Source organism: Chenopodium album, chromosome 12 (genome assembly GCF_948465745.1).
Source record: "Chenopodium album chromosome 12, dcCheAlbu1.1, whole genome shotgun sequence".
Taxonomy (NCBI): Eukaryota; Viridiplantae; Streptophyta; class Magnoliopsida; order Caryophyllales; family Amaranthaceae; genus Chenopodium; species Chenopodium album.
The window spans coordinates 12,423,335-12,567,513 of NC_137845.1; the positions used below are offsets into that span (position 1 = coordinate 12,423,335).

At 33.0% G+C, this 144,179-nt stretch overlaps 13 protein-coding genes and 1 pseudogene across 16 annotated transcripts; 5 read left to right on the forward strand and 9 right to left on the reverse strand.

The window, feature by feature from the left end:
* Positions 1–739: 739 nt before the first annotated feature.
* LOC145570881 (uncharacterized) lies at positions 740–1,860 on the reverse strand. Its single transcript, XM_081630005.1, has 2 exons — positions 1,852–1,860; positions 740–1,420 (listed from the first exon to the last, which is right to left on the reverse strand). Exons 1-2 carry the CDS (start codon positions 1,858–1,860, stop codon positions 740–742), a joined length of 690 nt encoding a protein of 229 aa, XP_081486131.1.
* Positions 1,861–2,434: 574 nt separating this feature from the next.
* LOC145572019 (tetraspanin-18-like) lies at positions 2,435–10,296 on the forward strand. The gene is made up of 6 exons (XM_081631036.1): positions 2,435–2,917; positions 4,853–4,952; positions 5,233–5,313; positions 5,432–5,536; positions 8,885–9,085; positions 10,061–10,296. Exons 1-6 carry the CDS (start codon positions 2,604–2,606, stop codon positions 10,124–10,126), a joined length of 867 nt encoding a protein of 288 aa, XP_081487162.1. The 5' UTR covers positions 2,435–2,603; the 3' UTR covers positions 10,127–10,296.
* An 8,160-nt stretch (positions 10,297–18,456) lies between these two features.
* On the reverse strand, positions 18,457–24,512 carry LOC145570348 (uncharacterized). 3 transcript variants are annotated; one of them, XM_081629398.1, is made up of 6 exons: positions 24,112–24,512; positions 22,590–22,739; positions 21,896–21,969; positions 19,907–21,775; positions 19,532–19,682; positions 18,457–19,441 (listed from the first exon to the last, which is right to left on the reverse strand). In XM_081629398.1, the coding sequence occupies exons 2-6, from the start codon at positions 22,729–22,731 to the stop codon at positions 18,720–18,722; spliced, it is 2,958 nt and encodes a 985-aa protein (XP_081485524.1). In that variant the 5' UTR covers positions 22,732–22,739; positions 24,112–24,512; the 3' UTR covers positions 18,457–18,719. The 3 variants fall into 3 exon arrangements, with proteins under 3 accessions (XP_081485524.1, XP_081485525.1, XP_081485523.1); XM_081629399.1 differs by lacking the exon at positions 24,112–24,512 and adding an exon at positions 23,681–23,992; XM_081629397.1 differs by lacking the exon at positions 24,112–24,512 and adding an exon at positions 23,005–23,643.
* A 13,853-nt stretch (positions 24,513–38,365) lies between these two features.
* On the reverse strand, positions 38,366–42,147 carry LOC145570882 (uncharacterized). Its single transcript, XM_081630006.1, has 8 exons — positions 42,001–42,147; positions 41,116–41,273; positions 40,860–41,008; positions 40,634–40,747; positions 40,439–40,558; positions 40,171–40,273; positions 40,026–40,083; positions 38,366–39,936 (listed from the first exon to the last, which is right to left on the reverse strand). The coding sequence occupies exons 1-8, from the start codon at positions 42,145–42,147 to the stop codon at positions 38,500–38,502; spliced, it is 2,286 nt and encodes a 761-aa protein (XP_081486132.1). The 3' UTR covers positions 38,366–38,499.
* A 6,297-nt stretch (positions 42,148–48,444) lies between these two features.
* On the forward strand, positions 48,445–49,895 carry LOC145570349 (photosystem I reaction center subunit IV, chloroplastic-like). Its single transcript, XM_081629400.1, has 3 exons — positions 48,445–48,744; positions 49,463–49,528; positions 49,643–49,895. Exons 1-3 carry the CDS (start codon positions 48,529–48,531, stop codon positions 49,751–49,753), a joined length of 393 nt encoding a protein of 130 aa, XP_081485526.1. The 5' UTR covers positions 48,445–48,528; the 3' UTR covers positions 49,754–49,895.
* A 2,165-nt stretch (positions 49,896–52,060) lies between these two features.
* Positions 52,061–56,115, reverse strand: LOC145570350 (protein LOW PSII ACCUMULATION 1, chloroplastic-like). Its single transcript, XM_081629401.1, has 4 exons — positions 55,712–56,115; positions 53,233–53,805; positions 53,091–53,141; positions 52,061–52,438 (listed from the first exon to the last, which is right to left on the reverse strand). Exons 1-4 carry the CDS (start codon positions 55,930–55,932, stop codon positions 52,300–52,302), a joined length of 984 nt encoding a protein of 327 aa, XP_081485527.1. The 5' UTR covers positions 55,933–56,115; the 3' UTR covers positions 52,061–52,299.
* A 6,051-nt stretch (positions 56,116–62,166) lies between these two features.
* On the forward strand, positions 62,167–63,487 carry LOC145572020 (glutathione transferase GST 23-like; annotated as a pseudogene). Its single transcript, XR_014096672.1, has 2 exons — positions 62,167–62,501; positions 63,000–63,487. The product of XR_014096672.1 is annotated as a glutathione transferase GST 23-like (transcript).
* A 395-nt stretch (positions 63,488–63,882) lies between these two features.
* Positions 63,883–65,338, forward strand: LOC145570351 (glutathione transferase GST 23-like). Its single transcript, XM_081629402.1, has 2 exons — positions 63,883–64,347; positions 64,711–65,338. The coding sequence occupies exons 1-2, from the start codon at positions 64,039–64,041 to the stop codon at positions 65,068–65,070; spliced, it is 669 nt and encodes a 222-aa protein (XP_081485528.1). The 5' UTR covers positions 63,883–64,038; the 3' UTR covers positions 65,071–65,338.
* On the reverse strand, positions 65,303–74,055 carry LOC145570352 (monothiol glutaredoxin-S10-like). Its single transcript, XM_081629403.1, has 5 exons — positions 73,606–74,055; positions 73,348–73,421; positions 66,464–66,538; positions 65,905–65,931; positions 65,303–65,597 (listed from the first exon to the last, which is right to left on the reverse strand). The coding sequence occupies exons 1-5, from the start codon at positions 73,929–73,931 to the stop codon at positions 65,527–65,529; spliced, it is 573 nt and encodes a 190-aa protein (XP_081485529.1). The 5' UTR covers positions 73,932–74,055; the 3' UTR covers positions 65,303–65,526.
* Positions 74,056–75,181: 1,126 nt separating this feature from the next.
* Positions 75,182–76,055, reverse strand: LOC145570883 (uncharacterized). Its single transcript, XM_081630007.1, has 2 exons — positions 75,570–76,055; positions 75,182–75,481 (listed from the first exon to the last, which is right to left on the reverse strand). The coding sequence occupies exons 1-2, from the start codon at positions 76,053–76,055 to the stop codon at positions 75,182–75,184; spliced, it is 786 nt and encodes a 261-aa protein (XP_081486133.1).
* A 12,315-nt stretch (positions 76,056–88,370) lies between these two features.
* On the reverse strand, positions 88,371–90,557 carry LOC145572021 (protein LYK2-like). Its single transcript, XM_081631038.1, has one exon. The coding sequence runs from the start codon at positions 90,555–90,557 to the stop codon at positions 88,491–88,493; it is 2,067 nt and encodes a 688-aa protein (XP_081487164.1). The 3' UTR covers positions 88,371–88,490.
* Positions 90,558–92,696: 2,139 nt separating this feature from the next.
* LOC145572022 (uncharacterized) lies at positions 92,697–99,362 on the forward strand. Its single transcript, XM_081631039.1, has 8 exons — positions 92,697–92,904; positions 94,174–94,297; positions 94,650–94,776; positions 96,581–96,694; positions 97,231–97,429; positions 97,515–97,560; positions 98,258–98,333; positions 98,809–99,362. Exons 2-8 carry the CDS (start codon positions 94,241–94,243, stop codon positions 99,210–99,212), a joined length of 1,023 nt encoding a protein of 340 aa, XP_081487165.1. The 5' UTR covers positions 92,697–92,904; positions 94,174–94,240; the 3' UTR covers positions 99,213–99,362.
* A 2,164-nt stretch (positions 99,363–101,526) lies between these two features.
* Positions 101,527–104,909, reverse strand: LOC145572023 (1-aminocyclopropane-1-carboxylate oxidase homolog 1-like). Its single transcript, XM_081631040.1, has 3 exons — positions 104,314–104,909; positions 102,326–102,650; positions 101,527–102,203 (listed from the first exon to the last, which is right to left on the reverse strand). The coding sequence occupies exons 1-3, from the start codon at positions 104,856–104,858 to the stop codon at positions 101,931–101,933; spliced, it is 1,143 nt and encodes a 380-aa protein (XP_081487166.1). The 5' UTR covers positions 104,859–104,909; the 3' UTR covers positions 101,527–101,930.
* A 13,204-nt stretch (positions 104,910–118,113) lies between these two features.
* Positions 118,114–119,777, reverse strand: LOC145572024 (putative indole-3-pyruvate monooxygenase YUCCA5). Its single transcript, XM_081631041.1, has 3 exons — positions 119,019–119,777; positions 118,466–118,837; positions 118,114–118,345 (listed from the first exon to the last, which is right to left on the reverse strand). Exons 1-3 carry the CDS (start codon positions 119,697–119,699, stop codon positions 118,121–118,123), a joined length of 1,278 nt encoding a protein of 425 aa, XP_081487167.1. The 5' UTR covers positions 119,700–119,777; the 3' UTR covers positions 118,114–118,120.
* Positions 119,778–144,179: the final 24,402 nt, after the last annotated feature.

A 144,179-nucleotide genomic window follows, 5' to 3' on the forward strand; every position in this document is an offset into this window, starting at 1 on the left:
ATAATTATAAATAAAGGAAAATCTGAACTACAATAGCAGATAATGGTGGCTCATAATTTAAACTATGAAGGCTAGTCCTTGCTTAAGCCAAATCTCACCCTAACTTGCAAGCTCTCAAAAGAAAGCTCATTATTTGAGAAAGCTCATTAAAACTTAGATTGGATTTTTTTTTTTTTTTTTTTTTTTTTTTTTTTTTTTTTTTTTGACGGGTAGATCAACTTTGTTTGGCTAATTTATTTTATTTTTTGAAATTTTTATAAATCAAACTAAGCTTATATAATTTGAAATATAAATCAGATTCTTAGACCAATGTTAAACTAAACTTAAGTATACTCAATTTATAAACTCAATATGAAATTAATGAATATATGTCCAAGTATCGAAATCCTCTTATCATCTTTTATATAATTTAAGAGTTGTTTTTGTAACTTCTTACAAAATTCCCCCAAAACTCCAATTAGTGGCAAAAGTACTTGATTAAATATTGTAAAAAAAACAAAAGTACTTGAGAGAATTAGAGGAGATAGAATATAAAATTAATAAAATATGATTTATGTTGGGTTTACTAGTTTTTTTTCAAGGAAACTAAGCTAGTATATTAATTTAGGGACAACTTGTCCATGATTACATACGGAGAAATTTCATCCGGACACTAACTATCCCATACTTGCTCAAAATAAAAAGGAACTAGCTTAGCTAAGTGGTGAGCTACATAATTGCCCTCCCGTTTTACATGACATCATGACACAGACACAAATTTAGTACTTAGAGCTAACAACTCACTCAAAATCAAGTCCACATTCGTAAGATACACAACCCCTTTTGAGAGACGATTGATGAGAAGCTTGCAATCTGTTTCAAACAACACATTGGTGAGGCCAAACCTGCTGCCCAGTTTCATAGCCCAAGCCAAAGCCTTAGCCTCAGCGATTTCAGGAGACCAATGTGCACGAATCCTTTTAGACGCATCAAAGAGGATGCTGCCATGCTCATCCCTAGCCCCCACACCTAATCCCACCCAGCCATCAGCAGCTAAAGACGCGTCAGCATTCACCTTGCAAGCTCCAGCAGGTGGAGCATTCCATTTTTTCGGACTAGAGCCGATGCGCTTCTTTGCGGGTTTGTAGATGCTTTTCTCATACTGACCGTATTCCTCAACCTGTCTGGATACTCTGGCAAGAATCACAGCATCAGGACTATCTTTGTTGCTGAAAATTTTCTGGTTTCTCACATGCCAAATGTTCCATGCTAGGATTGCACTCTTCTGGTATAGTCTAGCACTTCGGGACTTCCATGAACCAAGCAGATCACACATGGAGCTTCTATCCATCCCCTGCAACATTCCTTCGCACCCCGCTTTCTCCCACAATCCTCGAACCCGTCTACAGTCGAATAAAGTATGCTCCCCTGTTTCTTCTTCCTGACAACCTCAGGGAAAAAGCACATACTCAGTCATATGCCTAGTATAAAGTAGCTTGCGCACTGGTAACGTGTTAGTACACCACCTCCAAAGGAAGTGTCGTACCTTAGGAATGACATTCAAGCCCCATAAATCCACAAAGGTCTGATGAAAAGCGTCGAGGTTGTAACCCTTCGTCCTTTTATTATATGCCGATTTTTCATTTTGCACGGGAATTAAGAAAGTTAAAAACTTCTTAAAACTAATAATTGAGAGTATAAATATGTACGTGGGGTTAGAGAGAGATAGAGAAAGAAAAAGTGGTTGTGAATTAGGAGATAGAAAGTATTGGAAATTGATATTAAAATACAAAAAAAAAAAGAAAAAAAAAAGATGACAAATCATTAAAAAGAGAATAATTATCTATATATTATATATACTAAAATAATAACCGCTGACATTATTACTTTTTTCAAATTGTACACGTGTCAGCTTCTTCTTCATTTTTTTCCCGCCCAAACTTTTTTTCCCTTTCATATTTTTTTTTAAAAAAAAAAATCTAAATACTGATTCCAAAGTAGTTTAATACAATATATTAAACTTTTTAGTTTTCATTGTTTTTTTTTAAAAAAAAATAAAACCTCTTAAAAACCTTAAGGAAAACAAATATCAACCTTTTACAATTTACATATGTGACTATTCCATCTATTTGCAAAGTTCGCTAAATTTTATTGTAGACTTGAGTTTTCTTTTGTTTATTCTGTGTATTATTTTAATTTTTGTAGTTTGGTTTATGTTAATACTATCGTCTGTAATATAAAGATTTTACATATTTTGAATGATATGTTTTTGGAGTAGTTACACAATTATAAAAACTTTCGTTATATCCGTGGATTGCACGGGATTTAATCTAGTTTTGTAAAAAAACTATAATCGATAAATAGAAACAGAGTACAACCAAATCCTAAATTTGAAAAACAGTTGCGCTTTGTTCTCATCAGTCATCATTACGTAAGCCAGACAACAAATCTCAACCATAATTCATTCCACTGCCAAATTCGTTAAAAACTCTCCTCACTTTTTCTCGCGCTCTTTTTCTGGAATCCCAAACTTTAGGGTTAGGGTTCTTCAAAAAAATCAAAAATCCTTCAATTTTTCCCTAAATTCCTCGTTCAAAATCCTCAAAAATTCCACCTCTCAAACAATGAGAACCAATTGTTGTCACAAATTACTGGCATTCAATTTGAAATTCCTCAATTTCTTGCAATTTTTCATTGGATTTTCGACCGTAATCTACTCTGCTTACTTGCTAAATCAGTGGCAAAATCAAGTTCCGGTTGTTCCTTCGCCTCCGCCTTCAGCTCCACCTCCGAATTATCTTCCTTCTTTTTTCAACAATGGAGGATCGCTCGAAGTTTCTGATCAGATTGAATCTTTTGATTTTGCTGTAAAATTAGCTTCGGGGTCCGAAATCGATTTGGATTCGCAGTTGCATTTCATTCAGCTTCCTGCACCATGGTATAATTTTCTCAAAACCTCAGTAATTTGGGATTTTGAATGTTTTGTTTTTGCTGAATTTTTAAGATTTTGTCTATTGTTAATTTATTATATGATTGTTATTAGAAGATTTTTTTAATTGTTCTTGTAATGTTAGTAAGCTAGATACGATTTATGCGGGTGGATGTTTGAATTGATTCCATTTTCCATCTAATAATGCACTTAGATTATATGAGGAAATGTGGAACTGCTGGAAGTTTTCCCTCTTTTCTTGATTTGAGTTAAGCTCATTAATGTGCTAAGCTTTGTTGTCATAATGTATGCGAATATCCCAAAATATATGAAGCGAGAATTTTCACAATGTACCACAATGAGAAGTAATGCATCAACTCTAGTACCTTGAAATTTTTTGACCCGAAGAATTTCTGGCCAAGTAAACAGTAAAAACTTTGACTAGTAAGAGTTTTCTCTGATGGGAAAGGCTAAAGTATTCTTTCTATATATGTGTTCCTTCTATCGGTGTTCAATAGTCATGTTCTAAGCTGTGGAGTTGGCATATTGCTGTGATCTTTTCATTCATTAATTAGTTTATGATAAGTGGCCGAATGCTTGAAACCATTCAACTATAGGCTCTACGATTGGGTGATCAGATTGTACTAGAAGGGAAGGTGGGAGTAGGATAATGCAAAGCGTTAGTGCTTCTGCCTACGCCTATTGTAAATTGGACAACCATATCTGGTGCATGTATATCAGTCTATCTTGTTAGGAACGACAGAAAGAGCACTTCCATTTGTATTGATAATGAACCAACTTAGTTGCTGCACTAATAAATAGCTTATCAACTTCTGGTAAGTTTAGAAATAATGGGTCGACATTAAATTTCCGCCATTGCCAAACGGATTTGCTGGAATCTGTGAGATGGGATGTAGGAAACAAGAGAAACATTCTTCTTGTCAGCTGATTTATTAAGTTATGAAAATTTTCTCTATGATGGCTGACTTGGCTGTAGAAATTATGTAATTTACATCTTAAAAGATTAATTTACCTCTTCTGAATATTGAGGGTACATAGCACTGCTACCAAGGGTATCTAATATACACAGACTAACCTTCAGACTTTTATAATCAAATGCCATATACCTCACTTCTGCCTGGTTGGTTGTTAGTAACTCTAGGGGTTGGGAGTTTCACTTTAGGGTTTTCTCAGTACCTCAACTTTGTAAACTCTGTAAGGGAACCAAAGTTACCTGAGTATGGATTTCATATTCTTTCAAAAATCATAGTGTCCTTACTTTAATGCTGTTCTTTTCCATTAAAATAGGGTCGGTTCACTTCAGCTTAATTTCAGTTCCGTTCAGCTCTAGTTCAGTTCAGTTTAGCTCCAATCAGTTCAATTCAGCTCGGCTCCTAATTTCCTTCTCTCATAAAATATTCATTTCAGCTCTATTCAGTTCAATTCAATTCAGTTCTAATCAGTTCAGTTCAGCTCATCTCCAATCACATCAGTTCAGCTCAGCTCAGTCAGTAAATGTGAATAGGCCCATAGATTTGTAGTTGTATTCCTCTGTTTTGCTCATATGTGTTACATGCATTGTTCTTGATTTGAATTTTCTGCTTATTGTATGAATAAATATATCTTCATTGTTTAATGACAAAACAATTTTAAGTTGCCAAAGCCACTTTAATGGACAATCTTTTGTAATCAAACAATGACAGAAATTTGTCGGTTGAAGCTAGAGCAATTTTTTCGAGCAGTAGTGTACAATTATTACTTTATTAGTAATCATCTTTCTTTATCATATGTTTTTAACCTTTCATTTGAGATAATTATTCTACTCAAATATGTCATGACAGGTTAATTACATGAAATTGTATTAACTGAATTGATTCTCTCAATTGGTAGAGAAGCCACAGTAATTGAGCAACGTATGGGTTTCATCGGGCTTTTTTTTGGCAGGTTCATATACTTTTTAATGGTGGTTGGTGTTTTACTATGCTGCATGTCTTGTATTGGTCACATTGCAGCTGAAGGATTCAATGGCTGTTGCCTCTGCTTTGTATCCTTGGACAAATGTAAATAATCTGATGCCTACTTTTAGCAAATGGTGCATTGTTTTGTAGCAGGCATCAGTCAAACATTTTATGTTCTATAATATGTTTTAGATTCTTCAATGCTTCTATATGTCGATGCACTCTAATGGCCGATACTCATTATTGCCTTGAACATCTCTCTGCTGTTTGATACGGGGTTCAATTTAGATGATATAGTCAAAAGCAAATAGAATAGTTGTTTGTCCGGTAGTTATGTGGACGTTTCCTTAACATGTAATTCCTCAGTACATTTTCCTTGCAATTTTGCTAATATTACTTGAAGCAGCTGCCGTGGTTTTTATTGCAATTGATCAACATTGGGACAAGGTTAGTTCATGTAACACAATTAATTAATCAGTGGCACCTGTATGATGCATATATTAAAGGTCTTTTTTGTTTGGGTCTATACTCATAGCATTTTTACTTGTCTTTCTTTGTTGTTCAGGATCTTCCATATGATCCAACTGGGGAGCTTGAGAAGCTTAAATCTTTTGTAAAAGAGAATATTGATATATGCAAGTGGCTTGGCCTAACTTTGCTCAGTGTCCAGGTATATCATTCTTTGACAATTGGATCATTGTCCATTCTCAATAATTTCACTACAGAAATATCCTGAAACTAGTTTTTTTTTAGTAGCTTCAACCCCTTGGTGACTGGTGCTGGTATCTGTTCTCCTCTAGTAATCTGTTATTCAGGATGCATAAAACACAAAATGAATGCTTTGAACATATCTTATCCTTTTTTTTTTTTTTTTTTCCCTGTGTTGGGCTTAAGTGTGTTGTGCATAATTATCTTGTCTGAGGTAGAAGTTTTTCAAACTATGTCTTGCTGTGATTAATATGGAGGAGAAAGATATGAACATCTTTTGATTTATTTTTCTCTCTGCTAGACAATATTATGTCCAATGTCAGGCAAAAGTAGATTATTGTACAGTTGTAGCCTTGTAGGGGAGGAAAGTATTGTCGCTATAGTTTACACTGATTTTATTGATTAGGATGTGTTATTTCTTGTACAGAAGATAAGACCAAAAGTTATCAGTGTCTCTAACGAGAACTGGATAATAATATGAGGTTGCATCATGACATGCTCCCCTGATAGCAATATGCTTTCTTTATGAGGCTTAATCATTCAGCATAACACAACCTAAACTTGGATTTGTGGCTTTATATTGGATTGGATAACTTATATATACTCTTTAAACAAAATTTGCTTTTGAAAGGAGGTTGAATAAGCATGGAATAGTGAGAGAACCTTTGAGAAGCAAAGTTGGTTGAAGAGTTGATGTACAAGTTGTGAACAATCAAGAAAGGAACACAAATGTGATTTCTTGTCAAACAAACTTGTTGAAAATGGGGGCATGATAATGGAAAATGGTGAAGTTCATTTGATTAAGAGTTGTTAATAAACCAGAATTTAGGGTGGTGCATATATATTGCATTGAGAAGAGTTTAAATCTTCAGAGTTCATATTTTGAGCTCTATAATTTTGTGGTACAGTTCATCATATGTGCTACCAGCCCATGCTGCCATGCATGCAATTGTGAGTCAGAACTGCCTACTTGTCAAGATGAGGATGAATCATCATAATGGAATTATTTTATTCTTTGCTCTTATGAGTTGTACTACCTACCTGTAGAACAAGCATATATTATAATACGGGATACATCAATGAATTCAATCATCTGGATTATTTTATACTTATTTTTTCTGAGAATACCATTATCTTGCTAGTAGCTGTTCTAGAGACACTGGATAATTTAAGATATTGACAAAGAATATTTAGAATAAAGTTACATGTTATAGTTTAGAGGATAAACAATGCATTTACTATAAGATAGAGTATTAGTAGTGTAGAGCTTAAACTATACACTGTTTTGTTAGTAATACATTTGTCAAAGGTATGCAAGAGTTGTCCAACAATCAAGATGGAACTTATGGCACGCTAAGAATGAGCCAGTGTTGCAGAAAGAGGCTTGAGTTGGAAATATAATATGGCAGTTCTGCAAACATGAAACTCCAAGGGCTTTTGGAATTGGAATATCTTTCCATTATCGGTATACTGAAAAGTGAATGAAAGCTTCTGTTCCATGGTTGTGAGGTGTCCAAGTTATAATGTCTGAATTGAGGTAGAAAACCACCTACCTGAGGAGAAAAAAGCTTGAAGAATTTGTGCATTCAATATGTTGAATACGTTTGGATACTTGAATGCTGAGGACATGCTATGAAGAAAAAATCGCCCAAGCATTCTGTGTTTTCTTAAATACTCTTGCTATGTACTGCACATTGAAGTAGTAAAATAATACAGAAAATGTTTCTTCTCGGCCCCTGGTAGCATTCAATGGTGAAAACTTCTTTGAGATGTGCTTTCTCTGCTACTGGTAGTTGATTTCTTTTTCTTCCATCTTTCCCCCTTTGAAATAATAACCATTGTAGAATTCCTCAATATTAATAGCCTTGTGCTTTGGAATTATGGAATTTATCATAAATATACTTTTTTGTATTGTTCTCCTTAGCTTGCAATTATGTGCAATGATACCGCCTTAAAGCATGTTGGACCTGTCCCATGTTGTATTTATGCTGAATTTTGTTTTCCATCCCTTCTTCATTGGTCCTGCTGCATCATGTAATTGTAGACCTAACGTGGTAGTTTTTATTTATTTGTTCTCATTTGTGTCTTTTAGATTTTGATAATTGTCATGTATACAATGTTTCTTACTTTCCACCTTTCACCCACTAGAAAGTGGTCTCTTTTCACATATACATAGTTGTTAGCTATACATACTGCATATGTACTAGAAACTAGCTTTTGCATAATGTTCTGTCTTCATATGTTTTTATACATTAGTGATAATATAGAATCAAGCAGTATATTGACTGCTTATAGGAAATCATTTGAAATTCACGTTGAAGGAAAGGGTATAACTGTATAAGTGTTTATGAAGGCTATCCAATGAATGGTACTATATTAAATAGATGCACTGAAAAACCTTTTTCTGTTTGAAATTTACAACTTCTAATTTTTGAAAAGTACCAGTGAAAAGTTTTCCTTCAAAAGTTTTCACAAAATTTGTTGACTGTACACAGGACACTGAAGAAATAACAGAGGGAGTGAAGAGTGATCATTTAGGAAGGATAGGATATACAACTGAAATTTTACATGAAGGGAAAGAGAAATGTTACTGTCATTATATATTTCCTAGCCAATAGTCAAGAGGTGAATAATTCAAGAATCATGTAATGATGGCATTACACACCTCATGGTCGTTGACATTTATGATTCTTTCTAGTGTGCATATTTGTACCAAGGCGGCAATCTAAAAATCATTCGAGTTATATGATGGTAATCATGTTTTGGGATCAAAAATCATGATAGATTTCAAACCTTAGCAAGGAGTGTTGAACTGTACATTTCTTTTGTTACTGTCACTATAGATTGTGTCATAACATCATGAACAGACTTGTGCAGCTGAATACAAATGGAATTACTACTCCCTCCGTCCCTAATAAGTTTGTCAGTTCCCTTTTGCACTTTCTTTAAGAACAGTAAAGTATTATTTTATAGAGAGAAAAAACAGGGTTGATTGGTAGAGATAAAAAGGGAAAATATTATTTTAGTTAAACCATTTGCTTATAACTTATGTAGTGCGTGCTAGCTGAATAGGGAGGGGATGCGCCTCGTGTATAGCCGTATAGGCTCACTGCTTTGAAACTTTTATCAAAACAGAGTTTTGTTGGGTACAGTCCAATACAGTAATTTGTAGTTTATTTTGGGACGTCCTGCATAGAATGATAATTGGTTTTTATATGATGTCAATATCTTTTGGGACTTAACTGCATTTGTACCATTTGGTTTTCAAGTTTTCAGTTATCTGACCATGTTAGTCAATTTATTTACTTAGGCATTGTCGGTCCTGTTATCTTTGGTCCTACGAGCTATGATTCATACTCCAAGAGAAGACTCTGATCTTGAGGATGGTAATGCCGCTGGAAGAGATAGAATAAGGGAGCCACTGCTTTACTCTCAATCAAATCAATCGTCCTTGAAGGGTGAAGGAAGGGGAACTTTTTCTGACATGTGGACGACCCGGATAAGACAGAAGGTACTTGCTTTAAAGGAAGCTATGAGTTTTTTGCATTAATGATACTTTTTTGTTTTTCTTCTGGAATTCTTATTAAGTTGTTCTGAGTACAGGATGAGATTCTGAAGTGATAGGCTGTTGGGAGTCTACCTTTTATAATTTTTGCTGAAGTGGTATCACGCATGTTTTGATGCTTCTTGATTAGTGCTATTGAATATGCTATATATGAGAAATGGAGATACCAATTTTTTATCGAAATGATTTCAGACTAAAAATATGCTGGATATGAGGAATGGAGTTTAATTATGCTTTATATAAAAGATTTTGATTAATAACTGCCCTGTTTGATACCATCTTCATCAAAGTGACCAAATATATATCTCATTTAAATGTGATTACGATTCCCACGACAAAATATATCCAGAGATTATTAATCACATACATTACTTGGTAATGCTTGATGAATTGGCACCCCCGGGCATGAAGTTTTCTCCTGTCCCTGGTTTCCTGTTCTTTAAACCCTTTTCCTAACTGGCTAACTCCCTTCACATAACAATTATTATGTGTGCTAATATTCACAACTAGCCATATTGTACTGAACTGGGTCGATGTTTCTAGAATTTTTCATGAATATCTTTCTAAATGGAAATATTGTTTAGATACTAGTTCCTGTTGTGTTTAGATTCCTCAAAAAAAAAAAAAAAAAACTGTTGTGTTTAGAGATGAAATCAGTATACTTGGAATATCTTTTCTTTTCATTCCATTATTCTTGTTTTGCTTCAAGCATATAGATTCTTGAATAAGCATGTTGTAGTAACTGTGGTAGTTGTTACTACTCTTGTGTATCAACAATTCATACTTATATTTTGGCACGATGTCTTTCCAAAATATTTTATTTGGAATTATATTCAATGTGCACTGCCAATGGAGCATGGTGTCCCTGCATCTAAATTTTGGGGTATACTAGCTAAGATCCATTTTTTTACTGTGCTGCAGTATGGACTGAACAATGAATCATCCCAAAACCAGTCTCTGAATGCATCATCTAGTGCAAACTCCTAATTTTCAATGAGGCAAGTATCATCCTGAAGAAAGAAAAATGTCCGGAGCAGAGCTCATTGACCTTCTCAGTGTACAGTTATCCAATAACCTTCATTTTTTCTTGTGATTCCTGGAAATAGCCTTCGGCCTGTTGTGATATAAATCTAATCAAGCGGTGTTCTATTCCCCAATTTTGAAGTTACTGAACGGCGTAAGTAGTTCCGTGTGAAGTTTTGGAATTTTAGAAAAAGAAATTTCATTTTTTTCTGCAAATTGTCAGGGGAAAACTGGGAGAAAAGACTTGCGATTTTGCAGCTGTATTTTGTTGTACGCACCCATGAACCCTTGCAAGATCATAAATTCATGGGGCATTCATTGTTTGCCTTATTTAGGCAATCCTGTTAACTCTTTTTCATGTCCTTAATCAATCAACTACGCAGAAGTTCTTTGATTAGACTACGCAGAAATTTTTGCTGGAGGTTGTACTCTGGTAAGCAGTCTCATTCTGAACATCTGGAATCACTCAAATGTACTTTGTGAACACCATTATAACCGACTGTTTTATTACTTCATTTATATCCATACAACTACCGATCAGCCACCACCCCCCCTTCCCCCCTGATGGCTAAATGGTCTTAAGCCATAAATATATAATCAAGCGATTTCTACTGTATGCAGGGTGTACGAAAGAATAAATACTACTATCTGATTAAGCTTGTAATGTATCTGCTTATTACTATTGAATATTGTTAACATGTCAAATAGATGAAGATGCAGAGTAAAAACTTCAGAACTAATTCGAATAACAGTCTGGTTGCAAATCTTGCAATTACAGTTGGTTAATTTCACGAGTCGGTTTGTTCTTTGCCTTATAAAGAGCAATCTCTATGAAGTTATTCATTATCTGAAAATTCTGGTTAAGGTTTTTATTAAAGTAGTTGATAGAATTGTGCTTGTTTAGCTGAAGAAGCAGGGCTTGCATACATCTCTTTCAGACAGCTGGGTTAGCCCATCGAAACGATATCGTTCCCAGAACAAAATAGGCCCACAGAAGTCACTGTACTGCAAGTCTGTAACCCCTCGTACATTCATTTTGCACCTGCAATTTTGTCCTGCTTTTTTTCCTTCTTTAATTCTAGATCCCTTATAGTTCTTCTGGGACCATAATTTGGAAGAGTGGCTATTACATTGAAGAGGCTCAAAATGTTACTATATTCTTTCCTGTGCCGAATTGTTTTATGGAAACTCGATGAGTTGATTCGTGTGCACGTCTTGCTTATATTGATGTATCAGGATTAGTTCGATGGTTAGGCTGTCGTGTATTCAGAAAATTAGAAGTATCGAAATCATACTCGTAGAGTCGTATCACATGATCATCGCCCTCTTATGACGAATATTCGATGAACTCTTAAGCACAATCAAGATCAAAGCAGAAGTAGTAATTTCATTAACATCGAGATCATCCCTCTTTTACTGTCATGCTTCTTACCAGCCAATACACATCTAAGTTTACTTAGCTTGCCAAATTTAGGTATGCGTAGTTATGGGAACTATCATAAAACATTTACATGTTTACTGTGAGTCTGTGAATAAACTTCTATGCCAAGTAATAATTACGTAAATTATTCCTTATGTCAAGTAATAATTACGTAACTTACTTCTTAGTTTAAGAGCTACTCTTTGTTCTGGCATTTCTTAACTGATCTTCCTATTTATTGTAACAACAAAACCAACCAGAGAAAGTGAGTCTTTTTTTAAAAAATTGTTTATTTATATGAATACTAGAAAACAACATAATAAATGAATGTATGAGGCGGTAATTAGAAATATCAATGAAGAACATACCTAAATGGAAACTGGGAAAATCATTTGAGAACATAGGTAGTAGACCAATTAAACAACAAAGAACGTAGGAAGTAGACCACCAATAATCATCACCATAACACATACAGGCACGAAACACATCGTCTATCATTTACTTATACTTTAGTACCTCTAATCAATAATAATGTGATTTTTATATGCTCATTTTGCATAAGAATATTTTTATTTCGTGCAAGAATACTATTTCTCGAGTGTGGACCTTCCATTAATCATTATTGGAAAACTTAAAATCTAATTTTTCAACAAAAGAACATCAAATTAATCAATAATCATTATTTAAAACCTCATAAAAAGTGAAATTACACGTCCAACATTTGATAATTCTCTTACCATTTAATCATAATTTTTTTATGTAGGCCCTCTAAATTAACTAGCAAAATTCCAAACAAAGTAATTAAAAAAAATAAATAAATAAAATTAAGTAACGTAGGCCTATATATATTAATGGATTTGGTAGTTTCTTGTAAAAAGGCAACACTTTAGGACCAAGTTTTAAAAGGCAAATACTCATTATGTCATTATAAATATTTTTTTAAATGGTGGGGTTTGCTTAGATTACAAGACTTTTTAGCATAATTAAATAAATGGACAACAAAACAAATGTAATGACAACAAAAATCGGTGATTTATAATTTAATTAAATTGTTTTTGTTACTCTTCTAGCCAGGCTTCTGGTAAAAAAAATTACTCCGTAAATTCATATGAAGTTGATTGCACGTTGTTATTAAATAATACTCTATGAATTCTGGACTTGCTAGTTAGTCCATCAATTAAATTTCCTAAATCCGTCGATACATGGGCTAACAAAAACAAAGGATTAAAATTTAAAAAACAAGTGACGTAAAAAAGTGATGTTAACTTATGTCAGGGTGACTGTTGTCTTTTGATCATCTTAAAATAATTTTAGTTTTGCTAATGATTAAATAATGTCAAGATTCAAGAAATTGTTAGATTTTATTTGTAAATATCATATGACTTTTTAACGAATTGATTATTTGAAGAAGAAAAAATTTACGAGCAGAAAATAACTTTATACCTATCTTATAATATTTATAACATACTCATCTTTTTTTTCTTTTTTCTTTTTTTTTTTTTTTTTTTGACAGGATATAACATACTCATGTTACTAATATTTTGTAGAGTGCAACTAGACACATATCAGCTATTTATTTGGGATAAATATAACTGGTAAATTCACACGACATTGGATAATTTTTGTAATTTTTTATGATTACACTAGTATTATATTTTTAATGTACTACTACTGTACATGCATATTATACTATAAGAGTATAGATTGTTTTAGGAATTATATTTATAGGTAACACTAGTACAATATTTGATGTACAATATATATACTTATATGTATCACTAGAAAAAACATTTATAGTACTAAAGCATTTGATAGTACTATTTTACCTATTTAATGATACTTTTTACCTATGTTCATATTTAAAACTCATCCACCACTCTTTTGTCTTATTCACGCTATTTACAAGACAAATAAACAACTATATATGTGTTAAGAGTTCTCCGAGACATCAAAATTTATCAACAAAACATATTAAGCCGTACCTCAGTAAAAATGTTGTCATTGATATAACTTGCAAAATTGAAGGTCCCAAAACATACCCATATCTCATGCACATTGTGTAGTAGAAGTTGCAATAAACAAAGTCACTTACCAAGTTACCATATTTAGGGATGTCAATTCAGATGATCGGATCGGGTCTGATATAGTCGGGTTGGGTTAGGTAAATTTTTAAAGTTAAGTCATAATAAATTGTTATGTCCACGTGAGTCCAAATCTGAATCGGATATTTTTCGGATCGGTTTCGGATCGGGTCGGGTCGAGTGTGTTTTTGACACCTCTAACCATATTGAATATTTGACTCACTGTTACCCAATTCTGCTCCATTTCTTTTTACTTGCAACTCATCATGTACGAATAGTGGAATACTTCCTCCGTTTTTTTTTTTTTTTGTTTAAATGCATCACTTCCCTTTTATGAGTGTTTTTTTTAAAATGCATCATTTTCTTATTTGAAAACTTTATATGGAGCACCATATTTTATCAATTCTCCCTCTTACTTTAAACACCACTTAAATTATTTTATCATTTCTCTCTCCTCCATGGTCCTCACTTACATAATAAAAATATCTACTCTCTCTCACATTCTTTCTCTTCCATGGTCCTCATCTTATTTTTACTATAATAAATTATTCACCCACTCACAATATTATATTACCCTCCTAAAACTCCGCGCATCATCAAGTGATGCAAATAAAAAAAAAATCAGAGGGAGTATTTGCTTCACTTTTCATTTTCGGCCGTTTTTAAATACTTGTTCCATTTCCTTATTCGCAAAGCTATTACAATATTTAATTTATTTCTCTCACCTAGTAGACCCAACATAAATCATATTTTATTAATTTCATATTCTCTTTTTTCCAATTCTCTCAACTACTTTTACTTTTTACAAATTTTTTATTCTTCTACCTACCCCCACTACCTCCATATTTTATTACTTTCTCCAATATCTCCTAAAACTCCGCGCATAGAGAAATGAAGCAAGTATTTAAAAACGGAAGGAGTACAATTTAAGAAAGAGACTAAAAAATCTAACACATGTGGAATTGTGGAGTTAGAATAATTTTAACTATAGTGCCTTGACATTTTCCTTATGATCAATAATAAAACTAATTTAATGACTTGTCCATTTATCTACTTCAATATCTTTTGCATATTTTGTTTGGTCATGTAGTGAAATGCCCAAAAAAAAAAAAAAAAAAAAAAAAAAGGAAAAACTTAATGTAGAATGTAGGTATTTTCCTATTGAAAGATATAAGGTGGTGGTGAAATGCAACCACAGACAATATAGCACCTACCAAATAATTTGGCCATTATTGTCATGTGCATGGCTTCATTTTAATAACATTTTTTTTTCCCTTTATTATAATAATTTTTCTGATTGGAGAAGATAAACTTCCTGTAAAGTACATGATCAATTACTACTCATTAGTTTGGCTTTTGTTAAGGTGTTGACTCTTGCTGCCATCTACAATTAGCAATTTTTTTTAATTAATAAATTTATTTTTAACTTTGACTTTTGCTCTGTTTCATAAGTAATGCAGGCTAAGGTAGACTTTCTTACTTTTTTTTTTTAAAAAAAAAAAGTTAAAGCTTAGTCAGTATTCACACGAATGTAGTACGGTGTAGTAGTTAACTTTACATTGAATTTATTTAATTTGAAATAAGAAAAATGCATCTATCTGTATTTTTACAATCAATATATATAATCTGTAACTAATTAATTTAAATTAAATCAAACATTGCTACTGTACAGTTGTAACTTGTAGTGTTGTACTGTCAATAATAACTAATTTGATCTCCAAGTCATAATGTTCATTAATGAATATAATGACCCTTTGAGACTTTTAGTTAAAGCAAAATGTATTTTACTCATTTAGGGTGGTAATGAAATCAAATGAATTATGAATATTCACTTTAATAAAATCAAATGAATATTCAGTAAAGCACTTTCTCTACTATTATTAATTACAAATTACCTTCAAAAAATTAAAAAAAATTACAATTTCCCTTCAAATTTAGTGTTTCTATTCATTTTTTATGATATCATAATAGTACTGTTAACTTATAAAAAATGGAGAAAAGAACTTCCTACATCTTAATAGCATGTAAGTATAAACAAGACATAACCTTTGTATCTTATCGGTACCATTTTCTACATTTGTTTGTTCCTTTTTGTAAGACATATGTATGGTTTTTTTTTTTTTTTTTTTTTTTTTTTTTTTTTTTTTTTTTTAACTTTTTCTAACACGCACAAAACCCACTTATTAGTTATGAATATTCAAAATCATAAGAAATAAATTAGTAAATAGCTTGGAGCACACACACTTGTATCTTAAATAGACAAACACATATCACAAATGCACAATGACAAGCAAGCCAATTGACACATTGCAAATCCTACTAATTTCCTAACTTTCTCTCTTTTTTTACTTTTTTTTTTTTTTTTTTTTTTTTTGACATATGCTTAATGATCAAAGAGAATGATTACTAACGATGGAATAAGTTCGCTATGCTACTTAGAAGAGCATTACTAGCTCCAAGATTACATAGAGTACAAATAAAACATAAGTACAACTTTCTCACAAGAACACGCCGGCTTGAGCACCCAAGTTGCCTTCGAACATGCTGTAGGAGATACCCAAATTTTCTTGTGTTGGCTTTGGATTCCCATTTCTGTTGATGTTGGGAAAAGTACGGAAAGGCAGAGAACATGCGGTTGTTGGCATACATTAACTCGGGCTTAAAAAGACACAAAGAGTCTTTAACATTAGATAAAACAGGTAGTAATAAAATACGACCATGGCTTAATGACACAATTTGAGTCCCTTTTACAAGAGGCTCGATACCCTTAACTGTGGGTACCTTTGATCCCTTCTCCAAGGAAGAGACCATTACCATACTAAAAATCCCCAAAAGAAACTTTCTCGAGTTGTTAGATAGATTTACCGAGTATTCCAAAAATCTGATGCAAACTTCCCTCTTTAAATTATATTTCCTTTGTTCTAAATTAGATGATACGTTTTGACTCTTAACACTATTTATTAACTTTATTTTGACTAACATTTGTGATTTATAGTTATAAACAAATATAGTCATGTTAGATCTTGTTAAATTTATTTCAATATGTACTTAATTAAAAATCAATTTTTAGTATTTTTTACGATAATATAATTAAAGATATTTTAGATTGAACTTTTGTACTGGTAAAAATAATAAAAGAAATGTGTCATCTAACTTGGAACGGAAAAAGTATTTAAATTGTAATTTGAAATTTATTCGATGCGCTCAATTCTTTAACCCAGTTCACCAAACAAATGATTCCAATCACAGATTCATACAAGAAGTAAATCCGAATACTGAGGAACCAACTCTGCTTCTAAACCCACCAACCCAGTTTGTTGTTTTTTGATTGTTATTGCACATTTGAAATACTATGATGAAAGTTTTAAAATTCAGTTTGTACGACTAGGGGCGGGTTGGTCCAAGTCTGCTCCAAATTAGACCTCAGCTACTCCGCGGCCAAAGCTGGATAGTTTGGACGCGAGACCAAGAGAACCCATGGCTACTGCCTATCCGCCTACCAATCCGACCTGAGGTTATTGTATCGAACCTGAAGTAACCCAACAGTCCAGCACAGACGTGGAGAATACAGAGCTTGATAGTTTTTTGAAAATTATAAATCTAAGAGATGATATAATCTTAATACTCCCTCCGTTTCTTATTTCTTGCAACAAAGGGGGGTGCACGGTTTCCAAGTCAAAAGTTTTTAAGCATGATTATAAAAAAGTAAGGGCATGTAAATAATGTAATTAAGGGGAGAGGGTGAATAATTAATTAAACAACTAAAACTCCAACACCACCACCTAAGAACGTGCAAGCCACCAAGAACCACCAGCAACGAAACGCTGCCACCTGGAACCACCAACGAAACCACCCAGAACCACCGGGAAACCACCCAGAACCACCCGAATCCACCTAGAACCACCTGAAATCACCCAACGAAACCACTTCTACCAAAAACCACCCAGATCTAGAAATCAGGCCACCCACAACCGCCACCAAGACCCACCTGGAACCACCAACGAAACCACCGAAACCCCTCCTCCACCCCTGCGAAACCCCTCCTCCACCCCTGCGAAACCACCAAAACCCCTCCTCCACCCCTGCGAAACCACCGACACCACCGATTCACGAACCACCAAAACCACCGACTCACCAATTCAAACCACCTAAATCACCCACAAACCAAACAAACTAAACCACCGACGACCCAAACCACCTAAACCACCGACAAACCCCTGCGAAACCCATCGATCGACACCACCAAACCTCCCCGATCTAGGCTGATGAACCGCCAAAACCACCCACGACACCACCAAAACCAACCGAATTCCACAACGAATTCTCTCAACAGATGAATTCAAGAGAGATGAGAGATTAGAGAAGATGAAATTTGATTAGGAGAGATGAGAGATGAAGAAGACGAAATGAGTGATAAGGAGGAGAGAGAAAGATAATGGGGAGATGATTTAATTTGGGTGGGAAGGGTTAGAGATAATTGAATCAGATTAGGGTTATAATAGGTTGTGATTATGTGTAGTGTTATGTGTTAAATTTTTTTAAATAAGGGTATATTGGTCTTTTTGGCAGAAAAAAGTTTCTAAATAAGGAAAAAATGAAGTTTGTTGCAAGAAATATGAGGCATCCAAAAATGGTAAATGTTGCAAGAAATAAGAAACGGAGGGAGTAAATAAAAACTGAAAAAAAAAAAAAAAAAAAAAAAAAAAAAGGTGAGCAATTCAAGATCATTTAATGCCCACCAAACATGACATATGCTAGGGATATAAAATGATGGGGACAGATGACAAGAAACAGATCTTAATACCTCTCTCTATTTTATCTTTTCATCTCAAGTACAAAAGATATATAATCAACCCAGAATAAATACACATTTTTGCAACAATTTCCATCTAAACAGATCAGGAAAATGAGGGGGTAAAAAACAGATTAGCAATGTTGAGTTAGTTACCATTGATACACAAAATAATTAACTTGGAATAATAATTTAATTAGGATGTAATAAACAAAGATTATGGGGAAAAAACGAGGGATGAAAAAAGCACCCTTCTTCGCGCTCTCAGCTGGCCCATTCAACAACAGACTCCTCTACAAGTTCTTCAAGAAGCTTCCCTTCAATTTCTTTGCCGATATTGTCAACTTGTAATCTTATTTGATCATTCCACCCTTTCCCTGTAACTTCCTTCCTCACCAGCCTCTCTACCAAACTGTGGTTGTCCCCACAATCAACTGAAAGAAACTTGACCTCGCCGGGCAACAATTCCTTCATCCAGGACCACACCTTGTCTGTCAATGCTGTCCCTGTGTCACTTTCCAAGCACTCATGGCTAGGCCTAACACATGATCCACCCCAATGGCTAGCAGTGGTTCCAAAACCCGTAATGTCCACTAGTGCTGCATTAACGCAGTCAAATACGAGCTTTCTGCATGATCTTAGCTGCCTCCTTTTCGCTTCGTGTAGTGGCTCCTTGGCGGTCAGGTCCATGTACTTATCTCTCAAGAGGGGATCTAATGGGCTGTCCAGGGAATGCCATCTGGCCAAGTTTGAACCCACTTGTCCCTCATCATCGAGACCTGCCATCGTTAGTAGGGATTGAACTAAGTAAAGATATTCGACCTCATCATCCTCTGCTCCTGGGGATACAAACGGAGAACTTAGAGGATAGTTGGTGGACGTTTCTGCAAAGGATTCTTCCCATGATAAGGTCCTTGCAATTGATCCGATTGGTGGTGATTTATCAATCAAATTAGACTTGCCAAGACTCAGAGGAATATGCTCTCCTGTTTTATGAACGAATGAGGAATTTTTGGTCAGTGATAATGGGCAGTAAACACAACAAATCATGTCAAAAATACAGAAAAGCTAAATACCATGCAAATGAGAATCAATGCTACGAGAACAGCCAAGTAAGGCACTGTCATCCTCTTCAAACGGAGCTTCGAGGACTGAGATAGGGCTAGGTTGTTGTTCCTGATTCTCCCCTTGAGTTACAGGTGCCCCTGGCTGGGATACAGCAAATCCCTACAAAACCAAGAATATACTTATATAAACATGCTATTTGTGATTACAAAAACTTCAAAGGCATAACCAGATCACAAACAGAAGTTATTTAATAATTTAAACATGACAACAACAACAACAACAACAACAACAACAAAAAAATCTTCCAGAGAAATCATTGGTAATGCAAAAGCAGCAAGGCATATATTATACAAGACTACAAGTCATATATGAATCATATTTACCTGCTGAGAAGAAATGCCTTGTCCAAGTCTTGTATCACTGAGATTCGTCATAACAGCCCCACTATGCAACCTCAAAGTTGGAGAGAGAACCCCTTCAGAGTGATCATTGCTAGTTCTTCCAGGAGGTGCCAGGACTCCGGGAGTTTCGGCTGCTGCCAGTTGAGATTCATCATTACAAAGTGATTTGTTGGACTTCTCTTTCCTAGACTTTTTATTCCTTGAGAAAAACAAGCTTGTGACCTTCCCAGTAAATGAGGTTTTTGATGCCTTTGCCTTCATTATTTCCTTCGAAAAATCCCCCTTGCAATGTGCTGGATTGGCAACTTCAACATTCAGCCTTTCTCCATAAGCTGTAGATGAAACAGGGACTGATTTTGATCTCAAAAGATTCTTGGGAGAATCAAAACCACATTCTCTTGCATCCATATTGCTATTCAAGCATGAAGTTGATCCCCTAGGATCTTGATCTTTATTGTTGTCCTCAACCTCACATATTTCAGAGTTCTTGATCTCAGAAAGTGCAAGCATTTCACCAAGCGTACTGGAACTTCTTCGAATGTGCCGTTGGTCATGATTATTATTGTTGTTTCCATGTGATGCCATCATGGCCCATCTCTCAGAAAGTCTCTTTTTGGCTTCTCTACAAACTGATGACTCTGGGGAATAAGATGCACGGCTGAAAGATGACGAAGAAAATGGGCTACCAAATCTATTGACATAATCCCAAGAATGCCTTGACGTTGGCGACATAACTTCAGAATCACTAATATTTTCAGCGGCAAATTCATTTTCAGATTTTTCGAAAGAACTTTCATCCCCTGTATAGCCATTAGAAAATACAGAAGAAAGTAATGTTTCATCTCTTCGATGACCTGCCAGATTCTCACGCATCTGTTGCGTGATTTCCTTTGCCACTTCCCTTGCTTCTCGGGCCTCCTCATCCTCTGGTTCTTCAAAGAAATTTTCACTCGGTAGAACCCGCGGAGAGGATGGAGTTGAAGAGATTACTGCCTTAGGTTCATTAGCCTTAGCAGGACTAGGTTTCAGCACCACTATTCGGGTGGGCTGAATAGGAGGACTATCACTAACCTTCCAGGACGATATAGTAGACGGAAATCCCCTATGCTGGTTATCCCATGCATTGACCTGGTTTAACGAAACTTGCTTCTTTACTTGCTTTTCATTCCTCTTAGCAGGTGCATCAAATTTGTCATCGCCCACCATTTTAGAAGGTCGAAGGACAGTAATACGTTTGGTTTCTGGAGATGGAGAGATAGATTCCCCTATAATGAACTGCTGAGAAAACAAAGAATTTGGCTCTTGAAGAACTTTGAGAAATAAGTCACCGTTGGAACTCAACACATCTAAAGCTTCTTGGAACTCCTTGGTCTGTCGTAGCTTCTCGTCCGTAGAAAGACGTTTTGCTTCCATAAATTTTTGACGAATGAGTGCCAACTTTTTTTCATTCACATTTTCAGCAAATCTACCCTTTTGAGGAGATTTATCTCTTCTACAGTTTGTTCTTTGAGATTGCTGCCAGATCTCAAATATGTCTTTATATTCATCCTGATCTCGATAGGGATAAGCCTCACTATCAATTTGCTTGTTGAGAAAGTCAGGTTCTTCCTGCCAATATCCTACTGGTATCTCTGAATGACTTGTTCGATAATAACCTCTTGATTGAATCCTCTGGGGAGCAAAATCAGGCTGTTGCTGAGGAATCACATCAAGTCCCATCAACTTTGCTACCACATTAGGTGGCTTCTGTTTTAATTCCAAGTCCTTTGACATTTCTTGAGCTATTAACATTTTTACGGGAGTTCCATTAGTTTTTCTGTTCGATGAAGACCTCCTTAAGTCAGAGACCATCTGTAATCAAACAAGCCACAAAAATAAGATTAGAATACAAACTTGACTACACATGATAATTATGCAAAAATTCGGGCAACCAAAGGAATCGATTAAACATCACAAAAATATTCTATTTACCACTTTATCTTCCATCTCATCTGCGTTAATGCTCAACATCCTAGAGACATCAGATCGACATCTTGATAAAGAACCTGCAAGTTAATCAGCTTATTGTCATTAGAGCTAGCCCCAAAGTCTTTACCCAATATATAGATTTGCAACCTTTTTTATGAGGAAAATAATAATTTGACAGCACAAACTCCACAAAAGCAGCAATGAATGACAATATATATATCAAGTAGAAGAAAATGTAAATAATCAGGTCAGGATAAACATATAGCATGTTCAAATGAGATTAAATGATTTTTTTTAAAATAAAAAAAATAAAAAATAAAAAAAAATAAAAAAAAAAAAAAAGGAAAAGAAACTTGCTAACATTCAAGAAACAAATGAAATTCTAATTTTTTTTTTTATTTTTTTTAAACTGCTTCATAATTGCATAAACTAAGATTAACACATATTACAAATAATGGACATGGACTCATGATAGCTCAATTGATGCTAGCATGCTACAAAAAAGCAGTATACAGTGACAGTACTCCATTATCTGTAGCAAAAGGAGATTCCCATAGAATATGGTGCACCCCTGCATGTAATTAAGCCAAGATACTTGGACTTCACATCATCCAAGCTAAACTTCTACAAGCCTAAGTTAGCATATAAGTTGGCTGCCATAAAAACAATATTTGACAGTATGAGTAAAAGTAATCACCGTCATTATACGGCTTGTCAGTGAGAAGCCGGTTTCCAGACATGCCGGAAGTTAAGTCGAAGAGGTTGACCATTCTTCCCAAACATCCTGGCACAGGTTTCTCAGAATCACGAGGTTTACCATTCAGTTGAATCCCATTCATTTGAGCACCTTCCACAACATATTTCAAAATTTAATCTCTCTATATCAGATAGTAGTAGCCGAAGCACAATGTGAAATCACTTTACAGGGCAAACAAAGAACCAAATCAGAGTATCTAACACACTGTATTCAAATTTATAATCTTTCAGTCCTTGGCAAAAATGATGCATCAATTCATACATAATTTTGCACACCAAAACAAAACACACACAGCAAAAACAAGAACTGAGATCAAGTATCATATAAAAACTGTCTAATTATTGAAAGTACTAACATGGCAACCTTCTCCACCATAAACGCATGTACTCGACATCCCCGCATAGAATGAAAGAACAAACAGCAGCTCAGACAGCAAAGAATAAGAGGTAAAACATCTCGAATTTAGTTCAAAACACAGACGGGTAAGTTTCGAGAAAGATCAAATACAATGCCCACAACTTGTATCCAGGAAAACAAAACCCCATATAAACCTCCTCCTCAACAAAGACCTCTCAGTGTCAGCTGATAAAACTCCCAGAAAAAAGGCAGGGGAACAAACAGGAACAAAAGCATAGAAGAATAAAATAGGAATTTGCAGATTAATCAGAATTATAGGGACTAATCCACTGATTTCTACTGTATACCCAAATGATATTTCACATCAAAGCTAAATAGAACACCAACTACCCGCCAGCGTAAATCTCAAGGAAATCAATCAATCACCATCCTACAAAATTTATATTAGATTTAAATAAATAAAACCCAACTTCAGCATGATTATTCAACTCACATTCTAATCCAACCACCATGAAAAAAATAATAATTAGCTTGATTCTGGGAACTTTTACAACCCCAATATTGTAATCATTAACAAATCATACACTAAAAGTAATACTATTCATATTGAAAAATTAAAAAACTAAAAAAAAAAAAAAAAGAATTGATCCAGTGAAAAATTGGTTGATTGAGACCTTTTCAGTGATATTTGGAGTGAGTTGAAGCACAAACCCAGTAAATTTAAGAACATACCCAGTAAAAATTACACATCAAATTTCAGAAATCTCAAAAAAAAAAAAAAAAAAAAGAAAAAAAAAATCTCAGAAATCCCCAAATCACTCAACCCACATTCCAATCTAACCACTAAAAACTGAGAAAATTAGCTTGATTTTACCCACAATTGCATAATCGGTAAAGTATACAATAATAACCAGCCCAAAAAAACAAAAAAACAAAAAAACTATTATTATTTATAAATTTAAAAAAAAAGGGGGAAAAAGGCAAATTACAAGAAAAGCTGAATTTTTCCAAAAAGCAGCCAAAAAAGAGAGTAAAATAAAGACAGTACACTAAACAACTAGAAAAAAAAAATGCAAATTAAAAAGGGGATAGATTCTGCAAGTACCTCAGAAAAGCTAGAAGTGAGATCGGATGAGTAAAGACAAATCCAGTAAAATTAGAGTAAATTAAATCGAACCCAGAAAAATTCTCAGAAAACCCAGAAAAATGCAGTTTTTAGAAGGAAAAATAGTGAAGAATAAATGAACATTGTTTTCCGGTGGGTAGGTAGCGGCGAAAGTACGGCGGAATACACGGCGGTGGAAATGGTGGTGGTAGAAAAAGGAATGAAGAGAGTGAAACTAGAAAAAAAAAAAATGGGTATTTGTTTTGGTTTTGGAATAGTTTGGGTTAAGTTTAGTTTTTCTTTCACACTACTCTTTTTCTTGCAAGTCTTATCGCTTTCTCTCTCCTAATTTTTTTGTGTGTGTTTGTGAGAAAAGTGGGTTGTTTTGATTTTATTTTATTTTATTTTATTCTATTCTATATTTCTATGGAGTATTATTTTATTTTTATTACAAGTAATTTTTATTAAATAAATAATAGAAGTAATAACAAATTTTGGGTTTTGTCTTATCTACTTACTTTGAGAACACATTAGTATAAACCGTGTATTTTTTAGGTATTTAATTTTAAATTAATTTGATTGTTTTTTTGTGAGTGAAATATATAACGTGTGAGGATTTGAGGGATGTGAGGTTAGTTAATGAGTTTTGTTGGGATTTATTGTAAAATTTTGATTACGGTATAAGGGGAAGAAGAAAAGGAGTGATACAAGTTTTGTAGACTTTTTATTTTGTTTTATGGAGTGTAAAAATGGAAATGTTTTTCAATAAAAACTTTTGAATTTTGATCATCGATCAAAATAATTACTTGTATTAAAAAGTTATGGAGTTTGTTTATTTATTTTATTTATTTTTTTTTTATTTATTTTTTTTTTTTGAAAGAAACCCAAACAAGGGCTACTACTGTTTTAAATCATTAGAAGCAATGTCAAGAACACAAGGCGAGAAGTTATGGAGTATTTCAATGTGATGTTTTTGAATGCCAATTGTTTGGCCACAACAACTCATAAAGGAGAACAAAATTAAATCGATAGAAAAATCTTTGAACATGCTAAAATGGAATGTTTAGCATCTTTAAGATTTATGTCAAGATGATAAGAAGGAAACTAAAGTAGTAAAGTACGAGTATATATAACTAAATTTAAACTACAGAATAGGATATTAATAGAGTATTATAATAATTAAGTAAGGAAACTATTTTTTGAGTTTTTTTTTTAAAGAAAAAAACTAGAGTAACTTATGTAATACTTTTGGAATACTTCGTATCATATAACACAAAACCGGGGGAGGGGGAGTGAAAAATTGGTGTCCAACTTTTGAATTATTCAAAAATTGCCCCTTAAAGCTAAGGGTACGTTTCGTATATATCGTAGTGTTTTTTTTCCTAGTTTTTTGTTTTCCAAAATCATATAATACATGTCATATAATAAATCAAAAATTGATCAAATTTATTAAAATCATAATAAATTTGAAAACTGATAACAGAAAAGTGGAACATGACGATGTCAAACAAGTCCTAAACAAAAAAATATTAGATATAAGATATTTTACATAATAATGTGAGTTTGATTGAGTTTGGGAGGATCGACTATCAAAGAATATTATTCTGCTACAAATGAAAAGTTACTCACCGGCATTTGATTTATTGTAATAGAAGACCTCAAGTTATGTATTCATTAGGGGGGAAATTATGTGTTGCACTCTTTTTCTCTTAACCATGGTTTTGTCCCACATTGGGTTTTCCTGGTAAAGTTTTTTATAAGGCAGCATCTCGAACGTTTTACGGAGAATGTTGTACTCTTTTCCTTCATTAGGTTTTTATCCTACAAGGTTTTTCCTAAAAATGTTTTAACGAGGCACACTCTTCAATAATGGACATCCAAGGGGGGTGTTATGATATATTGTATGGATATCCATCATCCTCCTTGTATCATTATGAAATATTCTAGATCTAGGTTTGATGTTATCTAAGCAAACCCTAGCTATATTGTATGTATATATACCCCTAATATCGAACAAATATACTCAGTTCTGTTCTATCCCAAAATTTATTATATTTATGATGCTGATAACGTGTTATGAAATACAGGGAATAAGAGAGAAATTGGGAGAGAATAGAAATGTGTATATTTATTCGATATAGTGGGGATATATATATACATACGATGTAGCTAGGGTTTGCTTAGATAACATCAAGCATAGATTTAAAATATTCCAGAATGATACAAGTAGGATAAAGGATATCCACACAATATTTCATAACATTTTCAAAATTTTAGATTACTATTCTAATAATAAGGAATTAAAAAATCCATTTACGTAAATAGGTCAATTAATCAACATTCAAATTTCACATTATAATTAATATTTTTGTCCGAAATTTGGATTAATTTAAGGAAAAATTGCAAAAAACACCTTTTATAACAACTTTTTTGTAAAAAAACACCTTATAAATTTTTTTTTTGTAAAAGCACACCTATTACCACTTTTTTTTTTTTTTGCGAATTAACCCCTTACCCTGGTTTCTGTCCTTTGACTTGGTTTTCAGGCATTGACTTGCACGTGAGAAGCACGTGTTCCGATCAGTTCCCCCTTTTCTTTTCTTTTTTCCCAATTTACCCTCTATTTCTCCAATTCAACTTTCTCTTTCCTACCTTCTTCTCCAACAAAGCCCCAATTACTCACCATTGACAAAGGAAACTCCATTTTTAAGCGTGAATTGCTGCAACTAACCTAATTTTGAGTAAGGTAAGTTGTTGTGATTACTGAAATTAGTTGTACATAATGTTAGGTTTCGAATTTTAATAAATTAGGGTTTGTAATTAAAATTTAGGGTTCTTCGTTTTTGCCCACCAATGATGGAAATAGAAGTAATTTCGAGTGGCCAATGTACACCAGTGTGGTCTTCAATGGAGGAAGGGTGTGAGGAGGTGGAGTGGGGGTTTTGGGTGGATGGGGATGAATTAACGGGGGTGGAATTTTCAGGGGAGTAGATTTATTAGGTGACATGGCGTTGGTGAGGGTGGTAGTGAATCGGTGATGGCGGTGAGATGGTGTTGATGGGGGTGGCGGTGATGTGGTGGTGGCGGTGGTGAGGTGGTGTTGGTGAGGGAAAAGAGAAAAAAAATAAAGGAAGACGGTTTTATGAGATCACGTGACCCACACGTGCAAAGTCAACGCCGGAAAACCAGGTCAAACACCGAAAACTGAGTTAAGGTGTTACTTTGTAAAAAAAAGTGGTTTTAGATGTGCTTTCACAAGAAAATTTTTATAAGGTGTTTTTTCACAAAATAAAGGTGGGTTTTTTGTAATTTTTCCTTAATTTAATCATATGTTATTATTAAACCGATCATTAATGCAATAATCATTCTATCATTTTCATCCATATATCACAATGCATAAAATTAGTTAAAATACAAATTAAATTATGTATCAACATACAATTCACAATTATTCAATCATCAATGACTTATTGTTTTGAGAAGTTTTGGGAATATCATCAACTATCTAGCATCTATAAGAACATACTACATACAGAGTGTATTATCAAAAGAATTAAAATTTTCATATTCCGTATATTTATTAGGAAAAATGGAAATAAATAATCCCATCTTGTGTGGTCTGACAATAACAATCCCACAGTTAATTATTACAAGACAAACCCACCTTGGTTTGTTATTTTATTTTAATAGATCTTTTTATCTATAACTTGTTAAACAAGTTTAAATGTTTTTTCCCCTTAAAGCCACGTGTCACTCAATAATTGGTCAAAAAAAAGTTAAAATAAAAAATCAAAACAGGTAAACAAACTTATATAAAAAAAAAAACCCACCACCCACCCTCAGCCACCGTGAACCCTAACCCTTACCTTAGACCAACCAAAAACCATCCGGCCGCCATCCTAAACCCCTATAAACGGCCGGTCGGAACCCCCTAATACCAAAATCCAACCCGCCAACCAAAAGACACCCCAAAAATCACCCCACGACCAAAATCCCGTCGTCAAAACCACCACAACCACCACCCTGAAAACACCACCCAGGCGCCGAATAACCTCTCTGACCGCCGAAAACCTCCATACCAGCCCCAAAAAACCCCACCCAACCTCCCTAGCCACCTCGAAAATCCCCACCCAACCTCCTTAGCCACGAAAATCCCCATCTCGAAAAACTGCTTCAGGCATGATTTCGAATTCTCGTCAGAGATAGCAGAATCTCATCGAGTGAGTGGGTGTCGGCTGATCGTTTTTGGCGGTAAAGGAGGGCGGCTAGGGTTATGGTTAGGGTTTCACGGTGGCTGGTGGGTGGTTGGTGGCCGCAATTTCTATTTTACTTCCACATGGTACTCCAAGTTTATAAACTTTATGTTATTTTGAAATAAGTACATGTTATTTTATACTTGTATTTTTTTTTATATTCAAAATCGATTATTTCATTGTACTCCAATTCTATAAAATTCATGTTATTTTGATATGAACTTCTTATTATTTCAATTTATATATATGTTATTTTAAATAAGTACATGTTATTTCATTCTTGCATGTTTTTTTTTTTTTTTTTTTTTTTTTTTTTTTTTTTTTTTTTTTTTTTTTATACATGTTGTTTAAGTAAATATGTAAATAACATACTATTTTAGCAAAATAACACAAGATTTAAACAAAATAACATAAGGTTTAGGCAAAATAACTTAAACATAATTGGTATGGAGTACATGATCCAGGAGTATATAATACTAATTGGATGGTGGCTTTTTTTTTTTTTTTTTTTTTTTTTTGGTTTTTTTTAAATTATTAAAAAAATGAAATGAGACTATCAAAATTTGACACGTGGTATATAACCTACAAAAATCAGTCACCAACGTGTCAAGGTCTATTAGAAGAAGAAAACATACCAAGGTGGGTTTGTCTTGTAATAATCAACTAGATTAGTGCTCGTGCGATGCATGATTTAATTAGATAAAAAAAATCAATAAGAGAGTGTAAAATAATTAATCACAAAATGAGGGTTTTTGAAAAGAGAAAAATCATTAATATGTTTTTGATTAATTGACGTTCACACTTTTATTTATTTTTAAGAATTATTTTTTCCAATTTTGAAAGACAAAAATAGGAAAAAAAAATGATGATGTCATAAGCAAATTGGAGGGAAATTCTTTAATGATAAAATGACATGTGTACACAGGTGATGTAAGCGGTTTTTTCTTTAATTATAGTTATAGACTAAATAAGCCTCGTGCGATGCACGACATAAAAAATTTCTTTGAAATAAATATTTATTTCACATATGTCTCTCGTATGAGATAAATTATAAAAATATAACCATTAATTGCAATGTTATTTAGATCTAACTAATTTTGAAGAAAGTATAAATTTAAGTAAATTATGCAATACGAAGTACTCTTTAACCGGGAGTAATTATATTTTGAAGCCAAATAATAACTCATAAATTCATCATAATATAATATATGGAATATAATATAATATAATAATTATTTTCAAAAAAACTATTGTAATAATTTAAGATAAAAAATGAAAATAAAAATAAAAATAAAATATGATGTCAGCAATTAATTTAGGAGGGAAAAATTTTAACCACAACTTGACATGTGTACAATTTAAAAAAGTGATGATGTCTGCGGTTGTTGTTTTGGTTTATTTATAAAGAGGTGGGATTGTTATTGTCAGACCACGCAAAGGTGAGATTATTTATTTCCATTTCCCTATTTATTATTACTTTCGTTATTTATTTTTTAAGCCATAATCATGATAAATTAATACCACTATTTGTTAGCTTTTATATGACTTCAGTTTTTATATATTGAATTTATATATAAATCCCTTCTTTTTTTTTTTTTTTTTTTTTTTTTTTTTTTTTTTTACATATTTTAAAGTTTTCAACTAAAGCCTATAAGAGCTACTTACCCACTGATAAGGAAGAGTTTCTTAATGTGATTACATTTAAAATCAAGCATGCATCACATGCATATTATTTCCAGGTTTAAACGTTCTTTGACTGAAGACCCGTGTTGTAAACTTATCCCCTGAAATTTGGCTTACGTATTTTGCTATTGTTACATGGTGGATTTGGAGGTGGAGATGTGCTGTGGCTTATGATAAAACAGGTGAAATCCCAGTTGATGTCAAGCAATTTTTGCTAGATAGATTCGAAGAAGTTTGGAGGGTTATGGGTGATGGTATTGGGGAAAGCTCTAGTATGGCTGCTAGACGAGAGGCCTATATTATATGGTCTGCTCCCCCTAATGGATGGTTTGCTTTAAATTCTGATGGTGCAGCAAGAGGTGCGCCTGGGCCAGCTGGTGGGGGAGGTTTAATCAGGGATAGCACTGGTAGAATTAGCTACGCCTACTCCCTGAAGCTTGGGCATTGTGGTGCGTTCAAGGCAGAGGTCTTAAATTAGCTGCTGAATATGGCTTGGAACTGGCTTGTAGGATGGGTATAAAGAAGCTGCAGGTTCAGTTAGACAACCAATCGGTTGTGCAAATTTTCAATAGTGATGATAGGTACATGGGTTCGTGTGTACATGATGTCTTTCATTGCAAGGAGCTAATTAAGAAGCCGGATTGGGAAGTGGAAGTAAAGCATATATATCTATCGTGAAGCAAACCAAGCAGCAAATTGGTTAGCCAATCAAGGTGTCACCCAGAACAACAAATTCGAGTTGATTCAAGTCCCCCTTTACCTTTAGGGTGTATTTTACATAATGATGTAGTAGGTGTGGCTATGCCACGGTTTGTACCCCTTAGTTTCTTTTCTTTATGTTTTTTCCTTTCTCGAGGCCTAGCCTCTCGTTTGCACCAAAAAAAAAAAAAAAAAATATTATTTCCATTTTTCCTATTTATCACTTCCTCCGTTTCTTTATAGGTGCAACACACACTTTATCACGCTATTTAAGAAAAGTGGACCTCACATATTATAATACACTTAAAATGGAGTAAAATAGTTGTTAGGAATATAATCAAGTGGACTATGTGCTTTATTTAAAGGTATTAGTACAATTTTCACCATAAAAACCTTCTTTTTATGATGTATTGCAACTATTGTGATATTTCCATATTAAGTAAGTGTTGCAACTATAAAGAAACGGAGGAAGTATTACTTTCATTATTCCTTTGTATACATGTCAATTCACTAATTTGACATAAAATACTATTAAGAATATATAAAAATATTAATATTATGAAACTTTATATGAATATTTTTTTGAGGAAAACACCGAATCAAGAAATTTAATTAGGATAATTTTTCAATCATTACCCAAAAAGGGTGTCTTGATTTTGAAACAAAGCCCCAGCGAAAACAACTTAGGCCCTGTTCTTTTGACATGGTCTGCTTTGCTATATTCTACTCTGCTCTACTCTGATCTTTTTTTTTTTTTTTTTTTGACAGAACTGCTCTGATCTACTTAATTAGTAATAATAAATAATAAACAATAATTAAAATCTACAAATCTCTTCTTTCAAAAAAAATCTACAAACCTCCAGCAATTTTCCAATATACTCTGTATTAACATAACTATGACATCACTGATTACCTTAATTAAGTGTAGTTTATGCCATTTGAATCTCATTTTGTGACTTATTAAACACCTTATATTATCAACCAAAAATGTAAATTTATGACATATCATTAATCAGCTAAAAAAATGTAAATTATGTAATTTAATATTTTTTTTAATCACTTATCAATGATTTTCCTTTACTAGCTTAAATGTAGATTATATTTAACGTGATGATTGATAACGTCATAATTGGGCTGATTTGCCGGAAAATGACAAATAATTGTACAAATTAATCCCTTTCAAACGTATATATTGGCACATTGTTGGTCCATCTATTTATATTCTTGTCCTCGATATCTTACGAGGTAATTCTATACCCTCCTTCATTAATAGGTCTTTTATATAATTTTGATTCCAAAAAGGAAAAACACTGATAAAATTTCCGATTTTTGCCCTATAAATTTGTGTAATGTATAATCTATAAGCTAGTATCGAAAGTGTTAGCAAATAGATTAAAATTGTTCTTAATGATATAATCACTGCAAATCAAAATAAAGTGCCTTTACTTTGGGGAGATAAATTATCGACAATTTGTTAGTAGCTTTTAAAATATTTCATCATGTGAAGGCTTCGAAGGCTAGAAAAGGTAATTTTCCTCTCAAGTTAAATATGGCGAAAGTTTATGATAGGGTGGAATAGGATTTTTGAGAAGAGTTTTTGGTAACGATGAATTTGAAGAGCGTCGGGGTGGATAATAGGTCCAGGAATGAGTTCGATCGACAAGGTTAGTTCTTAGTGTAGGTGAATTGGACGGGCAACCGGGTGAGGAGTTTAGGGCAGATCGGGGCATCCAACAAGGGGATTCTATATCCCCATATCTCTTTATTTTGGTGGCTGAGGCCCTCTTGGGTTTGTTAACGAAGTCTTTAGAAATGGGGGCATTACATGGGCTTCATGTTGCAGCTAGTTCGGCTCCCTTTGTTTCTCACTTGTTGTTTGTAGGTGATTGTGTCATATTTGGTAAAGCCACGATAGAAGAAGCAAATGTGATAAAAGAATCTAAGTCCTTCAATTCTATGAGCGGGTTTTGGGTCAAATGGTAAATCTTGGCAAAACAACGGTTTCGTTCAGTAGAGGGGTTGATGAGGGGAGAAGACATTATTGCTTCGTCGTTTGGAATGAAAATTGTGGACATCCATGACAAATATTTGGGTTTGCCATCGGTGGTGGGAAGATAAAAAAAAAGTGCATCACCAAAGGAATAAAGGAGAAATTATGGAAGAAGTTGTAAGGATGAAAAGGGATTTCAAAAGCGAGCAGGGAAATCTTTAATAAAGTAGTGACCCAATCTATCCTTACTTACATGATAAATATTTATATACTCCCGTCCTCTTTTTGTGATGAGATTTTCTATCTTATTTCCTATTTTTGGTGGGGTTAGAAAGAAAGATTCATTGCATGTCTAGCATGAGAAAAGTTGTGTACAAACCCGAATTCGTTGTCGCATCGTGTTCTTAATTAAGATACGCTATTTTCCTCAAGTTTCATTTTTAGAGGCAATTTAGGGTTATAACCCAAGCTACACTCGAAGGGGAATTATTTGAAGTGAAATGGGTTCTGGATAGAGGTGTGACATGATGGCCTGGGTTGGTAGTGTGGAGCATTATCGTGTTTGGGCTAATTGATGGATTCCTAACACTTAATCCAGAATTGTTAATTACTCTGCATCGTAGAACCGAAAAATATGATATTATATAACCAATGTATACATGATTTATATTATCTGTCATTTAATCCTTATTTTGTTTGCTCATATGTTCCTTTTGTTGGCTTATTTGTTTCTTTTGTTTCGTTCATTTTATTGGCTTATATGTTGCTTTTGTTTGCTGCTTTCATCTTTTTATTGGCTAATATGTTTCTACGTTGGTTTTATATTTCTTTTGTTAGTTGATATGTTCCTTTTGTTACCTGATATTTTTTTTAATGTCTGATATATTCCTTTTGTTGGTTGCTATCAAACATTAGTTGTCTGGTAAATTTCTTTAGTTGGCTAATATCTTTAATTATTTTGTTGGTTGATATGTTTATTTTGTTCGCTTATATGTTTTATTAATTTTGTTCGCTTATATGTTTATTTAGTGGCTTATATGTTTCTTTTTAAAAAAATTGGGACAATGTGAATTTTGGGAGAAGTTACTCGATCAAGAGATACGATCATAAATTAAATTAAAAGAGAATCGGAATATAATAAACTCAATTGATTCTGATATGGGATTAACTTTTTACGCAAGAATTTTTCATTATATTCTACCAAAAAAAATTTGTATGTTATTCTTTTGAAAGAAGAATACGATTGAAATGAGTTTGAAGTGATTTAGAGAAAGAAATGAGTGGATTGGAGATTTGGAAAGGAATTGGGGTCTTCGAGAAGTGTGGATGTGGCGTGAGCTTAAGAAATGAGACGTGTCGCCTATAGTTTGTAATTTTTTTTAATAACTTACTGATATAAATTTTGTACATTATAATTTATCTACCTTATAATTTTTCTACACTTTGTCTTGCTTCATATCTGTGGTGCTATCCTTTTATACATTATTTTTTTTCAGCAATACCTTTACCCACAAAGATGATATTAATTTCCTACATTATTTTTTGTAATTTCTCTTCACTTTCGATACACTTTGTCTAGCCTCACCTTTTTTTTGTGGCTCTCTTTTTTAACTTATTTTTCCTCACCACTATCTTTACCCAAAAAAAAAAAAAAAAAAAAAATTCATTCATTTTTCTATTTGTATATTTTTTTTACAGAAAAAGGAAATATATTAATACTTAATCAGCCACCAAAAGTTTGAAGGGTAAGCTGCCATAGCTACTTCAAAATACAAATCTAAATCAAGTTTAAGTTGAGCTAAAGTTTGTATATAAATAAATGATTATTTGACATTAATTTTGTTTAGCCACAATATACAATTTTCTTAATAAAATAATTAAAATTTAACGTTTGCTTTTAAGATGATTAGAACATTCGCACTTTTCTTTTGCTCACAAAGTGAAAGTATTGTTGGAAGATAGCTAACTAATTAATATATCTTTCTTAACATACAAATATCATTCTACATGACTTTTATACCTATGTAGGAAAATTTAGAAAAAAAAAACCTACGAAATAATGAGCACCCGGAATAGGAATAATAGTTACAGAGATTCTGTGTAAAAAAACCTCGAAGTATCATCGTGGCTCGTGGTGGATTGCTCTCAAAAAATGCGTCCAACACCAATATTTATAGTTGAGGATGGTAGATAAAATTGGCTAGAAAATTTCAGAATTATCTTGATTATTCTTGTAGCTATAATGTTCTAGAAATTTCACAAGCCATTGTTTTTACTTCCTTTCGATTTCACATATTGTCTAGAATATTCAGGGATGATACAAGCATGTAAATAATTCTTGAAAATCAATGTCAAGCACTAACCTTACTTGAATCCCTTCCCTACCTTATAAAAAGTATAAGATTGCTCTTATGAATAATGTGATGCCAATTATACCCTTCAAAATGCGCGCTTGACAATTATACCCTCATTAATATGTACAAGTTTTTTTTTAAATGAATAGTGTTTGACAATTATACCCTCAAAAATGTTTATTTACTTAATTATTTTCTCTCATTAATGTTAGTTGTCATGGACATTTACTTCTAAACATAATTGCTTACATATTATAATTTTATTTGTGATTTAAGGCCAAATCGAAAGAAGACTAGCTATGACGCGCGCATAGCGCGTGTTAGCTCCCCTAGTTATCCGAAAGATTCTAGAACATGCGTGCACATACTCTCCACCAAGATACAAGAGATAAGACCAAAAAAAATGTAAACCACACCCAACACAATGAACTAATGAGCTTGTATTTTGTTATAAGGTCTTATATTAATCAAGGATCAAGTTCAACAAAACAAGAAATCAGTAGAATAGGAAGGGTGTGATCTTGGATCAAATGACTGGATTCGGAAATATAGCTGGTCAAATATCAAAAGGCCCTCCAACTAGAAGATCTTTTGATGGGACTTCCAACGGATCTTTCTTTTAACGTTCCCAAATCACGAAGCCCCACAATATTTTATTAATTATTTTTTCTTTTCTTTTTTAATAGTACTCGTATAATTAATTTTACCAGCATACTCGTATAAAAATACAAAACAAATTCAATTTGCGTTAGATTTGTTATATTTAAATTACTAATGCTTAGTGTTTACTATTCCCTCCGTCCCTTGATACAAAGTCTCTTTCTAGCATTTATTACTTATATAATAAAAAGAAAGAGACTTTTAATTTAGACACGGAGAAAGTACTTAGTATTTCTTATACGTATATAGTAATTACAGATGTTTTAATCAAACATATGTGCATTAAAAATCGTGCAAAACAAATAGGCACATACGTAAAGGAATGGATATACAATACTCCATTCCTTATACTATGTAGGTGTTTTAAGGAACGGAGTATTGTACATCAAGTAATTTACTAACATATTACAAAATTATACTCCATTGGTGTTTTATTTTATTAATATGTTACTATCAAATAATATGGTTATAGGTAATTAGGATATATTACTACTACGTACATGAATAATGCAATAATCTAAGGGTATGTTTTGATCACCTTAATTTCACTTTAAAGAGTTTATTTAATAAGCTTTTAACTTCGAAGTTAGAACTATTATTGAATACCTTTCCACACACTTAACTCAATGCATAGGTAGTTGGTATAAGATAACATTCTATGCACACATCCTAGGAGTATAATTATTTTGGATTCATACTATAACCTTTTATTTTTTCGGGGAACCTAATTCTCACATCATAAAATAATCTAATTATACATTAGTGAATTACATGTAAAGAATTTGGTATTACTTAGAAGCAACTAGGAATTAAAGAAGAGAAAACTAAAAAGAAAAGCCACAACATTTGTATACTCCATTGCCCCACATGCTTCACCATTTACTTCACAAATTGGAAGTATAAGGGACAAGTAGATTGAGCATTAAGGCATTTTTTTGTGTGTGACTATCCGCCACTAATTAGCATGACCACCATTAATACATTATCACTCTATGTCAAACGGGCCTGGACCGCACTCGTCGTGAGTGTCCACTTCCACCTCAAAACCATATAGAAATAAAGGAAGTAGTCCCTTAGCCTTATAAAGTATTTAAGGTTCGTAATTTTTTTCAATATAAGACACTTACATGTGTTGTGTTGTTTGAGAAGTCTACTTCAACGCTCTATAAAGAAATAAGTATAAGGGAGACATTTTATAGTGAAAAGGAAAGGTAAATTAAAGCTTCTTTTGTTATCCATAATTCAACAATAATTACACTTTGTGACTCAGAAAATCTGTAAAAGTGAAAATCTCTTGCAGTAAGTAGTACTGGAATTTTCTTGCATCTTAAGAAGACAGTGCGTAATAAAGCTTGGCCCATCAAATGTACGAAGGATAAGAGTTTTTTTTTTTTTTTTTTTTTTTTTTTTTTTTTTTTTTTTTTTTTTTTTGAGCAAAAGGATAACAAGTATTTAATGAAGAAGCAATGAACTTTTGATACAATCATTATGCGCAAAAATGCATTTTTTTTTTTATTTAATTTAGATGGCTTTTGTTGTTGCAGGGTTGCTTGAATTCAAAAGAGCGTTTATTAGAACCCTATGTAATCACATTATTAATCCAACTTAGAGTCCATTGAGAAGCGAGTTAAATGTAGTGACAAAATACAACAAAAGAATTATTATGTCTCACAAAAAATACCCCTTAGTTGTGAGTAATCAGAACCGAAGGTAGTAAGTTGTATTTGTCTAAGGATTAGGGTTAATAACCTGTCAAAAAAGAGGATCAAGGTTAAGATGAGAGCGAGACCAATTACCCTGATGTATATGTATAAGATTAAATCACTGTCCTTAACATTGAAAAGTGATAAAATATTGGAACAACCCGAGTTAGAAATTGAGAAGAAAGAATTAATAATAATATTAATAATATTAAGAGGCCAGAGAAATTATTTACTCCGTATTCTTTACAGTAATATACTCGTACTCATAGTTTATCAACTTCGACCATTAGTTTCTGACTTTCTATAGATAGTTAAGTCTCTAGGGACGTCGTACTCGAGATCTAATCTTATTTGTACTGCATGTATCGGCCACAATCTGCCACCTCGAGCACACCCCGCCCTAAAGAGACAGTAAAGGGTGTAATTGCACAAGTCAAATACTAGTTTATATGCAGGAAGTTCGCCTGGATTCAAGTAATCTATCCTTAAGGGAATCAAGGTTGAGAACTCAGTGCTTGTCATACAGAAAAATATTGTAAAATAAAATCTACGTTACGAGTCAAGATTAATTAATATATTTCCCTCTCTTTTCACTAGGGACTAACTGATTTTCCTTCTTGCTAAAGCTACCTCTAACTGAACCATAATGATAATTAACGAGGGCACGAGGCACCCCTTCCCTATACCTGATGCATTAGAATATTTCGAAATCTGGACATATGCACATTGATTACCTCACAGCATTTAGTAGAAAATGGAAGAAAGGATGACCAAAGTGGCAACTGTCAAAGTGTAATTGAGATATGTTTTTGTTAGATGCAGATGCAAATGCAATGCAATGCAGAAATACAGAGCCAGAAGTTTTTAGCTAATTAGGCCATAACACATTCGTAGACCTTTAAAAAACGTGCATAATCACAAAGGAAAAAGATATGTACATTGCAGTGAAATCAAAATGGACATTAGTTGAGTTCAGAAATCACCAGAAGAGTTTATACTATAACAAGTAGGTGTTCCCCTGTCCTCACTGTAAGCCTCAACTTCTGTTACTTCCATCCTATTGTATGTAACTGCAAAGGAAATGAATCTTCCTGACATTCAATAGGCACATGCACACGAGCCAAGGACCAGCTTTCTGGTTGTATAGTAGCGAGGCTGTTCTCACTGGCAATGAGTAACGGCGAGCTAGAATATCCCCATCCAAAATGCTCAAGCGCATTATCAGTATACTGATATTGCTCCTTCAGAATACCAGTTAGTGACTTACAATGTAACTCCACATCAGATTCGAAGTCTTTAGAGATAGGAAAAGTTTCTACAGCAGGACAATTTCTTTCAGAAATCATGTTTTCCATAGAGTAATTACTCTTCTGAGGGATGAAAAAGAAACTGCCATCCTTTGAGAGACTCTTAAAGAGACCAGAATCATCTGCGTTCAATTGTTCTGGACTGTATGATAGTCTAAATGGGACATATGGTGATCTTGGAACTAAATCTCTTTGCCGGAAATGATGTCCCTGAAAATCATGTTCTTGACAAGTGTAGGTAGACCAATGCAACAAATTACTGTTTTCCAGACTATCACAATGATCTTCACTCCATGTAGTTGATGGATCGCAACATATATCAAGGCCTGGACTATCCTGAAGATCTTCACTGTATGTAGATGATGGAGGACAGTATACTTCAAGCTCCATATGACTATTATGGGCCGAGTTATGCATATTCAATTCATTAGTATCCCAACCAAGTAAAAGAGGCCGGGGTTCTCTTCTAATCTCAAAGTCACTTGGATAATTAGGTTCAGTGCAATCCAAGAAATTTCTCAGCACAAAAGGTCTGGAACTTTTAAAAGAGGCAAGAGATTGAGAATCATATTGACAATTTGAAGTAGGATGTGCTCCTCTATCCAAATTAAAGTCATGTATCTCATGTTCATACATTAGACTACCACTGCTTTTAGGAGCTGCAACGGAGTCATATTTTCCATTGAGAAGCTCATATGAATGATTCTGGTCTCTAAATCTGCATAACTGACTACTTTCATATGCATCATATGAGAAATTCTTATATGTTTCATTCTTGACAATGTTATGGATAGGGCTTCCTGGTGTAGAATAATCATAAAGTTCATTATCCCATGTCAAAAGATTTCCATCTCCAAATCTGTTCGACCAACACTCAGAACCAATACCATTTAGAGAGCTTCGGCATACATTCCCTTCTTTGTGCTCAAGAAGCATTCTATAAGAGTTTCCAGCTGCAGAAGCATCAAGGTATTCATCTATTTGATCAACAGGATGTGTTCCCCAGATTCTGTGGGACTGAGAAGCAGAGACACGGCTATCTAAGAAGTGATCCTCTGAGGCCTTCACAAGCTTTCTTGAAGTATCTGAAGCCTCCTCAAGTACAATATTTGAGTCAAGATCCAACAGACTTATCTCTTTAGTTTCTTGTAGCCTTTGTTGTGAATCTCGTGACAGCTGTTAGACAAAAATTAGCCTTAGCACAAACAAACCAGATGGGGTTCATGGATAGAGGAGAAAAAGCAATGGTTGGTCAAGGACAGTACAATATCTTGCGAATTCTCAGGGAGCAATCGGCTCAGGAGCAGATAAACCATATCACACCTGAGACCTGACAAAGTATCTATGAATTTTTGTAAAAGAAAGAGAAAAGGAGAAAAACATAAAATAAAAATGTATCAGGCACTTAACTCCTTTGGGATTTCATATGTTTCAGGAAATAAGGTCTTGGCAATCTGCTGCCGTAACTTCAGCCTCTTGGACGAAAATAAATCTCCATCTTGCTGCTGGATTTCTGGACCATAAGAAAGTTGTGACCAATATATGAATAACACCCATTTATACTACCTCAATAAACATTTCACATGTGAATCATCAATGCCCATATATTTTAGTGCAGCATAATAGCCACTGAACTGCCTCTCTGAACAAATCTCTCCTTTCAGTTCGTAAGAGTTACCTGGGTTCACAGAGGCATTTGCAGCTGCGGAAAGGAAGGAATCTAAATTGATATTAGTGGGTGTTTTGATAAGAGATGAGCACTTGAATCCGTCATTATCATGATCCTTCCTGGGCATATCTGTCAAAATATACCACTGAGTAGCTTAGATCACAAAATGTGGAATTAAAAACAAATCAGTTCAATGCCCCACACCTAAACTTTCCACAGCAGCATCTCTATGAGAGAGGAAGGAATTAATTTCACCACTCGTAGACTTCTTAATGTGTTGTGAAGATTTGACATCCTTAAGTTTTGATTTATCCAACTCTGCATAGCATACCAAATATAATAAATTCGGTACCATCAAACCAAAAGAGCTTAATAAGATCCCACTGCAAGCTCATTCTTTTGAACTTGTTTGCTTAAGTGAGATAGCTACCTCTAGCCTGGTTGGTCGGTCCACAATTCCTCACGGGGATGCTGTGCCTGTTCAGTGTATTTTGAGAAGAAGTGTGTCCAACAGCTTGCTTTAATCTCTTAAAAAAGGCAAACTCAGAAGTTTTTGGTTCATTTGAAGCTGCAGGTGGCCTGATGTATCAGATAAAGAATGTGTTACAGCTTACAGGTGCAACACAAATGTTTCACTACACCCACAACACAAAATCAGAAACTGGTTTTCTAAAGATCATACATACATTATCAGGTCTTCTCTCGGTTCACATGGTGCAGAACAAGCATCAAATCTACTGCTTGCATAATCAACTGGTTCAATTTCAGAGTCCTTGAACCTCACTCTTTTCGCCTTCATTCTATTCGAAAAATCAAAGCAACAACCATTATGTTTGCGCAATGCCTGTATCCATTGTCCAACAAGATAAGTTATATCAATACGCAGAACGACAATACGTAACATACTGTGGTAATATTAGCAATCAATGTGCTGACTGCTGAAATTATCTTAAACCAGGGAGCATTAATCTCATCAATGTATGTATATGATTATTGAAATCAATATAGGAAAGCTGTTGAGTAACACAATAACAGCAACAATAACAACAGCATTACAGCAACGCCATATTCGATATTTCCAAAAGGATTTGGTGTTGGCTAACGTGTAATATCAATCGAAACCATCTTTAAGAATCGGAGCAGGCACAAAATTGAAAGAATCAAGCAACTAAGAAATAATAATGTAATTTACTCCGTTCATAATCTTCATATTATGCGAAAATTACTGACTTAAAAACCATTCTCTTGAGTCTTGATGAATTACCTAAAATCAAAAACTTTCCAATGTGATCATACTAAATTCAATAACAACTTCAAAAAGTAAAGTTTACTTATCAATCACCATATTATATGAACAAATGTTTTTCATAAAAGGTTCTGCAACATATAAACAATCAAATTTGATTCAATTATCAAAATTTGGGAAAAAAATGTCCAATTTCATAGTTACATCCTCACATTAAAGGCAAATTAGATGCAAAAATCAAATTAAGCGAAGAACACTGAATTGAGTATGCTGAGAATTAAATAAACGCAAACCCTAGATTGCGAAATTGATATACGATGGTTACCTCAGAAGCTGCTTCAATGGAAGATACAAAAATCAAAAGTCCCTCTAATGGAGAACGTTCAGTGCGTTTCAATGGGGAACTTAGAGAGAAAGAAGACTGTGTTTTACTTTTTTGGTAAAAATAAATGGTCACGGATGTAAATACCATTTTGTAAGAATTGCAACACTAAAAAAAAAATGATCTCGCTAACGAGTAGGAGTGTTAATCGAGCTAGTCTATCATGAGTACAGGGTTGCTCGACCCATGCTCGTTAAGTTTCGAGTCGAGCCGAATAGATCACGATATGCTCATTTAAAGTTTTAGGTCTTTTGAATTTCAAACATTTGCTAATTATATTTCTTCTTTTTATATAAATTTTTCCTACTAAAGTGTATAAATTTAAACCTTGTAAAAAAAAAGTGTATAAATTTAAATTTATTAAGTTTTAAGGTACATTTTTATTTTTAAAGATAGAAGAACGGAAAAATATTGAAATTCTTGTATTTTTATCGAGTTTTGAGCAAATTCGAGCGTGCACGAGCCAACTTGAGTCGAGTTTTAACCGAGTTGAGTTCGAGCTGCTCGCGAGTTGCTTAGCTCAATTAGCAGCCCTACTAACGAGCATATTGGGGCGGGGGCGGGCTAGATTGCGTGAGGAGAGAGAAAAGGAGGGAGTGGGCTGGTGGTGGCTTGTTTTTTATATATTTTTTTATTTATTTTTCCCAATAGTTTTTTTTTTTTGGGACGAATTATGATTTGACACGTGTTTAGTTACCTAGAGTATTAGGTCATTGACTTTTGTTGACCGGTTTGGAATTGCTAGAAGAAAACACAAGCGAAAATTGAATAATCAAAAGTTGGGATTATTGAAAGTAAATCGGCCAAAGTTGAGATTATTAAAGTATATTTTTCCATTATAATTGCGGGTCTTTTTTTTTTTTTTTTTTTTTTTGACAACAACAGAATTTATATTAATACTACCTCCGATTTTTTTTTAGTTGCAACTTTGGAATATTTTATGTCTCTCAAATAATACCCCAAAGTTGCAACTAAAAAAAATCGGAGGTAGTATTAAAAATCAGATTTTACAACCAAACAACGATTAAAACTTACCGCTACCGCCTTCGACTTAAAACAACATAAATATAAATATGGCTTTTAAAATTTAAGCCTTTACAATTCTTGACACTAAAAACATTAATACATAAAGGGAATTGGACGTACATAAAGGGAATTGGACGTACAAGTTGCAAACGAGGACCTCCTTATCAAACAAGGAGCAAATACAAGCTTCATAACACAGAGAGAGTGACTGATAAGAGTACTGAAACTGTTTGATCATGGCTAGCTTTACCTTACTTGGCAGGATCAACTCATCACCAACTCATCACCAACTCACCAAGTAAGATATTCAAATAGGTCACTTGCGGGTCATTACTAAATAAAAAGTGTTGCAATTATCTTGGACATATAAAATATCAATAGTTATTTGCTTCATAAACTTTTATATGTGGCTAGCTGCACTGTGTGGGTAGTTATTATAGGGATTACTTTGTTAGTGCTATAAGTTTAGGGTTACTCACTTGGTCAGGGATTACTTGGTTAGAGCCCTTTGGGGTTATTTGGTCGGTTAAGGGATACTAGAGGGGTTAATTAGTCAGTGGTTACTCTCTCGATTAGGGTTACTAAGTTGATCAGGGGTTACTCGATTAGGGTTTACTCACTCGCTCATGATTTACTTAATTGGTAAGGAGTTACTCGATCTGTTAGAGGTTACACGCCGCACACAAAAGTACTGTATCTCTTACGTTTAATCTGGCCTTATCATCACACGCCCCATTATGTTCAACAAAATTGTTATTAGTTGATACTCGATCGTCATACACGAATTTCAAAATGAATATAGTATGGACTACATGGTTTAATTTGCTGAAATCTAGTTTATATAAACTAGTTATCCATTGCTATTTTTTGAAAATCCTCATTAGAAAATACTTTATACAACGTATAGTCGTATATACTTTCTGCAATACAAAATTTATACTACTTGTATATGTGCTCATTTTATTACCAAATTTGGTAAAGGCCCTTAAATATTTAAAGGATGAGATATGTATGTGTTAACAAATTTATAGCAACTAGTTGTGGTACGACGTTGTTAGAGTTGAGTTTGTTGAACCTTTGGCTTTTTTTTTTTGATTTGGTAGCCAAGTTTGAAGGAAGTCATGCACAACTCATAAGTGAGTGTTTTTTTTTTTTTTTTTCCAACTCATAAGTGAGTGTTGGTTTTTTTGTTTTTGTTTTCCTTCAATTTGGAAAGTAATTAATTATTTTTTCGAATCTCGGAAAAAGAACTAAAAGTAAGAAGTACAAGGAAAAAAAATGATCATACATAAAAGATAAGAAGATACATACTCGTAAAAGAAAATATATCAGAGTTTCTAATTGAATTCAATAGAGAATAGGTTCTCTAAGAAGTTGGGAGACTAGAAGAAGTGAGACTAGGGTCACCTTTAATGATGAGATCAACAAAAAGGCCCAAAAATATATTTTATACTCAATCACGATCCCTCACATGAGAGCTCGTAGGGCTTGTACTGTGAATAGAGGGTGTTTGGTTAGAGGGATAGAAGAGGGTGGATAGGATAAAAGAGGAGGGATTCAAGAAATCTTTTGTTTGTTTAGAGGGATGGGGGTTCGGAGGGGGGTTAGGAGGGGGATAAAATATTAAGTTATCCCTCCAAATTAATGACCAAGGGGGGTAGTATAAGGGATGGGGATCAAATTTAATGGATAAAAAGACATTTTTACCCTTAATGAAAGAGAAAGAAGAAGGACATGTTCACATTTATTGAGCTGAATGAATTGAACTGAACTCAACTGATTGAAGCTGAACTGAATTGAAATGAGTTGAAATGAATATTTTATGAGAGAGGGAAATTAAGAGCTGAACTGAACTGAATTGATTGGAGCTGAACTGAACTGATTGGAACTGAAATGAACTGAAATTAAGCTGAAGTGAACAGGCCCGGAAGAGTGAAGAAAGGATAGTAAGGGTAATTTTGTATTTTGATTAGTTATTCCAATCTAATCCCAACCCATACCAAACAATGGAATACACTATTTTTATCCTTGTCCCATCTATTAATTCCATCTTCTTATCCCACGTCCTTATCCCACTTAATCCCATCCCTCCTACCAAACGCCCCGTGAATGGATAAGTTGGTCCAGACATCTCTAGTATAAAGAGCTCGTAAGGCTTGAATTGTGAATGGATGAGTTGGTCCAGACATACCTAGACATCCCTTATATCAAGATTCGTAGGCCCAGAAATATATGTTATACTCTGTCACACTAACTCTTGATACCATGTTATTGGACCAATTCAATCAAAAACTTAAACTGATGGTTGAGCCTAAAAATATGTTTTATACTCTATTGATGTAGATTTTTTTGAAAACCTCTATCATTCTAATATATATATAAATAAAATAGGCATTTTCAGGAGCATTTGGAGCGCCACATAAGCAAAGTCATTATTTCGACCAATGAAAAATTAGATTTAAAATTTATTTTAGAATTAAAAAATTCAATTGCTACATAAGCAAAATTAACGAATAGGATTTGAGAGTTTATATCCAAGCATTATTATAAATTAAAATAAATTAGATAATTTTTTTAAGTTAATATAGATAAGTAAATTAAAAAGATAACACAAAATTTTTTAAAAAAAAGATAGATGTTTTTTGAGAATTTAATTAATGGATGATAAAATAGGTTGATTTAGCACAATGATATTACATACATTAACATAAACGTTTTTGGATATAAAGCAAAAATATAGATGTTTTTTTTTTTTGAAAATTTAATTAATAGATGATAAAGTAGGGTAGTTGATTTATGTTATTCCATACATTAACATAAACGTTTTTGGATAAAGCAAAATAATTAAACAAAATTGATTTACATGGTAGAATTTATGAAGTCTATCATGATATAATAATAATAATAATAATAATAATAATAATAATAATAATAATAATAATAATAATAATAATAATAATAAAATGATTTTCTAAATTCTAAATAGAATTTTATGAAGGCTATCATGAATTTCATGATAGCACATAGTTAAAGTCGAACACCCTATATAAACGTGACACTTCCCATCCCATTCCCACTCACCCTTATAAACGTTACTTTAGCTCACCATTGGACTCACCCCATATAAACGTTTATTTAGCTCACCACTGACTTACCATCTCATTCCCACTCACCCTTATAAATGCATGTTTCTTTAGCTCACCATTAGACTCACCCCATATAAACGTTGATTTAGCTTAGCTCGCCATTAGTTGGGTCATTTATTTCAATATTTTGGTGGATGGAAAGTAATGTTATCGTGGAAGGTTGATATTTATCAACCTTCTAGATGGAGTAATGATTAACTTATTTTCAACACTTTAGTTTTTCATTAGGGATGATATGATACTAATGATTTGTACACATTATTATGCTTTTGCTAAGCTTCATTCAAAAAATCAGTATACTACTTATCTTATTATAAGTCTTTTTTTTTTTGGCAACTTCTATATTCTAATGATTGGTTGAGTAATAGTTTATATCAAGCAATCAAATGTGATAATGAAATTTCATTATAAAGATATAGTTTTATTCAATTAGATTAATTTCTATAATGCAACACTCTTGATATGTATTTTTCATTTAACAAATTTATAAATTCATATCTTTTTACTATTTCTCCCACTGTCTTATTTTTACCATATAGTTTGGGTTTAATTTATTAATTTTTAATTGTATAAAGTTGATACAGATGAAAAGAATAATGGCGGTCTAAGTTATTGTTTGTGAAACAAAAATAGTGATTCTATAACTATATATGTATAGAGAAACAACACGTTTTCGTTATACAAACGAAAATACAAAGAGGATTTATGATTTATATTATTTAAAAAACAAAATAATATCTTTTCACATTAAAAATTTAATCCTAATATCCGATGAATAATGAGATAATTTAAAATATAATTTCAAGTGTCAAACAAAAAACAAACTACGAATAGTTATTTACGGAGTAGAATTTAAATTTTGTAATAAAAAAAAATATCTTTTAACATTATGAAAATAATCTTTTCAGATTTATGTATAAAACACCGTGCATCGCACGGGCTTTCATCTATTGTAAATAATGCAAATGTCAAAGTGCTAAAAATCAAAGGAAACACTTCATGAAAATTATGGTTGATAATCATCATTGTCACATGTTTATCCTCTAAAGATGAACGTAGACTATGTTATGTCGTGTCAGGCTCATAAGGGGTTGTCTAGGCAAGGGCATGGTCTAGTCCAATAATACATTGTGCCTTAAATTTCAAAAGGACGACAATCCAAGCACAAACATGCCCAATGTATCAAAATATGACGTGCTTAAATGCCTAGGCTAAAGTTCATTAGTTTTTGTTATGTCATGCTTTATGATGTTTTTCAAACAAAAGTGTGGCTCGTTTACTCACAACCTAATATGAAAAAAATGACTATTTATAATCTTGATTATACAAAAAAGAACCTAATATGAAAAAAATGACTATTTTTAGTCGTGATTAGAAAAAAAAAAAAACACTTAGGGTCTGTTCATATTTATTGAGCTGAACTGAAATGAAATGAATATTTTATGAAGGAAGGAAATTAAAAGTAGAACTGAACTGAAATAAAGCTGAAGTGAACATGCCCTTAGTTTCAATTTAGTAGTTTCATTTTAACTTTTATAAGTAGTATTCAAACTTTTAGAACTCTGACTAAAAGATCACATTAATATATACTCCGTTAACAAAATATATATAGTCATGTGATGTTCTTTCAATTTTTCTTCTTCTTAAATGTATCACTTGAGATTACACTATTCACACATTAGCTTTGACTTAATTTTTTAACAAATATATAATAAATAAATGGTATTATGTAATATATTGTTAAATTAGTCACAACACATACTTTTATAGTAAAATATTTGTAAAGTTTTACAAGCATCTAACTAAAGATATTTAAGGTTAAAGTATTGTTATAGTTTTTTAATACTCGTATCAAATTTTTATTAATATATAATAAAGATATTAATGGTAAAAAATGTACGTAGTATATTAAAGAGTGTATAAAGTGAAGATGAGACTTTCAAATTAAAACGGAAAGATTAATATAAAAAAGAAAGAAGAAAAAAAAAACAAAGAGCACCGTGGCCATACTGAAAGCAAAGAAAAAGATAACAGCAATAAGATAAACCACATAAATAAGATATGGCAAGACAAATGGCAAACTCCCAATGGATGAAATAATATTTCCTCCCTAATCTTTTAACCAAAATCCAAAACAAAAATCCAAAACAGAAAAAAGCTTTTGGATCATGAATAATACCAACGCCACTACTAGTACTAGTTCTAGTTCTAGTTCAAGGCACTCCTTCATTTTCACATACTTAATTCTTCAACTTACATAAAGTTTTTTTTTTTCTTGTAACAAAAAAAAAAAAAAAAAATGGCTAGCATAGCATCATCAGTTGCTGCTCGTCTTGGGTTTGCACCTGTGTTGTCTAACAAAAACTTGTCATCACCAAGGAGTACTAGGTTGGTTGTTCGGGCAGCTGATGAGGCTGCTGCTGCTCCTGCACCCGCTCCCGCCACACCCGAAGGTGAGGCGAAGCCTAAAGCTGCTGCTAAGCCACCTCCAATTGGACCCAAGAGGGGTTCTAAGGTAAACTCATTGTGTGTTTTTTTTCCTATGATCCGTGTATATAAAGTTAACCTGGCTCTGATACCATGTTAGTAGCGATGTTATACCATTCTTGTCAGTTTGGATGATAAGTTATCATATTGATTACTATGCTAGAGTGTTAGTGATATCTGATTTGTATTTGATGGCTCGACTTGTCTTTGCTTACATCCTACTTGATCTTATGAACCAAAAAAATAATTAGCTTAAAAGGGTTGTCAATTTCAAGTTATAATCCAAATCTTATAATCATGAATTTGTACCATACAACATATCTAAGAAAAGTATCTCTAATTAATCTATGAACTAAGATAGCTTAAGTTGTTGATTCATAACATATTCTATTATTAACTTGTGAATCGAGTAGAACTTATACGAGTAGAACTTATACTGTTAATTTAGAAGTAAAGAGGTGACTTCCAATATGATATCAATACAACAATTTACAGAAAAGTAACGGTAGTTTAAGTTTTCGAGTGAGATGATCTCACGGTGTTGCTGCATCTTGAACTCCTAATTGTCATGATTCCAGCAACTTGTTAAACATCAATAACTCTTTAGATGAACTAAGATTTTCGGTTCACAAAACACAAGTTTTAGGAGTAAATTTACATCAGGAAGAAAAAACATATGTAGTACAAGTATTTGCATATTTGTGTACTAATATACGAACATGAAATTCAAAATTGGTACATTGCAGGTGAGAATCTTGAGGAAGGAATCATACTGGTACAAGGGTGTTGGCAACGTGGTTGCTGTCGACCAGGTTAATAATCTCTGCCCTCGAAGTTTCATCTATTATAAGGCCTCTTCGGTATCATTGCAGTTTTTCAGTTTTTTCGAAAACCATGTATATAACTAGGAAATTTTCAATATGCAGGATCCAAAAACAAGATACCCAGTTGTGGTGAGATTCAACAAGGTGAACTACGCGAATGTATCAACCAACAACTATGCACTGGATGAGATTCAAGAAGTTGAAGTTGCATGAGCAAACTATATTAATATATGTGCTTCTGCTATAAGTTTGTGAAATTTCCAAACATTTAGATGAATTAGGAGCTATTCTACTGTCTATCCAATGTAAATCTACTACTTTTGAATATCAACTTCTTGCCCATGAAAACTGCTCATATATGCTCCTCATCATCAACAATATTAACCATATTCTTTTCATATTTATAGCGATCAAAACGTGGGGATATATCATTTGATTGTTGAAAAATTCCCTACAGTTTTTGGCAACTCCATTGGCAAACGTTAGTCATAAATAACATAAAACCCGTCGCATGCTGCTATTTACTCCTATGAAAGCGATAAATAGTCGAACTGAACTGTCAATCTGTTATATATGCTGCTTCTGAGTTTGATTGGTTGTAATGTAAGCGGTGCAGAGTTGTAGAAGTAGCTTATGGTCAGAAGTTATTTCACCAGAGTTAGTAGCAGTACAGGAGTAGTGAAGAACTAACAAGATTATGCAAAACAGACAGAAAACAATTCTGACATAGCAGAATAATGATATCATACATTTCAGAGGAATTTGTGAGTTTAATCTTCTTCTGCAATTTCTAATTACGGAGTCTCAGGGAATAAACTCAAAGATGATCAAATTCAGAGTCTCAGGGATCTTTCTTCTAAAATTACCCGTAATTTAACCAAGAAAACCCTTAAACTCCCACGTGTATTTGTAGCAACTTTAAAAAAATCAGTAGCAACTGGTAAGACATTCGTGTTGTACTTGTACATCCTTAATGAGATTTCAACACAATCTGCCACATTCTTCAAGCAGCAGCACTGATAGGAATAAGTTCACAACACTTTCTTGTCATTCGCAATGCATTCGACTTATACTCAATATTAAAATGTGCACAAGAATCAAGCTCACTAAAACAGTCTTATGAGCTTATCTAGTATCATCAGCTGACAATCCCCTGTGACCTAAGCCTCATTTGCCATTTTACTCAGTAAATTGAGCCGCACACTGTGGGTTACTAGGCTATAAAAAATCTCGTGTTACCCTATGTCCCTTATTAACAATCTCATAAACGAATTTGTACTCATTGAAAAAAAGAGGTCAGAGCCAAAAAAAACCTTCAATTAACCATCGTCAATTCTGTAACTTTGCTCTGCTGCTAAAAATCATGTCATAACAAAGATTTTTGCTAGGAATTAGCTCAGAACAGGGTAATGAGGAAGATGATTAATGCAGAAAATAGATAAGTAACTGATATTTGTATTGATGATCAGTGTAATCAAGCAATACAATCACTCTTCATTCGAGAGGAAGAGTATCTCTCCAAGTTTGTTTACTCAGTAAATTTTTGCATACCCTCCTCCTCAAGCAAACCTCTCTTTAATACAATTAATCATAACAAACTAACTGACTTTAGGGAATAACAAACTAGGAGATGAATTACAAAATTGCCCTCAATGCTAACAAACTTTCTAACAGCATGTTCCAGCTCATTCATCAATTAGATGCTGAAGCTGATTTAGTTCTCTTCCTAGCATAAGTGAACCGTATAGCAGGCCTGGGCTGAATATTGGGCTGATTCCTTGCAATTTTATCCTAGAATTGAGGTGACAAGCCTACACTAAGATCTTGGCTTCAGAAATGCGGATATATACGAGTAAAATGAAGGAGCTCCAGAATTCTCAAATTCCAAACATTATACATCTACAATCTGTTTGGCTGTTTTATAATCCAGAACTCACAAATATCAAACATTATACTCACAGACCACTTCATATTTTCTTCCTAAGTTGAAAGTTGTTATAGAATTTCCTTCAGATGATAATTAAAATACCCTTTGATATCTCATTTTACCTTTGTTACAGGACTTTCAGCTGATATAATTCTTGTCTTTAAAACACATGCACTTATCCTGCCAAATGCAGTATACAAATCAGAATTGACAATAGAAAAACGAACTTGAATAATTATTTTTTTCTAGTTCTCAAGCTCCTCCAAGGTTAACCTAAGGCTTTATCTTCTTTCTAATAAAATAGAACATAGAAATCATTGCAAGCTTGTATCCAAGCAAAAGCAATTGTTATCATCCGGCCTTTACTTGGAGTGAAGTATCTTACAAAAATTATACTTCTGAATTCTTAACCACCTACAGCATCTAGTGCCTACGATAAAAACTACTTCGCATTCCATGATTTTTGACTCCTTACACATTTGACTTTACCAATTTAAATGGCCTACTTTGAAGATACTGCAAGTCTGCAACATAGAGCCAGATAGCACAGATAAAACGAAATTGTTGAAAGCATACACGAGGTATAAGATCAATTGGGAGGTCAGAAGTGTTGACCAAATTGCATTTTGTGTACAAAGATTTTTGTTTTTGTTTTTGGTGGAGTCCAGTATCAATAAATGACTCATAAATTAAGTGTTGCATTTAGTGTTTTGTGCAGGCGGTGGATACTACCAAGCTGAAGTACAGACTCGACACATACAAATGGCTGTTGCCAATTGATACCATTTACAAGTAAAAGCTAACCTTGTAAACAAAGAATAAGAATACCCTATCAAACTCTTCCATCCATGCCATCAAGAAGGCCTGACCACAAACCCTTTACTGGTGGTAGCTGTGCTACAAAAGCATTCCACGGTGGGTAACCAACTCCACTTCCACGAACACGACCATCCATGCGTAGGGACATATACCTGTAGATGGTAAATGATGCATATAAAACCTTTATGCAAATTCTGAGAATTTAGAAATAATAGAACCTTCCAAAGCCTCATAGTATTAGCTTGTATATGCACAGTACATACAGGACAGAATGGGTTGCCTAGTTCAGTAGTTCTGATACTTTGCAGGTTCATCAATATTATTGCGTAACAAAGACCAAAGAGTACGAAGCTACACACCATAAACTGATTTTTATTATGTAGTTTGACTAATTTCTTTCATTCATAAAATTTATAAACATGGCTGGTGTATGGTGGCTTAACAAGACAAACACTCCATTAAAGTGCATAATTCATTGATAACATTCCTAAAAAAAGTTTCTTTGTAGGATATGTGACGCCATGTAGGACTTTTCATAAAGTAGTAAGACTTTATGTAGATTCTGGTAGCTATTAATTACTATTGAGTTCATCGGGGCAAAAAGATCATGATTATTGGAAAATGGATCAACTTGGGGGACTCTTTGTTTGCAAAAGCATTTAGATTTCCTACAACAATAACAAAGGATTATCTGTTCCAAACATAGGAAAAACATAAGCAGGCTGCAACAGAAAGCTAAAGTAAAGAATATATAGTCTGAAGGGGAGGGGAGTTTTCTTCGGGGCTCTGTGCTACAGTACTTACACTGGAGAATCAGAGGAGACATTTGCTAGCTTCTTCTGTTCATCTATCCACCTGTATAGAAGAAAAACAAAAATTTTAAGAAAACAAAAGAGAGGAGCGTAACAAATATTGAAAACAATGGACTCCACAAATAGATCCTTACTTGGACCATTCAGATATATTAAAAGGCAGCAATTGCCAAAGCCTTTTCCTTTTGCTAGTCAAATCCTTCATATCTTCACTCTCATCAAACTCAAAGGTAGGAAGCTCTCCATCGGTTGCAAATGGAACCACGAGTACCCCACGCTCCACAAGCCTCTCAGTGAAAGGTTCACTAAGCTTATAGGACTCAGCAATAAAGGAACCAGGACCAGCAAGAATAACAAGGCGAGCAATCCCTCTTAATGAACTAATTGGAATCGTCTTCTGATCAACAATACGGACCTTAAGATTAGAGAGGTTCTCTTCCCTTGAAAGTCTTGCTATCTGTGCATTTTTGGCCTTGTTCTCTCTACTATATAGAAAGGCAAAGATAGAAACTGCGGCCACATCTATGCCAAGACCCTTGAGAATTTCAGGGACTTCATCTGCTCTGAATGGATTTACAAGAGCACCAATCAGTTGTGTTACAGCTATTAAAGTACCCAAGCCACCACTTGCCATGAAGGCAAGGTAAAAGAACATTCGAACAGAGCGGAAAGGAGTAAGAACTTCACTCCTTATCTTGGCTGTAGAACTGAAGAACAAATAAAATCATGAATACAGGGAAGCCATACTTGGAAATCACAACCTGATAAGAAAAGCATTAGTCAAGTTAGACAAAAGGGCAAGCATTTAAGTCAGAAACACTGTTGGAAAGACATGTATATCAGCTTAGAACTCAACACGTCACAACACAATTGCATTCATACAGTCTATATCAAGGACCTGAATATGTATTTAAAGGTTTGATAGTGGCACAAGGAAGGGATGATAGATGGTCCACTGATCAACTTTTTTGTATAAGATTGCTAGAACCTATACAAAACTTCTCTATACTTGGCACATATTTATTATTTGGCTAGCCATATTAAAGAAGGCTATAAAAGTGCAAAGTAGGCAAAGAGTTCACCACCATATAAGTGAAACTGACATATGTTCTACGCTGAAAAGAATCAAGGAAGAAACCACTACAAGTACTTTTTAATCGCTTATAGATGGAAACAGGAGGAATAGAATATCCCAGTTCAGAAGGAATATTGCTGCAGCTGTTGTAGGCTTGTAGCTGAGCTGCGACATTATAAAGTGTAGTGTGACAGGAATGAAACCGTGTGGGATCGGATATCTGTAAAGTTAACGAGATCAAGACTATGGTCAACCAGAAGATCAGTGGCAATGTGGCATACTGAAAGAAGGTTTCTGGTTCTGAATAAGGAATGGCTAGAAAGTATATAATTGTTTCTGTTTCAGTAGTGGCTATTGTTGGTAAGGCCTGATCGCTTGTAAACTTTTAAGATTCATGGGAGGGGAGTCCTAAGTCCTTAAACCGATTCGATTGTCATGAAACCTTAGATTTTTATGATGGAGTCCACGACGGAGAATGCAAAATTTTAAACATAAATGAGGAACTGTAACATAGTTCCTTGTAAAATACCCACATTCACATGTGGCCTATTTCATGTGGCCTATTTCTTAGGGATGGAGGTATTCATACATAATCATCTTCATTTAATTTCAACTTACAATACCTTTTTTCATAGGAACATTGGACCTTTGAAGCTCTGACTAGATTTCAAGAAAGCATACAAAGTAACATTACAGAGACTAATCTCTAAACTGTCTAAATAGACATGTATGGAACATTGCCAATATTATAAGATATAAATTTTGAGCGTATTAATTATAAACAACAAGAATATATATGCAATATACACCTTTTTGGCTTTAACAAGTCTTTGGTGAGGCGAACTTACAATAATTTATTATAAGTCCCCCGCATACAAGATTTTGACATTTTAAGTTGTCTAATACCTCCGTTTTGTTAGTTGAAATGTATTCTTTTTTAGGAAGTTTTCTTTTAACTGACACATTTCTTTTTGGGATAAGTTTTTTTACCTTGCATTTACTAGCTACCTCACTTGCTTTATCCTTTTCTCTAAGGCCCTGTTGTATAAGTTCAGTTTGATAAAATTCAGTTTTCTTAAAGAAGAATTATAATAGAAAATCAGTAAAAATAATTTCACTTCAGCAAAAATAATTTCAGTCTAGTATAAATAATTTAAGTTCATCAAATATAATTTTGTTTCAGTAAAAATAATTTCACTTCAGCAAAAATAAAGTGAAGTGAACGGGGTCTAACTCTTTCCTCTCTCCTTAATATATGTGCCTAATCAAACGCATTAACTAAATAGAAACGGAGGAAGTAAGTAATAATTGTTCCACAAGCAACCTTAAAGGCTTAAACAAGTCAAAAGATTCATAACCTTTCAGTTTCACTATATTTTCTCTTAACTATGATCATTTAAATTAAAAATTGAACAACATCAAAATCCAACATTTTAACATATCACTATGAAATGAAAACAATGTCAAAATAACACAACCACCATAAAATCACATGAAATTAAAAATTTAAGGAAATTACAAAATGAACCAAATAAAACCTGATTTCATCTGAAGGATTGGATTCATTATTTGAAGCAGAGCAAGTAAAAATACTTCTTCTACTACTACTAAACCCATTACCATAACTAGATAGAGAAGAAACCTTCCCAAAATCCAGAAATTTTTGTGAAAATTTGGAGGAATTACTCCTACAATTTTGGAGAGATAAATTATGGGGTGCCCATTTCAGAAAAAGGGTAAATGGGGCCACGGAAGCCATGGATTTATGGAGTATAAAGTGAAGGTGAAGTACATCAGCAAAGAAGATTCATCAATGGTGGAAGTAAATGTTAAACAGTTTGATTCACAGCTATCTTCGTTTTATTTTCTTTTTTTTTTTTTTTTGCGGGGTTTTTCGTTTATTTTTGGAATGGTAGAAAGATTGAGGCTGAAATTTTGTATCCTTTTGATGACTAGAATTGTGCCACGGATGTTAAGGCCGAGCAAAACTACCCGAAATCAGATCCGTAACCGTTTCAAAAATTAGGGTATTCGATCCAATAATCATAACGATTCGGGTATCCGTTTCGAGAATTTGTTATCGGGTATGATTATTGGATATCATTTTAAAGTTAACGGTTACCAAATCCGATTTGATAAGCATTTTTTTTTCCTACTTAAATCTATTTTTTTAAATCTAAACTCTTACACTTTACTTCATAATCACTTTATAATATCAATGATTAGTAATATTATTAATAATTTTGTCAAGATGATATGGTATTGTTGTTAATTAGTGTTAAATGATATCATAATAACTACATTATTAATTTTAATTATCATTATTTGATATCTTATTGGGTACTCGATAACCGATCCGAAAATCCAGGTACCCGAATTTATCATTTCGGTTAAGGATATCACTTTTAGTGATTTTTGTTATCGGTTACCTGAACCGTTAGTACTAACGGTACGGGTAACTGTCCCATGCTCACCCCTATGGATGTCCTCCCATGTTTCTTTGTTCATGCTTAGTTTAGGGGGTGTCAAAAATCGACTTTTTCCGGTTTAACTAAATTTAAACTTAAAAATTATTTTATTTAGATTTCGACCTGTATTATCATTATGGTTCAACGTGATTCAAATTCAATACAGACCTGATCCAAATAGACTCGATCAAACCCAACTTAATGACCTAAATTGACACCTTGACATTCTGACAACCTTGTTATACAATTTTTATCTAATTAAGTCAAATTCAAAAAGACCCAATCAAAGTATCAAACCCAACCTAATGACCCAAACTATATAAAAAACAATACGTAATAGGTGCAAGTTTTTATCTTTTTTTGCATAATATCACATTAAAGAGATCAATTCTTATCAATCATCAATAACTATATATTAAAAGACACACCACCAATGACACGTGTCATTTTCTGGGGTTTTTTTTTTTAATAATATTCAATTAAAGAAACAAATCTTATTTACAAAAATAATTCTCTAATCTTATATAATATATTTACTTAAAATAAAAAGATTTGACATATTCTTTAACACGAATATTTTTATAGCTATAAAAAAATTTCTTAACATAATTTTACTCATTTTAAACATATTTAACATATCTTTCGTAATCCTTTATTTTGCTCTAAATTTGTCAACTATATTTGTAGAATTTTTTTGTTTATAAAAACTAATTATAATGATAGTTTAATAATGGTTATTAATAATTACCGTGCATGGCACAGGAACTAACCCAATATAGTTATATACACTTACACCCAATAATATCTTTCATACGGTGTATAAATAATGGTAAATAATATTTCTAACTTTATCTCTAATAATTTGCATAATATCAATTCCCTTCAAAATAAATAAATAAATAAATAAATAAATTTGCATAATATCAAAATGAAGATTTAGATTTTATATACACTCGATTGGATTCAAAGTACAAACAATATTTTTATTTATTTCTGCTCATTTACGATACCAAAAAAAAAAAAAAAATTAAAAAGAAACGAAAGTGGTAATACTTACTTCGTATTATCCTTAGAGAATGACTCTTTGAGATGTATTGATTTTTATTTTGTAAACAATGTATTATATTATTGATTGATACTTTGTATTATCATTGATGGACGGTGCGTGGTGAATTGATAACCTACCATCCATAAAATTCTGAATCAGTCACAATATATTGATATTTCGTATTTTTTAATTGGAGGGAAGAAGTTTAATGAATTATGTTAGTCTGTTAGAAAGTGTTATCTAGTATTTTTTAAAATTTTAAAACAATGTAAGGATGAACACATATGGAATATGATATATGTAACTTGAAAACTAAATTTATATAAACCAATATGTTTGAAATAGCTAAAGATAAAGGTGTAAATAATTGTACACAGTATAACTCTTTTATATATTTTGCCTTGTATGCCATATTTATTTATATAATTATTTATTTATACATACGATAAGGTAAATGATTTAAACATACAAGAAAATACTATGACAAGGCTACGTGTAGTAACTCAATACATGGCAATAACTACACTTATGGATTAACTTCTTCGACATTTTTGTGGCTATTTCTACCCCTAGACATAACACCTCCACCAACACCGCCTCCTCCTCCAACACCGCCACCACCACCACCACCGACCCCAATACCTCCACCACCACCACCACCTACACTACCTCCAGCACTGACACCACCTCCGACACCGATACTACCCCCCAGCCCCAACACCACCTCCAGCTCCAACGCCACCACCAACTCCACCTCCACCCCCTAAACCACCAGATCCTCCACCACTGCCTCCAACTCCTCCACCACCTCCACCTCCTACACCACCCCCAGCTCCAACACCACCTCCGACACCGATACTACCCCCGGCCCCAACACCACCTCCTCCACCTCCACCCCCTAAACCACCAGATCCTCCACCACCACCTCCAGCCCCAACACTTCCACCAGATCCTCCACCACCACCTCCAGCCCCAACACTTCCACCAGCTCCTACCCCAGCACCGCCGCCACCTCCTCCACCTCTACCTCTTCCACCACCGCCACCTCCAGCTCCAGCACCACCTCCTGCACCTGCACCTCCTCCAATTCCCCCACCTATTCCACCTCCAGCGCCAACACCCCCACCAATTCCACCACCTGCACCAATACCCCCACCGCCACCTACACCAATGCCTCCACCTCTTCCACCTCCTCGTCCACCAGCTCCACCTCCTACTCCAACACCTCCACCAGCTCCACCTCCTACTCCAACACCTCCACCAGCTCCACCTCCTACACTGCCACCTACCCCAACTCCTCCACCAACTCCCCCTCCAGCACCAATACCTCCACCACCACCACCAGCTCCACCTCCAACGCCTCCACTGCCACCTACCCCAACTCCCCCACCAGCTCCACCTCCAACGCCTCCACTGCCACCTACCCCAACTCCCCCACCAGCTCCCCCTCCAGCACCAATACCTCCACCACCACCACCTCTTCCACCACCACCACCACCACCAACTCCACCTCCAACGCCTCCACCGCCACCTACCCCAACTCCCCCACCAGCTCCCCCTCCAGCACCAATACCTCCACCACCACCACCTCTTCCACCACCACCAGCTCCACCTCCACCTCCAACACTCCCACCAGCTCCAAATCCACCACCAGCACCAATACCTCCTCCGCCACCACCACCTCCTCGTCCCCTACCTCCACCACCGCTTCCAACACCTCCACCAGCTCCAATTCCTCCTCCTACTCCAATTCCACCACCAACCCCGCCTCCAGCTCCAACACTTCCCCCACCTCCAATTCCGCCACCAGCACCGACCCCTCCACCTCCAGAACCACTACCACCTCCTCCAAAACTTCCTCCACCCCCTCCGCCACCACCTCTTCGGCCTCCTCGCCCTCCACCACCACCACCAATTCCTCCTCCAGCACCACCACCTACTCCACCTCCAACACCAACACCCCCACCTGCGCCTCCACCAATATCACCTCCGACTTCGCCTCCAACTCCAAAACCTCCACCTCCACCTGCACCACTTCCTAATCCTCCACCACCACCACCTCCTCCACCTTTTTCTCTTCTACTTCCACCACCACTTTCACCTACGTAACCACATCCATCTGTTTTCCCATCACTACCAATACATACTCCTACATGATCTCCATATCTATTGTGTTCATTCCTTAGAATAATATCTTCCCTCGCCATTCTTCCTTGTACTATTTCAATAAGCAAAAAATGCATACATAATAGTACAACTAGCATGTTAAGACACAACGAAACCCTCCCCATTATTATTTTTTCTCTTAAGATTATTACACTTCAAAGTAACAACTAAGTGGTTGAGTGTTTATTTTAATAATTTAATGTATATAACTCTCTTTCTAAGCTTTTTATCCTCTTTTTTCTTCAACTTAAATTAATGTATGTAGAAGTGACTAGCAAGATGAAAAGCTTAGTTTTACACTTGATTCTTAACCAAGATCACCCTATTTATAGTGAGACGTAGATAAGGCTATAGTATGAACATGCATAAGTACGTGTTAAACTAGGTCCCACAAATCTATAAATAATTTCAATGAAGCTTTGGGTTGACAAAGTTTTGAAGTGCCACGTGTATGTTCTAATTACTAAATAGATATAATTTCATCCATTTATAGTGCGTATTCGTTAAAATAAACCCTCCCATATTTAGTGCTAAGCACTAAGATAATAAGTGGTACGTGCTATATAGTTACTAGATTAGCAATTTCAACAATGTATAGTGCTATGCACTAAGTTAAATAGTGGTAAATTTTTAAGGGGAAGTTTAAGGGTTTACCATGTGTACATTACGAAGAATCTAGTGGTAGGTTTTCCAAAAATACCAAAATACTAGAATGAGAACTGAATTATTGATTACTATTTTGTCAAACATTTTAATGATGATATATAAATGGTCATGCCCTTTCTATAGTGGTAGGCAAATCTTAAGGTGGGTTTAGACACTTCATGTTGTTTACTCGTTTTACTATAATTTCTCATTCTTATCATACATGCCGACATCACCACAGGTTTTTGAATTATACGTCATCTTTCTCAAAATAATATATAATATGAGTTTTGGATATATTTAAGCTATAAGGGTTGTTGTGTTATCTGTCAATAACATTATAGGGTACTTGCACAATCAATCTTGATAACATATTGTATGTTAAAGAAAAGTTACACATGAGAAATTATATGAGTACATGTATGTTCAGTTTACATGATTTTCTTTGCGAATTGAATTGTTTAATGTATGTATGGTCTAGATAGTTAATGAAGGTTGTGTGGGAAGTTTCTTCAATATACATTAGGATATGCAAGAAATAATTTTAATGCATAAAGGTTGAGGATTTAGGGTTTGCAATCTTTAGAGAGTTGTGGTTAAAAGTTTTAACAACTCTTTTATCTATATATATATTTCATAAAAGTGTAGTATGAATTTAAATAAACTTGTCTAAGGGTCTGTTCACATTTACTTAATTTCAGTTTAGTTCAGTTCAGTTCAGCTCCAATCAGTTTAGTTCAGTTCAGCTCCTAATTTCCCTCTCTCATAAAATATTAATTTCAGCTCAGTTCAGTTTAGTTCAGCTCCAATCAGTTCAGTTCAGTTCAGCTCCAATCAGTTCAGTTCAGTTCAACTCAGTTCAGTAAATGTGAACGGGCCCTAACTTAGCCAAATGAATCCATAATTGTTATGAAACAGAACTTAGTTGTAAATTAGATATATGTACCCTCTATTTCTCAATAATTTAACTAGACTTTATTTTAATGAACATATCTTTTAAACTTATTATTTTTTTGAGGAAATCTTTTAAACTTATTAACCCATAATTATATGAACCAATATTTTCATGGATAAGTGGAAATAAGCTAAGCATAATAGAGTTGTACATAAATCATCGATTAAAAACTAAAGAGGCAAAAATATGACAAAACTTTGGCCCTGTTTATTAGAGGGCCTTTAGGGCATAAACTGAGCGGATTGGGGCATAAAAAGTTAGCTGTTTTGTTTAGTCAAAATGCTATTTTCACTGCTCCGAACTTCCGAAGTTACTAAAGAGCGGATCAATATAGAATGAAACCGCTCATTCGAAAACGTTACTATAAACAGCGTTTTGAGAAAAGCGGGTTTGAAATTATATTCCTTGTACCTTTATTTAGGCCTATTCAAACCTTATCTCTATTTAATTGAAAACACAAGCATAAACTATCAGTATTAGGCAAGCTGAAGGTAGCTAATTATCCTTATTGGCTGATTTTTAAAACAAAGAAGTTGAGTTTTTGACTAAACAAAAAAATTTGACTAATTAGACAACAAATTAAGTTAATAAACAATACTTAGTCAAGTTGACTCAAGTAATTCAGTCACCTTCTTGTATAGAAAATTCAAAATTTATTGTGTATAAAAGACACAATTACACAGAAATGTAAGCTAAAATATCAAGAAAGAAAGTAAGTAAAAATAAGTAAGAAAAATGGGAGAAGTGAAGGTTTTGGGAGCATGGCCAAGTCCTTATTGTTATAAGGTAATATGGGCTTTGAAACTCAAAGGTGTGGAATATGAATATGTTGAAGAAGATCTTTCTAACAAGAGTGATGAGCTTTTAAAGTGCAACCCTGTGTTAGTGTGTACAAGAAAGTTCCGGTGCTTATTCATGCCGGGAAATCGATCTCGGAATCGAGTGTTATCCTTGAGTATATTGAAGAGACATGGCCTCAACATCATCTCCTTCCACAAGATCCTCATGAAAGGACTGTTGCTCGGTTTTGGATCAAGTCTCATACGGTAAATTACTTCCTTTTATTGCTTTTTGCCATTTTCCCTATAATTTGTGCTTTCCTTAAAGTTTCTTAGATTTTTTTAATCATATTATTGTAAATTATAAATTCTTAGCGAACATAGTGAAATTGTATTACGAAGAGAATGGATAATTTATTTTGGAATAGAGGGAGTATTATTGTATATTTCACAAAATAAAAATGGGCTTACTTACCCAAAAGCAAAAATCGGTTCAATCCGTTATAAAAATCCACTTTACCCCATCAAAATTTAAGTCAAATTACTAAATCTAATCAGAGCAATTTGCCAATGATCTGAGCTTCTTCCTTTTTATATTCGAACACAACTCGTATTTTGACTCAACACAAAAGACTTATTAAGACTTCATCTAAATTCTATCAAAAAGCTTGTTCGGTGTTAAATTTGTAAACCTGAAGTTAGGACTATCTTAATTACGGTGTTAAGTTTGTAAACTTGAAGTTAGGACTGTCTTAAATATTGCAGATCAGTCCTGTATTTCGGGCATTTTTCATTGCTACAGGAGAAGACCACTTAAAAGCAATAGAAGAAGGCAGGGAGCTGTTCAAGGTCTTAGAAGAGCAAGCTCTAGGAGACAAGAAGTTCTTTGGCGGCGACAAGGTAGGGCTGATGGACTTGGCTTGTGGGGTGGCTTGCTTGGTGGTTTGAAACAATTGAAGAAGTAGTTGGTGTTAAGATACTTGAAGGCAGCCATTTTCCTTGTTTGAAACTATGGGCAGAGAATTTTAAGAATGTATCGGTAATCCAGGAAAACCTGCCTGACCGAGAAGAAATGTATGAATATTACAAACATATTAGGGAGATGTTTATGTCAGGTAACAAAAGCTGGGGGTAGGACTGTCAGGTGAATAAAATGTATTTCCTGCATTTCCTGCTGAAAAAAAAAAATGTATCTGTGAACATTTAGTATCAACTGAACTAAAACCAGAAGTCAGTGAATTATCAATTTATCAGAGACGTATCATGTGAAAGTAAACCCTGATTCCTAATATAACATAATGAAAGCAGCTAATTCTGGATGTAAACCCGAAAAAGTATCAGGCCTTACGCCTTTGCAACTTTGCTTTCTGCTGATAAACTAGCATTTTCAATCCACCAAATAAATATGCTTTGACGACAATATTCATCTGAACATAAAATTTCAGGGATTAAGGGCAAAATCTTCTCTATTACTTCAGCAAAAAAAAAACTCAGATAAGACTCAAGTATAAAATTCTTGTAGCCTATTAGAAAACCCTTGTTTGTCACATCGTTAGAGAAACTAGATAACAATACAAGTGGTCCACAAAATTGCATCACCTAACCTAACTTTAACTTTATTTAACATCTTAAACGTCAGTTTCTTAAACCAAGAAAATGTCCAAGCCATAAAAATAGTCAAAAAGAAACAACAGTAATAAAGCAGAACTTTCAGATCATAAGCTTACATTGAAAAAAAAAAGTTTGCATTAACAAATCCAAGATTTCATTTGAAAAAATCCACAATTTCACCAACATAAAAGAAATGAAGGAAGTTAAACTACTGGGAGTTTGGTCTAGTGTTTACTGTCATAGAGTTATCTGGGCTTTGAAACTCAAAGGTGTCGAATATGATTATACAGAAGAGGATATAGCAAACAAGAGTGATGAGCTTATACGACATAACCCAGTGTATCAGAGAATACCAGTCTTCATTCATAATGGAAAACCTGTAGCAGAATCAATTATTATTCTCGAGTACATAGATGAGGTTTGGCCTCAGAATCCCCTGCTATCAGCTGATCCTTATGAAAAGGCCGTGGTGCGATTTTGGGCTAAATTTCTAGAAGATAAGGTAGAAGCAAATGTTTCTTTTTTTTTTCTTTTTTTTTCTTTTCCCTTAACTATGTTAAAATAAGATTTCTCTTATCTGACCATTAAATTCAGAAAATCAACACTCAACTATACAAGGAGTCAACATAGCAATCTAACAGCTTAGTTATAGTGTTCACATAATAACATAATCTAAGATCATCCTCTACTGAATTAAGAAATATAATTTGATAGTAAATGAGTAAAATAAATAACACTTCTTAATCCAAAAACCAAAATTAATATTCAGTTCATGTTTTTCCAGAACTTTTTGCACCTGTTTTAAATCAAACATGAGATTCCAAAAGATATTTTAATACCTAAGTAGATCTTACAAATGATGCAGAGCCCAACATTCTATTCTTATTTCCGAGCTGCTGGGGAAGCCCAAGAGAAGCTCGCGAAAGAAGCTAAAGAACTACTCCATATATTAGAAGATAAAGGGTTGGGAAAGAAGAATTTTTTCGGTGGGAATCAAATTGGGTATGCTGATATATGCTTAGGATGGATTGCTTGCTGGCTAGAGTTAATGCAAGAAGCAGCAGGAATCAAACTACTGGAATCTGATGAGTTTCCCAAGTTACTGGCTTGGAGCAAGAGATTTAAGGAAGTCCCAGAGATCAATGACAGCTTACCAAATAATGATAAGATGTTGACCTACTTCAGAGGGCTAAGAGAGCGATTTACTGCAGCTCCAGCACCGTGATTCAAGGATATTACCAAATAATGAAGTCCGTTTTGAAGAATAAACGATTCTAGGCCAGTCAAAAGAAAGAAAGAGATAAAAAGACCACCATTCAAATTTCATCCCAGTACAAAGACTACCAACTAAAGATGAAGAAGAGAAAGTGAGAGACAGAAGTATCACAGACGGAATACTAGACATCAGCTTCTTCAAATGGATTTTCAAACTGTCATATTTTACCTACTATTTGATATATTCAATAACTCAATGATTCGATTTCATGTAAGAATTGGTTTGAAAATGTAATGTGTGATACCTATGACAAATCTAATTATTGCCTAACAGTTTCAATAGCTACGTTTTCACAAATAAATCAACAAGAATGAAAAAACATGCAGCTCTCAGAGAGCAAAGATGAGCATATCTAGCAAGGAAAGGTCAACGCCTCTGGTTAAGTGGGCTTTGGAGTTGCTAGCTCTATGATGATTTGGCAGTTGCCTCAGCAAGCAATGGCTCAAGCTCTCCTTTATGGTAAAGCTTCACAGTTTCTGCATAAACCAATTAAGGAAATAATTAATACATCCATCCATAATGAAACATTAGGATGGTTATGAAGCACACAAAATTTTTAGAGCATTTCAGACGATTGGGCGATGGCTATCAGTTTCAAGGTAAATAAATTAGGCTGCCTAGAGCTCAAAATTCAAGCAAACCCAAAAAGAAATTCACAAGACACGTAGCTATTACAACTGATAAAAATATAAAAAAGAAAAATTAAAAATGAAAATTAAAAAAAAAAAAAAAAAGAAAAGAAAGAAAGAAAAAAGAAAAACCAAAACAATAATCTATTATTACCTGAACAACCGCCAATGTGCTTGCCCCCTGGTCAGACAATAGAAGAGGATGTATAAGCAATTGAATCATATTAGTAAATCAGATAAAGATTGCAAAAAATGGATTACACTTGAAAGACAGTCTAAAAAAGAAAAATTTCCATGTTTATGAGGTTTGGTGAGGCGTGATTGCTGACAAATGCAACCCTTCGAAAGTAATTGAATAAGCTAGTTCATATCTATTTAAAATAATATGTGTAGCTGACTGCAAGCAAACATAATTTCTTATGCTAAGATGTCTAATACTGCACTGCTAGAGAGCTGATCTTGAAAGACAAACATGATGCATGCAAATACGAATTTCCGTGTAAGTTTTTTTTTCCTCCATAAATAAAGTGGAGAAAAAAAATAATTTCATACCCAAAAGGCCAAAACCACGGACATTAAACAACAAAACATTGGTTTATGATGAAGAAGAATCACTTGGAATCAAGAAATTATATGTTTCATCTTGTACCTCAAGTAATGGACATACTGTGATCATGAAACAGATAAAAAGAATTTATCTCAAGACCACTCACCAATAAAAACATTTGGAACAGTGTATTGACCAGTAAGCCTCTCCAGTACCTTCTGCAGTTGAGGCCCTTGAGCACCTGACAGATCAAGAGATCAATATGCCAGCAAGTCAAGCTTAATCAAATAAAATGATTCATAAAGTTTGAATCTTCACCAATACTAATTACCACTTACAGGTGCTTATCAGTTTATATATCTAAGAATAATTTTGCTCACAAGTTTGAAGATGGTTGTTCCCTCACCCAGCAATATACATATCAGCCAGCAATAATCAACAATAAGTGAAGCAAATATTCCATTATGTATTACTTGATCATTTCATTGCGATACAAAAAATAACAGCCAAATTCAACAAGAGTACCCATTATATTCTCATCAGAAATAACCACAATTATACTGATGACTGACATAGAGAATGGTTAGTGCAAAGTATCTATTTCAAGAGCAAAAACATAAGAAGAAATCTAGTGTTCTCTTCCAATGATCTAGGCTTTACCATATCCACAAAATTAGTCACAATGAATATGAGTGTGCAAAGCAGCAGGTATGGATATGCATATGTTTAGCCCAGTAACCACATAAATCCATTCTTTGTCGTGTTTAATCAAAACAGTACTGTAATCAGATGCAATTGAATGAATGAAAAGATAGTTTAACAAGTCACTGGTTGTCATATATCAAGCACCTCGGTTATTCAATCTTTTAGGCACACAAGAATATCAAAGAGACAAATCTATAAAAGCTGAGTAGTGAATAGCTACTTAAATTCGACTGACATCACGCATTATAGCATTTGGACTAAATGATAAATAATCAAGATATATCAAACCAATTGATCAGCATGCAAGAAGACTGTTATAACAGTCTTAATAAGTGCTTCCTTGATCCACTACTACTGTAGCACATTGCAAAGCCAGTAATTGTTTTGGCCTTATTGTCCTTAGACCTTAGTACCAAGTTCACCAAAAACCATAGTGAAATACAATCTTTGCCATGCTTAGGATGACGGAATCATTTATAATGTAGAGACAAGGATTTGGTCCATTTGGAATGTGGACTCTCTGACAAATTGTTGGAGGAGTTGCATGAGAAAGCAGCAGAATCTCAATCATCCATATACACTGGTCAAGCGGATGCTTGAAGGATCAAAACAACAAATATAAAAAATTAGTCTAATGTTGTGTTTGGATGCTAGAATTTCAGTCAAAATTTCTGGAATAGGGTGAATTGAGGTGTTTAGGAACAAAAGAATTTGCAATTCTGAAATTGGCCTGAATCCTTATTTAAGGTTAGAGGCCCACCAGCCCATGAATATGTAATTCCAATGACATATTGTTTGTTGTCATTTAAAACTTTTCAGCAAAAGCACATTTTATTCATTCTCTTCGTCTGTTTTTCTCTCCCACCTGAATCACATTGTATGGGAAGCAACTTCGGTATCTCCCTCCTCCCCTAAATTCAGCCATTGATGGTTCAAGGTTCGCTTCTCCTCCCTATTTCGTATAACTCTCTATTTTTCTCTAGAAAATATGCCTTCGTTTCTCTCTATTAAAGCTAGTAAATAGCATAGATCTCCTTTTAACCCTACTACATCTTCACCCATATTAATGAGTAATTATATTTCCAATTCATAAATAGTATTGTGGTTACAATATCGACTTATTTTTTGTTTTTTCAAATTTGTTGTTTTCTAGAAATATGATGCTCTAAGTTCTTGTATTGTGAAAGATTCGATATGAAAGTGTTTTCTTTAGATAAGTGGCAATTCCATAATTAAAATGCCACTTCCCATACAGCATCAGTGGTAGTTGAAAATTCTAGAATTTAACTTATTAGCTTTTCCCAAACAGCATATTTGGAATTGGAATTCAAGCTTTTAGATTCCATAGTTGAATTCATTAATTCCAAACACTATCTAAAGGAATTTGAAATGAAAATCAGCCAAAATGTTTTAAACCAAGAAGTTAGAAAGCACAATTTTCAACCATTACACAACTTATATTTGACACTTGGAAAGATATGCAAACAAGACTCATATAGGTGGCACTAGGCTCATGTTCCTCGCTCTAAGGAGCTTGAACAACCATATTCCCCATAGTAAGGAGTTTAATTGTCCTGTCAATCTCGAATGGTTACTTTTAGAAACTGCTTACAAATAAGTAATAACATAACATGTAGGTTGCTCAGTTGCTCAACATTGGAGGACATAAAAAAAAAAAAGTGTACTTTGAAAGCAGAAGTAGCTCAAAGCCTCAAACTCCACTTAAAATGTGACATGTGGATAACAAAATTTATTTAATTTATTTGTTTATTTGCATGCCACGATTTTTTTTTTATATCTAGCCGTTAAGAGTACTTTGTAAAAGAAAGTCTAGCAACTTAAAATTATGATGTGGCAAGGCCAGAGTACTGTAGGCTTTGTAACTTGTCATTGGTATTGCTTTCACAGGTCAAAAGTAACAACCATGGTAAGTAATGGGAAATTAGAGCAACTCTAACGGCAACACATTGAAATTTGCTTTTCCATATCAAATTTTTAAGCTACTATACTTTCAAGTTGCTAAGTACTCTAATGTTTAGCAATAACACGTATTATCTAGCAAAATATAAATAAATGATTACATAGAGTAAAATTTGTAATCCAAATATCACACATTAAGTGGAGTTTGCTTTTCTTAATTAAAAGATAAAAAGAAAAAAGAAACTCAACCTGTCAGCTTGTTTGAGCTAATACTACTTTCAGACATTATTTTCTATTTACCACTGGTGTTGAGCTACTTACTTGATATTTTCACTTGCTTATAAGAGAGCCTCATGATTAAACATTAGCAATGCTCTTACTTGCTAGTAATGATTGGTAACTCAGAAAGGTCATGAGTAAACGCCATATTAAGTACTGACTAGTAACTTACAAGTGATGGGCGGCTACCCATATAGGCTTGGGTGATTACACATGTAGCAATGGCCAGTTAAGTTCACAAATAACAGCTTATGGATAATGGGTAAACATAGATACACATTCACAAATACAAAAAAACAACTAAAATGCTCCAAGTTACTAAATTTTGTCCAATATAATCTTCAATAAACAACTAGCTCTATATGAGTCTTTTCATAGTCCAACTTGAAATCCATTCATTGCTCCCTTCTCTTTATAGTAAAATATATAATGCCTCATCAGCACGTGTAGCAATATTTTGCATATAAACACAAATTTCAAAAGAGAATTGGAGGAGGCCAACAATATAACAAGAGTTCTCCTAACATAGAGCAGCCATCATTTTACTTTTCAAAGAAGTTCTGCAAAAAAGTCTCTGAACGTGCCTTAGATTCCTAAGTCTCACAATCCTAACAGCAGAGTGTGATTAACAACTTGTACACCTCAATATACAACTTAGAATAAAATAAACTCCTTTCTTAAACCGTTGGAGTTTCATAATTACTCTCACCCACTCCTTCATACCAACTTCTTTCAAGATAAGAAAATAGTTTATTATACAGCTAGAGGGCAAGGAGGCCTCACAAAATCTACCAAGATAAAGCCAAAATCAAAGCCTAATAAGAAAGGAATATTAAGATCTCTGCCCCTTGTATTCTTCTCCAAAAAAATCTGAAAACTTACAACTCTTTATTCCAATTTCTTTTACATCAAACCAAAATTTTAAAGTTGCTTTCCAAAAGATCTCTTACTCTCAAATTCCTGATTTCAATGTTTATAACCCTATATACCTCATTGATATCTTTGAAAGTCTCTTGCTTCATCTTAATATTACCGATAAGCTTCATCATGAATCAGAATTTCAATCTTCCAATCCCAACTTCACTTGACCGATCATAAGATCTTATCTTTGAAAAAATAGTGTAAAAACATTGCTAGGTTTAAGGCTCTTACTGAATAAATTGAAGTTCTGATGGGAACATGAGCGCATACAGTTATTAAGCCAAAACCTAGAGTCCTACACCCTAAAAATTGTCTCCTAATATTTTCTGAGAAAAATTACACCAATCGGCTTGTGACCATATAAAGGAAATGTCTGCAATATCATCTTAACTAGACCTCATAACAAAAGGAAATTCCAGCACCACACCTATTCTCATCCACCAATCTAAAATAAAAAAAAATTAAAAAAACATTCATCAATATCCAAGGAGCAAAAAACACCTGAAGATCTACAATAGCTTCCATGAACAACTAAATGTTTTCTAATGAATAATTATTGTGATCTAAACCCATCCAAACAGAGGAATCTGACAACCATTCGCTAGTCATCAAAGATAGCATTTATATTCAAGTAAAAAACCATAGGTTCAATGTGAAGTTTATCCCTTCTATGTTTTAAAAATTTAGAGTTTTTCCTATCCTCCTCTGCTGACTAAGCTATCAATTCAACAATATTGGGCTATTGACTTCCATGATTTTATTGAAGTAGAAGTCATTGAGTGAATTCACAAACAATGAAGCCATGAAACACTTATAATGACACTCAAAAGGAATTCAAAAAATGCTTCCCTACATTTGAAAACAAAATCCTATATCAAATAAAAATATCCTAATAAAAGAAAGATATACACAAGCCTAAATTTGGATTATAAAGGGACCATTACAAATCAAAAACACTCATGGAAACAAGGCTTATATTCAAATTCCACCTTTGGATTCCAATTGGACCATTACCTTTCATTATTAAACCATGAAAGTGTACCTCCCTCTCTCTCTCTCTCTCTCTCTCTCTCAATGGTGACTCTCAATTTGTGCTACACGGAAATGATGACCCTCTTGAAACTGAATTACACAAAATGACCCTATTTAAGAATTTTATCCCACTTATAACCTTATTTAATTAAAAAAATTAGTTAAAATTAACTATGGTTAGGTTTATTTCAAAAAAAAAAAAGTCAACCTAGCCACCCCCACCACCTCCACCTCTACTGAAAACCTGACCCCACCACAGCCGAAACTCAAACCCAGCCAGCAGCCCCTGCCACCGTCCCGTTTCCGGCCCCCCTCCCCTTCCCCCGTCACATTTTCGGCCCCTCTTGCCTCCCCCTCACTCGCCACCAGCTGAACCGAAACCACCCTCACCTGAAACCCTAACCCCCACCTGAACCGAAATCACTTTCAGATTTGGGTAGGTGGGGTAGTTTCGGGTGCTGATCGTTGTTGCTGGCGGAGAGGTCAAAGACTCAAAGGAGATAGAAAGGGAGGGTCGAAAGTTATGGTGGGAGGAGCGATCGACAGGGTCGGGTCTGATGGGGGGTGTCAGATTTGGGTCTGGTGGGGGGTGTCGGGTTGGGGTGAGGATGAGGATGAGGGTAGAGGTGGTGGCAGCGGCTGGGTGTAATTTGGTTTTTCTTTATTTAAAAAAAAAAAAAAACAACCCTAACCATAGGTTCATAGTTTAATTTTTTAATCAAAAAACACTCATTAATGTCATATTTGGGATAAAATTCTTAGGGTCATTTACTTATTTTGTATAATTCAATTTCAAAAGGGCCACCATTTTTGTGTAGCACAAAGGGTCACCATTGAGAATTTCCCAAGAAATATTAATGTTGCTATTTGGTGGTATAATCCAGCTTTACATAGTAAATGAACTATCTAATCTTATCAATTATTTACACTATCTAACCACTCAAGCTCCTCCTTCATCCTCGAGATTGAGAATTAATTTAGAATCTTTTTATCTTACTTGAGAGACTGGGGAATTTTGATGCGGGATGGAGCTTCCATGTTTAACTAAAGGTCAGGATCCTCCACCATAATATTTTCCAATAGCTATTAGACCACCCCTTTTACTTGTTTTGCTTAATCTATTCTTTCAGGTTCTAAAATTTCAAAAATCATACCCTTTTCTGAAAGGGCAGTTGTAACAGTTTCAGCCCCTGGTTATATACTTTATTCACTTTAAGAAATTTGCACTATGCTTGAAAATTGAGCCAAGATTTACTTACAAGTACATCACAAAAGATGCTCTACCTAGTCTACCATCCTAGAAAACAGTTATGTATGCTATTTCATCTCTTCCTATCTAAGGTCTCTAGAGTTTAAAAGTGGAAAGATTCACTAGTTAGAATAACTCACACAGAAATTGACTAATTCAATTTGTTGACAAATTGGCCCTGACTATTTGGCTTTTGACTTGTTGTCAAGTACTCAGGCTGATCGACAGTAAACTGATACAGATACATGAAAACACTTCCAAGGTTCCACCCATAAGGATGTCCTCTTAAAGGCACCGTGGTAAACATATAACTAAACTCAGCATTCTACATCCTACTCTAAACTCGACTACTTCCATAATCGTGTGTCATGCCTATTTCATGCTAAAACAATGAAGCAATGTGACATATCAAACACCAGTATTGGCATTCATCCTAAATCACTGCCAGTGCCACCAATACTCAAAGTTAATTGTACAATATGACTTATAGTCTCGCACTACCCATTTCTCCAAAATTGATATCACAACACCTTTTAAGAACCTCCTCCAATCAATTCACTTCCCAATATGCCCATAGCTTATTAGATTACATTCACTAAAACATTCAATCGTTCATTATTCCCTTAAATTAAGACTTCTCACCCTACAGGCCTACACGATTCTCTGCCACTAAATCAAAACATACTCGAAAGAAAGGTGAACCTATATGGCAATTTCTAGAGCACAATCAGTGACAATCACATCCTTATAAAACACCATTTTAACAATGAGCATATGTATATATTTTCTTCATATGTAGTAACTATTGCCCGAAGCCAGTACAATAAATTAACAACCACAATCGACAACAGCCCAATAAACATAATTGATGCAACAATACTTGAATAGAATATCATGCTTAATGCAAAATTAAAAAAATACTTCGTATAAACTAATAAACATACCCAATTCATCCAATTCAATAACCAATGGCTCCGTTCCAAGTCTTTTGAACAATGATTTCACCTCAGAAGAATACCTTCAACCAAAAATTCACAAAAATAAATATATATAAGAACCAAAAACCCACTTCAACCCCATCAAAATTTCCAATTTTGAAACAAACCCAATTCATAAAATCAAACAAAATGGTCATAAAATTGATAAAAACTCAAACAAAAACCTCAAATCAATGAAAAAAATAATCCAAATTAAGCACTTACGAACACCAACTTTTCGAGTAAACAACAACTGGGTTTTCTGTAACTGTCTTCTTCACACTTTCCTCAAGTCTCGACCCAAAAGAAGACGAAGAAGAAGACGAAGACGACGACATGGCACGAACCAATGTCGTTCGTTCTCTAACATTGGAATTGAAATTAAAATTGGTGGAATAATTCAATTTAAGAGCAAGGTTTTTGGTATTAATTCGAGGTTTACAAGCTAAGAAATTGGAGAAAAATACGGGGGAATTGAAGAGGATAGAAGTGCGAGGAGAGGAGAGAGAAAATGAACAAATGTTCTTGGTAAGATGAGAGGTTCCTGCCATTGTTGTTTGATTTGTTAAAGCTTGGTGGTGGTGGAAGATTGGTGGTTGTATACTGGTGTTATTTTCGATGCTTGCCTTCGATTTTTTTTTTTTTTTTTGAGTTTTTTTGGGGAGTAAGTTGTACGTGGCTAGCCCACATTGATTTACTAGTATAAAAATAATCCTTATTTATATACTTCCTCCGTTCTATTAATATTTTAACGATGGACTTTTTGCACTAGTCGTCACTCTTGTTTGAACATATAAAATGATTTATACGTTAAGCAAAATATAATCATGTGAGATCTGGTTGGATTCGTCTCATAAAATACTTTCACAATATCAACTTTTTATCATTTTTAATCTTACACAATTATAGATATTTAGCGCATAAAATGTGTTTTGGAATGCGTAATTTTATCTTTGTTGCAATATTAGAGTTAAGCATATAAAAGAGTACTAAGGTTTCACATTTTTCACCCTTTAGGTACTAAGGTCAAAAATCCGGCCAACTAACCATGATCTAACCCACCGTTAACCATACATTATAATAAAAAAAAAATGCAGAAATTATTAAATGCAACTTACCTTCAGTTATAAAAAATAGTCGTTTGTGTATAACTTAGCACAAATACACAACGTACTTCTATTTCTAAATGACTACTTTTGCCTTAAAAAATTTAATGCATCATCCTTTGACCAAAATGATAAGGCACAGCAAGCAACTTGAATATATATAGAGGAAATTCTACACTTTTTATTCTAAATTCTTTTGCAATCTTCACTAATTGTTTTGAAATGGTCTTGCAGCAGTCATCTCACAAGTGTTCCTACCTTGAACATGTATTGGCTGAAGCAAAAAATAAAAATAAATTATAATTAATAATAATATTGTCTAATTATATATTAAAATGGTGAGTGTAGTTATGTACCTGTGCTTGTCTTTGATGGCCATTAGGATAGGTGTATACTCCTACACCTCTGTGATGCATTGGTACATTGCTTTCAGATTGTTGCATAGGGTAGTATGTGCTGGTGTGATTGCTGGACTGTCCTTCAAACGAGGGTGCTTGATGATGCATTTGTACACTACCCGATATTCTACATGTTTTTTTGTTGTGACCTGTTTGTCCACACATACTACATTTGTGAGGTTGTCCTGCCCTTGTGACTTTAATACCCTCTGCTTCCCCAACAGATGGCCTTCTCTTTGTAGCTCTCCTATTCTTCAGAACTTTCATTACAGGAGGGTCTATGGGTGTTTGCGTTGACTATGGCCACTCATTAGGTCCATTTAAGGGCTCTAAAGGAAACTCATAAGCTTTCAAGTATGTTTCCTTACTAAACCAATGGGAAACATATGATTCAGGGAGCTCATTGGATTTCCATATTGTTGTCACTGCATGGTGGCGTGGAACCCCACTAAGCTGCCATGCATTGCAGGTACATGTTCTGTCTAGCAAGCTCACAACGTACCTGTTTTGAGTCCCCCCTTCTCTGACTCCATAGGAGAAGTTGCCATCCCAAAATGCCACCCATCCTCTAGCATCAATCTTTGCCCTCCCAAGCCTCTTTTGTATTCTAGGGCATATGTTTGTTTCTTTCTTCATCATGAAACCTCTTTTTTTTATGTATTCTCTCCATAAGACCCTCCCTAACGTCTTCAAGCATGGTTATAATGGGTTTGTGCCTTGATAAGAGGATGTAAGCATTGAAAACCTCATTCATGTTGTTGTCTACACTATCACATTGTGATTGACTAGTGTAGAAAGCCCTCACCCATTTTTTGTAGTTCCTGTTCATCAAATCATTTCCTGCATCAACATTTAGAGCATTGAAGTTGTCCATGTTTTCCTTAAATTCATTCTCAGTTGTACTTTTAGCCACTCTCCAAAAACCTCTTTTATACAACAACCCACCTCCAAACTTACTTCTGAAGTTGCAGTAAACATGCCTTGCACAACACCTTGTTTCTACCCTAGGCCACACTTCTGACATAGCTTTAAGAAGTCCTTTCTGCTGGTTGGACATTATAGTGTACCCAAATCCATCATACGTATCTAGGTTATCAGCAAGGAGCTGTAAAAACCACCCCCAACTCTCAGTGTCTTCTGTTTCCACAAGTGCCCAAGCAATTGAAAACATCTTATTGTTTCCATCCCTACCTACAGCAACTAGCAATTAGCCACCAAATGTGTAACACCCTAGAAATTCCTTTCTTTTAAAATACCTGTTTTGCCCTGTATAAAACTTTAAATAGGAATATCTAAGACATTACCGCCACCGTGAAAATGGCTAAGGCAACTATCAAAGACACACAGCGGAAGAATAATTTCAAAACCTTTCAAAACAAGTCAACTTGAAAAAGTCAAGCAACGAAAGTAAAGTCAAACCAAAGTCAAACGAAGTAAAATAAAATCAACCTACAACTTGGAACCATTATAGGCCCTTATTAAAACCAAACCGAACTCAAAACCTTCTCGTTAGCCACGCATAATAATCAAGTCATAAATAAATAAAGCAATAAACACATCATATACTTATAGAAACTAGCATGATTCGCTCTTCACTCCTGCCTATTCATGAATATGCTTCATCTTATCTCTACCTATTTCCACTACTCTCCATTGAAAATGGGTCATCATAGGGCCATGATAAATACAAGGCCAATAACACACAAAACACACAATCAGCAAAGCTGAGTACATAAGCGTAATTAACACACTAGCATACAATTCCCTATCAACACACGACTTACCTTGTTGCACCGGTTTTTCAAGCATACAACATTCAATAAAAGTTCTCACTAGACACTAAATAATTTATTTAGCGTTGATTACGCATCGAACGGGTTTCCCACTAACCTCCCCCAAATAAATTGAGGTTACTGACACGGGAGCTAACCGTGTCAGCATCAAAAACCACTCGTAAGTGGCGGAATTCCTGCGCATAATAATAATAAAAGGAATGTATAGCATCCTGTACTCCAGTAGAAGTTATGGTTAAATATAAAACCCCATAACTCCCCCCATATGTTCATACTCAAGGTATATACGTTTCAAGAGTTTTGGTGCGTAATCTCTTTCACTTTACGTTATTTACAGATTATTAAATTCAGTGATGACTCTCAAACCATAATCATTCAATCAACAATAATTAATCAAACAATTCAATATACCAATTTAATTCTTGAATAATTAGTGACCATATAATATTAAATGTTGAACCCTTTTTAATTCTACCTCGGTGTCAAAGACACCTTAAACGCATGAAGCGCCACAAATCCTATCCCTCGGTGTTAAAAACACCTTAAGTGCACTAAGGCACCAACATACAATTTATTCCTCGTGTACGTAGACACTTATATAGCTCCTTCCTCATGCTTAAAGCATCAATAAAAATTATATGAACCATAATAAAATTCCTTTTCAATATTCCAAACCAAATTAAACATTTAGTTTAATCAAACATGCTCTCTATCATGCCATAAATAAATATGTGGTTCATAAATAATATTCCAAGCTATTATTTTCCATTCAATAATCCATCACAAATAAATCATGCTTCATAATCCAATCACCAATAACATCCAAATCATAATTTCCATTCCAAACCTAGCATGATATTACTTGTAAACAATCAAACACATTTAGCATGCTACTACATCAACATAATTATGCTAAGTACGCGAACGTACCTCAAATAAGCCTTTAAAATAGCCGATTACACTACAACAATTCCCGAATCAAGTCTCCTACATAAAGGGACAATAATACTATATTAATTCTCTTTGTATACACAATTTCCAGCAACTTAAATTTACTTTAGACTACTTAAAAAAAATCTAAAAATTATTTTAAAACCCCTAATTAAACTCCTTTTTAATGGGTAATCACACCCTTTCATTAATCACAATTATACTACTTTAAATAAAATTCTAGCATTTTAAACTAATCAAAAACCCTTTAAAACTCAAGGATAAAATTTAAAGCATAAAAAAAATTTCGTTAAAATTCAAAAACTGCCCGAAAATCATATTTAGAGGCTGAATTTAGTGAGTCTTTCTTAAAACATTGTTTCCACATGGAAACCACTACTTTTTTTATCAAAATCGGATGAGTTAAGAACCTAATCGGGATTAAAACGGGATTAATATTAACAAACGGAAATCTAATTTAAAACACGAATTTACGTGTTCAAAATAATCTGGAATTAAGTTAAACTAATCAGTAGTTATAATCACCAAAATTTCAAACATCATTACTATAAAAGCCCTAAATCAATTGTTCGTAAAAACCCTAAAATCGTGATTTTCAATAATTAAAAACCCTAGGTTATAAAATTTACAAAATCTGAAAATTATGACATTTATAAAATTTGAAATTATAAAGTTTAATCATCAAAATACAATTTGATATTAATTAAATTAATTTCAAACAATAAAATCAAAACCCATAAATCAATAATTATAATTACACAAATTAATAAAACAAAGGAGAAATAAAATAAGACTAACCTTTTTGTGTGGGAAATTTTTGGGGATTCATGGTGTATTTATAGAGTAGAGAGTGTAGGGTTAAATTTGGGCTTATAAAAATGTGGGCTTAAGTTATGGGATATGGCTTAAGTTATGGGTTTTGGAATGGGTTATTCCAATAAGAGTATGTAGGAATAATTTACATTGCCTAATAATTAATAAACGTTTGGCCCAAAATATATTTTACTTTTATAAAACCTTATATTTAAAATACTTTAACCCTTTAAAATATTTAATTAAAATACTTGAGCCCTTAACAATACATTTTATTAATACTTAAATACTTTATAAAAATACATAAAAATACGGGGTATTACAAAATGGTTCTTTTTTAAAAAGCAACCATCAACACCAAAAAAAGGCCTGCACCCAGCAATGAAACCTTTTTTAATAGATTCAAAACAAATATATAACCTCTGAAACACATTATTCACCATCTTGAACTTAATTGTGTTCAAATTATTAGATCTCTTAATCTCAGCAGCATTTCTATGTAGAAGGGAGTACTGCTCCTTGTACTCACCAATGATCAACTGTTGTGCTTTCCTTCTAGCTTTGAGGGTAAGCCATAGACTCACTTTTAATCCAAACTCACTCCAAATGGTGTCAACTATTTCCTGGCACTTGAGATAAGGGTTCACTTTGAACTTAGAATGGTAGGTCTTAGCTATCCAAGATGCCCTTACCTTAAGAACCTTTGGTTGTCTGCCACATTAGTGGTGTGGAACTAAGGTCTTCACTATGACACTTTCTTTCTCCCTCTTTGCAGAAGCCCAAATGTACCAAGGACACCCTATCTCATGTTCCTTACATTTTGCCCCTACCCTAGTTTTGTCATTTCTAGTGAACACCGCATCCCTTCCATTACTCACACAAAAATTAGTGATTGCTTTCCTAAATTCCTTTACATCCTCAAATTGTTGGCCTAGGAAAAAGTTATGGTTATCTTCTACCCTTTCATTCAGCATCTGACCAGATTTTATAGAGTTTGCTCCTTTTTCTTTTTTTTTTTTTTTTTTTTTTTTTTGGACTAGAGACTAGATTACTAAAGTCTTCTTCCTCTGATCTTTGTGGACTCTCTGGACACTCATCACTATCTGACTCATAGTTTTCTTCCCCTAAATTATGCTGACTACTTCTGCCTTTAAGTCTAACAATTAACTCAGTTTCATCAACCAACTCCCTCTCGGCCTTCTTGTCATCAAGTGTGTGCTTCCTTGCCTCTAACACCTCAACATCATCATTATCGGTCCCCTCGTCATCATACTTTATGTTAGTTTCTTCATCATGGTAGGTAGATTGTAACTCAGTTGCCCCCCTTAACAAAGCAGAAAAAGTCCCCCCCCTAACACCATTAACCTCATCCTCTGAGTTTAACTCATGCTCGATAAAAACATCCACCACTCTGTATATATGGAGTAAGCTTATGAATTTCACAAATGTTGCATCATCATAAGCAAGAAACCTCACTCCTACATCAACTGTTTTCGAAGGATCGCAGTAGTGTAATTTAGCTATGTCCTCATATCCTAAAGATTCAATCATTTTCCGAAAATACGCAGCACTCATGTCCAAAGGCAACTCATCAAAAAACTTTGTACTCCCACCCATATATGCTAATGCTGGTGCGTATTTCCAAAAACCTCCATAATGCACAATAACAGACGCAGGTATGTCTTCCATCTACAATGCATATGTACACATTGTAAACTAATCACAATTGTTCAATAAAACAGATAAAAACAACAACAAAAAAAAATCCCCTTTCTTCTTTTTTCCCAGAATAATCAACTTGATTTTTTTTTTTTTAAAACTCAACCACAAATATCCATTAATTATTACAACAACTATAAAATCACACACATGTTTTCACCACCAATTAAGTGATCATAATACACTACAAATTAGTCCAATTTACTTACAAATTATTGATTTCACACACAATCATCATCATTAAAAAAAAAAACTACGATAGATAAATACGAGTATGAAAAGCCATAATTCAAAAATAATATACAAATAAAAAAAAAAGATGAAATCCATACCTCATGCAAACACAATTAATAATGTGAGTTCCTTTCCTCTTTGAGCTAGAAAACAACAGCAAGCTTTTGGATGAAAATGGCATCACATGAACCAATGCGATATATTTTTTTTTGAAGAAAACCAATGTGAAAAATAAAAGGAGCAGTAGAAATTGAATTAATGTTTGTGGTCCAACTCGTTTCGAGGAAGCTACAAAAGGAATTTTTTTTTTTTTTTTAATAAGTAAATGCATCTTCTATACCCACATGTAATGTACTCGTACATTATTTAATACCAATATACAACTTCCATTTTCCTTTTAAAAAAATACCTTCATTTAATGTTAACTAAGGGTACTATGTTTTTTAACCCAAGGTACTAAGTTTTTGGTGATAATTATTTATTTTTGACCGGATTTCACTGTTGAGTACTCAAACGGTGAAAAATGTAAAAACATAGTACCTTTTTGTGGGTTTAACTCTGCAATATTAATAGAACGGAGGAAGTATATGAGTAATCCTATTTATTCATAAGAGTAATCTCATTTTGTCCATTAAAGTAACTTCAATTCATTAAATGAGTAATATCAACTAATTTAGAAATAAGTAATCTCATTTATTCATTCGGTAACTCCTATTTTTTTGTTTCAAAAATTGAAAGAATGATTCCAATTATGAAAGAGAGTAACCCCTTTTTTTCCATTTAAGTAACTCATATATGACAAGGTAACCTCATTTGCCCATTATCGTAACCTCCTATTATTTAATTAATTGTCTTATTGTGAAGTAGCTACACCATCCACATATAAGAATTTGTATTTTAGAGAAGCCTAGGTTTCTCTCGGAGTAAAACTTGGATGTTTATCTCAAAATTGGATAATTTGATATCTCATACCCACTATCCTCTTTCTCTCTCCTCTAGCTACTCCACCACCACTACCTAACCACCCCATTCTCTCCTCTCCTCATATGGCCACGCTGAGTTGCCGATCAACCGCCTATATTGCTGCAACCACCTATATTGCTGCTTCGCGACGGTTAACCAATTAGCCGAACAAAAAACACCATAGTAGCGAAATATGTATAGTGGGCCCATATTAACCCTTTAGGGAAAGGTATTTGCTAATCACCGGGCATATTGCTTAAAAACAGTGTTGGAGGTTTTTATAGTTAGGTTTGAGCGATGCAAGTGAGGTTGTGAAGTTGGAGCAGGGGCGCAGTGCTAGTGCGTAGTGCGATGCATGTGGGATCATGTTAGTTGGAGCGGCGAGGCAGTGCTAGTGGTCAAGTGATGGGGAGGAATTTTTGTTTGGTGGTGCTAGTGGTTGTCTAGTTTGGTGATGGTGGTGGAGTGTCTAGAGGAGAGAGAAGCCAAAATATGAAAATGTCGTAATTATCCCTATTATTTATAATTAAAAAGTAAAAAATACCCCGAGATAAACATGCTTATGTTATAAACTTAGATTTTCCCCTTTTTAATGGAATTTTGTGGAAAGAATTATCTTTTCGTCTAAATGAAGATTGAATACAGAGTAGTACATTTTCTTTTCGCAAAAGTTACTTTTTAATGTTTTTTTTCTTAATTAACAAATGAGTCATACTTTTTGAAATGGTACTCCGTGATGTAAAGAAAAGATTCCTAAGTTTGATCTCAGTTTTCGGAGTCGCTTTACAAAAAAATTAAGAAATGTTACACTATTCACAAATTCTTAAGTGTGGCTAGTTACATATTGGTTTGCTCCATATAAGCAATTAATAAAATAATGGAGGTTATGATGATGATGGGTTACCTTGATAGATTAGTGGTTACTCTTATAAACAAGGAGTGATTTCCATGAATAATGTAAGAAGAGAACAAAACTCCATAAATACGCTACATTTTAATAAAATTCCCGACGTACCGTCCATGTCAGCAAGTGTAATTATTATTTTTTTTTTGTCAAATTTAAAATAAAACCGCTAATTGAGGGTTTGTTTGGCATTGCTGTGGTTTTCTGTTTTTTGGTTTTTTTATTTTCAAAATCATATGATAGATGTCATATAATGAATGAAAAAAATAGTCAAATTTATTAAAATCATGATAATTTTGAAAACTGATAACAAAAAAGTGAAAACACTTTTTTCTTGTTTCCTATTTTTGGTATTTTGTTTTAAAAAAAAAAACTGAAAACTAAAAACAAAAAACAATGTCAAACAAACCCTGAATTAGCGGTTTCATGTAATGTAAACCCTGAATCCCAGAGCACATTTTATATGCTAAATAATTATAATTGTATAAGAGTAAAAATTTTAAAAAGTTGATATTGTGAAAGTATTTTATGAGACGAATCCAACAAGATCCCAAATGACTATATTTTGCTTAACGTATAAATCATATTATATGGTCAAACAAGAGTGATGAATAGTGCAAAAAGTCCATTGTTGCAATATTAATAGAATGGAGGAAGTATCTTATAACTCAGTACAATTTCCATCATAAAATTTGTTTAAAAAAGTTCTTTAAAATGAGATCCATTTATAATATATTTTAATAAAAAAATAGAAAATTAGTAAAAATAAGTTTTAATCAGAAAAAATAATATTAGTTTGGTAAAAATACTTTTAGTTTTTAGAAATAATTTAAGTGCAATAAAAAAATATCAAGTTAATAAACAACATAGGTATTTATGTACAAATAAAACTACAAAACGTACAATATTATATAAATAAGTGATATATATGGTATCGTATGTCTAAATACTTTACATTATCAAAAGGGGTTATAAGATCATATTTAAGCTAAAAAGTTTAGCACAATCCGGGCATTGCCCGAGCACAAAATCAGTAAATATATATATAAAAGAGAGTTTTTCCCCGAGTTTTTAGAGAGCCTCGTAAGATAATATTTTCATAATGTGCCATGTAGGATTATAAATTTTTATTATAGCTACTTAAATAAGAGATTTGTAAATTCTTTTAGAATTATATAATTCAAATGCCACATAAACAAAATTGACAAATGAGATTTTAAAGTTTAAATTAATTTTATATAAAATATTATCATTTGAGATTAACACTTTTACCTAAAGATAATTCATAATTTATTTTAAAATAAAACACAAATTCTTATATGTCGCTGGTCACACGGTGTGACCAACTATTATAGGGGTTACTTTGTTAGTATGTTAGGGGTTACTTGGTCAGTTTTACATATATTAATTCATCATTGCTATAAGGGTTACTCGATCAATATTATAGGAGTAACACTGTAATGTACGTTACAGGGGTTACTATGTTAATTTACAAGCGACCACATGGTGTAGCCAGCGGCACACAAGACGTGCTCAAAATAAAAATATTAAATAATATACTACAGTCAACGAATAAAATAACAAATTTCATCACAATTAAAAAAAAATATTTGTTTTTAAAATAACAACTTTTCAGTGTGGCTGCACACACCGTATAATAGGGGTTACTTGTATGGGTTACTTATTTAGGGATTACTTGTAGGGGTTCCGTATTCAGGGGTTATTTACTCAGTCTCTTAGTGCGATTTCCGTGTGAGAGTAACTCTGACGGACCGAGTAACCCTTGAATAAATAACCCTTGAATAAGTAAGCCCCATAATTCACTCCTGGCCAAACGAGTAACCCCTAACCAAATAAGTTACCCCTGAATAAATAACCCTACCCTTGACCAAACGAATAACTCCCTACAAGTAACCCCTGGCCAAAAGTGTAATCCCCTACAAATAACCTTTGACCAAACGAGTAACCCCGGCCAAACGGTGTGACCAGCCACGTATAATTTTTTTTTTTAAAAAAAAATACAAAAAATTGTGCATCACACGGGCTTCATCTAGTTAGTATTATCAGAGAGAATAAACTATTTTTAAGAAATTGATATTAATTTATTAACTAATACTAAAACAGAACATGCTTACATCTATTTTGACCCATGTCAAGCTATGATTAAAAATTTTCCCGCCAAAACAATATATGATGTCATCGTTAATTTATTTTATTTTATTTTATTTTATTTTTTTTGGTTTTTGTTATTTTACTTAGCGTATTTTTTAAAAGTACATTGTATAGTTATTTTTGGAAAAAACATGCATCATTAATGCAATATAATATATACTACTTTTAAATATTTTCAACACAACTAATCAACAATAATTTCTTTCTCAATTGCATTTGTATATTTCATATGAATTGCCTCATTTTTTTTATATTATATCACAAATTAATTATGGGAAAAAATTGTTACTACCGTGCAATGCACGGGCACTAATCTAGTATTAATATATTTGACCAAAATTTTAATAAAAAAATGTAAAATATAAATAATACCACCATCTATTGTTCACATTTTGTACAATACTACCTCAAGTTTTAATTTTTTTTTTATTATTATTTTTAAATTTTTTTTTTTATTGTATGTATCACCTAATTTTCTCAAAAACCAAAAATAATCCCATCACTTTTGCCCAACTCTCCTGCATAATGTCACGATGAGTCCCACTACCAATTGTACCTCTCTTTTCCCTTATTCTCACCTCTATTCTTCATTCTTCTTCCTCTTTGGAATAAGAGGTTCAATTCAACTAAGTGATCGCTATATTGTGGATTACTTAGTAGATAAGCAAAGCTTGATTTTGTACCTCAACATTTGTCCCATCAATCCCACCAATCCTAAGTTTAATTTAGTCCAAATCCTATGATAATCTACTTAGATTTAAGAGTAATCATAATATAAGTTAAAAAAAAAAAAATTGTACTAGATCAAAAAATATGATGTAGAACAATTGGACGAATTTGCTATTTAATCGGATCCCATCAAAGTGCCCATTTTCTGATTTGACCCATGTGGAAATCCACTCCCCTATTATAAATCGTAGATCCATAGTAATTAATAATTATTTTTATGATTTTTCAACTTAATTAATTTAATAGATTCTTCAATTCAAAACACTCTATTTTACTTTTATCTACATAATAATTTTCCTTTTCATGGGCGGTTAAGTTAGTGGAATGCTTATGCCAACTTCTTTCTGTCTCTCTTTATTCCTTTCATTCATGAAAATTCTTCCTCTTTTTTCTATTCATAATTAGTTGATTATGGCCACTAGGATTGAAACGATATCTTTGTCCCTATTTTGTGTGTCATAACATGTTTTTTTAGGTGTGTCATTAAGAAGATGGATTCAACACCTTCATGAATTAAAGTGGAATACATTCTCTATTTATTTTATCTGCAACACTTTTACTTATGTACTATCGGTGTTTATATATTTTACAATTAAGACAAATGATTTCACAAATATTTATATGTGGTTGACTATACGGTGTGACCAACCATCATGATGGTTATTTCATGTTATTGTTATAGGAGTTACTCGGTGAGTGTTACAAGGGTTATTTCGTCAAATATGGAGATTACTCGGTTATTATTATAGGGGATATTTTGTTTTTTTTACAAGCAACCACATGGTGTACTTAGTTGCATACAAAACCTAGTGCTTCACCAAAACTATTTCAGAAAAAAGATATATACCACAATCTCTAACATGCTAAATTAGTATACATGACAACGTGCATGCAAGTAGTAATTTGGTAAAAGTTTGTGATTAAAGTGAATGAATTTGGACCCCAAAAATCATTTTCGAGATAGCATAAGATTAGTTGAAATGATGCAAATTCTTGGAAGAAAGAGAGAAGCGGTCAAATGCAATGGGCATTGGCTTGGGCAGTCGAGCTCAAGAATGTCGAGAATAAAAATGCATGTAATCAATAACAAAGTGTAAATCAGCAATGAAGATTGCGGAAGTCAAGGAGCTCCTCTTCCTATGCACCCAAAAGGGCTCCAAATGAATTGAAAAGAAAGCAAAAAGTATGAAGAGCTACAATACTACAAAGGACAATGCATGATTAATTGATTATATTATCTACTTAATGAAGTTTTGGCATAGTAACAAAGATTGAGCCCATTGAGGGAGTATAGAGTTTAATAGATTGCCGATTTAAATTCGGAGTTCTTATTTATAAGTAAGTGTGTTATAATCTTTCGCATTTTATATGGATCGGATCACTAATAAATCCAATAAAAAGGCCGAGTTAATGAATTGCATGCGATTTAATTTGCATAACAATCTAACAAAATATAGGTTTATATGTTGGTGTTATAATGTTTGTTTTAGAATCATTCTTGGCGTATAGTTGAGTTTTTTTTTTTTTCAAGATTTCATGGGTCATTTCATCTCACTTGAAAGTTGTAAAATAATTTTAATAAAGGGAATAAAGTTGGGATAGGACAACATAGGATAAACAAGGGGAAGAAAAAGAGAGAGAGAAAACTAAGGCTCCGTTCATTTCACCTTATTTTTGCTGAATTGAAATTATTTTTACTGAACTAAAATTATTTTTTTACAGATTTTCAATTATATATCTTCTTTAAAATAACTGAATTTCGCTGAACTGAACTTATTTTTACTAAACTGAACCTTTTTTTTACTAAACTGAAATTATTTTTATTAATATTATTTTTTAAGAATAAGTGAACAGGGCTAAACAAAGAGAGAGCAAAGAAGAAGAAGAAAACAATAAAATTGACTGAGCAGAGAAAATAGTGTAATAGAATATACCACGTGAGCTAGCATAGCATAATCCGAAAATTCAAAATAAAAATACTTCGTAAGGCTTAACTTTAGTAATGTCAAAATAGCATAGTACTCGTACAGTCTTAGTATGTTTCATTCATCATTTGCAAACAATAAGAATTTTGCAATATGGACATGGACAGCATTCTGTAAGGTTAAAGCAATAAAGATATGCATATGTTCAATGTCACCAAAAAAAAAAAAAGATTTTTTATTTCAATTTATTTTTATACGTTTATAAATTAGATTTAGCATCTCCTACAAAATAGCATAAGCAGTAATTGTCACACAAAGTGAAAATTATGTTGTTGACTATAATACTCAAGGTGTACAAATCATTTCACTGTACATTTTCAACTCCCTTTGTTTATTTTCTTTCTTTTAATCCATGAGGAGGTATTAAGAGTAATAGACCAATAGTTTATTCACGATTCATATCCTAAATAATTTTAGTGTTGAAAAGGATGACAAAAATTACTCTCATTCGAGTGAAGTTATGTGCTCAAAATTTCTTTAACCTACTAAAGATTAAAACAATGTGATAATTAATTTCGGACAAAGAGAGTACAATTAGGTGATTTGTTATTAAAAACATCATCATATTGTATCAAACTATCAATTACTAAACCTCCCATCATTTTTAAAGTCATAACAATTCAATCATACCCATGTAATTTAGTTCATTTATATGAATACCTTTTTGGTTTTCATCAAAATAAAATAATATTAAAAAATAATAATTAAAAAAAAAAAAAAAACCTTTTTGGTGGATTAAGATAAAGCTTATCAATTATTACATAAACAAACCTTATTTTTTGCTGGAGTAGAATCTAACTAACTATAAGCTATGATTAATATATTGCCTAGTTTGAATTAGTAGCATTTATGTAGACATAAGACCACAAAACACACAAAAATAATTAAATTTACTTCTATTGTGCCTATAAAATCTGCATCACATTATTTTTACTGAGGGGTAAAATTACAGTTTTCAAGTGATGTTGACTAAGTAGTCAAAATGCACACATTTCTAGGAAGACTAATTACCTTAACTTTTGTTAATCAAAATTCCTCAATGAGTAGAAATCCAGACTTTTTAGAGAGCACACAGCTTTATTTTATCACACTATTATTATAACCATTTCAAGGGAACAAAAACCACAGTAACAACAACTGATATAACAGACTAACAGAGTGTTTATTTATTTTATTTAATAACCCTTTTCCCCAAGATTAAAGTTACTTTGTACATGAAAAAAAAAAAAAAACAGTTTATATTATAAATTTATGCAGCTACAATTATATGCCAAAACTTAGTAATATATGAATATATGATACATAGTAACATAAGTTTTATCTAATATGATATGTGTACCATATTAGATGTCACTATTACTACTATTGGTTGCAGCTGATTGAACCAAAGGCTTTGAGGAGCTTTCATTGACTAAACATGTTTGTTCTCCTTCAGGGGACTCTCTAATTAGTCTTGACAATTTCTCTACTAGTTCCCCGGCACTCGGCCTCATCGAAGGGTCTTCATCGATGCATGCCCTTGCTAGGGTTGCCATCGCAATTGCTCCATCAAACGAGTAGTTCTCCCCCAAGTCCGCGTCTATCCAACCCCTTAATTGATCCACATTCTCGGATTGGAGTATGGACTTAATTTTTTCGGAAAGCATAACAATTTCTCCTTCTTGAGGACTCATTACCGGGGTTTCCCCTGATAACATTTCTAACAAAACCACGCCGTAAGCATAAACATCAATGCTCGGAGAAATAATACCTTGTTTAATGTACTCTGGAGCTAAGTACCCTTTGTCCCACGACGAAGGGTTTCTAGAGGAAAACTCTACGTCTTCTGTATCATTCTCAACACATTTTGCCATCCCGAAATTCCCTAGTTTTGTGTTGAATTCTTCATCTAGGAAAATGTTTTTGCTCTTTATGTTTCGATGGACATAAGTCGGGTGCATTATATGGTGCATATATTGCAATGCCAAGGCAACATCTAAGCAAATTCTAAGCCTCTGCTTCCAAGTTAGGAAGCAAGAACAAGAGGCTATAAATTGGCTTTTCATGGCTAATCCACTATGAATCCAATCCTTTAACGACCCGTTTTTGGCATACTCGAATACCAAATATGAATCGTCTTCATCCATTATACAAGTCCCTAACACCCTCATTATGTTAGGATGATTATGAATTGCATCTTGAAAAAGGCTTAAATCTACTTTGGAAATATATTCCAATGTGGTGTACTTTATTGCCAAATCCTTGCCTTTGATACGGCCATGATATACCTTTCCTTCAACGACGTTATGGCTGTCAAAATCCTCGGTTGCCTTTCGCAGCTCCTCGACTGTATAACTCTCCAACATCATCTTGCTATTGCTTCGCGGGGTTGCTTCACCTTGACCATCCAGAGTGCTCTGAGACCCCTCGAAAGAAATCTTCTTTTCGCTTGTTGTTCGTATACTTAAACTCAGCTGCTGCAGTTCAGTATCTACAATTTTTGCCGACAGACAGTTTTGCTGCTCTTTTTTCTTCCTTTGCAGTAAGAAAAATACAGCAAAACCCACAATGCTAGCAACTACTACAAAGCAAACTACACCAACAGAAACTCCTAACTTCAACATTCTCTTTTTCTTCTTTCGAGCAATGGCCTTGCCACTCATTTTCGATGGCAATCCCAAACTCGGCTCTTTTGGTTTCACAAGAGATCCTAGAGAAGGTTTCTGATTCAGTGGAATCAGAACTGAAAGTGAATGATCTTTGATAACTAAATCACCTCCTTTCAGTCTCTTATTCGCGCTGATTATTGCTTTAGCAGTGGTATTGAACTGTAAGGCTAAGGAAGACACAGTATCTCCTGCACTGACAGAATACGAAACCAACAGTCTGATACCTGAACTGATCTCAGAACTCGTAGGACAGGCACATCGTACAGGCACCGATATTTTGATCTTCTCCAACAGATTCCATGGCGCGACACCTGCATTCTTCTCTCGAATAGCTTTGCAAGTAGTTAGCCCTTCCAAAGACTCAGCAATCCCTTCAAAACTCTCACCAACAGCAGTTGTTTTTATCAGTTCTGCTTGAAAAACCCTGCTTTTTTCGACACACTTGCAGCTGATAGGAATCAGCAGAGGCTGACTTTTCGAAAGATACTCAGTATTAGGAGAAAAGCCATTCACTTCTGCAACTGTGAATCTGTTCAATCCCAAGTAGTATGTAAGATTATACAAAGAAGAATAGTAAAGATTTGTATGAAGAACAGCATAAGTACTGCACTGATTTTCGGCCGCATTGTGATTACATTCATAGTTTACTGATTCAACAGAGTTGCTTTCACAGCTAATCAGTTTATTGTTATGAGCAAAAATAGGGACAAACACTAGAAAAAAGAAGAAAATGAAGAATAGCTTAGTGATTAGAGCAGCCATATGCTATTAATTCAGTACTAAAAACTGATAAAACATATTATAGGAGTGATTAAATTAAAAAGGAGAGTATTTTTAAAGTATAGTGGGAGTAAAATTATTTATATTTGTAGCATAGTAAGGTGAATATTTGGATCTATACAACATAAAAAATTATGTGCTTAAAAAGGAGGAAATATTTATAATATATAGTGTAGATTATAGACAAGAGTATTGGAGTGCTAAAGTTGTACTAATATAGTTATTCAAATAGTTCCAGCTGTCTGTCTGGGTTCATTGCCCACATTCCACAGTTTATGGTTTTTGCCTCAAGAACATAAAATTGTAATCTTTTTGGAAACTTTAACATGCATCCGATGTAATTCTCTGTCTATGGAAAAGATCATTTCAACTTGATCGATGTTTTACAGAATTCATGATCAATTTGTGATAAGAATTTTTTTTATTATTGATTATTACTTTTTCCTTAGTTTAAGATTAAGATTATAATTACGTAGTATTTACTTCCTTTGTTCTAAATTAGATGACATGTTTCGACTTTTAACATTATTCACAAACTCTATTTTTTGTGATTTATAGATAAGAAAAAATATAGTATGGGGGATTTTTGTTCTCAATATAATAAAAGCCCTATCAACGAATGTAACGAGCAAAAATCTCGCACTTGCTAATGATAATTAATAATCCCTTTGTTTTTTTTATCGCAATATTATGATAATTGAAATCCTCTAAACCCTTTAAATAACAAAGTAACCTTTATAGCATTAACTGAATAATCCCTTTTTACTAATTGAATAAGGCCTTGTTTAGTTCACCTTATTTTTACTTATTTCAGAAAAAATAAGTTCAGATTAGATCACATTAGAAAAAATAAGTTTAGATCAGATCATCGTTTTATGTGCAGTTTTTTATCACTAAATATCTTTAATTTCGTAATTAAAAAAATTGTGAAAATTACATATTAATAAACTACACATTATTACGAATCTAATAAGATCCCACATGACATATTTTTTCCTTATAGATTATCGTACATTTAAGGTCAAAATTTAGTCAAATCAGATAATCAAATCAGATCAGATAAGTTTAGATCAACAAAAATAACATGAACCAAACAAACCCTAACTCCTATAACTAACCAAGTAACCTTATGGTGGCCGGGGGCCGGCCATATGATGTGATAAACCACATAGTGTTTTACTACGTATTATATCTTTACAAACATGATCCTCACTCTTACTTAAATTCACTCAACTTCTCATATCTATAATTTTTAATTCCCTAACAAACCCCGCATACATTTTATTTTACAAATTCAACTCAAAATGTCTCCACAATACTTAATATCGGACTTAAAAAAAGAAGGGATTAATTAAAACTACATATAAAGGTGGGCATGAGCCGTGCCGTGAACAAAAAAATTGAAATTCGACACGGGCACGGCGGGCGGCACGGTCGTCGGCCTGTGGGTCGGCACGCCGGCACGACCCACCAGCCCGGCACGTGGCACGACCCATGCCCACCTTCATTTAATTATATAAACTTATTTAATTAAGTTTATTTATATAAATATAAACTTATTTAATTAAGTTTATTTATATAAATATAAACTTATTTAATTAATAAATAAATAAGTTTATTTATATAAACTTAATTAAATTAAAGTTGTTCAAAAAAAAATGTATTAACATTAACATAAAAATAAATTAATAATATTATTTATATAAACTTAAGTTGTTCAAAAAGAAAATATATATTGTTTCTTTTTTTAATTTTTTTTTATATACATATATATTTAAAAAAAAAAAAAGGGATTGGCCCTCTTCCCAGCAAGGCCCGACATGAGCCCCACCCAAGCATGGCCCGCGATGGCCCTGCACAACACGATGCCCATGTTTAACTACATACATCATTTAAAGCAATTATCCTAAACTAAAATACCAATTTCCTTCTTGATAAGTGATAACACCCAAACCATGAACATATATCACCAACACCCCCGTTAAAAATTATGGTCCATACAACCCCAACACCAGTAACATCTCGATTCTCAATCGAATTGACCTGTGAGAACTTCTGGTCCGATATGACTTGCTAAAAAAAAAATTGATACCATCAATATCCATCTCTTTTACCTTAATCTCATCAAGATACATTAGTCCGTCAGTTCGTCTTATTCTTTCAATCTTACAAAGGCCCAATCCAATCACCCACTTCCCAAGCCCATTATCACTTTCTCTATCCTTCAACACCTTCTTCTCCGGTCCCAGAAGCCCTAGTTCTGTCCACCGCTCCGCCGTTGACGGCGATCCTTCTCCTCCGTCGTTCCGTTCATTCGATCGCTGAATTTGTAAGTTTTCGTCTAAACTTCAAACCCTAAATTTTGATTCATTGATAAGTTCTTAGATTATAGTTTTTAGTCGTTAGTTTTATGATTAAAAACTGCCGAATTTTTCGCTTTTTTTTTAATTTTTAATCTAGTGTTTGATTTCCGATTTAGCTGAATGTTTTTTTTTTTGTTGTTGATGATAATAATATGAGTATTTGAGCTCACCTCTTTCTATTTGTTCTGCTCATGTATTTGAATTTTGGCGCCAATTTTATTTTTCATTCTTTTGATAATTTTGAGGTTTTTTCGTCAATTTCATCTAGTTTTAAGTTATAATCTATTATGTTATGTTTGTGATTATTCATGGTGTTGGTGATATTAGTAAAATTTTGATTTTGATGCCAATTTTCATCTGGAAAGTGCCAATAGTAGTAGTAGTAGCTGAGATAGTAAAACTCATGAACCCTAAAAAAATCGGGGCTTCAATTATTGTTTTTTGAAGGTTCGTTAGCTCACAAAGTTTTGGCCTTTGGGGCCGAAGACCCGCCCTTCGTAAAGTGAAATGGCAACTGAGTTATGTTGGAGGGGTATATAACTGATTCTTTCAGTGATAAACAAATTTGCATGATGAAATAGTCTGAAGATGAAGCTTGGTTTACATTTATATGTTTAGTCATTCAGTGATAAACCAAACTAGTTATAAGTTTATAACACATATAAGGCAATAAGAATTTGTCCTGTTGATTTTTTATTTATTTATTTATTTTTTTTTTTTTAAGAAGGAAATTGGTGTCTAGTACATTTTGATGGTGATTTAGTTGTCAATTGCAAGTGTTAGAGGCTGAGGAGTTGATAGTCTTGATAATATGGTAGGTATGGGAATTATAAGGTGGAGGCAAGAGGTAAAATTCATATTATGCAGTATGATTTAGTGTCCGACTTGGAAAACCATGTAATATATCGGCATCTACATGAGGTAGAGGCATAGAGCTGTGAAGGCTAGAGGTATTAATAACTATGATGAATCACATGTTAATTTCTGAATTGATCCTAATTAAACTACTCACGTGGAGGGATTTCTCTTTTCCAAGAAGAGTACTTACTTCAATGCTGTTGTTGTTTTCTCTTATCTTCATCTATCATTGTATATGATGTTTGAATAAAAAAAAGAGAAGCTTTATTAGAGCCCTTGAAAGCATCTGACTGAAATTCACTCAGAATCAAATAATTTTCTTCTGGGTTATCAATATAGAATATAAACAACTTCTAAGATCATTCAATTGTATGCAGGCTGGTGTTTCATGTTGGAGCTTGACTAGAAAGAAGGGAACTAAATTAATTGAGCGTAATCTGTACAATGGATTTTTCTCCCTTCAAGCAAGATTTGGACGAGCTTTTAAAAGAGTTTTCAGAGGTACATCTTTTGTGGCCATATGACTAATAATTTCTACAGTTCAGATTGATTAGACACTACTAGTCAATTTCTAGGCATTTATTTAGGAGGGAGGTGTTAGAATCTTTTGTCATATTGTCACTTTCCTTCTCTGTCTCATTTGTATTAGTCTGTATGCTTTGGTTCTTGTTGGATTGATTTTCTTTCACATGGTTGTGTTTATAGTCTTCCAGATTTTTGAAGGGGAATTACTGTCGTAGCTTTGCTCTTGCCAATACTGCATTGATTTTAATCTTGTATTGTTAAATGCAAATCTCTAAAAGCATATTTTTCTCTTGACGACTAATTAATTGTAATTTTTTCTTGCTTGTAGGGCGAGCTTAAAACTTTAGCAGACATGAAAAAATTATGGCTTGAACGGAAGTTTTCCTACATATTTGAGGCTCGGCCTTCTACATGCTTGAACATATTTATGCAAGTCTTGTTCAGCCATTCTATAAGTAAGTTACTTCTTTTATGCTTGATGATGCAATGAAGTTCAGTTTGTTCCTAAGATGCATCTTGTATGTTTGATAAACAAGGTGAACTTTTCATCATTCCGAGAATGTATAGCCAGTTATTCCTCTAAAATTATAAACTATAGTTGAATGTCAATTATTTTATATAGCTTATTTAGGGTTTATGCCAACTTTTCTGTAAGATGTAACCAAAAGACATAAAATGTTAAAGAACTGTAATATATTCTGCTTGCTTATACCAAGTATAAGACTTTAGGAGAGTTCAATTGCATTTCAATTGTATTAGTATGTATCTAAATGGAACATACAAAAAGTATGTGATTTTACTCATGACTCATCACACGAACATACTGCTGTCAGTCTGTTTGCTAATTAAAAGAGTAGGTAATTTAGTTGAAGGCTTAATGGTTAGTGCTTCTTGATAACTGGATCTGTGGTTCCCACTATCCTTGTTCGGAATAATTATAGCAGACGCTAGAAGAGAACTCTCCTAGAGCCTTAATTTTCAGGGTTTACCATTGATATATAATATTTTCATTAACATATCTGCAGTATGACTTTGTCCTTTACAAATATTCAGGAAGCAGGGTTTATCTGTGAGACTGTGACCCATATTCATTTATTATATGCATTTGTTGTAATTGACCAATTTTCTATTTTTTTCTTCTTCTTCGGAACACCTCTTTCCTATTCTGTATTTATTGTGAGTTGTAGTTAACTATGAAGTCAGTTAGCTGGACAAATAAGCAAATGGCTGTGGAATTTATGATTGTTCCATTATAGTATAGGACCTTTTCTCTTTCCCTTAGTTGCATGCACTGTCAGTCCTTTTATGTTTGTAAAAGAGTTTGCGTAGATTTGATTATGGCTACAGAAGAAATATTGGTACCTGTGGTGCAATATTGCCACTTTTCTGCAGTACAATAGAAACACGCTGCACAGACTATTAAACAAACACCAAAAGAGGTTCTAGAGAAGACTACAAGCCAAAATAATGGACCACTGGCTTGCTGTTTTATTGAGAACAAACCAATTAAGGTCAAATGTACTGCACAAGAGCTGAAAGGAATGTAATGTTCCTAAATGACACATCTCAGTAGCTTTGAGGTTACATCTTCCTAAAGAAGAGTGCTTTTAATCTTCCAGCCAGCACTGAATGGAGTCTTGTGAACTTGTGATGACTACTATTGGTTTCCTTGACAAACGACTTTCCTTACAATGTTTAGCTATTGATTGCATAGTTAACTTGATAAGACTAGCATTATCCGCAGAACTGATGTGCATTGCTTTAGTATCAACATTGGCTGGGTTCAAATCAAGAGAGTAATACCTGAATTTTTGTAGCTCACTAGATGAAGTGAATATTTAAATAGTTGAAAAGGGAAATATAAGAAACTCCTGTGGGCTAGATGTGGATAGATTGGCAGCACAAACAAGTTATTGAGTTAATTGTCTTCCAAACGAGTGTTATGCATTGATACACAGAATGTCCAATTAAAATTAAATGTCAAAATTGTGTTAGAGAAAATGGATGCAGATGTAAATTGTTAGCAGAGTGGAAAATCTGGAAATACATTAGCTACAGAAGCAACAATTGAATTGATATAATGTGAGTCAACTGTAGAAAAGGATTGATGATCTGAAGGTTCAAATTTTGTTCCTCGGAACGCCTATAGGATCCAGTGAATTTGTATACATACTTATTTTAATAATTTTGTAATGGATTCATATAAGAAGTAACCCCTGGTGTGTGTGTGACGAATTCTTTTTCTGTGATCATGTGTAGGTTACATGGTCTCCACTAATTCTTTGTCACTGAGATTGGGTGCCCTCTATGTCCTCTATTGTCTCTATGAGACACAGCCATTCAAGCCTCCCTTCAAGATTTATCTATCTCTTGGTGAGTTATTGCTTTTTTTGTATGAGTATTTTAACTTCCGTCACTTCACTGTTGAGATTTAAATGAGATACAAAGTTAATCAAGTCACAGCTGAAGAAGTTACCTTTAATTGATTAACTTGCCTTTCCCCCCTTTTCAGGTGGCTTATAACTTATTATCTGGAAAACTAAATATATTCGTCATAATTGCTCTCTGAAGTGATCCTGGGAAATTAGTTTTCTTCAAATACACTCATCTTAGGTACGAATATGGATTTGCAGACCCATGCTGTCTGATATAATGGGAATATATAGGTCGTGCTAATTTTTTCTTTACTACACACTGAACCAGCAAATTGATAAAGTATAAGGTCACTAGAAATCATAAAAGTTGGCCCGAATAACTGGTGTATTATGAAAACATCTTATTTTTCTTGTCCCATTAACAGTGGGCAAGTAGATTTGCTCATGTCTTATTTGATTGATTGGCATACATCCTTTCACTCTCCACCTTTCTTTGAGATAAGTCATGTAACTTCTTCTTGATGAACTTGACAGGAGAATTACGAAGATTAAAAGCTCTTGTTGTAAATGCGAAAGAAAATGGAATCAAAGTAGCATCTGTTTTGGTCAAAAGGATGCTAGAGAAGAATGCATTCTTGTTTGGCTTTGTCAACATAAATGATTATTCTGAGAACGAGAGGATAAAGGAGTTGGTAGATGTGCAGAATGCCTGCATAAAGAAGATGCATGAAAAGTATGCCCCAACACTCATAAGTTAATATTTATAACTTTATCCAGCTTCTTAACTGACCTCATCTTGCTGCTTTTCCTTTTTGTAGATTGTTGGCAAATACGGAGATTGAGCGTTATCTTCACCTGGACATGGTATGCTACATACTTTTGTGATCTCAGGTTTCTTGTTGATTGTATTTTATAATTTACATAATGTCTCATGATATCATTGTCATATATATTGACGCCCAAGCATATTGATCGCACACAGACAGAGTCACATACACACTCACAGACATAGTCCACACAGACACACACGCACACACACATGGCTGAATTTTACACTATCACTATGAAACCTAGATATGTCTAGACCTCCAAAGCGCCTTACCCTCTTTCTCAGTTTGTGATGCTGTCCACTTAATATATTCGTATGTTTTTTTTATCTACTAGTATAATTTTACTTGGTTTAGTAACAGCTTCAACCTTAAAAGTTGCTTATTTTTGAGTCATTAATGAACCACTTTGAGGAGGTTATCAGTATTTTATTTTTTTTTACTCGTACCTAAAAAAAAACTTGGATAGTTGATTTTATTTCCTCTTTAGGGTACAAACTTGTGTGAGCATAAAATACAAATTTTGCTAAGATTGTAATCACGTGTTCTGGGCAATTTTTTCTCTTCTTTCATTCTTCTTTCTGCTATCTTTTGAACTTTCTTGTATAATTGTTTGGTGAATTATTAGTTAATGGAAAACACATGTCTGTGGTACTCTGAACGTTTTTTCTTTTGAATTTATGAAAGCAATTTTTCTGCTGATTGTTTCTTAATTACTCGAACTTCTGGAACAGGGCACGGAACTTGACCTTGAAATGCTCAGGAAAATGTCCAAAGAATATGAAGGAACTAAAAATCTTGCTATCAGAGGTATTCTATTCCATTACTTTGCTTGTCGCCTCGGTCAGGTCCATTATTCCAAAAAATTATCTCATGTTCTGTGTGCCTTGACTTGAATATTTTCCCCTGTTTCGTCTTGATTTATTGAACCCCGTTACTGATAGGCCATTAACCAAAGATGCAACCATGTCTTGATACTATACAGTATACACTCATTGGAACCATGTTCTGTGTCTTAAATCTCTTAATTATTCTAATACTCTTGTATAAATAACACCTATAACCTTATTTGAATCTCATGTTTCTGCAATGACAACTTGGCCCAGGTTTTTGGAGTATTTTTAGGTTAGCAACCTTAGCCTTTAAGCCAAGTATAAGATCAGTTTCTAGAGAAAATAAATTGTAAAGTTATTTCGAATTTTGTGTTCTGAGTACGGTGGTGATTCTTGGTCCTCATATTTGCTGATTTAGTATAATAATTTTTTTTTTCTTGTTTCTTTTGTAGAGGCTGGTAGGGTAGTCGATATAGAAAACATAAAGCATATCACAGATGATAGGTTGACAATTGGAGATGAAGTGCAAAAGATAAATGAGGAGTGGGGAAATCAAAAGGAAATGTTCACTCAGTTTATAGGAACAAACCAGCATCCTGTTGTAACTCATCATGAGAGAAGAGAGAGACAGCACGAGCAAACAATGCTACTTCCTGCCTCTGAACAGCAGCAAAGTGACGATGAGTTACAACACACTGGTTTCATGGAGCTTCTTATGGGAAATGAATCACCGTTGGTCAATGGCGATATTCAACAAGCTCCAACTGAGCTACATTCGGTACCTAATGAAGAGCAAGATTATGATTTAGAGTATGCTAAGGATCTGGAAGATCAATTATTTGGTGATATGTTGTAAATCTTATAATTAATTTTTTATGGCAGTGGAAAAATGTTAATATTTGTCCCATCTGATTTTTTTAGGTCTGTAGATAATTTTACATTTTATGTACATCTTAGGTAAAAATCTACACATCAATCTTAAACAATTATGTGTACATATAATACTTACTAGGCCTTTTTATTCAATGCTAACTTGTATTGTATTGAAAATTATTTTCTTGCACTTGAGGTCATGATGTGCACCATGAACCCAATTGACAAAAAAATTACAGAATACGAATTTATTCTAGTGTTGGTTTTACAATAGGTGGATTGCTGATTAATCCCTCCGTTTCTAAATGCTCCATACTTGCAATAAGATCGAGATGATTTCACATGAAAGACGATTTCAAGTTGATCATAGTTACTATGGTGAATACTTCGTAATTAGTAGTGATTTTGCTACCCGCCTAAGTGCAGTGTCTTGCTGTGCCATTTAAGGATCTGAAATCCTGAATAGTCTTATGTAATAGACAGTTTTATTTCTCAATCAAAAACATGGATCGTGCGATACATTATCGAAATCTTGAATCATCTAACATTCAAAACTATTATACACTAATAAAGAACTAAAGACGCGATTTCTATAGCCTAGAATATGGAAAGCCAGAAGGAACCTCAACCCAAATTTGCCAACATTGGATCGATGTAGTCCTCATTGTGAGTGTCATCGTCGAGAGATGGGCAAATGCACGCGCCTAATGGAGTGGTTATAGAGGCGGTAAAAGCGAGCCTTGGAGGAGTATTTGAACAAGGGCTCAGGCGGAAACATGAACCACGGAGTTTGATGTGATGCAGCATGTCTAGAGGTAAGTTTCATTGCGTTTCGCCAAGTGGTACAAACTAAACCAAAAGTTTCAAAATCTTCATCAGACTCAATGTGTTCCACTAATTTCATTGTCAATTCAAAAGGAAGATCTGCATTGCATAACTCTTCTCCATGTTTTATGTTTATTACTTCCTTACAACACTCAAACAATCAAATTTAAATGATTCTCATAAACTTGCGTATGTGAAATACTATTGATAATAAGGATAAAACGGATTTTAGTGAAAGAAGATTGAGAAAAGTTGATAATTTTCATTGCTGGCAACTGGCAAGTATATAGTATATAGGTTGTTACAGTAAGCATCATAATAGGAAAATACTTCCTAAGATTTCTATAAGAATAACAATATGAAAAGATAAACATGACAAACTAATCTGTTTCTTTTTTTTTTTAAGGGTTTGTTTGATAATTTTTTGTTTTGTTTGATGAAATTTATTGTGTTAATTTTGCTAATTAATGTTTCATAAATCAATTGAATTTGCTCATAAGAATAGGCTAAATTAATGTGTTTTTAGATAAATTTTAATTTGTTCCCGAAAAAAAAAAAAAAAAAAAACCTGTGTTTTGTTTTTGAAATTGTTTTAATCGACTGAATAATATAGTCTTTTTTTTTTTTTTTTTGGAATTTCATGTTTCAAAATTTGTAATCTTATGTTTTGTGTAATTTGTCTAATTATTTCTTGAAACCTAGGCTTAATTAAATGTGAGCTGAAATTGCTTAGGACTGTTCCTGTTATATCTGTGGTCTTTGTTTTACATTGGTTATGTGCCATTTAATTTGCGTGTTGGATGCTAATATTGAATTTCTTAATATCTTGTGAATTTCGAAATGACTGCAATTGACAATATCACAGCAGAGGTTGTAATCTGGTTTTGATCCTTTGTACTATTCTTGCAGCAACCGAAAAGAAATTTTTCTGCGAAAATGTTTGCTTTGGAGACCTATTCAATGGGACTGTAGTTGATCTTTTGAATCGTAGTTTTGGTCCAATTCCACTTTTGGATGATCCGGATTCCGGAGGTACTTGTTCAAATATTCTCTGTATCTGATATGTTTTAGAATTGTACTCATTTGGATGAACATAATAAGATGTTATAGTCATCATAATCATATAATTTGACTTATGATTACTCTTATCTTCAAATGAGGAAACACTATTGCTCATTTTAGCCAATTGATGCAAAAGACCAAAACAATGTTACTCATTTCAAAGTTGAGTAAAATACATTTGCACATTTCTCATTTCGGGATTTATGTTATGTTAATAGATTGAGAAGGTATCAAAGGTACCTTGTAAAACCCATTGTTAAGGATAATGAGTCACATGCATATTAAAAGCGACTTGGTTTGTGTTATTAGACCATGGTCACTTATTTTCTTACCTCATTTACTTAATGGTGTAAATATTCTTGGTGTTCTTTTTAGCTCATTAAAGTTTATGTCAAAAACTACGTTCTCTATCTTCCATTCATTCTCTCTCCTTAATTGAAAAAGGAATAAAAAGGTTATATTTTTGATAATGTTAGAAGGAAAATACTTAGATTTATTTTCAAACTGGCAACTTCATGTAAGAAAATTGTATGTACTTTGCTTAATATTGTACTCTTTGTAAAGGTGATAAGGCTTCTAAAGGTAGTTCAGCTAGCTTAATTCATATTTTCTAATAATACCTCAATTTGATTTATATATTAAGCATACATATGTTTAAAAAAAAAAAAACACTAAAAAAAAAAAAAAACAAAGTAACAAAAGAGTTTTATGCAATTATAAAGAAAACATATATTGCTAGTTGCTACAAAGATAAGATAAGTTTGTTTCTGGTGTAGCATTGAACACAATTTTGTCACAATCTTTCCTTTGATGATTAGTTTCCATCACCATGGTACTTAAGTTTGAAATAATCAAGATTGTCTCCAACCTCTTCAAGTGATTTAGAGAAAAAGCTTTTGATGATTTCCTCGGTTGAGAATTTCCTATAAATAGGTGGATTATCTTTTGATGTTAACTCCTTCATTGGACCATGTATCTTCTCAGATGAGAAAACACCACTAAAAAAGAATGCAACAGAAAGCCTTGGTCCAGCACTTTTCGCAATCACTCTATGACATGCACCTTTTATCATATCGTTGGTTATCATCTGTAAGATATAAGATAAGAATTAGATATAGTGTATCACTGCAATGTAAAGCTTGAAATTTACACATTAATCTAAGAACTAGAAAGTTTAATAACTTAAATGTATAAGGAAACGAAGAAAACCTGAAGTATGTTTCCGAAGTTAATTATCAAACCACCAGTAACAGGCTCAATATCAACCCATTTATTCTCATGAAGAACCTGAAGTCCACCAATACTGTCTTGTAGAAGTATTGTAATAAATGAAGTATCAACATGAGCATCAGTTCCCATGGTTAATTCTGGTTCAGGACATGCTAGGTAATAGTTGTTAGCTATTGACCAACTTTTTGTACCTTTTGCCATATTTCCAAGGCATTCGGGTTCAAGTCCAAGCCCTATTGATATTAACATGAGTATGCGATCACCAAGCTTATGCATAGGGTTAATATATTCCAATATTACATCCCTGCAAAATGAATTTAAGTTTCAAATATACATATATATAATTTTAAAACCAACTAATTGAATTGTAGAGTACATAATTTATGTATACCCTTTTATGAGTCAATTAAATTTGCACTAAATACCTTAATTTATCAATAAGAAACTTAAAGGGTGATTTTATTTGATATAAATTACCGCATACTGAAAAATTATTAATTGGGTAACCAACATATAGATTGGTTTGATAATTTGTTGTTTGCTCCGTACTCAGGGTTGGAAACGGGTCGGATTTGGATGGACCAAATTCTTCTAAGTCCATGTTTGATCAACACTCTAGTCTCTAGACGTAGGTAATTAGATCCGAATACGAATTTATGTATCCGAAAAAGAAATATCTAAAAATAATAGTTTCTTTAAAATGAAAAAATGTACATGTTGATTGGATCCACGTCATGTAACTATATATTTTTTGGTTTTTAAAACATTATTATTTTTCATATTTCTTATTAATAAAAAATAATAATAAAAAAAAATAATAAAAAAAAAACCAAATGGAAAATCATTTTAAGGTCATTTATCTAACTTACAGGATTATACCATTCGTTTTCCTAAATAACAAAATTAATTCAAAAAAAAAAAAAAAACACTTTCACTGTTTCATTTAAGTCAACACTTGCTAACACATAATTTCATAGGTTAAAATATTCAATCGTCAATGAGCGAATTTTGTAAAAAAAAAATTATTTGGAAATAGATTTTGAGACAAAGCAAAACCTCATATTACTTTGCCTTTTCTTATATTAAGAATAAACCATAAAACAAATCAAAGTAACTTATTTGGATAGTGCTAAAGACAAAGTCAAAATTTATCAATTAAAAATAAACGAAGAAAATATATTTTAAAGTTACAAATTAAATGAATATTTACACTACACAAGAGAAACACTTAGAGAATTTTTATTATTATAAAAGGTTCAAATTAAATAATAAATACACTTTACATATAATAGTATAATATAAGATAGGATCTAGTGATCCACAGGTTAAATATAAACAAAAGTTGGATCTCAAATATGGATTCGAATCTGTTGAGTCCAAAATTAGAAGATTTAAATCTTATAAAATGATATAAATCCGACCACTTAATTGATACAAACCGAGTCTAAGGTCCATTGTCACCTCTACATATACTGATAAGTTGTTTAAAAACCAAACTCTGATTGTGAGTTTTAATTTATGTAATAGACTATTTGATGTATGTAGGCTTAGGTTTTAGGGAAAATAATTATATTCCCTTTGCCACCAATTTAAAGCCTCATTTTCCTTTTGCAAAAGTTTTAAGAAGGAGAATGAAAAAAATTGTTGATGTCGGTTGTTTAACGATTTGTGTAAAAAAAATTAATAAATAAATTAAATAAACCTAGAAAGCTAAGGTTTTGTTAATTAAATGTAAATTAAAAAAACTAGGTAGTGAATTTGGTTGCTCAAAAGTAAATAAAAATAACGGTAAAATGAGATTTTTGTTTGGAAAAAAAATTATTAGTAAAATGAGACTTTTATTAAAATGTGACTTTTATTTAAGTATAGAAGGAGTATATATATTTCATGTATAATTAACATCAATTAACTGATTTGGAAGTTAAATAAATTAAAGTCAACATTATGTGAGACAAATACAAACTTACTTGCATATAGGAGGCAACTCTTTAGGATCGACTTCACCGCCTGTATGTCGGGCATTAACATAAAAAGTGTCCCTCCAACATGCAGCCTTTGACTTATACAAGTCGTGGTTGCTAAAAAAGTACACAACCTTTGATTGAAAATCACGAGTGTAAAACTTTTTCTTCATTTCAGCATCTTGCTCATGAAACATTCGACATCGATCGATCATCTTCTCTAATAATTCTTCAGGAACACCATGATTAATCACTTGAAAAAATCCCCATTCTTTAGATGCCACAATTATTTCCTTGGCAATTTCTGCAGTTCGATCATTATTTTCATCACTGAGATAAGCAAAGTCTATTATTGGCACACTTATATTTTCGGAAGATGTGCCAAAATCTTTTAGACGATCCTCAAGTGGCCTAATGAACATGTTAGGAATTTTTTTGATTCCTGCATCTACAAGCCCTTTTACCCCAAGTTTTCCTTCATCGAACGCCTTAAGTTCACTGATTCGATCATAGCTACTTTGTGTTTCATTAGTTGCATTTTGGGTGTCCATTGGATCTATAAATATTTTTGAACCAAGGATGAAATAGCTTGAAAATGATTTTTTTTTCTTTGATTTAGAGTATTTTAGGATTGATGAAAGTTATAAGAAGACTTACGCACTAGCTATATATATAATATTGGTAGATCAGATTCATGAGAAAATCATGACCTAATTAGCTTGCTTATCCATGTAAATCTCAATAATTGGAAATAATCAGCATATTGCTAGTGCATATGAGGCATGAGGTCATTTCTCTATCATATGAGATAGCTTATTAGCCCATGTGAATCTCATTAATTAGAAATAATCAACAGATTGCCAATGCATAAGAGACATGAGGCATTATTGCTCTATCATGTGAGATATTTGACTAGCCCATATAAATCTCATTAATTGGAAAGAATCAACATATAGTTAGTGCATAAAAAGCATAAGGCATTATTGTTGTATCATGTGAGAGAATATTGGACAAATAAAGTAATAGTACCTCCATTCTATAACAATTGACACATTCAAACTTGGCACACATTCTCATGTATGATTTTAACTACTATTATATATAATTAAACATGAATAAAAATTATCAAAAAAAAAAAAAAAAAGTTGATATTGTTTAACTTGAGATTAATATTTATTTAAATATTTTACAATAATAATTGATTATCATACATTACTCAAAATCTATAGTTATAAATTACTAATAAGTATAAATAGTCAAGTTGTGTCAATTACTAAAAAAAAAACTCAAGACTCATTTCTCTTGAGCACGTATGCAGATGTAAATTTTCGATCAATTATATTTTTAATTGTTAATAAGTATAAATTCTAACAATTGAAAATTAATAATCTATTTATTGAGACGATTCCAACAAGTACTCACACGACTATATTTTAAAGTAGAAATGGAGCAAGTATTTATAAATGGATGGAGTACTATAATGCTTTAGCGTATATATCACACCACTTTTGCTTCATTCATTTTCCCACAAAAAGAATTATATGTTTAAAATTTATTTATCTAGTGCTACCTCCATCTTAAAATAAGTTATGTATGTATCAATTGCACAATTGTTAAGGATGTCTAAATTACTACCCCGGTTCTTATTTTTTTTCAATGAAGGAATTTTTTATATCTCACCATTCACAAAGAATACCCTTTATTTGAAATCATAAGAGATTAAGGTAGTAAAGAAGTATATATTAGAATTGAGCGCAATTTATATACCAATATATCTCATATAGTCATATTCTCATTAACTTAAGATTATAAACCAATAATTGAATGCCATCTATTAATTATGTTTTTCACACTAACAAAGACACAATATTTGGAACCAAATATTTTTGTAATTTGTAATCTAAAATGTAAATAATTAAATAAAAAGGTAAAATATGAGATTTTAATTAAACAAATTGAGGTTTTATTAATTTAACAAATATTTGTTCAACCATTAAGTGATTTCTCTACATCACCAAGAGCTTTATATCTCAGGAACAAACTTAATTAAAACTTAGCTTGTAGTCCTTATCTTGATAGAAATAAGGCAAAGATCGTGCACTAATCGTAGTAATCGACATGCTAGTCTATGTGATAATTCAAATTAATTAGAAGTAATCAAATAAAATGATAGATTAAAATTTCTATATTACATGATAAAATATAATGAAAATCAGTTAATAAAAAACCTTTGCCTATGAAAATTGAATTAAAACTCATAGCTATAGCTATCTTGGTAGAATATATGCGTGAAGAACTAATTATAAATTATTAAATCAAAGAAAAACAAACTAGCAATTCGAGATATCGCCCGAGTCACACACTAGTTATCAAATTAATTGGTAGGTAAACACAAGAAACTTGAGGTCATTGCTCGCTCTACCATGTGATAATTCGTAAAGAAAATCATGTGATAAATGACTCAACATTATCTAACCAACAAACTAACATTTTTTTAATCATCACACCATTCTCACTTAATTTGATCGCAATATATATAATTATTGATTCCACTCAGATGTTACACTATTTCTTATTGCTTCCACTCAGATGTCACACTTCTTATTGATTCCACTCAGATGTCACACTTCTTGTGCATCAATACTGTTTAATTCACAAACACAAATGCATAAGTTGAATTTGCACATGAAAAACTAAGGTCATATAATTCAAGGCACATTTACGTAATAATTCAAATCTTATATTTCGAAGAAAGCACTATATAATAATTTTTGTAAATATTTTTAAGATTAAAATTTATGTGTATTATTTAGCTTAAAATAATGTACTTCTACATGATTTCATTTTTTTTTCCTTTGTGATTCACAATGGGAGGGAATCCCTTATAAATGTGCTACGTTTTTCATTATACAATGTTTATATATCGGCAATAATTGTGAGTAGCTGTAGTTTTGTAAGATTTCGAACAAGCATTTACATACACAACAAGAAAATAGGTGAATACAAACGGCTTGAATTAAGGTGGGAAAAATTCATCAATAATGGTGTTACTAACGGGTAGAGATCTTTATGTGGGAACCCTATTATATACGAGAATAAATCAAACTCATTGGATACGTATGACACGATCTAAACGCTAAGATTACTTAAAAAATAATGGCAAAAATGTAATTTTACAATCAAACAAACCCACCCCCTACCTAAAAAACCCCATCATGCATACTAGTGTTTCTCTCCCTAGAAAATAATTAGGTGGTGTGTGCTCGTGTCAAAAGAATAGAGGAATAAAAATAATGTAGTAACAACAATGACCTCTAGACGCGCAGATTTCTTAAAGTTCTCATTTACGAAATCAGTTGAGCTGTGAAGCAAAAACTTAAAACAAATGAATAATTAATTGTTATACTGAATCAAGGGGGTGACCATGACCTACCCCAACCCCCCTTATTCCGCCCCTGGATATCAATCGAGTTCGATTAGGTTGAAGCTTGAAATATAAACACTTTCTCTCTCAAATAGCCAAATAAAGGATTCAACAACTAACCAAAATCAGGCCGGGCTTATGTTGATCAAGTCTAACACAAACAACATGTCTATTAACCTAATACTCAACAAAAAGAAATTGATATGTGGAATAATGAAAAAAGTCAAAGTATGCTAGGTATTATGTAAATAAGGATCGAGGGAGTACACTATTAATTTTAAACAGAGGTTTCAAATGGTTATTTATTGTTTACGGATCGGAGTATTATTATTTTTTGGTGCGAATGAGCCACAGAAGGCATAGGTAATTACTAATTAGTGTGAATCACTTTAGATATCTAACCAAATACTCCATTTGTTTATGCAAAATTTGACTCACTTTGCATTTACGGTCTCCAATGAACTTCTTTGACAATATATAAGTGAAAATAATAATAAGACCATATTTGGAAAATTTATAATAAAGAGAATCTAATAAAATCCAACATGCTAATTTATTTCTATTATATATGTTTGGCCCAGTCCATTTCCTAAGCCCAATGTACCCGAAATGACGAAAATACCCCTCCATGGTCTAGCCCATTATTAATCATCATAAGTATGGGTTTATCCCTAATCTGTCTACTCAAGTACAAGACTACCACCTGAAAGTACAACTATAAATAACTCTCCAATCATTAATGAGGGGAACTTTTTCCTAATTCTCTCTCTACTTTCTCTCTCTAGAAAGTACATTCGCTGACTTAAGCATCGGAGGGGCTTTCCCGGGTAACATCCCCTGGGGCAACTAACCTTCCTTCTTTTGCAGGTCGAGCTCTCGGACGTCAAGGCAGAGCCCTCAGATATACCCTTGCTAGGCGGAGCTGAAGGACATTTGGACGTTAATTGGACTTAGTCTCTAAGGCATCTTGATATTATTACCCTAATACCCCGAGGAGTATTCTGTTTCCAGAAACAGGTGGCGCCATCTGTGGGGATAACTAACAAAAAGCCATGGTGAACACTAGGCGTCCCCGAACGTATCAAGATGCTACTAGAAAAGCTTCGATTCTCTCAACTCGGCATAAGCATGAAGTCGAGGAAATTGTACCCCAAGCTCTCGGCACTTGGTCTAACTTGCTAAATCAAGCCATCTCTCAGCTATGCGTCACAAGAAAGGTGCATGACATGCGTAGCCGGGGGCTATGCTTCTATCAACCTCTTGGCATGCCTAACCAAGGGATATGCTACTATCAATCCCTCGACATGCCTAGCCGAGGGCTATGCTTCTATCAACCCCTCGCCATGCTTAGCCGGGGGTCGTGCTTCTATCAACCCCTCGGCATGCCTAGCCGGGGGCTATGCATGTCTAGCCTGGGGCTATGCATCTATCAACCCCTCCTCGGCTTGCATCTATCAACCCATCGGCATGCCTAGCTGGGAGCCATGCTTCTATCAACCCCTCGGCATGCCTAGCCGGGGGCTATGCATCTATCAACCCCTCCCCAACTTGCTTCTATCAACCCCTCAATATGCCTAACCAAGGGCCCTGCTTTTATCAACCCCTCGGCATGCCTAGCCGGGGGCTATGTATCTATCAACCCCTTGGCATGCCTAGTTGGGGGCTATGCATCTATCAACCCCTCAACATGCCTAGCCGGGGGCCATGCTTCTATCAACCCCTTGGCATGCCTAGCCGGGGGCCATGCTTCTATCAACCCCTCGACATGCCGAGCCGGGGGCCATGCTTCTATCAACCCCTCGACATGCCTAGTCGAGGGCAATGCTGTTATCATTTCCTCGGCATGCCTAATCGGGAGCTATGCATCTATGAACCTCTCAGCCTGCCTAGCCGGGGTCTATGCTTCTATCAACCGCCTCGACGTGCCTAGCCGAGGGCTATGCTTTTATCATCTTCTCGGCATGCCTAGCCGAAGGCTATGCTTTTATCAACCGCCTCAGCATGCCTAGCCGAGGGCTATGCTTCTATCATCTACTCAGCAAGCTTCTATCATATCCTCATCATGCCTAGCCGAGAGCTATGCTTCTATCAACTCCTCATCATGCCTAGCCGAGGGCTATGCATCTATCAACCCCTCGCCATGCCTAGCCAAGGGATATGCTTCTATCAATCCCTTAGCATGCCTAGCTAAGGGTAATGTTAAGGTGCAAGCACCCCTCTTGAAGATGAACTTTACAAGATCAAGGAGGTCACTCACTCAAGGGTATTTCGCTCACAATTTTCACATGACAAGGCTCTCAGCTCTCCTTCCCTTTCAATCATGAACATTTATACGGTTGAGCCGAAAACCGACAGGCTTGGAATGTCAGCTTAAGAAGCTTTTGTGTGTGATCAACTCTCATCTTACAATGATGCCCTAGGGGCAATGGTAGCCGATACTAGGAGATCTTTTCTTTTAATAGAGCATCATTGTAAGAAGCAAAATCAGCCACCAACAGCTCTAAGCGCTCGGGAACTTACTCAGCTCTATTCTAAAAAAGCACGAGGCCTCCTTGCATATAGGACACCCCGGGTTGCTAACTAACGTTACCAATAATAAGTTTGTTCCAATGTTTGGGGCAAGATGCTAGCCTATAGTCAATATTTGAGATAATGCCCTAGCAAATCGCTAAAATAACAAAAGACTCGTTTAGCCCTCGGCCTATCCCCAAAGTTGGGATAGCGTAACTCTCATACATTTATAACTTGGGGCTCGTTTAGCCCTCGGCCTATGCTAAAGGTTAGGATAGCCTAGGACTCATACATATATGACAAGGGTCTCGTTCAGCCCTTAGCCTATCCCAAAAGTTGGGATAACCTACATCTCATACATATATAATAAGGGGCTCGTTTAGCCCTCAACCTATCTCAAGATTTGAGATAACGTACTTCTCCTCAGCCTGTCCCAAAAGTTGGGATGACCTACCTCTCATACATCAATAACACAGAGCTCGTTTAGCCCCTAGCCTATCCCTATGATTGGAATAGAATACCTCTCATCTATTTTCATTAAGAGGCTTACTTCGACCGAAAGATCTCTTCAATGCAAGTTAAGCGCACCCCGGGGACTAGCTTCTACAACATCAACAAAATTCAAAAGTTAGAAATAATCATCAAGCCAAGCCGACAAAACATTCAGCATAAGAAAAATCTCATGGGTTTGTTATAAACTCAAAAGCTAGGCATACCCCAGGCTCTTAGTATCGATGTCCTAGGCTCAGCTCCCAGCTTATCTATGTCACCCCTCAACCTTGGGTCATTTTTAACAAGACAATGCATGCCGAGCTCTTAGCTAATTAGCCCAGGTTGAGCACGCTCTTGGTACTTTAAGCAAGGCCCTCGGCCTACAATGGGCTTGGCCCTCAACATGACAAGCCAATACCTCGGCATCTCTCAGCCTAGAGTTGGCCTTTAAATGACGCTCTCAGCTTGGCCTCCCTCCGCCCGGCCTATTGAGTTACTCTATCAGGTTGGCCTCCCTCCGCTCGGCCTATTGAGTCACTCTCTTAGCTCAGCCTCCCTCTGCTTGACCTATTTAATCACTCTCTCAGCTTGGCCTCCCTCCGCTCGGCATATTGAGTCACTCTTTCAGCTCAGCCTCCCTCCACTTGGCCTATTCAATCACTCTCTCAGCTTGGTCTTCCTCCGCTCAGCCTATTCAATCACTCTCTCAGTACCGTCTCCCTCCGCTTGAGGTATAAAATTCTTGGGATTATTTTGAAGAGTACCTCCGCTTGGGGCTATAAAGCACTTGATTTATGCTCAAATGTATCTCGCCTTGGGGTATAAATTACTTGGTTTATTTCTCAAACTTACCTCCGGCCGGGGAATAAAGCTTATTGGATTTTTTCTCAAGGTATCTTTGCCCGAGGAATAAAGCTTATTGGGTTTTTTCTCAAGGTATCTCCGCCTGGGGTAATAAATCTTTTTAATTTGGGTTTTCTCTCTAGATATATCTTGACTTAGCCTCATGCTACCTCTCAGCTTGGTATATTGGGTTTTCAAGCTCAAGAAGGTCGAAAGCTCGAGGTTTATCTCTTGGCTAGACTGACTGCTACCCCCTCGGCAGAGCTGCCTCCCTCTCAGCCTAGCATAAAAAAAATAAAAAAAAAGAAATCATTAATTAAATTAATTACGAGTAATGCTCTATGTCCAAGGACTAGGCTTGCTAATGCCTATACATCAAATATCCAGGATTAACACCCTAGACCAAAGGCTGGGATTGAAACAAACCCTTGGCAGCCCACACTCTCAATCCCTCGACTTAACACTCCTACATCTCAATTGGGCCCTCGGGCAGGAGCTACCCTACCCTCTTGGCACTCTTTCCTCTCCCTCGGCCATACTACAAGCCTAGCGCTCAGCCTTGTTGCACAATACAATCCCTCATCAGAGTATCCGAGGGGCTCGGCCTCATCAACCGGTCTCTCAACCCCGCATACAGCAAATAGATCCCACATGCTCTCGGCCTCGCCCCCAAACGTTCAGCCATCACAGCACGCCCTCAACTTCCCAGGCCCTCGGCCTAGTATCACACTCCCTCGGCCTGTACCCCAGGCTCTCAGCCAGTACCCCAGGCCCTCGGCCAGTCAGCATATCATTAAAAAAGGAGAGAAGTTCTTTCCCTCAATTATGCATATCAAGATTTTCGTGTCACAAGGAATTTCGATCGAAATTTTCAAGAACAAAAATAACAACTCATAAAGAATCGAAAGAAGGACGAAGCATAGCTCTGAAAACTGGCCCTCTTGCAATACCAGCTACCCTTTCGGCTATGCACTAGATGTAACTCTCAGTGGATCATCAAAATTGGATATGCTCTCATTCATCAACAAGTGTTCATCTATCATCAATCCTACCTCTCAGACTATTTTACAACAAGTTAGCTCTTGCAATTAAAATGCCTCTAATGCATTGTCTGGGACTGGTTTTCACCCTTGCAAGTCGTTTGGGGCTCCTTTTAGCTCTCGGGTACGCTTGGAGCTCGTTTCAGCCCTCAAGTACGCCTAAAAGCCATTTCGGCTCACAAGGACAACCTCTCAGTTCTATTACGCTTATACCGCGTGATATCCGAACTTCGTGTGATCTTGTTCACACATCACGCGTGGGGCTAAATGTTTGGGCCCAGTCCATTTCCTAAGCCCAATGTACCCGAAATGACGAAAATACCCCTCCATGGTCTAGCCCATTATTAATCATCATAAGTATGGGTTTATCCCTAATCTGTCTACTCAAGTACAAGACTACCACCTGAAAGTACAACTATAAATAACTCTCCAATCATTAATGAGGGGAACTTTTTCCTAATTCTCTCTCCTTCTCTCTCTACTTTCTCTCTCTAGAAAGTACATTCGCTGACTTAAGCATCGGAGGGGCTTTCCCGGGTAACATCCCCTGGGGCAACTAACCTTCCTTCTTTTGCAGGCCTAGCTCTCGGACGTCAAGGCAGAGCCCTCAGATATACCCTTGCTAGGCGGAGCTGAAGGACATTTGGACGTTAATTGGACTTAGTCTCTAAGGCATCTTGATATTATTACCCTAATACCCCGAGGAGTATTCTGTTTCCAGAAACAATATAAATTATAAAATATGCCACATGAATAATAGTGGGTCGAACTTTAAAAAACGAGGGTAGTATAAATTTTCAATGAGATCGATCTTACCGCAGCAGATAGTCATAGTCATTGTGCTGACTTAAAACGTGAGACTGATACACAGACCAAAATTAAAAAGCCCAACATATGGCCCAAAATAGAAATGTAGCATTCGGCCCAATAGAAATATGGAGAAACAAGCTTTAAAAAAATGAACCTACAAGAAATATTTGTCACATATCTTAGATACGAGCTTTCAAGTTTTTTCATTAGAGTCATAACTCACAATAATCACTACAAATCTTGTATACCACTTCAGTACTTCACCATTAGTTAGATGATTAACCCTACATTAGTTCTACCTTATGAGGGCCACCTAATGTAATTTTCTAATATTTTCTTATAATGAATGATCCCTCCATTTACTCACTTGCTCAAAGCTCAATGTACTTCTTCATAAAATCAATTCTTCAAAGGTGTGGCCTTATTATGTTCACCTTATTTTTTCACTTACAGCTAGGCGAATAAGGAGTGTTCTATTATTTTCACTTAACTGAATTTATCTGAATTTATTATAACTTATTTTACTTGTAATTTGAACTTGGCTAACCCTTATCAGAACTTACTTTTCCTGAATTGAACTAATTTGAATTTATTTTTTCTAAATTGAACTTATCTGAACTTATTAGACCTGAAATAAGTGAAAATAAGATGAATAGAATAGGCCCTTAAACTTTGATAAGTTCAAATACGTTAAGGAAAAATAAGTTTAGATAAGTTACGATGATGATTAATAAGGATACCCAAATTCTTTTAAAACTAACAAAAAAAAGGTCTGATAAATTCTATAAATATAGGTAAGAGATAAATTCAAGGAAAATTTGTCTGGAAGGGACATATATGTTCACTATTTTGTTTGGAATGACCTTATATGTTTAAAGTGGTCTAAAAGAACCTTATAAGTTTATTTTGTTGTTTGGGGGACCTTGAGGTCGGAATCCGGCAATAATTAACTTTTTTTTTCGACGTTGACCTCTCGTGTGACCTTAAAAAATGACCCCTTTTCTTCTTTTTCATGATTTCCCTCAAATTCCCTTATTTTGATTTGTGTCATTTGGGAATTAGAAGAAAGAGAATGAGGAATAGGAGGGAAATCATGGAAAAAAAAGAAAAGGAGGTCATTTTTTAAGGTCACGTCAGAGGTCAACGTTGGAGAAAAAAGTCAATTATTGTCGGATTCCGACTTTAAGGTCCCTCCAAACAACAAAATAAACATATAAGGTCCTTTTAGACTACTTTAAACATATAAGGTCCTTTCAAACAAAATAGTGAACATATATGTCCCTTTCAGACAAATTTTCCTAAATTCAAATAAGTAAATAAGGTGATTGTAACACACATACCCTTAAATTATGCCCCCAATATAATACACAAAATTGACAAGTCTAAGAGAGTAGATATTAATGTATACCTCTGTGAAGGACCATGATGTTAGTCAAGATGTTATAATTGACAATGTAATGTTAAATATCATAAGTCAAAAACTTATGAAATGTGGCACTTAAAATAGTAACTTTATCACCATAAACTACTCCAACCTCCAGAAGTTTCTAATTCTTTTTCCTCAATTGCAATGCTGTTACATACATTACAACTTGCATATAAACGATAATAAATCTTGTATTTTAATTTATGTATATAGGGTACGTACCAAAGTTTATGTAAGTAAATAATATTGTTGTGTTTATTGAACTCAATAATAAGATTACCAGCTCAACTGCCAAAATTATGTTGTTAGCATTAGATGCTCTTTACAGAGAGATTTGACTGTAAATTATTTTTATTATTGTTTAATTAATTTGATAATACATGTAGCTTTAATACTCTAATACCATGTGCAATGCACCAAAGTCTGCGCCGCTATACACATAAAGTTACATGTTGTTCTTAATTTATAAGTAATTAGTTGCTAGATAAAGTCAACATATATTAATCAAAACTCTTATTACAACAACATTAGAGAAAATAAAGATAGATAAGATATCCATGCTTATCCATTTCTAGTAGCATTGCTTAGCTTGCACATACATACAAAGTTTTTTAAGCTCGTTACAGTAACATCACATGATAATATTATCATGAGTTGAGGTATTTAAATACTTAATTACTAATACTAGTAGTTGTTACAGTAACACCACGTGATAATATTATCATGAATTGAGACGTTTAAATACTTACTAATACTGGTAGTCGTTGCCACGTTGGAATGTGAATGTGATGAGGTGGGCCGGGACTTCGGACGTGGGTCCCGATGATCGGAATTGTTGATTGGCATGCAAGTTGGGAAAGGAGCACAAGTATTGTAATGAAGTAGTAATAATTTGACGATGGTGTATGGGACCAAAAACGAACTGGGTGACAACTTGAAATATTCTACAAACTGGTTGAAAACAATCTGCATAACGATGAAATAAAGTATAGTATGAGAAGTATGGGAAATCTGAAGGGATGCAGTAACATGAAAACCATCTACGATGATTGGTTTCTGACACCATATATATGAATAAGGATAATGTTCTATTCATATATGCTAAAGAAAAACCTAAAATAAGCAAAAATATCTAACAAGAAAGTGAAAAAGAAATTATTTTTTGAATAAAAATTGTGTAGTTATTTTTATCATTACTTTTAGTGATTGAATATACAAGTAGATTAGTAGATATTTAACAAATCAAGTGAACCATCTATATACAAAACACATATATTGTTTGTTATTTTTTAAGCATATACGAGAAAGTATAACAAAGTATTACTCGGTTACTACCTTTTGTCAATAATAATAAGTGATAGTTTTTATTTGTTCCAATTTGGATTGTGGACAATTTTCAAAGCAATATTGTAATAACGATATTATCTTAAAAAGTATTATATATGAAGTGTTTGTAATTTAAATTAAATTGAAGTAATTTTAATAAGATTTCACATGATATTATATGTCAAATTGATACAATCCTTTTTTGTTCTACTCACTTAGGCCCTGTTCTCTTCACCTTAAAAGAATAATATTAAGTAAAAATAATTTCAGTTCAATAAAAATAAGTTCAGTTCAGTAAAATTAATTTCAGTTCAGTAAATATAATTTCAGTTCAGTTCAGTAAAATTCAATTTTCTTAAAGAAAAATTATAACTGAAAATCAGTTAAAATAATTTCAGTTCAGCAAAAATAATTTCATTTCAGTAAAATTAATTTAAGTTCGGGAAAAATAATTTAAGTTCAGCAAATATAATTTTGTTTCAGTAAAAATAATTTCAATTCAGCAAAAATAAGGTGAAGAGAACGGGGCCTTATTGTCTATGGGGGGTCAAACAAGAAAAACTTTGTCTAACTATTGCTAATTAGCTACATATGCACTTACATACAAAACAAAAATTATCATGCGGTATTCAAATATTAAATTTTCATAATCTACGTACATTAATGCAGGATAAAGACATAATTGACCAAATATCTGCATGGAGATCGAACAAAATTCAAGTGATTAAAACAAAAATTACTAAAGGGAGTACATGTATTTCTATTGTGAAGTGTTATATTCCGCCATTTGCAAGAAAATCTCTAATAATTTTTAATGTGAAAAATAAATAAAAAGTGGCGGGAGGAGTAGCTCTTATATATCTTATAAAGTACACAAAGGATCAAATCTTGCTGCTCGTAAAAAGTTTAGGGTCTAACCAATTGCAATCACTTGGGGTTGAGGATCCCCTTACCTTGTCCTTTGCTATCAAGTACAAGTTGGGCCCTAACTAGGTTGAGCACACCTTGCATAATAGAGCTTAAGCCCATTATTTATCTACAAAGAAGAAAAGGTACATAAATGTATTATTTGTCAAATTTAAACATCATCTTTGACCTGTATGTCAAAGACAAATATATCTCAAAAAAGATTTATGAGTTCTAAAAACAATTTCTCGCGGTCAAATTCACATAAATGATCACGTTGCATCCATCTATTCTTACTAAGGTCTTACTCTAATCATTTTGAAATGATAATATGCTTTTAAAATACTTATTAATATGAAAATACATTTTAATAAATAAAATTAATTTAAGTTTATATATTCAAGTGAAATATTAAAGAGCGTGGCCTAGAAACTCTAATTTTCAATTGATACATGAGATATTTTTACTTGATCATTGTTGTAGGAGTTTAATTTTCGAAAATCTTGATATCTACAGGGACAAACCATAGAACATTTTTTTTACATTATTAATCAGAAGTTAGTAATTAATAAGAGATTAGAAAATATATGAAATGAATGGACCAAAAATTTCTCATTTCATTTGTAACTAAGTAATTGTACAAGGTATTACATACTAAGAAAGAAGAAAAGAATGAACTAACCAAAACCCCAAAAATAGAAATTAAAAAAAAAAAAAAAAAAAAAAAAAGCCTCTTCATCCCATAAATACACAAAAATGCCCAAATATAGTAAGGTCTCAAAATTTTTGGGCTTCTTGCTCCCGGAGAGGGCTCCCCCCTTCTTTTTTGTTTCTCACTAATTCCTATCTTTTCTTTTTTCATATTTACATAATATATATTTTATATATATATATATATATATATATATATATATATATATATATATATATATATATATATATATATATATATATATATATATTATTCACACTCAAAAAATAAATATTTTTCATCATTTTTTTTATTTTTTTTATTTTTTTAATTTTTTGATTAAATTAGAAAGTGGAGATACACCTCCTATGACGTGGAGCAGTAAGTTTTTTTTGGATAGTTTCTTCTTTCCAAACTTTGCCAATATCTTGTGCAATTTTAATAGCATCAAAAGAAGCACCAGCTAATCCTCTTCTTGTAAACCCAACTGCATATAATCCACTCTTTCCTTTCCATGCACTTGGAAATGGTGTCTTTGGAAATCCATTTTTGTTAAAAAATTCACCTTCCTGTAAAAACAAACCAAAAATAAGGTTAATAAATATATCCATTACAAATATTCAATATAATACTAGTATAAAAAATAAACAGAGTAAAAACAGAGGAAAACAGAGGATATTTTATCTAACCTGAAGCCAAGAAGGTACATTGCTACGGTATCCGGTAGCTAGAATGACTGAATCAACATCTAGTGTTTGCCCGTCAACGAGTTCGACACCATTGGTGTAGAAACTCTTGATTCCTGGAACAACCTTGATGTCACCAGATCGAATTTTCGCTAAGGCCCCGATGTCTAGTACAGGGGTCTTCCCATGCTTGTTTTTTAACTCCAGTGGACCGATGTTTGGCCTTTTTAGTCCGAATTTTCGCATGTCTCCTAGCATAAACCATGCGAAAAATAGCATGATTTTATCAACTAACCAAAGAGGGATCCATTTCATTAGTAACATTGCTAGCTCGAACGTTGATCTTCCCATGATTTCTCTTGGAAGAATATGAACCTAATAGAATAAGAAAAAATGTACAAGTTTGTATTAGTACACCACTCTAATATAACATGTATCGAAACTGATAGAATATAAAAGATATTCTTAAGTGTCAACCATCAACTTAACCTTTTGAGTTAAGCTGATGGTTGAAGTCCAGTATTGGTTTATATATATAACTGGTTCTGTGACTTACCGAGCTACGGCAGACCACATAGGGTTCTGCATTGTGGTTCGATAAGTCGAGGGAAACCTCCATCCCGGAGTTTCCACACCCTACCACTAGGACCTTCTGGCCGCGGTAAGAGTCACCGGACTTGTACTCACTCGAGTGAATCACCTTCCCGCCAAAGTGTGCTAGCCCGTCAATGTCGGGCACCACACACTCGGCGTTCTCCCCGGTGGCCACCACTAGCCACCGGCACACGTACTCGACTTCGGGCTTAGTTGGGCCTTGGCCCACAGTCTTGACCCGCCAAAGCCCGAATGTTTCATCAAATTTAGCGGATTGAACACACTCATTGAAGTGAGGGTTAATATCGAAATGGTTTGCGTAAGACTCAAGGTAGTCAATAAACTGCCTTTTAGTGGGGTACTCGGGGAAAGATTCAGGGAAGGGCATTTTCGGCAATTGACAAAATTGTTTAGGTAGATGTAACTTAAGCCTATCATAGGTACGTTTTTGCCAAAGCGAGGCAATGCAATCGGCTCTTTCTAGAACAACAAATGGTACACCTTGTTCTTTTAAACAAGCCCCTACAGCTAAACCCGAGGGGCCGGCCCCGACTATCACGGGGCCATTAACCCACACGAATCGACGGGATAATAGATCATCTCCGTTATCTCCTATAGATGCTAAATTGAACATTTGATCCATTGCGCTTTTGCAATAAAAGGGTATTTGAATTTTTTTGTTGTTAAGAGTAGCAGTGAGTGTTTTTTTTTTTTTGGTATGTTTGTTGATGTTGTTTTTGTTGTTGAAATGAGGTGGTTAAGTGGAGAGGTTTATATAGGGAATTAGGAGAGAGAAAGCATGTGAAATGAGTGAGAGTGAGTGACTTACAAATCATGAGCTATACTAATTCAAGGATTATTTTATTCTTCTGACTTATAATAAATAAAGGTATAATTCTTGATTCAATAATAGATATTAAAGGAAAATAATATTTTATTTTTTTAAAATTTTTTTAATAATTTAGAAGGGTGTTCTTGGAAATCCAAGAGAATGTGACGGCTTTTAATACATTCTCTATCAAATTGTAGCTATTTGGTAGGGTAGGGGGTGGGGGGGGGGGGCGGAGGGTAGGATTCTAAATAATTTTTATTAATTTCTAAATTATAATGAAATTAAAATTAATTAATTATGTTGGAAACTGAGTGAGCATATTATGACCAATAGAAATGTGCCTCTTCGCACCACGTAGTTTAGGAATTTGACACGTTATGTAGAATAATCTCAATAAAAATGAAAGAGTATGTTGTATGTTGATTATAATTTGGATTATAGGTACGTTGTCATTGTGATTTGTGATTGTTAAATGAGTAGCTAAATTTGTACTGTAATAAACTAATTAACAAAGTGAAATGTCTAGTTGGAACTTTTTTAGGTTTATTACTAGTTTACTACACAAAGAAATATATGTGTTTGATATTAAACGGTGTTAGTAAGATGTAGCTACACCTAATCATGTACGGAGTACCACAAATATATTTGTAAACAAGATATACTTACATATCATCTTTATATATTTTTGATATTATAGTAATAATAAATGAGCTAGGTTGAAATTAAAATTATTTGCATTACCTTAATATCGCACATAATTACAAACAACTAATTTTTGTATATATATAATAAATTGCTCGTTTATCTATTTTCATAACATAAACTGAGCTCTACATTCAAAAGCTCGTTAATTTTTGTAAAATAATCATCACTTATCGGCTTACCGCCGATTTCATACTTCTACAGTTTGAGATTATGCAAAGGGTGAAAAGGAATGCAATAACATTATTGATAATCACGTCGACGTTTACGTCGTCGTGTGAACCATGGAAATTAGTCTATCCTTCAAGTTGGGGGGATGACGCTCCCATCCTAAATTGCTAGACAAGGACTTCAATGTGATGTAAACTTGAAGAATTTAATTTAAACTTCAAATAGGAGCATAACAAGTCAAAATTATCAACCAATCTAATCCATACATCCACATTATTATACATGCATATTCCTCTATATATCTTACTAGTCAAATTTGACCATGCAAAATGTATGTATTTTTGAATTAAGATATAAATTTGCAAAATTGCAACCAAATTCAATCTTATATATGAGCAACATATAGGAAGTATAAAGAAGAATAGTACTACAAATAGTAAAATTTAATGATAGTCTTATATATATACATCAATCGAAATGTGGTAGGGAAAGTAAGAAATGTGGGTAAGGTCCCATTTAATTAGAGGATCCATTATTATTATTATTATTATTATTATTATTATTATTATTATTATTATTATTATTATTATTATTATTATTATTATTATTATTCCTAAAAATGGAAAACGATTATTGTGTTGAATAAGTGAAGTCATTTCTTAGGTGGCATGGGTGACTAGGGCCATATGGACCAGATTGCTCACGTGGGGAGTGTATTATCCAAGTGGATAATTTTTTGGATTTTGGAGGACCACGAATTTAAACTATGAAAAAATGAAATTAACTCTAGAGATATTAACTATTTTAGTCTAAGCAAAGAATTATTGTTTGAGATGTTTTGTTTTCTTCTTTTTGGATGAACAAGTGAGATTAACTATGTAATACTTGGATGCATGTACTTCAAGTTATAATATTAGCGTGATAAACGTAATTTTTTGAATTGAGAAAGTATGTATGTAGTCAATATAAGTGATTGATTATTTTGCAATAATTAGGCCCTGTTCTCATCAAATTATTTTCAGTTCAGTTTAATTCAGCTCTAATAAGTTCAGTTCAGTTCTTAATTTCCTTCTCTCATAAAATATTCAGTTCAATTAAGTTAAGTTCAGTTCTTAATTTCCTTCTCTCATAAAATATTTAGTTCTGTTCAGTTCAGTTTAGTTCAGCTCTAATAAGTTCAGTTCAATTCAGTTCAGTCAATGAGAACATGCCCTTATTTTAGATGATTGAGTTTAAATTGGCTCTCAGCTCCTTAATTTATCTACACAAATTTCAGGAAATAAATTAACTCTTATAAACTCTGATAAGTTTATTTCATAGCTCAATTATAAGTTTAATATAATTACGTTCATCAATACCTATTATAGGTACCTAAGCTTAATTAGTTTACTACTATAGTAATGAAGCCTAATTTTCCATGTTATAACTACTTTTTCCATTGGTGTATTTATGCAAATTTAGTGGAGTGCTTGCTTAGCTTTTATGAGGTAGAAGTCAATTCTAATTCAATAACATGGAATGATGATCCAAGTGATCAAGATTAGGTCAAAAAGAGAAGTTATCTTCAATTTAAATTATAAAAATGTTGTTCTTAGAGATATATCACATCCTTTATGATGTTGTGATTCGAGGTAAAAATACTATATTTCTTTGTATTTTGCTTTATTCTTAAGTGTGTTAGCTAGTTCTACTTACGAGCAAGTAAGAAACAGTCTATATATTTATCTATATCGAAAGATTAAAGTAGTTGTATGGTTTCTTCACTCCCAAGTCAATTTTTAACTCGATCATGCTACTGCATGATGAGCTAAGTAAAAGTTTTTCTTTAACTACATTGCATGTAATTTCAACTTTGTATCATAATTTTATAATCTATCTAAGGTATTATAGTAAATATACTTCAAAAGAATTTTTGTATGTTTTTATTCTTATCCTTTATCTTTATAATTAGGAATTCATAACAAACTTCAAGTCCAACAATTCTAATTTTGTTTCACCTCTACAAACTTTCTACTATTTAGTTAACACATTTTTACTTTCATTGAATTAATAAATTAACTATTGATGTTTTCTAAAGCCCTAAATTTTATGGAATATTGATTTTTTTTTTTTATAATATATCTTAACATATACTCGTATAAACATAAATAATAAAAATTGTAATATTCACAAAATAGCTAGCTTTCACCCTACGATTGAGACACACACAATCGTTTTCTCTAAAAATTCATTGGGATTGAGACTTGCAAGGTTGTTTAGGTCCACAAAGCCCATTCTTTTGCCAACTCAACTCTTTCAAACCACAAAACAAATTTTGCCATGTGTAGAACCCCCACCTCCTTCTTTTCACACTCCTATTTTATCCCCTTTTTTTTTTTGAAAAAAAAAAATTGTTCTTTTTTCATCTAATTATTTTTGGTGCCAACTTTTTCAGCTAATTATAGAAGTACTAATGCTTTATACTATACTAGTACTATATTTGTCCTTACATATTTTTTCTTTATATAAAAGAAATTATTAAATTTATTTATTTATTTGCCTAATTTCCACATCATTCCCTTCATATCTTCCTGGCTTCAACTTCCCAAGTATAAGATCTTTCCAATTTAATTATTTTTTTGTATAACTTGCTAAATTGTATTCATTAAATGTTAAAATATAAACTTCCACTAATAGGAGATTAATATTATAGTTTAAGGTTCAATGCACTACCCTTTTGCCTTTACTAGGGTTTTATCATATTTGTCCACTACATATGGAGTTTTATGGATGTATATCCATGTACCTTCGTGTTATTCGTTTTATAAGGTTAGTTAGAAAATAGTGCACTCAAGTTTAACAAATTATTCCTCTAATACTCTTTTGTTTTTCTTTTGAATTGAATTCCATATAAAAATAATTATTTGTCTTTAGTGAAGTGGCTTAATTGTATGCAAATGAGCTTTTAACTAACTATTAATAAAAAATTGTCACCTTTTCTAATAGACTAAGGGCCAAAATTGAGTGGCGAATGATTCGACTATATTAAGTGTATATTGTGAAATGTAATATGAAGTTTATTCATTATATTATGACATTAGATAAATGTTGACAATTGATTAAAACCTTGGATCGGATATATAATAACTTATAATATATTATTCAATATAATTTCTTACAAATTATCATAATCTAGTCTCTAGAGTTTCAAGTCCCGATCAGGGCAATCGTAGAAGATAAAAGAAATTTTTATTCTTGTTAGTTACATTATTCATCATTAACAGCTAAATGTTCCTAAAAATATTCATATATTGATTGATTGTAGTTATGTAAATCACACGCATAATAATTAATAAAAATAGATAAATTTGTACTAAGTCTACTACTATATAATTATACTTTGCATACTTTTTTTAATTTTAATTTGGTATATAGTAATAAATTATACATAGAAGATCATAATTCATAGAAAGTGATTGTGCAACAAACAAAGAAAATGAAAATTAGAAATAAACTACCAACAACAAAAACATCCAACTCCTCATCCATAAAAATTAAAAAAAAATATACAAATAATCTAATTTGTTATGCAGCAGCTAACAAATATCCTATGTTTGAGGCTAGCTTCAATGTATCATGATTATGGTTCCGCCCTACTTTGATTCTTTCTTCGTAAGTGCAATAGCTCTCTTTTTCTCATAATAAATTACGTATCACTAATTAATTATTAATTATGTAGCAATATTGTATTGTCTTAAGTATGTTAAGGGTCCTGTGCTCATTATTAATTTTTTTTAAAATTAACTATAAATTGTTATGCATAATTCCAAGATATATAAGTATAATTTATTAAAAAAAAAATGCATATATCAGTATTAGTTTTTACAAAGTGTAGAATCACCCAAATCATAGAAATTCTAAAAATGTAATTAGAACACAATGAATATCGATTTTTAAAGCCCTTTCGATAAAGGATCTTGTTGCCCAAATGATCTCTAATAACTTGACCCAGTTCTGACAGAACAATTAATATTAAGATTTTAAAAGGTTGGGGTGGGGAGACTAAAGACTTGTTCTGATTTATTGAACTGAATTGAATTGAATTGAATTGAACTGAACTGAATTGATTGAAGCAAACTGAACTGAAATGAATTGTTTATGAGAGAAGGAAATTAGGAACTGAACTGATTGGAGCTGAACTAAACTGAACTGAAATTAAACTGAAGAGAGGCCCTAAGAAATACGAAGTAGAAATTAAACTGTATGTTGGGCAATAGGTTGATGTGAAAAAAAGAGTCTAATAACTAATCGAGGTAATTACGGATTTTCCATCTTCAAAATAATTTTGGACTCGAGTAAGAGTGCCTGTGATAGAAAATCGAACTCGATTGAAAAACATTACAACTTTTCTAGATACTCCACAAGGAGTGTAATAGTTTTCTTAAATAGTAGGAAGTGCAAAGTTTGATTTCATCAACGTAAACAAGATATGAATATGTACTAGGCAAAGTGACATTTCCGATCCTAGCCAATATTTAGTGAAAGGATTATCCCACATATGTTTCGATATTGACAAGAAAGAAATAGATTATCAAGATTTGCTCTAGTAGAAAGAGCATTGTAAGGAGCTGCCATATAAAGGTTTTTAGCTTTGGAGAGAAGATATCAATCTTTAGTATCATAGAAGTTTCCCAAATTAGGTCAAATTCAGAAGTACAAGTAGTATTGCTAAATATTTTCGATTTTATTTAGTAATTCACCTAACTTGCCCTCAATATCCAAACAAAATTGTTACGTATAGTCCTTATACATTATTAGCTTAAATTATACTATCATCCGAAATATTAAATTCAAATCTTTTGTGACCATTTTAAGATTTTTTAGAAAAACATGTATATAAAATAACTGCAAAGATTTGAGATCTCCTCGCTTTTTAACTTGTTGTTGCACCTTGATTAATTGCAATTTGATTCAAGCATGCATGACTAGCAATCGTCTAGCATGAGCTAATTCCTAGTCAAAGTGATGATTATTACAAACTCCTGTTTAATAACATAAATTATTTGGCACTAATTTACCGTCCATTGGACACTAGCCACAATCCTAATTTATTTTATTACTACCATGATTACCAAGATTTTGTACACAAAACTTTTACCCCTAAAAGTTCAAAATAATGGAACATATTCAAGTGAACCAAAACCACACTAGTATGACTTAGAACCAAATACAAATAGCATGCATAAATAATTAACCATTATAACGCGGATTTGAACGGGATTTCTTAATCATCATATAGTTTAATCAAACCGTAAGATCTTGAATCCATCAAACATGATCAATCAATTAATTTAACCACGCCTCTCATGATCGTCAATCAACGAAAGGCGGTTAAATTAAGGAAATTAATTCTTGTAGTTATTACTCGCGAATTGCCTTTTATGGTGTGAACCCGTGATTATGCATAGCGATATAGGCTTTAATTAAGAATCAAGTACAACCTAAGTAAATTTTCTAATTAATTAATCTTTCATAAAAGAAACACATTAAAATTATTATTATATCAAAATTGGAATACATATGGATTATTATTATGGGAGTGCTACAAAATATACCCCACCAAAGTCAATAAAAAGATTCATGGGAAAAAGAGGGGTGCATGTGCAAGAAACGTTGGTAAACTTAGAGTTTCTCTCCTTTTGATAAGAAAAGATTGAGAAGTTTAGCTAAGCTAGGGTTTGGCATTTTTAGCTTTTCATGAAAAATTTATATATATTTTAAATAGATTTTGGGAATGAGTTCTTAAAACTTTTACAATGGCCACTAGCTTAAAGCCAATATTATAACAAGTACAATATGTATAAGAACAAATAATAAGCTTCCAAATCCTACTAATTATATATATATAACTATATTTACTATATAATTGGGTTATATCCCATGCATTATCTTGTAGGGATATGTGAATTCTTTTGTCATCCCCTTACATCTTCCACTTCCACCAGCCTTGCAATGCTTCACTTCCAGCTTGTGAATACGTAGGTTCCAAAAGTTACGGCGGCCCGGAGAGTCTCTAAACTCGAGCGGTTTCTTATAAACTTGTTTAATTTTATCTCAATCATCCGAAATAATAAGTCACTTTCTAAATTTAACAAACTAAATACAAATAAAATTATACGCGTATTCCCTAAGTTAGCATTCCAAAAAGAAAATATACGTGCATAGCATAAAACGGAGCTGTAAATGAACATTTAAATAATGAAATATACTTAATATAGTATGTTGACTCAATTATTTTGAGATGAGAAGAGTGATATTCTTTGCTTAGCTTCCATACTCTTTTTTGTTCACTTTTCTTTGTTTGGGAATAAATTGTATGTTTCCTAGAAGGCTAGCTAGAAGGGGAAAGCAACTTACATACTTCGTATAATTTAATACTTCAAAAAGTTACGCAAATTCAGTATAGTTCTTTCTTCTAGTAAAATTCCATGCATACCTGAGAATATTTAGGAAAAGCAAACTTGTGATTTTGTGAATATTCATGTTTGAGTATAATTGTTTCTTCAATCAACTAAGATATATTGCCTAGTTTGACTTCTACTGTTCAACAATTTGGTACAAAATTGTAACAAAAATGGTTTTGGAATGAGCTTTAATAAGATCGTATTGAAAAATGGATTTTTAATGCAGAGACAAACATATACATGCAATGATGTAACGTAAACATGACTTGATCTCGTATTCTATCTAGATTCTACTCCTAAGATTTTAACTAATAAATCTTATAATGATTTATTCAAACGATTAATTACATGTATAACGAAGTGATGTACACGTTAAAAATAAGAGGAAAATCTAGTAAAGAGACGCACCCTTTATATATAACAAAAGATAGATGTGTTTAACACAAATTGTGCCTGTTTACTTCAACTTAATTTTAGTTCAGTTCAACTCCTAATTTCCTTCTCTCATAAAATATTCATTTTAGCTCTATTCAGTTCAGCTCCAATCAGTTCAGTTCAGCTCAATTTCGTAAATGTGAACAGGCTTTTATATATTAAACAAAAACCCTAACATGAAATCACTTATTACCAGCATATATTACTAACGATTACTAGAATGATTATGCGACTAGAGGTATGGTGAGTTGTCGACCTTGTCATTGATTCAAAATGCTTTTATTAACTAAATTTTGCTAACCTTCCTGGATTTTCTCTTGTATTCAACATTTGTTTTTTACTAGTATAACTTGTTCTAAATTTTAAATATATTTTTTTTGAAACATTGAAAGTTAATTTCCCTAATCAAATTGATTTAGTTATTAATGCTAGTTCTTGGTGATACAATGATTAAATTGATTTTTACTAGAATTGAAGTAACTCATAATTCTAGAGAAAATTACTTATATGATGCTCAAACTTATCAATAATTTATTATATCCCCTAAATAAATCCTAAAAGTTAATGTAAGCAACTATTATATTGAGATCGTATATTACTTTTGGTTGGATTGAATCATCCCAATAACGTAGAAATCTCTCCTAATTTTGGTGTGTATTTAAGAAAGTACAAAGTAAGATATGAACACAGCTTTCAAATACTACCTTTACAAACATTTAAGCTTAAAATAGATAATTAACTACAAATGCTCTATCAATCTAGCAAAAATCCACCTTAAAAGCACCAAACTAATAAAATTATAAATCATAAAGTTATAACACCTATTACATGCTGCAATGTGTACATAATACATACCCTTAAAGCTTATAAAAATGTTCTTTATTTCGCTATCCACCTTTCTACATCTTCATTTGCTTTGCACAAAAAGAAAACTTTTAATTTACACATCGAGCTAAACCGATAATAATTTATTGTAAGATCGAGTATATATTTTAGTGCTACTCGATCATAATTTTTAGTAATTCAGGGTAACTTTATTCCGAAAATGAATTTTAAAAATTAGTTTAAAACTTAACTTGTAATAAATTATTGTAAAATTGTTTCACGTGATTTGTCGAATTAAGAAAATTAAAGATACTACGTGCATAAAGGTGATTTAGCCACTCAAGAGTATTCTTCGAATCACTCCTACTTGCATTGCTATTGTGGAAATACTACTTAAAACTATGAACATCTTAATAATCATTAAAATCATGATCATCTCATGTAATATTATTATTAATATTATCGCGGCACCGCTAATCTCATTCACAAGATACCTATAAATCAACTTTATGGTAGAATGAAGGTTGGCAAAGCTAAAAAAGGCCTTTTCTAGCTATATTGCAACCAGTTATATTTTTAATTATGATAATTTTGCATATTTAATTTCTTCATCAAACTTTTTCTTTAACGCGTGACAACACCTAATTATAGATTTTTATTCCACTTTTTACACTAATTAATTAATTAGTTAGTCTCATAAAATTAAAGCTACTTGATTGACTACAACTACGCATTTGCTTAATTGTAGTAATATATCTTTCAGCCACGCAAAAAAAATGTAGTAATTAAGTAATATATACCAAGTACAATTTCAGCCACGTAAAAGCTTAAATTGGCCACATTAATAAACAAAACCCTTGTAGTTTTGTACCAAACACAATGTGTTATGGATCATATTACACATGTTTGAGATAATTCTTCAGTCCCTATATCATAGGCCACGTTCAAATACATAAGTTAAGGATTGTGTTTAACGATTTGAGCTAAGACACATATTACGACAAGTCGTGAAAGATAATACATGAAATTTTCCAAATTTAAATGACAAGTAGAAATATTAAGGGTGATCCATATTTTTGCGATGACCTGAAAACTGTATAATAGAAACATGTGTGATTTTTTTATTTGAGGACGATGGAAGTACTTTATTTCTAGAAAATGAAAGGATATAATAAGATTGGCAACACTTTACTTAATGGAATTACAGTTTTTATAAAGTATATATATACTAAAATAAAAGTTTCCAGAAGAATAAAATCTTATCGATCAGAATTTATCTATTTCAAGTATATCTTTTCTTCGTCATCGTTCAATTTATTTGGTAGTACCGAGTACGGTTCATCCCCTCTTATTCTTCTTCTTCTTAGTTCTTATTATTCTTTTGAAGAAGAATTATGTACCACAAAATTAAACATGTAATTTTATATTCAGAGACCTCGAAGTTCGATGGAACCTTCTAGCCAGAAATTAGCTACACCTTTATACATGAGCATTCACAACCATCTAATATTGAGGTGCATAAAGTCTTACTTTTTCTGTTCTTTTTTGCTTGTCTTATTGTCTTATTTGAAATTTTCAGTTAAAAAAGTCGAAAACTTAAATATAAAGAATCTTAAATTCGTCTCAACATTTTATTTTAAAGTATCAACTTTAAAATTGTTTGTTATGCGTGATTGAAGATATTGATACATAAATATTTACTCGTTTATTATAAGTTGTATGCGAAACCACAAATGAGCGAGACAAGCCAAAAAGAACTAAGAAACTACAATAGAGTTGGGATTAAAACTCCTATTTTCTTTCTAAAAATCCTAGTCTCTATTGTTGAATTTTAAAGGGGTTTCATCTATTTTTACTAGTAGAAAGCCCCAATCTTTATTTTTTGTGTGTCTTTTTTTTTTGTTTTTGTTTGTTTTAGATTTATAATAATTCTTCCTCTTTTAGGAGGAACATTCCTCTTTCTAAAGAAGGGTTTTTCTTCTTCTTTAGGAGGATTTTTCTCCTTTGAAAAAAAAGGTTTTTCTTCACTTTTTTGAGGGAGGATTTGCTTTTTTTGTTTGATGGATTAATGTAGGGTTGTTTCATGGATAAATATCCGTGCGAGATCGAAAAAGAGGTTAATCTTTCGATACAATCAAACGAATTATGTGAAAATTTTCTTCACTACTACAACAGATCGATAAGCCCCCTCATCGAAGAAGGCTGTAAATTACAGCTATGTAAAAGAGGGTATGAAGAATGTACGATTTGCGACAATGATAATAGTTTTGCTAAAAGAATGTTTTTACGTGATTCAATTATCATATATCTGTTAGATATAAATCTCTTTGTAAATGTCGTATGACTTTTTATTTAAGAATCAACCTTTGTTCCAAAAAAAAAAAAAAAAGAGTTAGGATTAAAACTAATGATCTAATCTTATTAGCGTGTGCTCTGTAATTTCGTGATTAAAATAAAAATCTATATACTTATATATTAAAAAGTGTTCCTAATAATACAAGGTGCTCCTAATACAAGGTATGTGCCACGTGACACCTTTCACATGTATTAGATGTATGTCACATCACCGTAATATGCCATATCATTCATTTTACTATAAACATGTTTCAATGACAATAAAAATGTTTATCAGAGCATCAACAACGGTGAGGATAAATATATCATTTTCCATTTTCTTTCTTTTTTTTTTCTCTAATTGACACATCACATTCTCTTTCCTCTACATCACTTCCCACTATCTCCATCATTTTTCTGATTCTCCTTCTCTAATTTTTCTAACATCAATGAGGATCCTTTCCCATTTTCTTTCTCCTATTTACATATACTCTATCATATTTTCACTCTTAGTAATATAATTATTTATTAATATAGTAGTTTTAGAAATAAAAAAACTAAAAAAAAAACTGAAAATAATAAAGCTTTTTGCACAAGAGCCGAGAAATAGGATCCTTTCCATTAAGAGGAAACCACTTGTCTTCTTCTTAAGAGGATCCTCTCCCCCTCTTGCACATCAATGAGGATCCTTTTAGCCAACAAAAAAGTGAGCTAAAAGGATACAAATCCTCATTGTTGCTGGTGCTCTCACAAGGTTTGAACACAAATGAATTGATGTTTTTACCAACTCTGCTATCTTTTAATTCTGCTTCATATTCAATTATAATACATTAAATACTTTAATTTGTACAAATTAAAACATCAATTATTTGAGAGTGTTTATTTAGTTTCATTAGTTATTATTATTTGCTTCTTTTTTTTTTCTTTTTTTTTTTGTTATTACATAGTTTATGATTTTATAGCTCAAATAATATTTAATTCAAAGTAAACCCTGTACATTGCCTGGACCACACACTAGGTTTTTATTTTTAATTTTTTTACTACGTTTTTTTTATTATTTTTTTATTATCACTAACTAGTACTGATTAAACTTTCTTAATTACAAATTTAAAAGAGTAGTATAAAGTTAATTATTTTTTTTTATTTTTAGGAGATGAGAACAAATTATTAACTTGGGTAACGTTTATTATATTGATTTTAATTGGTTTCGAACAAAAAAAAAATATTGATTTTAATTTGTGCTCAGTGGCTTTGAAATAAATTCATTAGTCTTGAACACTTTAACTTATTTGATCCTAATTACATTATTTTATTAGCTAATACTTCGTAATTCTAAAATATTCGCCTCTCATCTCTTCTCTCCTCCTCTCTTCTTGGGTTTCTTCAAATTCTTAGCTGTTTAGGCTGGAAATAGTCTAAATTAGACTATTTTCGATCCTTTTCCCTTAATCTTCTTTTGTTTTGCAATTTCGTTTTCAAAAAAAATCTACACGAGTAGTGTAGATTTTCGTCCGCCTCTAGCTTTATGGTGGAGTGTCTCCCTTCGGGGGAGTTGTTAGTTTTGTTGTTTGTTTTAATTTTGTTTAAGGTCTTTGTGTGTGTTAGGGTTTATTAAAAAGGTAATCATTTTTTGTCCTGTTATCTGTTTGTTGGTAAAGAGCTGTCCGGAATTACAACGGTTGTCAAATCTTCAAAGACATTCAAGTGAATCAGATGAAATTCATCTTTACAGCTACAACAAATCGTCAGACCGTCTCTCCGAAAAGGTTGTATATTCCAGTAATGTGTGCGAGAGATATATCACATTGCAAGATCTATTCAACAATCGTAACTTTAGTGAAGGAAACCCTTATTTGATTCAATTTTATGTATTTGTTGATTTAAATTTCATTTGTAGATGTCGTATGGTTTTTGATTAATGAATTGATTTGTTTCAAAAAAAAAAAAAAAACCTTATTTGATCCTTATCTTTTCATATTTTTTTTTTTTTGAAAACATCCTTATCTTTTGATAAAAATAAATAAAAATAAGTTTAGTAGAACAATCTTAAACAATAATAAGAAGAAAAAAATTAAAAGAGAGATTACTGAAATCGAGAAGGAAACTCTAACCCACTTAAGCTATCTCTTAATTTCAAAACTTCAAAACAAGTCTTTAAATATGTTACAAGAAGCCTTTTGGAATAGATCAATAGATGAATAATCATAGACCGGCCAAAATCGTCTTGAAATTATCCTTGGCTAATCCACATGTATGGCCTCTACTCAATTCATGTTGATCGATCCAACTTTTATATAGTCCGTTTTTTTTTTTTTTTTTTTTTTTTTTTTTTTTTTTTTTTTAACAGGAGTAACTAAAGGCCTATTAATTTCAACATATTTAAGCATACTAATATTATATTTAGGTTTATCACATATTCACATCTACTAGCAACATGAACTAACTGCAACGGTGAAATATCTACCCTAAATTCCTTTTTTTTTTTTTTCTCTTTATTTTTTTTTTTTTTTTTTTTTTTTTGAGAGGTCTATTAAGTAACCCATAAACCAGGTTTGGACTTAATTTGGATTATTTTTTTCAACCCGAGCTATAATCTCTCACAAATTAACTTTGCCCAGCCAGGTTAGCGAGTTTGACAATCTGAAAGATTGGGTAAAAGATAAGGGTATCTCCTTTCCCAAATTCCTCTATTGGGGGATTGAGCTTTCAATCTAATGGTTAAAAGATACTCTTTTTTTATTAGGTTAAACTTTGATTGATTACTATTTAAACTACTAACTAGAATGTGATTTTTAAGCATTTCATCAGCTCGTTCCCTGAACTAGACAAATCAAACAAATGTGCTATTTTTTCGTAAAACACAACATAAGGATGAGGGAAGTTGACATTTATACTTGTCCGCTCTATATCGATATTGATAGTTCAATACTAATTAAGAAAATACACGATAAAGTTATACGTTGATTGGTGTACTATAGCTAATTAATATTGATTTAATTAATTTAAGATTTCCATTATTCATAAAACGTGTACACAACGAACTTTTTTTTGTTCTTTCTAAAACTCTACCCTCTATTGTTGAATTCTAGAAGGGCTTCTATCGGTTTTTACCGATGAAAAGACCCAAACTTTGTTAGTTGTGTGCTTTTTCTATTTGCTTTTGTTTGTTCTTATATCTACTACCTCCGGAATATATTATATGCAACTTTTGCCAAAAACGAAAATTTCACATTAGATGCAACTTTCCCCTTCTTTCCTTTTTTAGTAAATTTTTTTTTACTGAAATTACTTAAATACCCTTACTCAAGATATCATAAACACAATTAAACAACTAAATTAGAATTAATTAGTTTAACGTAATTAACATAATTTTTTTCACCCAATTCAATTCACCCAAACAAAATCCAATCAACAATCAACCTAAACTCAAAAAAATCATTCAACTTCCATCCTGTTCATCTTTCACAACTCTGGCCACCATCATCGTTAACATCACCGGCCACCACCACCTTCAAGATTCCCGACTCCGCCTCCAGTGTACCCCCCTCTCTCTCTCTCTCTCTCTCTATCTATCTATCTATCTATTTCCTTCTCTTAATCAAATCTTTAGATCTGATTGTTTAGGGGTTGGCTGGGTTTGTATTGGGTGTTTAAGGAGGTTTTTGGGGTACGTAGGTTTAGAGTGAGTCGGGCAGTTTTGCGGTGGTTCAGAGTGAGTGGAGGTGGTTTCGGGGTGGTTCAGGGTGAGTGCAATGGTTGGTTCAGGGGTGAGTGGAGGCGCTGGTTCAGGGGTGACAGTTGTTGGTTGTGGTTAATTATCTCCATTCTCTCTCCTACCCTTAATTACATACTCTTTAATTCATTAATTACTATTATGAAATTTTGTCTTGGGTTCCGTGAGAGATCCAAAGTTGCATATAATATTGTGAAATAACTCTTCCTCTTGTAGAAGGAATTTTTCTATCTAGACGTATATTTCCTTTCTAGAAGGATCTTTTCTCCTTCAAAAGATGAAATTTCTCTCTCCTCGTTTGAGGGAGAATTATTTATTTTTTTTTTCTTTGATGGATTGTTGTGAAATTGTTTCCACAACAAGAGAACAACTCTTTACCAATCGAAAAAAATTCATCGGGAAAACGTCAAAATTAGTCGTTAAATCTTTTATCGTACCAACTAAAATCGGTCGGTAAACAATGGCCAGTGAATTAAAGTTTTGGTTGGTAAGTATAGAAATACTTACTAAAATTCGGTCAAAAATTATTTAGCGACTGATTTTTAGAAATTTGTGACTGGCTTTTAATCTGTTGCTAAATTTATCAATTTCTTGAATATAGTCAAATAAATTTGATGAAAATCATCCTTATGCCTTAAAGTACAATAGATCGTTAAATTTTCTCTTCAAACACGCTGTATATTCTAGCGAAGTAAATAGGAGATGTTCCACTGTGCATCTACTCGATTGACGATTGTAGTTTATGTAAGGGAATTATATATATATATATATATATATATTTGTAGTTGTCGTATGTTTTTTTATTAATGAATTAATTTAACTATTTAAAATATATATATATATATATATATTATGTATTCATAACATTTTTGCATGGTGATCAATTTGTTGCTCTATGATTTGAATCGTTTATTTTGCTTAACCCTTTTAGTATATATCTAAGAGTTTCTAATAATCAGTTAATTTCTTATTTCATTTCAATATATATATATATATATATATATATATATATATATATATATATATATATATATATATATATATATATATATATATGCTTATAAATTTTAATATATTACTAATACCGGTATAGCACTTTGTATCATTTATACAATTCTGATCGTTTATGAAATTTGAACCCTAAAAAATTAAATCACAAAGCATTAAAAGGTATTTAGTTATTCATGATAAAATTACATATGGTCCATCGGATACGACATATTAATGTTTAATTAGTTTATGATTATAATTCTCTCCTTACACTATAGAGGTTTGCATATATCATTATTTTTTGTTTATAGTAGCTATTTATAGTTCCTCTCCATATGTATATAACTTTAAAGGAACATTATTGAGAAATGGAGAAACTATATGAAAATCGAAATTTTGATAACATTATATGTCGTTTAGTGGAATTATTGTGATGGTCTTAGGACTTACTAAGTGGTCTAACATAATCCTAAGTGGTCAACCACTACCTAGTAATACGCTAGTATATGAAAATCTAACCAAGCTTAATAAAATATGCAAAGTTAGGTTCAATTAATCATTTATGAGGTGATCAAATCAAACAAAGATTAATCATTTGAAAGGGCCCATAAGATTGTATATATTTTTGTTTAATTATTTTGGTAAGTATGTAGTAGGAAGATATTCTATGAGAAGCTTTTAGTTTCTCACTCCTCAATTTATAAAATTATAATTTTATGCTTTCATTTCATCAAAATAAATATATAATATATGGTTTATTTACTCATTGCTTGGCCCTATTTCTATTAAACTAGTCACAGAATTGGTCAAACAATCATTCTTTCCAAAATAAAATAAAATAAAATTAGGTGATAATCTTGATGATTTCTCCATAATCCAACGGCCCCATTTCTCTAAATGATTGTTAATGTTAGCGCCGCTTATTTTCAACCGTTTATCCACTAGCTTGATCATCAAATCACATGGCATGATCTAAGGAAGCTAGAGAAAGAACCTTAGAAGAAAATTAAATGATTTTTTGTAATTTTTTTATTTTTTTATTTTTTTGGGAGAATTGTTGAAAATATTTGAAAATCTACTTAGCATAAAGAAGATATATGAATATAATTAGTACCCATTAAATGATTATGGGAGATCTTCACTTTTTGAGTAACACCTACTTCCATATTATTAGCCTATTTCATGTGACTCAATAAATATATTGTAATAAATGATTAAATGATTTATTTTCGTTTTTGAAATAATTGATCTAATCATAATCATTTCATCAAGCCTAGAATAATTTTTTCCATCTTTGATGGACCATAAATTGATCATGTGATAACATGAAGGTATATTTTTCTTAATGTTAGTACAATTTTTTAATTTTTTTTTTCTTGGGTAAAGAATTGAATGACACAATAGTACATGTGTTGACGAAATTCAATAATAAATCTGAAATGTCACTCCAATAACTTTAACCAATTAAACTAGTTAACATTAATTTACTCCCTCCGTTCCCAAATGATAGTCCCTTAGAGCAACTCCAATGGCAAGCTAATTTCACATAAGCTTTTATCTAATTATTATTTTAGCTACGTTTTGCTCCAATGGCTAGCTATTAGCTTAATAGTAATTGTTGGATAGAAAATACATGGAAAGAGCTTAATTGGTGCAATGAATATTTTATTTTGGCAAGTTTAATCCTCAAGCGGCAAAGCTAATTTGCTTAGCCAAGCTAATTGAGTTTTCTAGCTCCAATGGTCAAGCTAGTAGCTAGGGAATTAATGAAATTGCAAGCAATTCCTTAGCTACAACCATTGGAGTTGCTCTTATGGACAAATTTTGGTCCCAAAATGTTCACCCCATTTGCTTTTTCAAACAACCATTAATATTAATTTTTAAGCAAAATTTCCTCCAATTTGCAACAATATTTGTGCAAATATAACTTTCCCATGCATATAAATTTTGTTTTTCCATGTACTTTTAGGATCTTTTACCAAAATGGCTAATTTCACAAAAGTATTTACCAAAACGGCTAATTATAAATTTTAATTCCCAAACTAGCTAATTTATTAACTTGGAAGGAATTTATCTATTTTTATATTCCTTTGAACCGGTTTGGTTCACATCATGGGTTTTTTTTAATATATATATATATATATATATATATATATATATATATATATATATATATATATATATATATATATATATATATATATATATATATATATATATATATATTGTTGGTTTTATATATTTTTTTTTAAAAAAAAATTGTGGATTTTTGTTTTTCTTTGGGATATTATAATGCCATAGTTTAAAATATCATTAATTTGAGCAATAACATTCAACATAATATATTTGCAACGATTCTCAATTTTTAAAAAAGTTACACAAAATAAACGTTCACTCAAAAAAAAAAAAATTGATCCAAACTTCCCATCAAAAAAAAAAAAATTAAAAAAAAGCCTAAAATTTAGAAAACAAGTAGGAACAATCAAGTCTTGATTATAAATAACTAGACTTATACAACTATCATTTTATTTGCTCTGAAAAAGATGAACAATACTTTATTTCCCTTATTGTCGTATAATTTGTGATAGTCTTATAGAACAATATTACTTGAAATTCCAACAATTTGTGATTGATATGACCTAGACGATAAATAAGTGATTTTTTTTTTTTATCGAAATTAGGGTTCTGCCACTGTTTACATACTCCATATTTTTGTATATTGCTTAAATTTTCCAACTTAAAAAAATCTTTAAGAAAATTAAAATAAAACAAAAAAAAAAAACAAAAAACAAAATTAAAAAATCAATAAAGTGAACCAAACTGCTTTAAAGAAAAATAAGAAATAGATAAATTCCTCCCAAGTTACTAATAAATTAGCTAGTTTGGGAATTAAATTTTATATTTAGCCATTTTGGTAAATACTTTTGTTAATTTAGTCGTTTTGGTAAAAGATCCGTACTTTTATTACTTTCTCTCTCTACTTTTTTGCATACCCAATGTCAATTTACTTTTTCAATGTACTTTTACTTTTCTTATTTGTGTTTATTAATTCCCGTGAAAAAAGCCCATAAGGAACTACCAATAGGGGACGGAGGGAGTAACTTATATTATGAAGTATAACTTTTGTCGGATATATTCCTTTTATAATATTATTATTATAAATTTTCTGACGTGGATTGCCAAAGGTCAACTTGGAGTCGGACTTATTATGAATGAATAATGTTTTGTATTTAAAAATCAAAAATTTGGCAAATTATTAGCAAAATTTCTCAAGTCCTCAGAAACATGCCTTATTTAATGAATTGTCAGAAAAGATTTGTGTTAGATACCCTTGCCCCTAAAAAGAATCATTGTAAAAGAAATATACGTAGTACAATCTATCTTAATAATATGGTTCTTAATTATGGTTTACTTAATACTTAGACAAAAAATAATTAAGTTCAAAATTAGATTGTATGTATTATTATTAAGCACGTCTAAGATGGACGCAATATATGTGGAGACTTGAGAGGTTTGAATGTTGACGTCAAGCATGCATGGTCGGTTGGTCAAAACAAACTCTCTCCATCAACACTCGGCGCAGTTTAGAATCTTTAGATCGGCAAGTCAGCGATTACAATTTACAACATAAACATTAGTTTCAAGACTATTTCATAGATTATCTATTAGTTTCGAAGCTAATCAAACAACAGATTAGTTTCAGCTCTGAGAGAAAATTTATTAATTGTCAAATAAACATGTCAAACAAAAGCTTAAGCTCATAGTCGTAGATGCCTCGAGAATGGTTTACATTATTTACTTTGATAAATAGTTTAAGCTTTGATAGATGATTTTCTTGGACCAATTCAACCAAAAGGTTAAATTGATGGCTAAAAACCCCAACATTTTTTTTAAATACGTATATTACATCCCATTGTGAAACCCTTTACACCCAACACTAAGGTTTTATAAGGAGTGAATGAGATTTGAACTCGTAACATTCCTGTCATGCTGACTCTTAATACTATATCTAAGAACTAACAACCCAAGTTTGTGGGGGCAAACAAGTATATATCCTGTATTGGATGTTCATTCCCAATGAGAATTATAGTTGTGTACCACTCTAGTGTGTTATAATCGATCCTAAGGACATTCACATGTAGCCATGTAGGGAAGGGGGTGTTGAAACCCCATGTTTGTTCGCATATGAATTGTCACACATTGAAAAAAGGTCAAAAAGTACTAGGCCACCTTATAATTTAGAGATGAAGAGTTATCCCTATCTTTACCAATGAGTTTTAGTATGAAATCTCATTAGAGGTTATAAGTGGATCGTACTCTCTTCCTCCTTATTTATTGATTTGCCCAAGGCTCGTTCATTTTCTTGATCTATCCATATTGCAAGGCTCACATGTAAGGAGAAGTATTTAAATTGACCGACAAGCGAATCGAAACTGATTATTCACATATATTGAAGAAATAAAAGGAGAATGACTAACATACATACAAGATTATAGTTTATTTCACCGATCTCCATTATTAACCGAATCCTTAACTTATCTAGCTCAACATATTTTGGTTCAAACAATAAAAAAAACTAATTAAAACTTAATAACCGAACTAATTAATTTGAATTTATAAGAAAATATTTCTTTTAAAATACAAGTGAAATATAAGATGACTGAAATGACCCTAGAAACCTCACATGTACTTTTCAAAATGTCACATTACTAATTTATGATTTTGTTATAAAATTTAGCAATATTGCAATTAAAGTTTTTTAAGGGTGAAATGTAATTTAGATATCGCACAAAATGTGAATGGGAAGATCTTCAAACAAACAGTGGCAGTACCACTGTTTGATTTCGATCATTCTACCCTAAATTGCTAACCAACCTTTCAACAACCATATCTTATATGTGTCGTCTACATGGCATGCAATCGATTAATTGCAATTGATCAACATTCAAATGTAATTAATAATCAACCTTATGTACATCACATGATATTAATTAACAAGGCCTTCTACATTAAACTATTTAATTAAGTGCTAATTAAGAGAAAAAAAAAATGGTACTAAAACTCAATTATAGGACCAATTTATGAGTTGGATTTGATTAAATTGAGGCATTGACATGAAAAAAGAATGTGGGTGACCTCAATTTTTCTTAAAATGTACTCCTTTCCACCTTTATTGGACCACCCTCCTTCTCTAACGGCAACATTGCTAAAAATTAATTGGGTCGGTAAAACAGTTTCTAATATACTCTTTTATATATTAAAATACTAATTTATATAGTAAATTATACAAATTATTACTTATAAATTAATCTAAGGTTCATATTATTAGATTAGAGGCATTGCACCTGGCACAATCTTTGGCTTGCATATGGCATAAGCCTTAATTAATTAATTTTTATAATGTTATTTTTAAGTTTTAATACTATTAATTTAAATCCCTCTATTTCCTAGGTGCCGCCCCCCTTCACTATTCTCTAACAAACAAGTATTTTGGGTTTAGTTCCAAAATAGTGGGGTTATCTTGTTTAATGAGCTAAAGCATAAGAATTATGAATGAAGATTATTTAATTAGCTTATAATATATCATCATTTCATCAATGTCCACATTAATGAATGTAACACAATCCATGTTTTACTAGTGGATTTAATAACAAGATACAATGGTATATACTTGTATTTGTGAGTGAACCTTATCTTAGCTTCATTCTTCAACACCACCAAGCACAATGTTAAGGTTTACATTGAAATTTGTTCTCCTTTAAGGTTTCTCCAACCAAAAAGCATCCTTCACTTTCTATGTGCTATGTTTTTTTTTTCCAACTTCAATTCATTTGGTTTTGCTTGATTGGATTGTCTATAAAACTAAAATCATTTGGGATGCAACACATTGATCGACGTCCTTACTATAATATGAAGGACCTTTATCTAAAGGTATGTGATAATAAGAGTTACAACGAGGTTAGGATCTCCACATTTTAAGGGTCAACTAACCATAAAGCATCAAATATATATCAATCAATCAAAATCTTAATTCCATAAGTGGGGTAAAACATCAAATATATATATGAAAAAAAAAAAATAGTAATACGAGATACGACGGCTGGTAGAAAACATACAAGGGAACGCAATGCAAGGTGGTCTACCTTAGCTACCAAGTCAGTTGTTGGATTAATTTCCAAATCAATATGACGAGTTTCTTAAAGATCAAAGTATGGAAGGAGATATATTTAACATCCATATTTGTTAAAGCAAGGCAGTGGTTTAGAGCAAGGGCCTACTCAAGATTTTAGGTTTAGGAGGAACGTACTTCAATTAATAGACTAACCGATATTACATACTAAAAAGTACTCTCTGCATTCCGCTTAATTATCATAAAAAAAAAAAAAAAAAAAAGGGTTTTAAATATTTTTATTTGATAAGTTGTTTCTAGAATTTACTATTTTTAAAGGAAAATTGACGTGATAGAATTGAAGATAATAAAAAATCTTTTAATTAGTTGAATGAGAGGAAAGTGAAATCTTAACAACTTTTGGCTGTAGGAAGTAAAATGTAATGTTATTTATTTATTAGTTTTCTTTTTGTGGGCGTTTATGTCATAAAAAGAAGTGTGACAATTAAATTGAGATTTGCGTAAATAGAAATTGTTAGAATTAAATGGGATGGGAAAGAAATGCACGCGCTCTCTCTCTGTGTGTGTGTGTGTTTTTTTTTTTTTTTTCACTTTACTAAAAATTATAGGCCGGAAGTTTATCTTAGGAATTATATAATAATCCTGAGTAGGATATTGTGCAACAACGGACTTGTTCAAATGAGAAATGACTCAAATGCGACTTTAATTTAGAGAATAAAATTTATAAAAATGTGACGTTTTCTTAAGTGGTGCGGGATGACAGAGGAAGTGATAAATTTTGTGGTTGCTTGATTAGGATCGAATAATCTTAATTAGATGCACATGATAGCATCATGTGTTACGCATTACGTTGGGCGTAAATTGGTAATTGCGGTTGATTAGTGATTTGCAATTGTCCATGCATACATACTTTTTATTATTACTGCTGATAACAAGTCTTCACTGCGCAATTAATCTAATTAATACTCCTTCCATGTGACTAATCTTTGACTAATTAACGGCTTCCATTCTTGCTTAAAAATACTTTCTAAAAAAAGGAAGTCAATTCATTCACATAAAGTGGGTGACTTATCTCTTATCACAAGTGAAATTGACATACTACTATACTTGATTTAATTAATCTAAAGTGCTATAAGTCAACCTATACACTTTTCTACATTAAAATGTAAGTGGGTCCCAAATTAGAGTTAGTCAACTTTACAAAATGTAACTTTTATAACAAAGATTCTCCTTAGGCATGAAACACAACGTTATCTAAAACACACTAAATATTAGTAATTTATATAAATAATTGAAAAAGAAATTAACTTAAACACACCGAGAGATGCAACACATCATTGTAGGGTAGAGAGACTAGAGACATGCGCAAACAAGCCTTAACTTGCCTAAGCAATGTCACGAATGCACAAACTTTTCTTCCCCGACAATCTCTATAATTTGACGCTATTGGAATATGCCTTGAATTGATGTTCTGGAACGATAGTTTGCTAGGTAGCTTAGAGTTGTACATCAGCAAGGAAGATGCGACGAGGAGGTGAGCTATGCATCATCGTGGCTTGAGCGAGCTATAGCTCGGCCTTATGGAGTCTATGCGACATGGTTGAGCTAGTTGCCGAGCTATAGCTCAACTGTCCGGTCAAGGTAAAATAGTTTCTTAACATTAGTTTTCTCCACATGACGGTTATTTGAGATTTACTTGGAGTAATTTAAAGTTTTATTAGGGTTTTGATCTCTTACGTTATAAAAGGACCCTTTAAATGATCAATTAGATTACACCTTTTGAGCCATTAAGATTTAGGACTCCTAGCTTGTATTATTCTATCGTTCTTTCTCGAATCCCCCACCTTTGGATGTAGGTCTAATTTGACTGAACCATATAAATCATTGTGTTCTTTGTTTATTTTTTTTTTATTGCTTTTCTAATTCTTATTTTTCATTGACCTATTCTGCATTAGTCAAACACAACACCTCCCGATTTTCTAATAAACACTTATGAAGTTCATTTGCCCAAATGAATTAGTAAAAATAGGTGATGGTGAACAAATTTTAAGTCGTGTCACTTATCTCTTCTTTTTTTTTTCATGATTCTTAATCATTTAAATACTACGGAGTACTCCATCCTTTAACCTCTACATCCCCAAAGTCCAAATGATATAAACATGAGAAATAGCCTTAGCAACCATAAGCATGTTAAAAAAAAAAAAATTTCTCTCTCTACGAAACCCCTGCCTTATCCCCCACCGCTTTCCCCTTTCTAATCTACAACTCGTCGGTGATCGGCGCTCTTCTCCTTGCCATCGCTGGCGAGTGCTGTTAATTAGCTTTCCTTTAGTTAGCTTTTAGGAGTTTCAGGGCATAGAAATCAGGGGCGAGAGCACAGCAGTTTGAAGCCTTCGAGTTCATCGGCGGCTTGGAGTTGGGTGTGTCATTAAGTGCTTAAGAATTCAATTAACCAATGAATCAAGAATCCAAGGCTATTCTTAACGCCGCCGTCAAAAGGAATTTCGTTAACGGTAAAGGTGAAGTTA

Bases quoted from the DNA above. Each gene is read 5' to 3' on its own strand.
- LOC145570882 (XM_081630006.1), bottom strand. From the start codon at position 42,147: ATGGTATTTACATCCGTGACCATTTATTTTTACCAAAAAAGTAAAACA. The intron at 41,274-42,000 runs GTAACCATCGTA...CAATGGATACAG, and splicing joins CCATTGAAGCAGCTTCTGAG to GCATTGCGCAAACATAATGG. The intron at 40,559-40,633 runs GTGTGGGGCATT...ATATTTTGACAG, and splicing joins TGCTGCTGTGGAAAGTTTAG to ATATGCCCAGGAAGGATCAT.
- LOC145570352 (XM_081629403.1), bottom strand. From the start codon at position 73,931: ATGGCAGGAACCTCTCATCTTACCAAGAACATTTGTTCATTTTCTCTC. The intron at 66,539-73,347 runs GTATGTTTATTA...TTGATCTGTCAG, and splicing joins TATTGAATTGGATGAATTGG to GTGCTCAAGGGCCTCAACTG. The intron at 65,932-66,463 runs GTGAGTGGTCTT...TTGTCTGACCAG, and splicing joins TGTTCCAAATGTTTTTATTG to GGGGCAAGCACATTGGCGGT.
- LOC145572024 (XM_081631041.1), bottom strand. From the start codon at position 119,699: ATGGATCAAATGTTCAATTTAGCATCTATAGGAGATAACGGAGATGAT. The intron at 118,838-119,018 runs GTAAGTCACAGA...TTATTCTATTAG, and splicing joins ATGTGGTCTGCCGTAGCTCG to GTTCATATTCTTCCAAGAGA. The intron at 118,346-118,465 runs GTTAGATAAAAT...TTGTTTTTACAG, and splicing joins ATGTACCTTCTTGGCTTCAG to GAAGGTGAATTTTTTAACAA.
- LOC145570348 (XM_081629397.1), bottom strand. From the start codon at position 23,032: ATGCGTTTATGGTGGAGAAGGTTGCCAT. The intron at 21,970-22,589 runs GTGATTACTTTT...ATTAACTTGCAG, and splicing joins TGACAAGCCGTATAATGACG to GTTCTTTATCAAGATGTCGA. The intron at 21,776-21,895 runs GTAAATAGAATA...GTTTGATTACAG, and splicing joins ATGAGATGGAAGATAAAGTG to ATGGTCTCTGACTTAAGGAG.
- LOC145572022 (XM_081631039.1), top strand. From the start codon at position 94,241: ATGGATTTTTCTCCCTTCAAGCAAGATTTGGACGAGCTTTTAAAAGAG. The intron at 94,298-94,649 runs GTACATCTTTTG...TCTTGCTTGTAG, and splicing joins TTTTAAAAGAGTTTTCAGAG to GGCGAGCTTAAAACTTTAGC. The intron at 97,561-98,257 runs GTATGCTACATA...CTTCTGGAACAG, and splicing joins GTTATCTTCACCTGGACATG to GGCACGGAACTTGACCTTGA.
- LOC145572019 (XM_081631036.1), top strand. From the start codon at position 2,604: ATGAGAACCAATTGTTGTCACAAATTACTGGCATTCAATTTGAAATTC. The intron at 4,953-5,232 runs GTATCCTTGGAC...GTAATTCCTCAG, and splicing joins ATGGCTGTTGCCTCTGCTTT to TACATTTTCCTTGCAATTTT. The intron at 9,086-10,060 runs GTACTTGCTTTA...ACTGTGCTGCAG, and splicing joins CGACCCGGATAAGACAGAAG to TATGGACTGAACAATGAATC.
- LOC145572021 (XM_081631038.1), bottom strand. From the start codon at position 90,557: ATGGCTGCTCTAATCACTAAGCTATTCTTCATTTTCTTCTTTTTTCTA.
- LOC145570350 (XM_081629401.1), bottom strand. From the start codon at position 55,932: ATGGCTTCCGTGGCCCCATTTACCCTTTTTCTGAAATGGGCACCCCAT. The intron at 53,806-55,711 runs GTTTTATTTGGT...TTTGTTCTTCAG, and splicing joins AATCCTTCAGATGAAATCAG to TTCTACAGCCAAGATAAGGA. The intron at 53,142-53,232 runs GTAAGGATCTAT...TCTTCTATACAG, and splicing joins AATATATCTGAATGGTCCAA to GTGGATAGATGAACAGAAGA.
- LOC145570883 (XM_081630007.1), bottom strand. From the start codon at position 76,055: ATGTTTTCAATTGCTTGGGCACTTGTGGAAACAGAAGACACTGAGAGT. The intron at 75,482-75,569 runs GTTAGGGAGGGT...AGAATACAAAAG, and splicing joins TTATAACCATGCTTGAAGAC to AGGCTTGGGAGGGCAAAGAT.
- LOC145570351 (XM_081629402.1), top strand. From the start codon at position 64,039: ATGAAGGAAGTTAAACTACTGGGAGTTTGGTCTAGTGTTTACTGTCAT. The intron at 64,348-64,710 runs GTAGAAGCAAAT...CAAATGATGCAG, and splicing joins CTAAATTTCTAGAAGATAAG to AGCCCAACATTCTATTCTTA.
- LOC145570349 (XM_081629400.1), top strand. From the start codon at position 48,529: ATGGCTAGCATAGCATCATCAGTTGCTGCTCGTCTTGGGTTTGCACCT. The intron at 48,745-49,462 runs GTAAACTCATTG...GGTACATTGCAG, and splicing joins GACCCAAGAGGGGTTCTAAG to GTGAGAATCTTGAGGAAGGA. The intron at 49,529-49,642 runs GTTAATAATCTC...TTCAATATGCAG, and splicing joins ACGTGGTTGCTGTCGACCAG to GATCCAAAAACAAGATACCC.
- LOC145572023 (XM_081631040.1), bottom strand. From the start codon at position 104,858: ATGGACACCCAAAATGCAACTAATGAAACACAAAGTAGCTATGATCGA. The intron at 102,651-104,313 runs GTAAGTTTGTAT...TTCATTTTGCAG, and splicing joins GAGTTGCCTCCTATATGCAA to GGATGTAATATTGGAATATA. The intron at 102,204-102,325 runs GTTTTCTTCGTT...TATATCTTACAG, and splicing joins ACTTCGGAAACATACTTCAG to ATGATAACCAACGATATGAT.